Source organism: Limanda limanda, chromosome 9 (assembly GCF_963576545.1).
Source record: "Limanda limanda chromosome 9, fLimLim1.1, whole genome shotgun sequence".
Classification (NCBI taxonomy): domain Eukaryota; kingdom Metazoa; phylum Chordata; class Actinopteri; order Pleuronectiformes; family Pleuronectidae; genus Limanda; species Limanda limanda.
Window position 1 is genome coordinate 22,258,273 of NC_083644.1, and position 140,906 is coordinate 22,399,178.

Here is a 140,906-nt window from a genome sequence, read left to right on the forward strand (position 1 = left end):
TGACCAGATGTCCCTTTCTGGGCTGCGGCCAGGATTAAGGAGGATTTAGAGTAGAGTAGGGAGAATGGCAACCAAAAAAAACAACCAAAACAAAACAAATCAGACAGCGTGTCATCCATGACTGTTCTTTACAGCAGTGTGTGGCAAACCTAAGATCCAGTAAACCTCCATTTCACAGCGAAGTAGAGATGATGAATCACTTGTGACAACCACCTCAGGGGACAAACTACCACAACCCTTTGCGCACAGAGAGATTGGCTAGCACTGCGCTCGGAAAAATGTGATTGTCATATGCTTTCAAATGAGCAAAGCTGCACAGTACAACACTGTGTTGAGCGGGGTATGTCCAGGAGCATGCAAGTAAAAACAGGCCATGGAAACATAACTGGGAATTCAATATACACAGTTTTATTTACATTGACACATGTAATAGCAACACATCAAATTTATGCTGTAACACTAAAGCCTTTAATAAATATGTAGCAAAATGCAGGAAAACCTTTGGGTGTGAGAAGAGCAACAAGATGTAAAATAAGTCTGAGACAGCTCCTTCCTAGTTAGTATTTTCATTTTAGCTGATATTGCCGTGAATATTGCTGATCAGATAGGACCATGGGGCAGTTTCCAAGTGGACTGCTTGAAATGATGAATTAGCCAAAATTAAAAAATTAGCCAGTGAAACTCGTCTTTTTTAAGTTTCCATGGAGACAGAGAAACGAGCAGCTTTTCCAGTTGAATCCACAGTTGTAAATCTCTTCACACTTATTAAAAAATATCACAATTCATATTTCTGCATCAGTGTACCACATCTTCATTAAGATAAACATCTTCAAAAGCATCAACGTTACTTTACATACAGTAAAGTACATACGCACATTTATATTTACAAAAAAAGAGATCGGTAAGACTGTGGGGTTTTGATAGCCTAAATGACTTGATGAATAATTTGTAGTGGCACCTCTGTACAGTAAATATTATAACTCAACAATCTCACAGACGTGCACGCAGACAAATAGACAAATAGACGTACATCCTCACATACACACAACAACACACAAGTTCATACACACAAACAGGACACCTTCCTGATATTCTTCACAACAATATCCACCAGTGGGAGGAGGGGAATCATTATGGTCTGGACTGAAACAGACTACTGGCTGAGAGGTACTGAAAGTCCCACTCCAGATGGAGGAAACAGCTGGACACAAAGAAGAGAAGGACTGCTGGGAAACCAGCTACTGGCTGGAGAACAATGAGATGACCAACACCGATCCCATTCCCAGTGTCGACCACTCAACAGGGAGCCTTGAAGAGCGTCCGCTTTCCTCTGACTTGTCACCTCGGGGAGTTCTGCATTCCGCTTCACGGCATTTCACATGAGCTTCATGCGGACTTTCACCACAACGTTGAACATACCACTTTCTGTCAGCCAAAACAGAGAGTTCCCATTTCCTGATCCTTCGTGAAGTGGAAGAAGGTGAAAAGCAAAGAACCCACATCTCAGAAATGGCAGTATCTGTGTCGTGCTTGTAAACAAAGATCGTACACTGGATGTGGCAGGAGAGCAACCATATACACCTTAGCAGTTATTTACACCTTTACAAGAGAACTCTATAGCAGTCTGGCTTTCAAAAAGTTAAACTACAGGTATATGCCTGCTTTACCTGCTAATGTAACAAAGCCGCGACAAATGCTTAGAGTCACGGGTTTCACACAGTGTCTCCTTTGTCCAGCTCTTTCCATTTCGTCATCTTATAGCAGTAACTATGATCATTACTTTCAGTTATTTACACATATACAGTCATCCAGCACATAAATGGAAAACCAGCGTACCATGTTTATACCTAATCTGTGTGAAGACAACTGTGGGTAGAATAATCATGGGCTGATCCATGGTTAATCAGATCTGGTAAATGCAGTTTCTTGCTCCCTAATCTATAGTAACAACCAAGATAAAAAGAGCACACATGAATCTCCTAAAAGACTTGAAGCACTTATGGACTCTAAGCATGGTCCGACCATGCTGTCTAATAGCTTATATACCAATGTCTCTATATCGCAATTTAAATTGGCCCCAGAAAAGTAACTCCTTCTTATCAACACAGATCTGAACCAGTGGAAGTAATACTGACAAAGGAGTAAAAAGAAACAAAAAGAGAAACAAACAAAGTTTTACATAGTATATGGAATGATGTGAAGCTCAAGTGCCTTGAGAGCTTTTTTTTTTCCTCCAACAATTGCAACAGCCAACCAAAAATGAAAACGCTACACACGTTTCCAAGACAGAAAACAACAAAAGAACAGCGAAACGTAAAAAGAAAATAACAAACTCAAATAGATAGACAGTGTTATACGGAGTGCGTTAAAACAACCTTTATGAAATGTGTAGGAAAAATGTAAAACTGAAAATAACAAAAACGGATAACAGTCTAAAATTGGACGTGATGACAGTTTTATAGTAACGACTTGAGTCCGTCCCGGGTACCTCGACAAGTCTTTGTCAGTAAGGGAGAATAAGTCCAACTGTCGTAGGCAATGATAGTGATAACAATGATAAAAGCCATTTGTCCTTGGTTGTTCTTTCTTGTCATACACAGTGATTGCCATCAGTCTGCACACGTGACATGTGCGGCCGGGATCGGGGCAGTGGAGTGGTGTAGTGGTTGGGTTGGTATGTGGCGCACGTTTCAGGCACTTTATGAGGCAGCCAGACAGGTCGGGTGGGTGCTCACACCCGCTGGGCTGTGAGGGTTGTCCCCTCCAGGAAGACCTCGTGCTGGACCAGTAAGGGCTGAGTCGCAGCGCTATGAGTGCCGGCTGAGTTGAGACTGTGAAACGCTGCGCTGTGTGAACTGGGCTCCTCCCTCTCTCTGGGCGTCACAGGAAGCCTGAAGCTGAAGTTCAGATAAATCTTGAGATAAGAAAGAAGAGAGAGAGCAGACAGAGAGAACAATGCCCGTCAGTGTTGATACGTTTTACTATTTCAGTTCTGATATTTCAAACACCACAGAAATTCCTGATTTTATAACACACATTAAAAAATTGCATTATTCTCAACATATTAACTTTTTTCATTGTGTTTTGATCATTAAATAGATAATTATCTTCTATTTTTCTTCTCTCATGACCCTTAAATTACAGAATTAGTTTAAAAGTCTACAGCCTTGCTTGCAGCTGTGTGAGGCTGCATTTAGGCACAGCAGTGCTTTTAGTTAAACGCTTCCATGAGGAAGTTAAAGTGGTCACAGAGTTTAACACGTGTAATGTTCACTGTGTTCTCTAGTTTAGTTTAGGTTGGTAGCATGCTGAAATTCGCTAGTTGTAAGGTCATACTCTGCATTTTTCAACATTGACATACGACTAGTTACAGTTACTACATAGTTAGCAACTGCTTGATGACACATGTCCTGGGTTTGAGTGTAAACAAGTAGTAGGACGTAATGTTGATGTGATAGTCAGACAATGCTCTGCACAGGAAATTTAATGGAATACTCCATTAGCGACAAAAAAAGAATATAAACATAATTAATAAGTCTTGGTCATTCAGTCCAGTTGGTAAATTTACATGTTTGTCTTTTAAAGTCCCAAAGAACTGTCAGAGTGTTGTTGTGTTGTTGGACAGTCATGAAAACGATGAGCTTAGGTCATCAGACAAGCCAAGACTTCACACACATCTGCTCCAGCTGTGAGAGGCTCCAGACCTTTAGCTTTATTATGTGTTTGCAGTTAGACTGGTGACTGTTTCTCCATGGGAGGGAAGAAATTTAAAAATATGTTTTTGAGAAATGGGCAAAAACACCATATCTTCAATTATAACGTAATGGTTTTTGATTTTTTGAAAGTGAAAGAAGCTTGATATCCATTCGCCAAGGATTTGCATTGAGCAAATGAGACATTTCCAATGTTGCCCAATATGTACTTTCTTATTTGTGGCAGCTGACAAAGTAAAGAAGGTATCACATGAACCGTGTCACATCTGGTTTTTATCATTTTAGGACCCTCAACCTCATTCTCTTGCTGATTGGCCTGCGAAGTGTTCTGGGGTCATTGATGTTAAATAAATGCTTTTTTGAACCTTTTTTAGTGAAAGTGAACAATATCCACTTACATGTTTAGTGGCATCCGACAGCTGCTGTTCAATCCTTTCCACGACCTTCCTGAAGGGGGGTCTGTTGAGGGGGTCAGCATCCCAGCAGGACCGCATAATCTCATACCTGCACAGCAGCATGCAGACACACAAACACTTTTATTTTTCTACTGTCTTTACTAGGGATGGGTATCGTTTGGTTTTTATCCGATACCGGTTCCTAACCGATACTTTTAAAACGATACCGGTTCCTAAACGGTGCCTGAACCGATACAAAACGATACTTGACTAAGAAAGGCTTTTTTTATTGCCAAATCTATTAACTGTTTAAAGTAGATTATAAATATAAATAAATACAAAACCCTTTTTAACTTAAAACTATGAATAACATACGAACTGTTAACAAAAGTTTACACTATACTTAAATAAATAAAAATAAATACAAAACACACACACTCTGACTCGTGACTCTGACTTCGGTGCCTGAGCCAAATGAAGACTGAGGGTCGCTTTTCCATCACTCGGAGACCCCCCCCCCCCGTCTCCGCGGCTGGGGCTGTCGCAGGCAGGCTTCGGCCCCCCGCCTTCGTGCCCCTAACATGCGGTCGCTTTTATGAAACATTTCTCGGCGTGGTCTTCGTTCCTCCCGCCCCCGAGCCTTTCCAAGCCGACCCGGAGCAGGTCGCGACGCAACGCCAGGGAGAAAATGCGCCCGGCGGGGGGGGGGGGGGGGGCAGCCAGCGCCGGGGAGAGGTCTCACGAGGAGATCCTCCCCCCACCTGCACGGAAGCCCTGACGCACGCGGGGCGTGGGCAGCGCGGAGACAAGAGTCTGTCCACCGGGGGTCCGCGGACGCGGGGGCCTCCGGGGGCCCGGCGGGAGCCGCCGCTTCCCGTGAAGGAAGGAGCGGAAGTGTGAGGAGGCGGGACGAGCGGAGACCTCAGGCTTCGATTGGCTCAGGCACCGAAATGAGGCACCGAAATCTCCGTTGCATTTCGGTCCGGGTAGGTACCGGTTGTATTGGTACCCAACCCTAGTCTTTACACCCCTGTGCTTGTTGATTTCTCTGCTCAGTTCCATTGAAGAGTTTCAGAATGTTCCCAGTTTCAGGTATGCTGGTTACAAGCCAAATGCAACAGGATGAGAAAAGGCGGCTTTTAAATCCCAGACTTTCAATTATTGTATCTCCATCTATCCAACCACCATGTTTTCCATTATCACTTTACTTGCAGTTTGGGTCAAAGTCTTTTACAAACACTCATATTAATTTTCAAAAACAACTCACATGTCACGGGGTGCAAACTCTGGAGCATCCATTCTGTATCCTTCTTTTATCAGTTTGTAGAACTTGGCATCCACAGGCATACCAGGATAAGGACTGTTTCCTACGTTCAACAGAGATTCAGTTACATTAAGCACTTTGGAAAACAAACAGACAGCCGCTGACAAACAATGATATAGATACCTAGTGAGAAGATTTCCCAAAGCAAGATGCCGTAGGACCACACGTCACTTTCAAACGTGTACACGCACTCAAAAATGCTTTCTGGAGACATCCATTTCACCGGCAGACGTGCCTGAAAGAGAGACAGAGCGCTTAATGAAATACATATTTTCTGTGACTCGAGTCAAACAGGATTAATGACTGCTACATGTACAGACTGTACCAAATGTAAGGGATGAACACGGCCTTCCCCTGGGAATCTAGACACACACCGAGCTACGACACATTTCGCAGGTTTACATCACAGTCACTTCATCAGCTATGACACACACACGCACAGGTGCACAGGTTTATAATGTAGTATTTCAGTAAAAAACATCTGGCTGCCACAAGACACAATAACTGTATCCCCCACTAATTCCGAAGCTTATGATTTAAAAAATGCAATATTCAGCAATCAAGCAGATTCAAGTGAGGCCACAGCCAAAAATGCAATCAAAAAAGAAAAGAAAATACATTAAAATGGAACTACTGCCTCAATTTGGATCTCGCTCACTGATGAGCATTAAACGAAACAAGCATTAAATGCTCATTAGGTGATCTTTGGTTTCACAATGTGTTAGCTGCATGCAAGAAGACGGTCATAGCTCTGGCATCGATTGCACCAGCTTTTTGAAAGCCATTTAAAAAGTGTGTTTACAAGTCTTTGTTTAACCTTCAAACGATTTACTCAGTGGAGAAATGTCTTAGCTTAGAAAGGTGCAGATCATTTCTGAGGAAATGTGTAGCAAGCAATGTGTGAACATATACGCGTATGTATCTAGTAAGGTAAATAAACTGGAAGTCACCGAACCACCACAAAATATAACACTGCTAAAAACAAAAATTGTTTAAACAGTATAATAAACTTCAGTGCCAATCCTTATCTGTTGCATTTCTTTGTAACCTCCAGCAAACAGGTTATGTTTTAGTTTGCATTTGTTGATTTGTTAGGATTATGCCAAAACGACAGATTTCCATGAATTTTTATGCAGGGGTGAGGCGCTCCAAGGAACAACCCATTAATCTTTAGTGAGGATCCAGATCAGGGGGTAAATCCAGGATTTTCTTTTCACTTTCTTTCACATTGTGAGATCGGATTTTTTGTAACATTTTGATGGATGCTCAGGGAATAATTAATGGATCTTGATGAAAAATTAAGCATTGGTTATGGCTCTGATATTTGCCCAGTTTGCAGTTTGGTGCGTATCCAAATAAAAATGGAATAATTTAGCCAATTTAAATTTGTTTTCATAATGGGACTTTTGGGCCTTGGCAGAGATATTATCTCTACTGAGCGTCATTCTAGGATTATTGGTTATTTATTTATCTTTGGTAGTGGAAGATAGCCGATATATATTGTTATTTTTTCAGATGCAATGGTAAAATGGAATAGTTCTCGTTAAGTCAAATGTCATGTGACTTTTTTCTACTGTATTCCATAGACCAAACAGGATGCAGTAGTTGCATCTTGTCTGATTGTTTTGTTTGTTTTCTATGGGTAGTAAGTGTCCACTGCTAATGAGCCCTCTGCCCTTTGTATTTTAGACACTTGGAGGCTGGACTTGAGATTTCACTTATATTGCCATCATTAATTCAAACTGCACTAATAGTTAAGGGCCAATGTTAGCTCACCCTAACCGCAACATTTAACGGCCCTCTTGACAAGCTACAAGAAATTCTGAACAAATCGGAGCGATTCACAGCAGATTGGCAAATTTTCTCCAACTCGCCTAAGCCTCGAAGTGATCATTATCCAGTCAGAGCTCCTGGACCCCCGGGAGCCTCCCTCTTTCTGTGGGTCTCATGTGCTCAAACATCTTTCTTTCCCTGAGTCCACCATTTTATTTAGGAACAGCATCTCAACCTCAATCAAAGGCAGAGCAAATGCCCTCTGCCTGTATTTAAAAAGCAAGTGTGTGAGATTACTGCAAAACTAAATCACAGATAGGATAAGGATAGGTGATTTGGTAGTTGCCTAGCAACAGTTAAAAAAAGTGCACCACAAAAGTGTGAGCTTCAGTACAAAAGGCAGAGCAGTGTGGTTCCTTTTATCTCATTCACCAAACAGTCTGATCAGGGTCTTACTCTTAGCAATGATATGCTAACATTAGCTTTGTCAGTTAACAGTGAACCATCTGCACCAAGAACTTATCTCTACATAAGAGTTTGTGTGGTCACGTGTTTCCTTATATGAAAAGATTATAACTTGAATTTAAGTGCTAGCAGAAGTAACATGAGCTCAATATTTCCAAGTAAGTCAATGATTACTGGTCTGGATCTTGAATCTGTGTCGTAAAAAATCCAGAGGAGATAAAGACCAGGTGTTGGCGTGACAAGGCAGGGAGCCACAGATTGGGGGATGACTTTAATACAAGAATGGCATGTTTGAAGAGAGAATTTTATGATGGCGAGCGCTGCATGTATCCTGCATCTAATCTTACATTTCCCAGTGTCACACAGTTTCTATTAACTTACACTTCCTTTGACTACATAGTTGGCGTCTGTGGTGATGTCCCGGGCCAGGCCAAAATCACAGATCTTTGCCACCCTTCCTTGAGTCAGGAGGATATTTCTGGCTGCCAGGTCTCTGTGGATACACTGCAAAACAAAGGCACCTTAACCTTTAATAACTGATGACGCATGTTATATACATGACCAATCAATAATTTAACATTAGTCGGGAATGGGGAACTTTTCTAATGAGATTTGATACTGAATTTCCACACTTGAATCCGTAACAGACAACCACTGACACAGATATATGAGCTCACCAGCCACAGTATCTGAGTCTCTAATAAATCTTTCAGCAGCATGCTCTAACATGCGTTTTAGGCCTGTTTACTAGCTGAGGAAACTCAACACGTTTCTGTATTGACAGAAAAGTCAAATAGGATTTGTGAAAATTCACATTAGAGTTTTATGTACTTCCAAAAACCTGCACAGTCAAAGTGATGCTCACATTTTTGGCGGCCAAGAACTCCATGCCTTTGGCCACTTGATAAGAGAAGCTGAGCAGGTCTTCGGTGTCCAGAGACAAACCATCCTCGTCAAACATCTCACTCTCTGCGTCTGCTTCAACATATGAGCCACCTGAGAGGACAAACATCACCAAGAAATTGTATGAGCCTCGCTTCTGTTTATTGCAACTAAGACTGAAAAATTTGGTGAATGGCCGGCTTGCTTGCCTTTGCGTGGCGAGCGTCTCTTCTCAGGGGACGAACTGAAAGGATGGCTGCCAGCAACAGAAGGCTTCATGGTCATGTAGCTATTCAAGCTGTCTCTGTGAAGAGGAAAGGAGCAGTCTGGTCTCAGCTGAGCACAGCCACACATAGGCACGCTGCTGTCCAAATACACTCCTCCTCCTACGCACGTTCTGGATAGTAAACACTATTGTCTCTTTTCTCGTGCATACAGTACATTCAATAAACCACTCTTAACACACAAAAAAGAACCTGACCCTGCAGCGTCGCTCTGCGGCACGATGTTGCGATAGTGGCAGTCTTCCTCGCTCTTGTAGCAGATGAAGGATTCTCTCTTTCGTCGTAGAAAGTTAAGAAGGTCTCCAAAGCAGCAGTACTCTGTTATCACAAGTGTAGGGCCTGCGGACAAAGAAAGTTGCATCATGAGGCTGATCTTTCCCCCCAAAAAGTCAAAGTCTGCAGCCAGTCTCTGGAGTTTGAACAATTAACGCAGTACAACATGGCTGTCGCACCTCCGACAGTGCAGGCTCCCAGCAGGTTGACAATATTCATGTGGTTTCCCAAGTAACTGAGGACTTTCAGCTCTGACATCAGTGCCTCTTTCTCTGTGGAGTGAGCGCTTGCTGTGGAGAAAAGAAGGAAACACAATCATCACTCAGGTATTTTGAACTTTCATGTCATGAGCTTTTATGCAGGTTGAAAAATAACTAGTTGCAGGAAGCAAATTGAAATAAAAGGTGCAGTGTGAAAAGCCGCTAAATAAAAATATCCACAAAATGCTGATGCCGCCTGTTTCTGAACACCTGCAGGAAAATGATAATTTACGGCTTCTTGAAAGATCATAGCTACAGAGTGAATCTGTCACATGGTCGAAATAGCACCGCTGTGTTGGTCACACTTCATTTTCATGGGTGTGGACAGCACTTACATTTGAGCATTTTCACAGCTACTGTCATGACCGAATCTGCTTTGGAGAGTCCATATGCGGTGGCTTCCACCACTTTCCCAAATGCACCAGATCCCAGCGTTTTCCCTGAAGACAAGAAGACAAACACAAAACTGTTATTTCCCATCCTGCTTCACTCCCACAAAATGGCCCCGTGCCAGCGTTCCTAGGACAACACCAGTTTTAGCCCCCGGGCTGTTTACATAGGCACCAGGACACGCAGGATCCTGTTTGAGGAGGTTTGTTAAAAACAACACCCAGAGTGTGTCAACAGTATCATGTTTGCAGTGAGGGAGTGGGGTTACATCATTAATGAGCCATCAAGCTGGTTTATTGGTAATTGACCACCGACACAGCTAAAGCCTCAATGCTGTGCCCATATAGTCAGAAAACGGTGTCTGTCAATCAGCAAGGAGTTGCCAGACGCTGGCAGTGATCATGTCATACCAACTGCTCTGTCAGGCTGTATTACCGAGACTGTTACTGAGACAAACCCTCATTTATCTTTACATCAATCTACCACAGCTGTGATTTACACCTTCGACATGACAACCAGGATGTCTATTGTGTCAGACACAACGGAATTAATGGTGTCAAAGAGGCCTCGATCGGCTCGCTGATGATTTTGATAGAGTAAGATGAAGAAGACACTCACCAAAACGCAGGTTGTTGCGAGGAAACTCCCACTGATGATCGTATGGTAGTTGGGTGGGGTCAATGTACACATAGTTGTTCCCATGAATGCCCTCGATAACTTTCCACTGAATCTGGTATTTGGGTTTCTGGCCAATAGAAGATAATGGAACAAGAATAATTGTTACAAGTGAACTCATGTCCTGCCAACGGGCTCAACCTTGCATGTACTCGTCTACCTGCATGTACTTGTAGAACAGCATGATGAGGACCAGACAGAGGATGCCTGCCGCTGATACAGAGCCAATAAGCAGCGGGGTGAAGAGATCATGGGGAACAGTTCTCTCTGAAAGGACATAGAGATGATTATGTTATATTCAAGAGCGGAGACAATCAACCAGCAACTATGTCATTGGTTTGCCATGTTTACGATGTAAATTACATTGCAAGGAGCTTAGAAGTAAAGGCCAATTTATGCCTCTCCGTTTCTTCTATTACGGACAGATAAGACCGCCCTATCCGTCGTGAAACGCCCTCTCCGAATGCTTCGTACAGCTTTTCGTACACGTCTGATTTTTCTAATTATCCGTCTTCATGTTGGAGACCCGACGGACCGCTCTTTGCTGTGATTGGTCCGCGAACTACATCATTTCTGTATGACGTCATTTCCGTATTTCCGGACCTCAAACTTCCTGTTTACTTCCTGTTTACTTCCATGTAGCATCAAACCCAAACACAACTATGATTCTACGATTAATGTGACGTGTGTGTTAAGCCAGCGGAGTTGTCCGGCTGACGGTGGCTCGTTCGAGCACTGAGGGCATGTGTGCACGGTCACAGACGGTTATAACGAGCTTTCAAAACGGCGCTAGCAGGCTAGGCTAGCGGGCTAGGCTAGCCACCATGCTAACTGCGGTGGTAACAGTGCAAGAACCCGCCGTCACGACTTTAATTCCACTTCTATCATGACACTGTTTCTATAATACCGTCAGGCTAGAAGCAAACACTGGATAGTAGTAGTTAGTGTCGGGAGTCCCTGCTGACTGTGTGTGGAAGCTGGGGGGAGCTAGGTCCGTGTAGCTTCTAGCTACATGTAGCCTCAAGCAGATTCAAGCTGTGGAATCAGCAACACAGTTCGGAAACAAGACCGGGGAACCGCTGCGCTAAGAAACGATTACATCAGCATCTTGACCCGCTGGGTGTCACTTTATTTAGATCTGTTAGCTGCCATGGTTCAGTGTGTGGGACGCAAGCTAACATGTCAACAGAGACACGTGGACTTCTTCTTCCCAAATGGGGTAGGCTTCTCTGAGCTCGTCTTCCGTTGCGCCACCTATGGGTTTGGCGGTGAATTTTTTCCGGACGTAGACTGACGGAGAAGTAAAAATCAAAAAGAGTCTTTGCCCCCTGCTGAGAACTCTCCGAGAAACGGACACGTAGTAGTATATAAGAGCCTTAAGCCAGGGTGGGCTAAGTCACAGTGAAGCACACTTTGCTAACATCACACCAAACTAATCCAATAATATACAGTATGTACACATACTGTGGGGTTCTCTGCATTTTCTTTGTTTTCTGCATTTCTTTAGTTTATCCACCTTTAATGCCCTTCCATTATAGAGTATTTAACTGTATTGCTGTTGCTTTGACAGCTGTGCTGTGAGTAATTATATATAATCACTGTGTGTTCCTTCGTGGCTGTTTGTGATGCCTTATTGTTTTGCTCCTCTGTACAGTGGGGTGTAATAAGCTCTTTAGAGATAAGCAGCTTTCTCTTCACTTCAAATCTGAGAATGCAGAGTCTGCAGGAACTAATCCCCTGTAAACCTGTCAGTGGTATCTAAAGCCCTGTGTATTCTCTGCTGCAGCTCCCTGACACCTCCAAGCCTCCTACAGCCTCGGAACACCCGGCCACGCCAGGACTCCTACTGCGCTCCACACTCGCAGCGCCTCCGCCTGGTCTGCTGTTACTCTGTGAGGCACAAAAATCTTGGGCACATGCTCCAAACGGCTTGTCCTGCCTGGCTGCAGACACTCTCCTCCCCCATAATGCTCGCCCACATATACATCGCAACCACAGTTTGCCCCCAGTGTCCTGCATACAAACGTGGCTGTTACTGCTATCACACCAGTTCTGGGACATTGTGCGGCAGATGGGGGAAGCCGTTATAACAGAGCGGATTTGGAGTCATAAAGTAAACAATGGACTAATTCCTTTGTGTAAGTGACAACCTCTTATCACAGCAAATCATGTCTGAGGTATCTCTGTTTACCAACAGATTAAGGTGGCCCAACCTCTAGTTGTAAGACCACATTGGTTGAACACATGGGTTAATCCTCAAAGTCATGCTTTTAGTAAACATTTTGAGTTGACGAGTAAATCTCACCGGGTCTACCGAGGAGCAGAGCTGAGATAACTCTGTTTTTTTGTCAACAGAGTGAGGAGTCACAGGCAGGTGACAGAATTTTATAAAATACTGCATCCTACTCTCAGTGAGTGTGATTTCTCACTCACCACTGATAGAGAAGAGTGTGTAGGCCTGCTCCCCGTCCACAGTTGCCACACATTCCAGAGTATTGAATCGTCCCCTGCTGACATTGACCCGGCTCTCCACCTCTGTCTTTCCAAATATTGGGCTGGACAGTGTGACGGTGAGGACATTTTGCTCCTCATGGGTGGCATTGCCCTGTTGGGAGCATCTGAAATCAAAAGATTATAATTATTGACAAAGAGCTGACGGGATCACCTAGCTTTTAATCATCTCCCTCTTTTGTAGGACACTCAGGAATGTCTCCCTTGAAAGTTCCTGAAAGACACACAATCCTCTCCTTAGTCATAAAAACACTGCATGCATCAAGTAAAACCGCAGGAGCGCTGAAGGAGATACTTCACCTGAAGTCATTATACTAGTGAGGTATGCCTCATGTACTCAGGGAAAAAATTTGAAATATGTTAAATTATATTATATAAAGAAATGTTCAATGGCACCACACCATGAAGAGCAGCTGTTATCAGCTAACACAGGTCACATTGCTCCCTGTTTATCTACTTGCTATAGCATGCCTTTATGTAATGCTATTAAGTGGATTTGATTATGATTAAAAAATGACTGGATAAAGTTTGGATTATCACTTATGATTCATTGCCTGTGCTGCTTGGGATTGGTGTTGCTACAGCAACCAGATGCTTTGCCTCCACACACTTTATGTTTGTCACAAGATGAACCGTGTCCAGGTGAATTTGGGCAGATATGTCAAGCCCCGACCAATCACAAATCAAATCCAACACCTTATTATAATAATTATATGATGGAAAGTAAAACTAAGAGTTGAGGTGAGATGCCAAGAACTGGGTCTGAATGTGGCTTGCTCTCTCCCCATGTGCATTTTCCTTTGATATTGATGTTGTTTCAGCCCTAAGGCCATCTTCAGGTTCGATGAGATTAACAGACAGGTACTGTTAAATAGGCCAACAAATCAAAACAGAAAATAGCTCCAGTCAAATCACTTCAAAAATGCATAAACATTTTAAATCTAAAAAAATATAAGGAAAACAGTTTAAGTCAGAGTCTATCAAAATCATTTATTTCTATAAGATGTGTTTTATTCTGCTAAACAAAGAGAAAGATTATATGAATCTGCCCAGAGTAAAAATTTTGTTGTGGTAGTTTCTTTAACAGATCTATTTATAAGTAATTACAATTCTAATGAGCCATTAATATAATAACCATGAATATAATAATAATATAAAAATCAATATAAGGATCATAAATTAGATCATAAATAACTCGTATCATTTTAATTTGTGATTACTTAAATGTTGGCAGTTGTATAATGCATACATTGTATTGCTGAACATAGGAAGATATAAATAGCACGTCAGATTTTCACATTCAATTGGATCATCCTTTTTTTCTCTCTGACATATATTGGTGGGGGGTCATTCCCCTGAAGAGAAGGCACCATGGACGTTTATACTTGAAAGGAGTCACCTCATGAACTGAATATAGATTATAACTTAAAGTGTTTTTTCCCTAATTTACCTCTATTTGATTGGATTTTATAATTAAATTGACAATGATATTAATTTAAACCTGAGATTACACTTCAATTAGAAACCTATTTAAAATTTATTTTTACCTCTGCCAAGGAGGCTAGGTTGTGTTCTGCTTTTGATTTTCACAGATTACCAAGAAACTTGGTAGAAGGATGTGGGTCCGAACCCATTAAGTTTTGGTGCATTTTGCGACACCTTTGTTTATTGATATCTTATTAGTATTAAAAGAAAATGGGCATGTTGAGGGAATGATATTTATAAGTTTGTGCAGCTTGCTGCTGATCCCAATAAAAATATTAGATCTAGTGAATTTAACTGTGGTTTTATAATGGGACTGTTGGGCCTTGTTGGAGGTATGTGCTCTACAGAGTGACTTTCAAAGCTGATATTTTGAATCATGAAACATCTGGCATTAACATTTGCAAAATAACCAAATATTATTGAAGCGTAAAGGAGAAAAAAATAATCAGATCTGTTTTTCTTTAACAAGATTAGCATGTCAAATAAAGAGCTGATTGTTTTTCTCATGAGAACTTTTCTCCTAATTCTTACATAATCCTGTTTATAAAGAAAGGCAAAAGCTGATGAAATGAAAAAAGCAGGTTTACGGGACTCATAATTATGAGTGTGTGTGTGTGCAGATCCCAATAAAAATATTGACAGCAAAATTGAATGTGGTCTCATAAGGGGACTGTTGGGCCTTGGTGGAGGTATGTGCTCTACTGAGAGACCTTCTACTATTGTGAACTTATTTTACGCTAAAATGTTTCCATGAAACATAATAGCGCTTAATTAATTTAACTGATTTGATTGGCTCTAAAACGTCCCCTATGTCTTACTAATCGTGAGGAGGACCATGGGGTAGAACTTCACCCATTTTGACAAAAGTAAAAGTGTCTCAGTAGAGGTAAAAGGTTTGTTACTGCCAGAAAAAGTAATTTCAGAAAAAAAAAAAGTAATTTCTTTCGGAAAGTCAAAAATTCAATGACCTCACCTGATGTACGGCTGCTCACAGTAGTACCATGTGATCTGGGGGGCAGGAAACCCCTCCGCCACACAGCGCACCTGTCCATCCACTGGGCCATCATGGGATACAATCTCAGGTTTACCTAACAAATAAAAGTTACTTAATTCACAGAAATATAAATGACAAGCAGGAGAGATTTAATAAAAAATGTATCCCACTGTATTGAACCTTTGCCATGTATGGATGCTGCAGGGTAATGCAGAGAGCAACACCTCATTCCCACCAATGAAAAGGTAATCAGAGCCTATTCCCATATGTCAACTACTGAAGATTAATGCAATGTGGTGTAATGAAACTCAATGTTTGGCTTCAGGGAACAAAAGACCTTTCACAAAATCTATGACACAACTTACTGATTACAAAGATGGTGAACGTCTGATTTACTGCTGCGTCACTGTTGGAGGCTCGAAATGTGTAAACTCCCCCTTCTGACATTTTCAGTCGCACCAGCCTCAGCTCACTGCCGTACCTGAGTGAACATTGAAGACGTTACATTTTCAAGCATGGCTGTGTTTATTGATTTGTACAATCACATTCTATAAATTGTATTGCACATAAAGAGAAAACAGCCAATTTCAGGCTTTTCATGTCAGAGCTGCCAGAGAAAGAACATGGACATCTGTTCAAACAAAGCATTCATAGGAAAATAACATAAAATTATTTTTTTTTTACTGTTATATATATCGATTTATAGATTTTTCGCATTGTAAAATAATGGTTATTAAAAGTCTTGGTGATGCGTGAGCTAAAATACATTTCGCTGAACATGCAGCTTTTGAATGAATAAATAAAATTATCATATCTGCAACACAGACATTTCATGGTTTCTTTTCACGTGCAGACTAGTTTCAGCCTTGTTTCACACGGAGTTGAGAAAAAAGCAGCTGTTACATCAATTTCACCTCGCTCCAAACCAAAGGTGCTAAATTCCACTGGATGAGGTTAATGAACATTTTCATATATGTGGTAAAACTGGGGTTAAGTATAGGCACTGAAAGCAAGTGTGTGTGTGTGTGTGTGTGTGTGTGTCTGTCTGTGTGTGTGTGTGAGTGCGTGTGTGTGTTGTCTCACCTATATTCATGGCTGAGTGCCGTGATGACATGGTCGGTGGTGTTCTTCAGCCCATGGCCCATGAAGCTCCATGAGAAGGTGTGTGGTTTGGGATACGCCTCCATGTCAACGTTTAGAGACAAACTCTCACCTGAACGGACGCGGATGGTTCTGTTGCTCGTGGGCGTTAAGTTTATGAATCCCCTGTCTGAGGAAGAGAGGAATCAGATGTTGTTATACAAATTGCCAATTCAAATTAGACGCACATTTATTGGTTTACAGACTCCAACTCACAGAGTAACCGGACATGCACATGAAGAGCTCACAGACAACGAGACAGAGGAAGAAAAAACTAAATCCCTCCACACACCTGTATGTACATTTAAAGATCCAGTGTGATAAGAGAAGTTCAAATAATCCTAGTTAGGTTTTCATTAGTGTGTTTCTTCTAAATTGTACCAATTGTTGTTGTTTTTTGCTCTTTCTAGGGTAAGTACTTTATATTGAGGTGAGGGGTATAAAGCTGCAATATGCAACTTCACCACTATATGTCACTAAATTCTAAACACTGAACCTTGAAAGCAAAACTTTTTGGAAAAAAGGAAATTCTGGCGAAGTCTAACATAAAAAGATCAAGTCTGCTCACATATCTGCCTCGTTAAAGACTCATTCTGTGCCACCAGCAGTCTGTTAGCTTAGCATAAAGACTGTGAATGGGGTGGACCAGCTAGCCTTGCTCTGACCAGTTAGAACACATAGAAAGACTGAAGCTTAAAAAAGCATTTATTTTGTTTCACATGGTTAAGGGTCATAAACCAGTAGCCATTTTGTGGTCGGCCAGAAAATAGTCAGGCATATAAAATTCAACAAAACAGACAACTGTTGAGGTTGTATAGATAACGGGTAATAAGTACAACAGGGGTGTTCTTAGTCTTACACTATGGTCCGCCCCTTTTATTATTATTATTATTAGACCAAACTTGGAGAAAGGCACCTCCTCACTCACCCTTAGAACCTGTTCAGGCCTGGTATTAAAATCCATCTTGAGAGATATGATCACTATTGGACATCTCTAAGTTTGTCTGTTCAAACCTGACCTTAGAATTTGGCGGCCACAAATAAAGCAATGTATGGTAATTGATAAGTGTGAAAACCCTTGGTTCTATTATAAAACTAAAGCGGGTCAGAGGACATTTGATGGGTGGGTGGTCCTTTAATAAGGCTCAGGTGTTCACACCCGTACATAACTAGTATTAACATCTGGTATTACTATAACCAGAGATAGCTAAATATAATGGAAGCATATTGTAAAAACATAATCTGCTCTTTTTTGACTTCAACAAGATTATTCTATCAATTTCTGACACTTAACAAGATTTGTTATTTTCTCATGAAAACTTTCAAACACAGTCACACAAACTTAGGCTAGTCTATGAAATTTCCCTTGATATCAAGGCAAATGTATTTTTCTTAGGGCGGCCCAACTCCCACTTTGTAAATACTGCTTAGTGAATATATTTTACAGAAGGCTCTGTATGTATGCATAAGCAACGGGACTTGCTTGAGGTTCTTGAAGACTTTCAACGCGTGATCTCAAAGGCCTCTTCAGTTCTAATGGACCAGTGGAGAGTCTCAAACATTTAACCTCTTGTGGGGTCATTAACACCGAGAGAGTCATTTAGCTCACATGTGAGTCTTTGACCCACCCAGCCATCATGTGAGTCCTTAAGATCACATGAGTCAGGGAGTGAGTGGCTGTTATTCTGCCTGTGGAGGGATCTCGCCGGACCTCCACTAAGAAATACCATGAACTGGATGACTGAGAATCTTCAAACATTTCCCAGTCTTTATGCGAAGATAACATAACAAAGTCACTTAGCATTTGCTGTCCAGATATGTGAGTGGTATCAATCTTCTCATCTAAATCTAAAAAGGAAAGCAAAGATGTATATCTCTTAAAATATCGCACTAATCTCTTGACATTCAGCTTTTTGTAGAAATTGGGGAAATGTAATCTGTGGAAATATCAAGATATTTAATTAAATGATATGCTTTCATTGCCAACCATGAATGATTGACAGACCACATTGTACGTTTGAATTTGATCACATTTCATGAATTTTTTTAACATCTTCAAAACCTATTTAAGTTACTGTCTGCAGCTGTATAGCTAAAGGCAAAGAGCTTCATTTACTCACCATACACATCAAGCCACACTGACTGCATGCTGACCCCCTTGCCATTCTCAGCTTCACATCGGTACCTCCCGGCATCTTGTTGTCTGACCGCCGCGATGTGCAATGTGGAGCTACGCACATGAGTGAAGTGCTCCGTCAGGATATGAGACGCACCGTCAACCTTTGCTGGTTGCTGTGGATACCAGACGGCACCCTGTCAACGCCCACAGATCTCTAGAGATTAACCCGTCTGCATGTCTATCCTTGCCAAGCACACAAATACTGACACAGACACACATCAGCCTGTATATGAGCACATACACACACACACACACACACACACACACACACACACACACACACAAACACACACACACACACACACACACACAAACACACACACACACACACACACACACACACACAGTTGCTCACACACACACACACACACACACACACACACACACACACACACACACAGTTGCTCACACATTCCTATGCAAACGGTATTCTACAATTTGCACAAACATCAACATCCTGAAGCTAAAACAGCATCGATGTTGACCTGTCGCTTTCGTACATGGGAACTTGAAACCAAGTACACAGGAGAAACAACTCCAAAATATGTAAATATTGTGAAATTTTAATGATTAAAAAATGTCTTAAAAAGAAATGTTGGTGACTTATATCACTTGTGACAGCTTAAGTGGCAGGTATGTATAACAATAAATATAATAACAATTGTGAGTGCAGTTGGCAGGGAGTTAATGTTAGGTGTCACATTTAATTTCCTGTCTGCATTTAAAAACATTTGCAGTCTAACCCTGCAACCTCCCAGAGCAGCTGATAATGAATGATTCTTCACTCAAAAATCTCTATAAAGTGACGCTGGAGTGGATGAAGACAACAGAACATTTCACACACAAATCACAGGGTTTTCATACACCTAAATACTACACCAACGAAAATCCAGTTGAATCTTCCATTAACAAGACAGCAAAAAGTAAAATAAAGGGTCTCACCGAACCGGGTGGGGTCACCCACCGCATCTGGATCTCTCCATTGACGTTGGTGGTGTTGCAGGTGAGTAAGAGACTCTCGCCCTGTCTGAGAATCAGTCTCTTGGGGGCTTGCATCTCAATCACAGGACGAGCGACGGGGACTGAAAACGAATAAACAAAAAGACTGGCTTGGCAAGTGTGTCAGTTTGAGAAAAACGCAACAATACATTAATGCATTTTCACCACTTTACCTGGTCTCACTGTCAGGAAGTAGTCACGTGATCTGATGTACTTTTCCCTGAGTTTTCCTGTGCATACATAGCAACCTTCGTAGGCCTTTTGCGCGTTAGGGATGATGATGCCTTGTTCCAGGCTCGCAGAATACTGGAGCCCAGAGGCCGGTGCTGCGCTGGAGCATGTTTCCAGGCGCAGGTTGTCCAAACTTGGATCAGTTGCCAGGCAGGGAATGGTTGCATTTTCTCCCACACGAGTGAGAATGTTGAGCACCATTGATTTTCTGAAGGGATTTTCAAGATCTGCCAAAACAAATGCAATCGCACATCAGAGGTGAGGCCAGAAGTGTAAGCAGGATGGGAGCTGTTAAAGGTTAAGTTTGTGACACCTATTATATAACAATTCTGCTCTGAACATAGACTATTTTCTACCCATATGTGTTAAGGGAAGTGTTATTTTAACTTGCTGCCAAATGATTACATTGGAGTGTGTCTGGATGCCTCGCCTTCTCCGCACTAGCGGATGGAGCAATGGATAATGATGAATGCTGGATGTATATGTAATAAGGTATCCATTCTGCTGTCGATACATAGAAAACTTCTGACCATAAAAAAGTCTAACTGTCCCAAAAGGTTTTAAGTGTAGTGGAATCAAAGTTGGAGGATAAATCCTGATGTATACGAAGCATGTGACTCTTCCACTCCAGGGGATGAAAATCTGGGGCAGATGAAGACATGTGATTTTTTGTGAACCAATGTGACCTTCTTTTTTTTCATAAAATTTGGAGTTGGATTATATAATTATTTTTAAATGAAAACTGCTGCTGATTATTGCTTCTTAAAGTTTAAACTTATGATACGTTTTCTGGAAAAACTTCCACTTATCTGGAAGTTACAAGCTCTATGTACTGTACGTCACGATTCACTCACTCAGTGTGTTCTCATTGCTCTTGATACACTATTTTACCTTATCCAGTTTGTATGAACACAGTTGTAGCACATTAAAAAAAAGCCTTCAAATAGAACTGACAAAGTCACAGGAAACACAACGTAGTTGTCACCTTCTCTAATGCTGACCACCATCACCCATTAAAAAAACATCACTGATACCAGACAACGATCATATTTGGTACTTTTTAAAAGTGAATCACAAAAATGTGGGTTAAAAAGGGGTAGGGAACCTTTTTCCTATGAGGAGCCTTTTCAAGTTTGATCCTCCAAGGGCCAAACTAAATTATTGAACACAACACTAACCTCTGTATTGCAATGGCTCGAAATGTTTCTCTCTGATTAACCATCCGATGTCCGATGGTAGTGGTGATGATGGTGTTACTTGCAGCTGCTTTTCAGGTTTGGGTCAGTGAGCAGACTATGTTTTTGTAAGAGTCAGTTTTGAACAGAACTGCTCACAGCCTTGGTTTGTCCCAAACAGAGATGCAAACTTCACTGCATGTCTCAGGACCTACATACAGTTTTTTTAGAATGCAGAGGCAGGTTGCTACTGTAGCTTTAAGCTTGTTGGATGTTTGGATGTCATAGCAGGCTTTTGTTCATCCAAATTTGCTAAATGCAGTATTACGCCTTTCCAAATGCACTTGCCACAGCATGTACGGCTTTCAAAGAAGTGAATAGTTCCTCTCTCATATCAAACTCAGCAATCATCCTACAAACAATAAAGGTGAGTTGGGGGAGTTCTTGTTATGTCTGTTGCTCTTGAGAGAAACACTGGAAATTCCGTGTTTTTTCAGTATCTTGTGCCATATCAGTAATGTGCTCTGTGGCACTTCTTCAAGAGACACTCACAATTTGGAACAATTCGCCTTTTTCCAGTTCAAGCATCTCTGCAGCAGCAACAAGGCTCCTTTATAAATTCTGCTTCTGAGTGTGTCTTCAGCTATTTAGCTATTAACTCGCTCACCACAAAATCTGTCTCTGTCAGAGTGTGGTCTTGAGAAAGCTGCTTGTTGAGTGTTCATTTCAACCGAGCTAATTTATCCTTGCAACTTAATCAGTTTAGTTGCATGTTTCCAGTTGTCAGTACGCTTAAGATCGGCCTTACTCACAGCAAGTATGTAGCTGTGTTTATTGCATTGACCCTAACCGTGACCTGAGAGGTATACAGCCTGGCAGGGACCATCCTGAAGGACATGATAGTCTACAGTTTTACTATTCTGTTTAGCTTTTTTATTTGGTCTACTGTATTGTTATTATCATCAGAGATAACTTGCTTTCATGAGCCCATTGTGTGTAACTGAGGTCCTGTTTTGAATTAATGAATTACCTGACAGTCCGGATAAAAAAGTCTTGCTGGCCATAGACAGTCTGAACATTCACCGTTCCTGGCATAACATAATTTCAGTTTGTTTGGATACAATGGATAATGTCTCTACAGAAGCAATACCTTGTTTGAATTGTGAATAAACTACAAATAAAACTCTACTAAACTTTAAGTTATTTAGTGCACTAATTTTTTTTTTTATTATGGCTATTATCTGGAGCCTCTAATCTGAAAAGCAAATATATCGAAAGTAGACGTGTGAATTGTGGAATGAATGATCATGATAAAAGCCTGCAGGGATGGCTGTGGGCCAAGGAAATGTGGAATCACACAGAGGAAATAGAGTAGAACTGTGTTGCACTCAATAAATAGCTACACTATCTACTGTACCTGTCCAGGGCAAAAGTTACAAACACCTTCTTCTGCAAACACACCCACACACAGTGCTCCCTATCACCGCAGAAACAAATGCCAAAACGATTTCCTCTGCTCTACGCGGCAGTCTGTTTCTACCTGCTCTTGATTTCAATCCTCTTACTTCTGTCTCCTCGTACAGTACCACACACGCAAAATACACCCCAGTGTAATATTCAGTAACATGCAGCTACCTCGAACATAGATGTAGATGGACGATTGCTCCCCAGTGCTGTTCTCCAGGCAGATGTAGCGGCCCATGAGATTGGGCAGAGCCCTAGTGATGTGCAGCGTGGACATGCCATTGATCCTCTTCTCGCCCCGCTGCTTCACATTCGGCCGGCCCTCCCGCTGCCATCGGATCTCCTTCTCACCATGGCAAATCAGCTCGAAGGGTTGGTTGAGATCGATGACAAGGTGATTGCCAATGGGGGTAATGATTGGCTTGGTGTTGCCTATAATGGGATATAGAGAAAGGTCAATTGGACAGCAAACATGTGATAGTTATGATAAGCCAAGTATTGTCACTTACATGTTAGAAAGTCCCATTTAACCACAATCTGGTGGAAAAGATCATACATTTATACTTATATTATCATGAAAAATTAATCAGGGGCTGAGTACTTTCAAACACCGGAGTGAGAATAAAAGTCTCGGAGGATTGAGGTCTTTCAAAGGTCCTTTAATTATACTTTTTTCTAAATTATTTAAAAACGCTTGAAAGTGAGTAATGCTAGATTTAAGAGAAAGTTTTTTCTAAGATTCACTCACAACTGCAAAGTCAGGATGTGTCAACACCTGCGGGCTCACCCATTCACAGTGCATTACAGTTTACAGGTATAATCCCTGATCCACATGGAAACAGCAGGACTCCTGCCACCGAACTTCAAAACACTGGATTTGAAGATGAATGGCTTGCAACCACTTTAAACGCAGCCAAGTCCACGAGTGAAACATCAGCAGGGGTTGCAGGGTCAGAGTTCATTTTCATTCTGTTTAATTTGAAGGATTTTAAAGATGGTTGAACCCTCAACCTCCTGACATCTGAGCAGATGTCTGAACCATAACGATATTAGGTTCTAGTAAACATGTCATCTTGCACCTTACAGCAGTCATGGTATAACCTGGAACGAACATGTGTAGCATATGCCGGACCAGATATTGACTATGGATGCAGAAGGTCCCGAAAAAGCCCATCGATCTAATCTGCTGCCCCAACTGGAAACAGCTGTGGGAATGTACATGAGTAAGGATTTTTGAAAAATCACCATGTTGGACTTGCACTCAACTCCCACTCCTTACTATTGAAGCCAGTTTTGGTTAAACATGACAGGACTGTGGCTGCAGATTTTGGGGGGGGGGTTCGAAACAGTGTGCTGCTGCCATAGATGCTGCCTCTATCCCACCTGTGATACAACAAATACATTTTATCTGTGGAGCCAAACCACAGAGCCTTGACTTCACTCAGGAATTAAAATAGAAGGGAGAAGGATGCGGAGGCATGACAGCCTTATCTTCAAGACCAAAATATATGAATCTTCGCGTTAAGTATAATAAATTTCATGCCTTTCTATAGAATCATCGAACAGCAAACAACAGTGTATCATGACACAGAGAAGGGTCTGTTTGGAGGCTGTTGATGTTAATGGATTCTATGTTTGCAGACCCTTATATGCCTAAATATGTGACTAACATCTGTGGAATTTAACGGTAATGTTTATCAACATGGTCATGGAAAAAAAAAAGTCTCTATGTGAGGTATTGATCATTGTGATGGTGATGTTTTAGTTTATTTATTTACTCATCACCAGAGCACAAGAAAACGTGGTAAAATGAATTCGGTCTGCAGCGTGCGTAAAGGCTTATGGCAAACTTCATAGTGCGTCTTATTGCATCACATGGCAAGTATAGGCTAAGCCTGGATCTGTGGAAGCCATTCAAATTCCCTGCACGATATCAAGGCATCCCACGACCACATCATATTATCAGGCTGTCGGCATACAGGCAGAAAATAGATCCGACCTGAGTGGCGCAAGGCTCCGGGCACGAGCCAAAGGGCGCCAAGTGAAACGGCAACATTTTGCGGTTCGCCGCTTGTCTCTTCAGGGATTGGCTTGTCTCCTGACAAGATGTAAACAGAAACAGGCTGAACCCTCAAATAAGAAATTAAAACTGTAGTTACTATGAAGGACGTGCGTAAAAAGACAAAAAAGAAACAACAAGGTGTTCAAGGATATTGACCTTTGCAGCCAGCCTCGGAAGATGAAGCCAAACCATTTATATTTGAGATGTGTTTTCAAAATTCATCCCCAGAACAAAAAGCTGATCAAACCCACCCAGACTGTGATGGGGTGGGGGATATTAAAGCGTTGCGTGTTAACGTCGCACATGTGACAATATTTATGCCAAACATAAATTACATAGAATCGCTACACAGTCCTGTTTGTGACAGCTGCTCGTTTGCATGCATGCTTCCCAGGAATGAGGAGCTGCAGATAGATTTCCATAATGACGGTTACGGCTGGTTCAGAAGAAGAGGAAAACCACCAGGAACCTGTCACCTCCGAGCACAATATGAAAGTCTTTCCGTATATTATTCAGCATCCCACTTTAATTCCCTCTGTTTGATTACTTTTTTCTGTTAATGGCGCACTGTTCTCTTAGTATAACATGCATTATTAAAGTGGCGCACTTGGTTTCCACATCATCAGCCAAAGTGTCCCCTTTCCTCATTAGGGTTTCAGTGACTTCTTTTATCAGCAGCCATGCACCACTTCCCAGAACAAAGAAAAGTGTGGAGAAATGCATGAAGGCGACGCGGAGCAAGTGGAGCGGTCCCCCGTCTGTGTATCATGTGGATTATCTTTGTCTGGTTGCGCTGAAGGGAGTTGAAACCCGGTCGTGGTGAAATAAAATGAAGCCTTTCCTTCTTTTTAAAGTGAGCAGCAACAAGTCATTGTGCGTAAAGAGACGCATCAAGTGCAAACGCTGGGTCTTACCTGGACGGAAAGTTAAGTGTAAAAAGACAGCCAGCAGTATCCAGTGGTATTCCATAGTGATTATTCCATGGGTCTAGCTGGGAAGGGTGAGCCAGTGCCTCTCGGTGTTAAGGTAGTGCTCGCGGAGCGCGTATACGTCGGAGTTGTGGCAAGTTGGACCGCGGCTGTGGAACAGGCGCAACTACAAAGTCTCTAAAGGCACAGATGCTCAGTGACTGCAGCTCGCAACAGCAGCAGCAGCAGTGTCCGTCGCCTGTATGCAAACATGCTGCTCCTCTCCCGGAGCACGCCAGAGGGGACGATGTGGGTCGACCAGGTATCTGACTGTGCGCGACTGTGGTGTCAACAACATGTTTATAGGAGCCAGTAGTGTGGTGGAGCCTATTACTCACACGCTACACACGGAGAGGGAGGTGTTTGTGACCTGCAGTCTGCTTCTCCCGAAAAACATCAGAAGCACAGACTGATCGAGAACAAAGATATAATCAGTCCAGTTTGTCTACTACTTTATTGTTATCACAATAACACGATATAAAGCAAACAACAAAGACAAACCTGCTGCAGATAACTTTAGAATTGTAGGCATCAAAAGAGCCCTAATAAATGTTTACCACAATAAATTATATTGTTATCTAAAATTACGCATGACGCAAACACAATTACGCATAACCCAAACACTGTATCCCTTAATTCAGCCAAAACTGAAACACAAAGTTCCATCAGGGCTTTTTAAATACTATTGTATAATACATTTATTCGCCTATCTGATTTTAAAAAGTAACAGGAGAAGACCACACAACGACCCCTTGTCTGTTTCTCCCTCCTGAGCGTGCACGTGACAGTTTTTGCACATGGCCGTGCACTCACACATTCCCAGAGGTGGCCTAGTGTTGTTTTTTTTTTTTTTACACCTGCTATCGCACACGCACGGTGCAGTGACTGCTTTCTGACGGTGTTCAATGTTGCCACTCTGATGTCATTTCTTTTTTTATTGGCGACATCTGTTCTTTATAATTCACTTTGCCACTCACAGCAGCGAGGGCGAGCACAGCACAGACACCGTCAGGGCAAACCTGGAGAAAAACAATCTGATGTTTACTGTCCTGTTTCTATTCAGACTGTTATAGCCCACAGTATAGTGCATGAGCTATACGTGACACCTGTGCATTTATGTGGTTTAATTATTTTATCAAACATTACCCTTAATCTTTCAGCAGATAAAACAAAAAAATACCTCAGATACCTCAAAAGCGCCACACATTTGAAAGGCCACTGAAAAAATGTAGTTTTGCACTTCTGTAAAGATGGGTGACTCATGAGAGAGAAAAAACTGGCCTAAACATTTCCCATAATGCACCTCAAAAGTATTATCACATTTGTGCCGATCTCTATGAACAAATTCTGCACGTGAACATGGTCGTTTTTTAGTTGGCCCAATCACAATAGAGCATGCTTTAGTTGCCTGCAGGTAAACAGTCCATGTGGAGAGAGACAGAAGCTGAAGACATTGATCAACATGCATCGACTATCAGCTTTTGAATAATCTGCATTCATATGTAGGTGGTAATAGAGATTATCTGAAATATCATGAGTATCTGAAACACAAACAAAAAGTATCTCTGTTTGTGTGTTTTGTGGAAAAACATTCGGCTCCTGTGATAAAAGAAAGTAGCCGGACTGCAAACAGTGTCCAGGAAATCCAACCTGAAGCCCTAAAACACTGGCCGTTGACCCCGGAGGCTAGTTTGTCATCAGACTGCATGTATGCAAACCTGGCCTACCTGTGGATGCCATGTATGCCCCACGTTTATCACTTGTTTGCTCCCTTACATTTTCCATCAGATATTCGAGCAGTTACCCATGATGGTGTCATAGCTCCTGATTTTTTTCAGACTTCCAAAAGTTAAATCCAGAGGAAAAACAAAATATAAAACTTTTTTCACAGGGTAAGTTGACATGTCCATGACATGTTAATGGGCGTTTCTGTGTAAAATTTTTGCGTTCACCTTAAAACCAATTAAACACATTATAAAGAAGCCTGGAAGGGTTCACACAATATTATTATTTCAAATTTTTTTATTATGATATAATTCACATGAAAAGGCTACAATTACCTTTATTCTATGCACTCACTGTCTTCAGTTTAATTTGATACTAACTTTTTAACGGTGGTGCCCTGAACACACATACATCATTCACATTCTCCTTTATGTCCACTGCATGCAAATGACTGTGGCCGAAACCAACCGCCAAATAAAACACATGATCCAAACACCAATGTGAAACTAATGTGGCCAACCTTTTGAACAAATATCAACAAACAGCTTTCCTGCGGCACCTTTGAACCTGAGGCCATAAATGTTAACCTGCTTATTTTGTTTGTGCAAGTGTGTGTGTGTCTTGAGTGTCATAAAAGTGACTAAACTACACAATCACTGCTGTATTAATATATTTTTTTCTGCCATCCGATAGGGTTTCTCTGAGGAGAGTTTGAAATAATGAGCAAATCAAATGGTCCAACTTGTGAACACAGTCCAGTCGCACATACTCTCAACAGATGGGGAGAAATCAATGGAGGACCCTGTGTGCAGCACTGTGTCCAGGATCACACACTTTTTCTTCTGCGAGCAGCACATTTGTGAAAAAATGCCATGATAAAAATATGTAGTAAAACCTGTGTAGTAACAGGTATGAACCATGAACTCAGGCCCATAGATATTCTTACACTCTGTCATTTACAATCCTCCAGAATCATTTTCATAACATGAGCACGGCAGACCACTCTTAAAGGCTCAAATGGCTCACGCACTGAAACCAAATCTCTAATTTAACTTCCTCGAAGCATTAACTCCTGTAAAAGACCCATCAATTATCACACATCGATTTTTCCATTTACAAGAATGTGTTTCTGGATAACAGAAAATGATTTTTGTCTGATCAACACAACAGTGCTTCGTCGCATCCACTGAGCACATTATGTCACAGCTTCTTTCAGTATTTTTTATTGTTGACTTTTTAAACAGGACTTATTGAGAAAAGTGTTTCTGCAAGCTCCAATGGGAAACATAAATCTAATAACTCACCAGATGTTTTCGTTGGCACTAAGAGTAGTGATGACAATGTAATGTTAGTCTCTGAATTAACGACTAAACCTTTTATAGAAGACAGACAAAAGATATATCATAATTATTATGTGGTGCATATTCTCCTGATATACTCTGATTACTGCTGTAATTAGTAGCATATCATCATCATCTTCAGGCAACATACTACGGACAGAAAGGGTAAAACCTAAAACCAATATATCTAAATGTCACACTTGATGAACTCGATAAAAGTTGATAACTCCCATGCAGACAGTTAATTTTTGTTGGGCGACTTCTCTGAAATCTTATGTTTAATTAGGAAAATGAGACATTGCATAGTTCAAATGTTTGCTTACTTGTAGAAATGTCCTGAGGAGAAATGTCAACATTGGATAAAACCAGTGTCGTGTTTCATTTTTCCAACACATTAGAGTTAAAAGTTTTTGCAGGGGGTTTTTTAGATATCTCTATTTATCATACATTTTAAGAGCAAATTGTTTGTTATGAAAATAACCATTGGTGAAAGATTAGTTTAGTTAATGCATGTGTGACTGAAGCCACTACATATGTTTTAGGATTTTCCCTTCTCCTCAGTGAGTCATATATCCTTTTTGTGTAAATAAAGATCCGCTATGTAGAAAAAGTCCAAAGTCCTTCTTTCCCACATTTGATTCACCCCCATCCCTTTGGCAAAACACAGTTTTTTCACTGAGCCATATTTGGTCTCAGTTTTCACAACTTGCTGTGTATGAAGACATGTTTTTTTTTGCACGCAGGTTTGTTTCAGAACTAAAGTATGTCGGATTATAGAGGCATCATATATAATCAGGAGGAGTAAGGTATACTGTTAGTGGGATGACCAGTCCAAAGTGGATTAGGACTTAATTTATCTTCAGTCTCACAACCATTTTCCATAAAACTCTTTCACAATCGTAGCTGATGAATTACATTCCAGCAGCTATGTGTCTTTTCCTCACAGCCAGCGCTGGAAACAAGCTGATTTTCTTTCCTCACCTATAGGTCTTTAATTACTGGATTGTGTGCAGTGTACAACTCAACTGAAGTGTTGACAAGGGAGTTGACAAAAGTGTATAATTTAAATTTCTTTCCATTGCTTTTTTTACACAGTTGCATCACTCTAAAAGTGTGAAAACAATTAGGAAACAGTTTTTCTGTTTTCTAACGATAGAAAAGTTACAAATCAAAAGGATGAGACTGCACTTTTAAACAAAGAATTAGTGTTCTCACCAGGGGGTGACTGAAAGTTGGCTGTTTGGCATCGCAATGGTAAAAGCAAACTCTATTTCATATTAAGAGAAAGCAGATACACATGATTGTATGTTTCTGAAAAGGCTGATGTTTATCTTGCAATGTTGCAAAGTGATACTAATGATAAAAATATATTGATTTAAACCAACTTTTGACAAACTGTGAGACCTTGGGCTAACTCAACATTTCCATGTACATCACATGCCTGCAGCTTCTTCACAATAAAGGTCTTGTTGTTTGCCCCCTTGATTCATGCCTATCCCCAAATTTGGCACTTGGCAATGTTTTTGTCTCATTTCCCATGAATGCTTTTAATTGCTGTATAAATGCGGAAGTGTGTCTATGTGTTCAGGCTTTGTGTGGGGTAAAAACTATTTCTAGTTCTGTATATTTGAATATGTAGTACAAAGTACACAGAGGAAAGTGTTGTTCTCTGCCGGGACGTGTTTTGCGGCAGTTGAGAAGCTATAAACATAACATTGAGGGAGAGGAAGGGACCAGTCTGATAAAGCACATGGATCATAAAACGGTGACTCCCCAATAAGTTTTAATAAGACTGTTAAGAGTGGGGTTAACATACAACTCGGTCCACTGAGTTTTAGATAACAATTTTATATATAAATGGACCTGTAGCTGAAGGTAGACAAGTTAAAAAAGAAATTGTGTTCCTAGGCTTAGGGCCTTAGCCAGAGCAAAATTTGAACTGAGATCCAGAAGCACAAGTAGAGCAGGTTTATTTAACAGCTGCAAGGTATGTTTCTCTCCTCATCTTTCTCCTCCTTGCTCTATGCTATTCTCTTCCACTTCTCCCTTCACACTTACTCCCTGACGCTGCAGTTCTCTTTGTATCAATAATATTAAATTGAACATTGATGGGCATCCAAAAAGTATCTAGGATTCATATTCTCCAAATAAAGGCAACACATGTTTAGATTTAGTAGAAGCCGACTAATGCCATGTTTTTTATTACACTTTTGTCAAGGTGACCTTACTTTGGTTTTCCAAATAGTTATTTAAAAGACACTCAAGTTTTATTCATTCCTGGTATGGGCTCTTGTAGTTCCCTCTGGTAACCATGTGTCAGGATTGCTTATCACATTTATGTAGGACAAATATATAAATGATTAGAAGGATTTTGGAAGTTTATTCTGAAAATAACAGGGAGCCACGAGAATGCATGGATATCAGCATTGTGTTGAACTAATTGTAAACAGGAGATGTTAGCTTGAGAGTTACAATTCACATGATGAAAAGATGAATGTTGGACATTGAAATGATTCTCAGTTGGAGAAGCTGAACCTGCCTGTTAAATCTTAAATTACCATCAGATATAGCACACAGGTTCTTTGCATTTGGGTGGAAAGCTGGTTCTGTGCAGTAGCAGTGATATTGTGTTGGGGAGATTTTGGGTATTTGAGGAGGAGGTAGGTCATCTGGGTAGTAGTGAAAAGACAGATTGAAAATGAGAGGACAATCAAGGTCGGACCCAGAAATTCAGACCCAGGATGTCAAGTGATCCAGCACAATTGTTAGGCATCTGCAGCAAAGAGGAAGTCACATGTCCCTCCTAGAAGTGCTGGTGCTGTGCTGCTCCTAGAGCCCTGACTCAAATCTCTCGAAATATTGTTTTCAATCACATTCTGATTAAAACCAAACCTTTTTTAAATCCTTAAAGGAAGCTAAGAAATTGGCCTAAATTTATTTGGAATAGCTAAGTCTAGACCAGGCCTCTAAAGGAGTGGAGGAGCTATGGCATGCTAGATGGGTCTGTAGCTGTGTTTGGAGAATTAGAATCTCAGTAGGACACTTGCAATCTGTCTTTTACCTACTTATGCTTTGCTTTTCATTAGCCCCTTTGACCAGAGATTGTGGATTTGTTCAGCCTTGGGTCTGAAGGATGATTAAAGAGCAGGGACTGTGGGATCAGCACTAAAGCCACTCAGAAACAGGTTGGGTGTAGTAGAGGTGATTAAAGGGGAGCGAGTTTGGGCAGGCGGTTTTGGTTGGAGACACACAAAGGTCTCATCGAAAACAGCAGAAGGCCAAAGAACAGGACATGGTCCATAGTATGATTTTTTTTACATGTTGACGGCAGGTGACAGATTTCATTGAGTTAAAATACAATAACTCAACAGCCAATGCAATATCATGATAGGAAACATGAATTTTTAAACAATCTTAAATTATAAGCTTGTCATATCTTGATGCAAGAACAGATAGGAGCTCAAAAGATAATTTCTTCTTACTTGGCATTCTCAAGACTATAATTCACAATACAATTAACTTACTTTTACTTACTTTTAGCACAAAATCTAAACAGTCTGAAATACAGAAAGTACCAACAGAGAAAGGAGACCAACTTAATAAAATATGAAATGTTGGATTTGTTTCTTCATGCTTGAATTCAGTAATATTTTTGGGGTCTGTGTTTATTTAAAACTGGTATGCTAAAAATGTCCTCTGGGTCATCACAAAAATAAGTTTGGCATGGAGGAGCTAGTGGCCAAGACTGGAGTTGAAAAATAGGACATTTGGTGTGAAGAAGCGATTGGTTTACTTTCCAGAGCTTTTGAGTAGTGAGTAGCTGTCAAAAGGTCCATCTGAGAGGGAAGCAATTACAATGTGGCACCTAATCGCTGGTTAAGGGTGGTGGTTAAGGGGGGTGCACAGACCCCCTAACAGGCCGGGCCTAAAAAAAATGGGATATATTGTGCAGGGGTTAAGGTTAAGGTAGGGTTTAGAGTTGTTTTTCATCGTTCCTAAATGTTACCACTGTGTGGTACAGGCCAACCGCAGGGCAGCTGGGCTGGAGGTCACTTTGTGGGCACTTGGATCGCTGAAGTGCCCTTAGTTTGACATGGGGGCACAAATAAAGCATGGAAGTGTTGTGTTGTGTGTAAGGCACATCCTGGTTAACAAAACACAGTGGCAGTCAGAGAAATAGCTCTGACAAACACAAATTGAAAAAACAAAGCAGGAAGTTAAACAAATTTACTGAGAAAATGTTGAAGAAACAATTGTGAAGACATTTGGGAGTATAAATCAAAGACAATGTTGACTTTAATAACACTCCACAAATTAATTTCCTGCAAGACATAATGGACTCTTGAAAGATCCAGTAAGGATCAAAGCCAGAAACCACCTAGAAGAATCTGTGAATCTTATAGTCCATGAAGGATACTCCAATTATAATGATCACAAAACCAAAGTTGTTCTGGATAACAGAGAGACTAAAGACTTTTTCAAACTCTTGAAATTGTCCTGAAAATTGGGCCTTTCACCTATACGAACACAGCAGGAGATTGTCTGGGTCAGACACATAACAACAAGAAAATCCAGGCACGGGTGATGCCTGGGTATAGCACGCTGGAGACACAACCTAACGTATAAATTCTGCTGGGGAAATCATGTTTTATTTTTTACAGTTCATCGAAACAGGCGTCAGCCCTAATTGTCAAAAGCTCTCGAATCATGTTTTCTTTCTCAGTCGACATCTTCATTTTATCTATTTATGTCACCTCTTTTTCATCTCGACTTTTTTTCTTCAGTTTTGCAACCGACATTTCCGTTCTGACTTCTCAGATGGGCTCATTCATACATTTTGCTGAAATTGCCCGGAACAACCGACAATTCCTCACATTCTGTCTCAGGAAAAGGTCTTCAGTGCATTGTAGTAGTCTTATTTAAAGTCAGAGATCAAGACAAATCTTGGGGCTCTCCAATTCAATTCAATACAGTGACCAGAAATAGCAACATTGTCTTAAGGAACTTACAGTCAAGACCTTTCAATGTCATAGAGAGATCCCCAACCATTCCAAGTATGAGTAAGCACATGGAGACAGTGGAGATGTATGTTATGATTTGGTGACTGTTTGTTTAGTTGTGCCATAAAACTGAATTAAAGAAACGTTCAACAGAACAGGACTTATGGTAAAATAATTTACTTAAGTTGTTAAATCTCAATTTAGTGTTAATGGTGTTTTGTTCGGCCTCTCCAATGATCTGTTCAGTTTTTAACCCTTAAACAGTAGATCTACCGATTGCTACATTACTTTTGTGATGTTTAAGGTTTCTCATTTTATCAGCTGTGTTGTTTTATGAGATACATCAAAGGTTGATCAACAACATTCAAAGTTGAACTGCTCCTGCTCAGATATTTTACTTCTGCTGTCCCAGTTGCTCAATCACTCACCTCCCCAATGGTCACAGACTCTGCTGCCAAACACAGTCATCTGGCTGACCTCGACACAAACCGGCACAGTACAGGTCTGCCCGGAGGGTCTGGCAGGAACCAAGTCCAAGGCTTCAGTGCTTAGTACATCAAATCTAGCCAGAGTATTTGAGTCTGGAATTTAACTGCGTGTTTGGCTCTTTTCGGGACTGAGCAACCATCGCCATTTCCGTTAATTGGTGAGCTCTGCTATGCTAATAGTATGCTAACTGTGAATGGCAGAATGTCACTTAGAAAACAGCCAATGATTGAATAATGCACATTTCTCGGAACATATATTAATTACATTAATAATTTTAATGTCTTAAGAGAAACATCCTTTTATGCTCTGTTTATATTACACTTGGGTATTTTTATCACTTTCAACAAGAACTTGGTGTGACTTCATATTATTGTTTAACCCAAAGGAAAAGTGTAATGGAACTGTAATGTACAACTTTGCAAAGAATCCAGGAAAGAAGTGTCACCAGTGTCTGAGCTTGTTTTGTATTTATTATGAGTCTTTAATGCTGAAAATTGACTTTAATCTCCATGACAATTGTTGGACAGAGTGAGGCTTCGGTTCAACCCTTCCTTTCAGCCATGTGAGGAACGTGGCTTGAGACCTTGATACAGTCCACGTGAAACTAGTGGATGGATTTGCAGGAAATTTGATAAAGATTATTTTGTTCAGGTATTTCAGACTCCCGAGCAGTAGGATCCAGACACTACGTAGATTATGACATGTATTTTATATTCCCTTTCTTCATATATATATGTGTGTCTATTAGCAATTCTTGGTGCAAATGATAAGGGTATTTTGCCTCCTGCCTGCTAGAGCTGTTAACTTTACTGTTCTGTTTTCTATATTCACTTTACAGCCCTATGAAGGCAGCAGGTATCTGATATCCACACTTGCTGGGCTCAAGCTATAAATTGGCTGCTTTGCACTTCCTTAAATTTTCTACATATCGCATGAACTTGTTGCCATCTCTTCCAAATATAATGCAAGAGAGGAAGTAGAAGGTCGGACACAGCTATACTTATATATTGTCTGCACTCCATTTTACAATGAGCAGTCCCAGCTGTCAGTTATGTGTCCCCCTGTAGACATTAAAACTCCAGATTCCCAGAGAGGCCGACTGTTTGTTGCTTGAGTTCAGACACATTTGGAGATATGACTGGAAATTGCAGCTTTGCGAGAAGAAACATTTTTATGATTGCTAGCTTTACTCATTGGAGACCGGTTTGATATTTTACTCCAGAAAGTTGGCTTGCATATAAATCACATTTGGGCAACTCTGTAATTGCCTCTGTTGCCTTTTGTTTTTGTTTCAACATGTCTTGTAAAAAGAAAAACCCTCTGAGAATAAGAATCAGCAGCCCTACTTCACCTTTCCCTGCAGGCCATGTCTGCTTATACAAATATTGATATAAACAGTGAACATACAGTGTAACAACCTAGGTGTTGAAGTACAATTGAGTAATCTCTTTAGTGCCATTACATTTTGTGCTGAAAATGAAATTTGTCTTAAAATGATAAGGTAATGCTTGAATTGTGCTAAATCTTGTCTCCACTGAAACTGAACCATATCTCCTCCAGACACATCAGAGGATTTTGTCAAAGAAAAAACTTGATTTTCTACTGGCCTTTCCATCATTCACAGTGGAGACATTAAAGTCAGCAGAGTCCATCATATTACCTCATCTGTTCATGATCAGAACTGTATTAGGAAGGCTTTGTGACCTCATAAATGCTAATCCAGCCGAAGGAAATTTAAAGCATCTGCTGACCAGGGTCCCTTTAACTGTGTGTGTGTCATATTGTGTATGAAACTACTGATGGAATACTATAAAACAAAAACAAACACTGCATGAGCTAAACAGTGTACGTCTGAAGGGATAGTTCACCCCAAACTGAAAATTCACACATTATCCACTCACCATTATGCGGATGGAGGGGTGGGTGAAGTGTATGAGTCCACAAAATACTTTTGGAGTTTCGGGGTCAACAGCGTTGCAAACAAATCCAATATAATTGTTTTTTAGGCTAAAAACTCCTAAAGTCAGGCCTTATGGACACTTTTATGACACGAGCAGCATGGAGGAACTTTATGTGTTTTTTCTGTAGTTTTTCTACGTTTGAAAAAGTCGTCACAATTTACTTCAGTTGTATTGGATTTGGCAGCAACACTGGTTACCCCTGAAATATGTTTTGTGGACTCAAACACATCACTCACCCCTCCATCGTCATAGTGGGGAGTGTATGATGAGTGAATTTTAATTTTTGGGTGAACTATCCCTTGAAGAGGTCCCACATTCATCAGAGCTCAATTGGATGATGTAAAGCACATATAAATAATACTCTGTCTATACCAATTTACACACCCACACATGTACATGCATCACACCTTTTTCTTTCTAAAAGAACAAGAACACACCACCTGTATTTTGATATAGTTTAACGTGTTTAACGTCACAGATCACAGAGACTTAAGAACTCGTATCCACACTATCTGGAGTAATTATTCACAGTGGTTTTCCACTCAGGCTATGACTAACAGCTGCAAGTTGTTGTTTTAAGAAGTTACTATTCGATTGAGGACATGTTCTATTTTTGTTACACCTTTTAGCTTTAGCGTAATAAAAGGGTTCAAGTTTATAATGAAGACATTTGAATGAAATGTTGTACATATTTTTAATGACTAAGCCATTCTGAGTGACGTATAGCATGCTTGTAATACATGTAGTTATTTAATATGTGAATACTAAATAATGATAATAATTCAATTCTATAATTGAATAAGAACATATAACACAATCTGTAATGCAAAAGCAAGAAGTCTTCTTTATATATATATAGAAACAGGAGTACTGCAAGGCGAACAGAACACTCCCACCGATATTAGTGTATTTGCATGTGTCTTCTCAGTTACACTGTGTTTGACTGTCACATATATCCCTAAAGCAAACTTACAGCAAACTGATACAAACACCCAGGAGCACAGTAACCTGAGGGGAGTGTGTGAGAAATAAGTCTTTGGATGAAGAGCAAATATTTTGTTTAACTCAGGAAGCAAGTTCTCCTTTTCACCTCCACTTTACATTTGCAAAACATTTCACACATTTCACAACAAAGTGTCACTATCAATTCACCACCACTAGCTCCATGGTAACTCAAGTGTTGGCACTATTTTCTTCTTATAAGAGATCAAGACTCACTGTGGCTGATGCCTGTGCTGAATCACTAAAGCTGCAGCTTTATTGGTGCTGCCACATTAGTGCAGGATTAAGACCATCTTCACCGATACCAGTTTATGGAGGCAAGGCAATAAGCTTCGTTAGTGCGTCTGACAATTTGAAAGTTTGCTTCACAACCCGTGGAGGGCACATCGTGGCCATTAGCTGAAACTGGGAGACAGATGCACTTTGCTGTCTTCAGAGAGTTTATTTCTGTCTGTCTGGCATATGAAAAGAGTGTATCATTCTAACTAAAGCCTGGGGCTCCTCCAGAGTACCAACACAGCCCACTGTCGCTGATCACATGAATGGAAGGGAGTCATCCCCAGGCCGAGGCCACAAGTCAGCAAGCACATGACTACTACACTGACTCAGTAGCACGCAAGTGCACAAGTATCCACACTGGCAAGAAGATACACCAGAGCAAACACAGATATCTACGCAGGAGATACTGTAAGACATCAATAACAGTTAAATGCAAAAACAAACCCTCTCACTTTGAAAAATAAAGCTGCTCACACAATTGCTTTGAGTAAACATTATCATGTCCAGGTCAAATCCCCCAGAGAACAACAACAGGCACAATGATCCAGACTGTGAGCTATAAAGTAGAGTGATAAGGGAGGAGGAAAAAACAAAATGAAATGAAAACAATTATCACACTGTCCAAAAAATGTCCGAGATGCCTGTGTGTGTGTGTTTTGAAAGCAGAGGGGGTGGGGTGGGAGGCGGTGATACAGATGGAATGGCTGTTGTTGCTTTGCAGCAGTTTAGAGCCAGTGGTCAGCCACAGTCTGCTGGTTTCATACGTTTGAATTAGGGGCAGACGAGGCAAAGAGTCGGCTATTGAGTGCGCTGAAGATTATTTTCCAGTTTAGCACCAGCAGGGCGGAGTTCTACTCGGAACTGAGAAACACTGTAATGTGAGGCAGTCCGGGTGCATTAATGTTTAATTATACAATGTGACCAGAGCCGTGTAGGCAGCGGTGGAACTGCATCGCTGGGTGTCCTGTATCCTCAACAGTCACCTCTATAGTCCAAGACCAAGTGGTGCTTGTCAAAGCCCAACTGTCAAAGACTTTCTTTTCAGATCAAACTTCCCCCTCATGGATAATTTACATCATGTTAAAATCTACAGCAACATATGGAGTGGCTTTAATGGGCCAGGCTATTTCAGCCAATGTAAAGTGATTCATTTGGCTTATGGATTGTTTAAGTTGGAAAATATATAGAAATCTGAAATTAAATATCTGGAAAATGTGATGTTGAACTGCTAACTGGTGAATGGACTTTATTTATGTTACGCTTTTCTGGTCTTATCGAGCACTCAAAGTGTGATACAGTACAAGTCATTTCTGTATTTTGCACAAGAATGTTGGACTGGAGGACATCGGGGTGGACCCATGAACCTTCTGATTAGTGGGCGACCCGCACTACCTCCTGAGAATCACAGACACTTTTAACATTTATCCACTCTGTAGTTTGAAAATAACAACAAGTATATCTTTCGTGAACCCTCAGACTTCTAATCAATGAAGGTATTCGATGTCTGATCGCTTGGAAAAACCCCACATGAAAAGACTTGTTCAAAAATATCCTTGTAATTTAATTAAAATGTTTGTTTTGCATTGTGCAGTCAGGGAGCGAGTCGGACCAAACAAACATCGGCTTGGTAACATAAAAGAATACACAAAAAAAGAAGTCTGAATATTACTGTGTGGGGTCCTGTGCTGTCCCAGCCCGGAGCAGTCTCACATGATTCCTGAAAGCAAACTGTCTTCACAGTCATGAGTTAGCATGTTTTCCTGGCTCGCAGAAGGTTCCCAACAACAGGGCCTATGTGATGACATTACCCGCTGCAAAAGCTATGGGGTTTTGGTATTTCTACAGCATGTACTGAATGGTGAATATGTCTTTTTTTAGGAAGTCACTTTGAAAGTCCTGTTTATATAACATGATCGCTGTTTATTTCCCCATCCCAGTGTGACAAATCGATGGCAGTATCTCTTACAGCGATGGTGTTTTAATCTCCATTTGATGCCCCCTGTTAAACGAAAAGCTTGTGAAGCGCATGTGGGCCCCTCAGAGGAAAAAGCTTGAAATAGGACACCGGTCTCTGGGTCTCTGGGACAGACAGCGGCCGGGAGACAAATCTGTTTTGCAGGAGGTCTGGCCAAATCCTGGACCGCTCCTGGACCTGCTCTCCCAGAGGAGCGCAGGATGGAGACCACAACGAGGCATCGAGTTTCCCGAAGGAGACTGATGTTACATATCAAACAAACCAAAGAGATTGCAAATCTAATTGTCTCACACTCACTCGTGCAGCCAAATATATCGAAATCAGATTCCCTCTCACTCTGGCAAAGTAAGACATGATACAATCAAATCCCCCCCCCTCCACTCCTTTTCATGACTCGATCCGTCCGGGGCTCGCTGATTCTTTCCATACTGTTAAAATCTTTACTTATTGCTCTGAGGGAAATTGTGTGGGCTTGATTGTCAAAACATAGAGTTGTGGCTCCATGGTTCCAGGCCTGTGTCTGGTCTATGACACAAGCGATTCCGCGCTGCATTAGCAACTCAAAGAAATGAGTTGTTCTCACAGATAGGGAGGGTCAACCAGAACCCTCTAGTAAGATTATTCTTTGACTTGTTTGCTGTGCTCCAGGTCAGTTGGAGTGGACGCCTTTCAGCACTGATGGGGATCGAAACACAGCAAGGCACTAACTATGAGCGACCCGGAAAATTAGCCTGAGAAAAGAAGAAAAACAGGATGAAGTGTATCAGCAGCACACCAAATCACTTCATAAACAAACAAGTGTTGAACCAGTCAATAATGTGCGTCTTTGTCTCACCCTCCTCTCCCTTCAGCAAGATGGTTATCTCCACATTAGCACATTTGTTAGGCTAGGTTATTAGGTTGATTTGTATAGCTTTAACTGCAAGTGTCTCACTCTATCTGTGTGTGTGTGTGTGTGTGTGTGTGTGTGTGTGTGTGTGTGTGTGTGTGTGTGTGTGTGTGTGTGTGTGTGTATGTGTGTGTGTTTTGTCTTCCTACAATGCAGCCTTCACCTAACTGCCATTTTGGTTCAGACTGGAAAATCTAAATGACAACTATGCAATTCAGAAATTAATTATTATGTAAACATTTCTAAATGATGCAGGGATGTTCCTGAGATCCTCGGGTGTTTCTGGTCAGTCCCCCCAGGTTGATCAGGCTTCAACTTGTACCCTCTCCCACGGATCCGCTATCTTTATCCAGAGCCACCTAGAGGCTTTCTCTGCAGCCTCTGTGTTGTTGTGGATGGCCTTCCTCTTTCTTTCTCCTGTGATGCAGAGTGCAGTGTAGGCTCTGCAGCCTACCTCCACAGGTCAGCACCTTGCCTTCCAGCCTTGTCTGTGGCCTTCGCTGACAAGGCTCTCATATTTCCCCCTTTCTCTCAAAGGCCTCATCCATAACGCCTAAGGATGTGTCCCATGGCACAGGGAGCAAGCTGGTGTATCAACCAGGCCCCAGCAGAACAGGTTGGACAGTACAGTTTGCATGTGTTTCCATAGAGGGAGATGCTGCTCAAGATCCTCGGTAGCCCAAGCCATCTCCTCAGGTAGCGTATAACTCTCCTATCCACGTCTGAGATGGTGGAAATGGGGAATCATCCTTCAGCTACCCCTCCGGCTCCTCACAGGTGCTTTTAATGGAAGCTGTATCCCTGAGGCTACTGTCAAAGATCTTCCCCTAGGCTTTTCACCAGTTTCTCTGAGAGGTTGGGGACTGGTGTTTCTTAGACAGAGAAACAAAACTTATCCACCACTCTGCCTTTCTTCAACACCAAAGATGTTGATTTCTTTGGCTTGAAGGACATCCTGGCCCATCCCACCAGCCTCTCCAGCCCCTTCAGGACGCATCTGCCTCAAGATGTCAAACTTCTGCCACTTATTTTGCAAGCTTGAGGCCACCTGATCCTTCTACACTTGGAATGTCGGACTGAAGCCGGACTGTTTGCGCCACATGGAGTCTCTAGACCCTGTGGGGTGCCTTCTCTGGAGATGCTAGACCCGTGCAAAATGGTGCTGCTTGCAGTCCTTGCTCCTTGCATTTCATCCTTGACTGATGGATCTTTAGGTGTTCTAACTTATCTTGCCACAACAGCATTCTATACTTGTTTGTCCATTGCTGTTGGTCGGTAATCCTATATCTGTGCGGCTGGGGTGCTTTCCCTATATTAGGAGCTGGACACAAGTTTGATTATACGTGGTTTCACTTGGTAACAAACTGATGTAAATAAGTCACACAACAAAAGCAGTGGATTTAAGTTGCTTATCTGCTGTGACTACGAAAGCTCACCCCAAAGAAGTCAACATCAACATGCAGCATTAACATTAGCATATTAGCATTTTTCCTGTGAGCATGTCAACATCAACTTAAAGCGTAACATCAAAGTCTTTGAAATTTGAAAAAGTTTTTTATGTTTTCACATTATGCTGAACAGCTTGCGACGAGTTACATTAAAATAGTAGCTGTAAAGAAGGAAACAGATTCAGTGTTGACACATTAAATACATTTCCGTGGAAGCATCGGTTCAGCCGAACTTGCCGTTATTTTAACTTTTGCATGTTCACCACAGTAGTTTGCATGCAAGCCTCGTTGTAGGCAAACTCAAGTTAAGGGTACAGTGGTTATCATTATGAGGGGATCTTTTCCTGGAGCCAGCACAACACAATAGACACTTCCTTTTACTCCGGAAGAAATCCTCTTATGGAGACCTTCTGGGCACAGTTGTTTCTACTTGGACATATTTACAAGTAGTGGGTTTTAATTAAATGTTATTTTCCATTTAGAGTCCCTTGCTGACATCTAACTTTCAAAGACTCACTTAGTTTCTTAGCTGAGCCCCAGATGTGAGGGCACTTTTCCCTTTGTGGGCCCAGGTGGAAATGTTTATCATGAAAAGAAAAGCATAACCCTACTTAATACACGTTCTACTGCAAGGAAACCTCCATGCAACTGTTAATCCTAAGCACACAGAGATGTTTACCAATCGCCTCAAGCATAACTCTCCTGACTATTACTACTAGTCCATCCAGTATATGCTCCTTTACAAACCTGAACGTTTCAGCTGTGGTTTGGAGCCGATTTTAATCCAACTTGGTAATTGCACAGGTCTGCCTTTAGGGTTCAACAGTTTGAGCAAACAAAAGAAAAAAAAAGAAAAAACAGTAAAACCAGACTTAATTTTTACGACAAATGAGAGAAAAGTTGTTTTGGTAAAAGGTTGTGCAACTGTGCAGATGTGCTTAAAGTTGCAAAATAAAGACGGTAAGAGCAATAAAATACTTTCTAAAACAAGAACTTGTCCTATTAACATGATTAACTGTGTTCCTTTATGATCCAGAGTACAAACATCATATCTTTCTATTAAAACACTGGAAAGATGGATTGTGTGGTTTTAAATGACTTGCAGGAGTGTATCTGGTGCTGCACCTTTCTTGTGCCATGGATCCTTCTGCATGGACAAAAAAACCGTAGAGGCTGTACTGGCCAAGGTTACAAACTAAAGAGGGTGAAAATAAGAACACCTGGAGGCTGAAATCATCCGGTGCACCTTTACATCATGTTGACCTTCCTGTGATCTCCCACCCTGAAGGCACAAAGCATCATCTAGTTACTAGCTCCCTCAGGTGGAGATTAATGGTAACAGCAGGCTGCTCTCACTGACTATCAGCAACTAAGCTAGAGTTTGATTTAGATTTCCTTTTGTAAAACTTCAACCACTTGAGCCAATGACACTGAGGAATAAACCCAACTAATTTATTTGTCTTAATAACATATTATTCGTCTGACTGTCTGTTGATAAACTGCTTTGCAGCCTTGAGGTGAGATTGTGGCCCTCTGCTGGAAGTCATCCATATTGCATTTGTGACAGTTGGATAGCAGAATGAAGATAGTTGTAAACTGATTTCTGCATCTCATTTTATTAAATATAAAAATCATTATGTAATTTGCAGTCATTGTACTTCACAGTACAATTTTAAGGTACTATATTGCTATTTAAATGATGATTCAGCTAACTCCTTTTTAAGTTTCCAATGTGTCATAAAAAAGTATGAGTTTAGTGAAAGGCAAAAAATGTTTATGTTTGTGTAAAGTTAATGATTCGTTTTCCTTTCTTTCCTCATCAATCCTCATTTATCCCCCTCAGACTAATCTTGTGACCCTTCGGAAGGTGGTAAGCACCAAACTGAAGTGAATACAAAGCAGCTCCAACATTAAAATGCTGCTTCAACATCAATATCAATAATCTGAGAATGTCCTATACATTAATATATTAAGAGCAATTTTCCTGCAATTTGAGTATTTTTGCTTTGATACTACATATACATTTTGCAAATGAAGCTTCTGTGCATGTGCCTGTATTTTAAATGAAAGGCTTTATTTTTTTATATTGTTGTATTAGTATTTTTACAACCGGGACATTTCTTTTTCTGCACCTGTCATTTGTATTGATTTTGTTTACCAATATGTTATTTAGCAAAATGTTCTTGAGTGCATCATTTTTCTGCATAGTCTTTTAAATGTTGTGTCCTTATGAGCAGAAATGTAGAACATTTTATTTGGTCATTGCCCCATGTTCCATATATGCTCATTGTAAATCCTTCATACGTCTGTGTGCATGTGTAATAGGTCATAGACACTGAGAGGATGTGTTTTTGTTTTTACATTATAAATCATTTATTGAAATATAAATCATCTGAATGTACATGATGTAAAATAATGAGACATAGTACTGAATCATACAAGGTGTGATTAGCTATAATTACAGATGCTGTACCGTCAACAAAAAGCACAAATCAATCACCTGCAGCACAAACATTCACATCCACGCTGCTTTAAACATCTGAAGCCAAAGCCCAGACTCTTTTTGTTTTCTCCCGCCCGGCTAACTTGTCGGCAGCTTCCAAAACAAGATGGAGCAACGAAATTTAAAAAAAGAGAAAAAGTGCGACAACAATTGCAGATTATATCACAGTCGACAGAGTGGCAGTGGAATAGCTGGTACAGTAGCTGGAAGATACAGACGATTACAAAGAGACTACACATAACTGATGTATGACATCAGATCAACATGGATCTCTAGTTCATCTAGTGTCTTAGTATAACTAGAACCTGCTAATAGACAATAGATAACACATGAGACTGGACCACAGGACCTGCTGGAAAACATTGTAGGATAACATTCTTTTTTTGGTTTTATTTTATGCTTTCCATATTTATATTGTCTAAACTGCTGACATATGTTACACACATGAGGAAATGTGAATATTTCTTTTGAAACTTTCTAATCCACACATTTTTCTATATGCCTCTGTGCTGTCCATGGTGGCAAATGTCTTTAATAGGGAAGCGTTATTGCATTTCCTTTGTTTAAATGTATTCATCTAAAGGGCGGATAAGGGTTCAGAAGCTTAAAATGCGCCTATATAAAATACTTGAGCATTATCCCAATAATTCTCTCTTATAAAACAACTCTGGAGATATTTACAATACAATCACACTTTCTCAAAGCCCGTGTGTCAGGGACGGGGGACTTGAGAACGTTCGGTTGGATTTGGACAAACAGGTGAGACTCTGCAAAGATTCCATGCAACTCAAAGGCTCCTTTTTTCATAACCAGTCCAACAGCTATGGTCAATATCTACTCGGTATTCACAAATAATACATGTATACATAAAAATGATGTAAAAAAATAAAAGTATTTAACCACTGAAAACATTATATGGTCATAAACAACAAATGCACGTAGTCCAGATTTTGTGCTTTTAAATCCAAGTATTTCTACTGATTGTACCAGCATCAGGTGCTTCTCTCGTGGCAGGTGAGGTTGGGTTGAGTTTACCTGCCATTGCTGTTGCTCGTTTTGGACTCATCTAGTTTAAATAGTGCATCTGTAGTGGTTAAATATATATATCATATAATGATATCCTGTGGTGTTTGCTCATTTAGAGTTGCTGACCAACGCATTTGATTTGTCCCTTCTTGCTTATGTTGCTGTTAGGAGAATGCCCGATAGAATAAAGCCCTGCAAATGAAAAAGACAATCTCTTTTATTTGCTCCATCTCAATATGTCCAACTCACAGCCTCAGTGGCTGTGGTGCTTTAGAGTCCTTGATGTCACGATTTCCTCAATATTCTCTCACTCCTCCAGCCCAACAGGGGGCAATGTCCAGGGAGAAGTAAAGATCGTACAATACGATCCCCACAGACGCATCCAGAGAGTGATTTGGTTTTGTTCAAGGAGGAGGAGTGGTGGGGGCCCGACGGTAGATGGCAGAGTCTTTGGCTGATGTACAAGTCTTTCTCTTGTACCTTAGGTCCGGACACCCTTTCCACTTGCTGCTCCCTGCTTGGCAGACGGGTCAGTTGTCACAGAAAGCTGTCCTCTACCAGGTCACTACAGTCCAGACACATCTCGTCCAGCATCGTGATGTCCTCCAGGGTCTCGCCCTCCCGCTTAGCAAAAGTGGAAGTGCTGGAGCCGGTCTCAATGGCGCTCTCCTCGGATGTCTGAGAGCTGCAAGGGGGCATGAACACCACAGGTTAGAGCCATCTCTGGTGATATAAAGACACCCTAATGTGGTTGAAGTAAATGTTCGCTCCATTTACCTGTGTCTGTTCCTCTTTCCGTATTCGTCATCAGACATAGGGTCCAGGTCGGGGAGAGGAATAATGTAGCCGCTGTCGGAGCTCAGCCGCTGCTCGTCGAAGCCACTTTCCCGGTCCTTCAGCTTGCCCTGGTTCTTGTAGGTGATGCCGATGTAGGCGTCGTCGTTCTCCACGCACACCCGCGTCACGGCGGGGTGGTCACTCTTCAGGAACTCCTGGTTTACCCTCTCATAATGCTGCACAACACAGACACACACAGTAGCAACAAAACCACATTAGTCCCGCAGCACAGACGCACGGATGCTACAATACAGTGTGCAAATGTAATACAGCTTCGTAGAGCCACAAGAGAAGTGGGATTTTAAGTGTGATCACAAGTTGTGCTTCCAGCCGATAGTGCGATCCAAACAAAAACAAATCACACATCCCATCCCATCCCAGCCAGAGGTGCTAAATCAAGAGCTGGTTGCTCTTTTGCCTCCCCCCCCCCGACCATTAAAGCCGTGACGAGGAGGCAGAGGTAACGCTGTTTTGATGTGCCATGTGTGGCGTGGAGTTTAATTGGGTAATTTAGGTTGGGTGGTGGAAGCGAGAACTGGACCTGCGTCATTACCCAGACTCGGGCCAGCCTCTCTGAAACCCAGCTGCCGCATTCGCACTCTAATCACTGGTAGGTCTGTGTTTTTACAGGAGCGCAGAGAGTCCACAGCTGAAACACTCCTAATGCACCCTCAGGGGAAGTGGAGGAGGGGGGTTTAAATGAGCAGCGTGCTACTTTAAGAGGGAGTTAAAATTAAAATGAATGTAATCATGATGATGATCTGCTTTGCTGGGCAACATGGCAACCAAAGCAGGAGATATTTTCAGCCAGAAAAATGCAAAGCAAAAAGAGAGGTTTGTGCAGAGGTCAGGAATGTGAGGTGGTAAGTTAGAGAGCAGGTGTTCACCATCCAAAGTGGCCTGGAAGTGTGAGAGGTCACAGGGAGACTCACCCGCTTGTAGCTGGAGGGCAGCAAAGATGCTACAGTGTCACTCAGACCCAGGAAAGTAGGCCTCTTCTCTGGCTCGCTGTTCCAGCACTTCATCATCATTTCATACCTGCAAAAGCAAAAATAAAACATCACCATGGCGAAGAAGCACAACGAGTCCTGCACCTGGTAATTTGGACCATGCCTCATGTCAGCCACTGTATATCAACTGCTCAGAAACAAACTGTTCTGAGTTTACAGCCTTCAGCATTCCTCGTCTGACAGGATGTGAGGGAAGCTTTATGTCAGACAACAGCAGACAGTGAAGTCTTCATGTGAGTGACCACTTACACGTCATCAGGCGCAGGTTCAGGCTTGGACATCCTGTATCCACTCTTGATCTTGTTGTAGAAGCTGGAATCCACGACCATCCCCGGGTAAGGAGTGCCACCTGCGGACCGAAACATGAGCGCACAAGATGAGTTTACCACGGAGCACCAGTCTCCTATTTTTCTTTAACCAAGGCGGTTAGGTTTGTTAATTGGTAAGCAAGATAATCCTTAAAACCACATGACAGATTTCCACGAAACTTGGTGGAAGGATGTGGTACGTGTCAGGAAAGAACCCATTACACCTTGGTGCAGATCTGGATCAGGGGATTGGATCCAGAAATCGTTCTTAACTTTCTTTAGCATTGCGATATAGAATGTTTTTCAACTTTTCCACCATTTTCCCAAGGAATAATTCATGGATCTTGATGAAAAATAATAATTTAAAATATCTGGCATATCAAGGTAACTAATATCTATGATTGTGCGCAATCTGTTGCAGCTTGATTGACTTCAAGTGGACTGTTGGCCCTTAGCTTTAAGGTCTGTGCTCTACTGAGTGCTCACCTAAGGAGAATATCTCCCAGAGGAGGATGCCATAGGACCAAACATCGCTGAGGGACGTGTAGAGGTTGTCAAAGATACTCTCTGGTGCCATCCACTTCACAGGCAGAAAAGTCTGTGATGACAGAGAGGAAATTTATAATCGTACTTGCAAAGGCTGTGAAACTACACGTTACGGAGTATGGAGTAATGTAGGACTGGTGACTTACGCTGCCTTTGGAGACATAGTTGTTGTCATGCATGATGTCTCTGGCCAGTCCGAAGTCACAGATCTTCACGATCTTGCCCTGAGAGAGGAGGACATTCCTGGCTGCGAGGTCGCGATGCACACACTGCACAAAAAGAGCAAGTAAGCAAAAACTGATTAGCAGGGAGTGGCATTTAATGCACAATTGTTGCATCCATTTCCAATATCCTGCGCCCACAGCTACTGACTGAGTCTATTTCTGTGTATATTTCATTCCAGAGTTCATTTTTAATACCGTTTCATATTGCTTTATAAAGCGTGGTCTTTGTGTAAACATGCCAGTTGGAAGGACGGCTGTGACCACTGGATATTTAGGGATAATAACTATGAAGCCGAATGAATGGCTTTGGGCTGCACTGTGTGCCTGCCTGGTAATTCTAGCCCTGGCTGTGCTGCTGCTATATTCAGTCCCTGGCCTCTCTCCTCAGTGGGCTCAGCAGCCTTGACAGAACTGCTTATCACACAACCACTGGTTTCCTTGGTCGTCACCCCCACTATGGCCAGCACATCTGTCATCATATAGGACACAGACCATCAGTGCAGTGGGAAGCAGGGGGGTGTGAGTCTGCATGTAGCATGCACACCAAAGCGAAACAAAAACATTGCTGGATAAAGAAAAAAAAGATGTGACTCTCATACAAACGTACGTTTTTGGAGGCCAGGAACTCCATGCCTTTGGCCACCTGGAAGGTGAAGCTGAGCAGGTCGGTGGTGGTGAGGCCCTCGTTCATGTCTTCCGACAACAGGTTGTCCATGTCACCCTCTGGTTTGGATAACACACACACACACACAGAAATCATCATGAGGTGGTACATAAGCAGTACATGTATGTTCATTATGAATGGTAAATATAGCACTGGTTGCTCAGACCTGGCTTTTACTAATGGCAGGGAGAAACTGGGCATTATTATGCATGTGCTGCAATTATCCTCTCAATGTAATTACAGGGCTGTGCCAGTCCTAAATTCTGACAAGGGTGTATCCCCTCAACCGACACTGACTCAAACACAACACTGAAGCCATGAGAGGACACAGCAGTAACTCAGAGAGGGAGGAGAGAGGAGAGAGAAGAGCTGCAGTGCCTACCACTCGAGTCTTTCTGTGAGGGTGGGTGGTCGTAGTTGGATGACTGGATGTCTGAGTATTTGGGGGCATTGGCCATCTCCAGCATGGGCACGTACTGAGTGTTGTCCCCTTGCTTCATGTCCATGTAGTCTACTTTGCTCTCAAAGGACAGGATCACATAGCTGCAAACACAAGAGAGGAAGGCTTTAAAGGGATGAGGCGAGGACAAGTCATGGGGATACTGAACCATATACACACCCATGGTGATAATGCATGTTTATATTTAGTCCTCTATTGTGTGTACAGTGATTGTCAATGTGCGTAAGTGTGTCCTTAAATCATCCCGCTCCCTATGGCTGAGGTTGAGATGAAGATGTGGTTGAGGCCAACACAGTAGCCTGGAATAAATCATGTTATGGTCATTTTGAGGTGTGGTCAGTGTGAGTCATCCATCAACACAGATGAGCCTTGGTGGGGGGTTGTTTCACCATGAACGTCTGGGCGGACAGAATTAACAGGAATCTCCAGTATAATACAATTAGGTTGTAAGCTGAAACCACTTCAGACTGCAATTTGATTTGGTGAAGACGCCAGACGATCTCCTTAAGTGTGGAGAAAATGGCGATACGGCTGGGGTAAGGGGAGAGTGTGTGTTAGTGTGAGACAACTGCACAAATTGTTGTCAGTGTCTTTGGTCTGGAGGAGTGAAACAGGGCAAGTGTATCGGTGGAGAGAGATGTATTTAAATGTGTATCTTTTTGTCCGTTCCATAACATTTTCCAACCTTGTGTCTAATTCAGGATAATAATATGGCATTTGAACTGTAAATGCATGTATAACAAGCCATGAACTGTATATATATATGTGTGTTACCTCCTGCTGCTCTCGTCTGCAGGCCCGATCCCGAAGATGTCCAGCTCTTTTTTACTTTTCTCTGGGTTCAGGGCGATGAAGCTCTCTCGGTTCTTGTGCAGGTAGTTGACCAGGTCCCCGTAGAAGCAGTACTCTGTGATGATGTTGATGGGGCCTGGGAACAACACAGCAAAGTCGTGCATCGGCGTCAGTCTGCAGGCTAATCTTATCAGAGACTCGTAAAGGCTAAAAGCACAGTCAAGAGGGCAAGCCTCCACTTCCCCATAAAAAGCCTATTAAAATACCACACCCACCGAGAGCTGGGACGAGGCTGTCAATCTTTTTTTGGTGGAGCTCTAAATGTCTTCAACTGCCAAATCCAAATCAGCGTGTGTGTGTTTGTGTTTGGCAGCGTGGAAGTGGATAGTATTGTTTCTTTGTAAAGTGGTGACTAAATTGCTAAAGGAAAAGCAACTCTGGTTGAAGTGAGCTGTTATTATGCCGTACAGTATATACCTTTGTGAAGGAGTGTGCATCTTTTGGTCCCCAGTGTGTGTGTGTGTGTGTGTGTGTGTGTGTGTGTGTGTGTGTGTTTATTATTCACCTGACTTGGTGCATGCTCCCAGGAGGTTAACAATGTTGAGATGAGGACCGAGATGAGTCATAATCTTCAGTTCAGACATCAGGGCTTGTTTCTCACTGGAGCGTGCAGTGGCTGGAAGAAGAAACAGGGACCATGACTTCACCATCACACATATAACCGCAAACACACCAAACAATACATTCAGACAAAACCTCTTCCTGTATCTGAATTCTACTATTAGATGATGATTTTTCCCCTTTTTAACCATTGTTGCTCCTTTTCAAAGACCTACAACACCCCCATCATAAAACAAAGCAAGATTTTAAGCGCCACTTGTCTCTAAATGTATTTAAGGCAAGTTATCAATTTATTGTCATTGTGCAGAGTACAAGTAGCCTACTTTGGTTGTTTCTAACCAGAAGTGCAAAGAAAGTATTATTTACAAATAAGTGCAGGAAAGTAAGTACGACGGCATAAGTGATGTTATAATTTACAATATGTATTGAACAGTGCAGAATTGCCATAATGAGCCATCAGCTGCCTTTATCTAACCAGTCCTTATTCTGAGCTTCACTGGTCTAAACACACATGTCGGATGAATCATTTACATGTCTTGTTAGGTATTATCCATTAAACTCACGTTTCAGCATCTTCACTGCCACCTTCATGACGGGTTGGGAGCGGCTGAGTCCGTAGGCGGTGCCCTCCACTACCTTCCCAAAGGCTCCAGAACCCAGGATACGACCTGCGACAGATAAGAAGATAGATTGATCAGTTATCAAGGAGGAAACACAAACAACCTGCAAAGACACAGGTATGCACACACAGGTCTGCACTTTGGATGCCTCTGCTTCCCCGGCTGTGACTCCTTCAATGGCTCAATGTCCCTTTGATCGCTGGGTCAAAACCATCTCAAAGCCAGCATACCCCCTACTGCCCGAGCCAGATTAGTTTATCACAGCCTCACTTCACAGACAGAGGGAGATGTCCTGACCGGAACATCACTGCAGGGAGGCTGCACAGTTAACACACTGAGAATGACAGTCAGCTCACCGAGCACGAGTCTGTCGCGGGGGAACTCCCATCTGGAGTCGTAGGGAAGCTGCATGGGATCCACGTAGATGTACTCGTGGCCATCTGGGCTCACAGACTCTATGACCCTCCAGCGGATCTCATATCGAGGTTTCTGGAAGACAGAGGCCAGATGAAGAGCAGGTTAATTAAGCTTGCCTTTTTTTTATTGGGGTACACTTTGGCTTTCCAGACCATACTCAGTAGTCTTAACTGTAACTTGCTAAATCCACCAAGAAATGTTGTTTTATTTCTTAACTTAGAAGATGTAGAAATAGAACAAAGTGTTAAAATCACATGTTAAGTCAAATATCTCATACTGAACCTAACATGACATGTAGGATTGATTTTGTGAGGCTAATTTGCTCTTTTAAACTTTAACATGAATGCTGGAACAGAAGCAATGGGTGAGTAAATGGGTGAGCACACGAGAGGTGAGAATAAATGCTGAATGATGGCAGCTGTACCTGTTTCCAAATAATGACCAAGACAATGAGTGAGATGATGACAATGACCAGGAGCACCAGCACAGCAGCACCTACAGTCAGCTCAGGGTGAGGGCCTGTTCAGGAGGAGAGCCAGGGGTCACACATGTTAGATGAAGCCCACATTAATCACACGTGTCTACTGTAGTGACAAATGACATGCCGGACTTAAAATACTTTGACGTGTTGCTTAAGAAGGCAATAACATCCCTGAGGTGTCCAGATAACTAAACCCTAAAACGTGTGCTGGAGAGACAGAGCAGGGGAGGGGGATGAGACCAGGCACTGGGACAGGGGAAGAGAGCATAAGGGTAGGGAGGTGTAAAGTTCATCTGGAAGGGAACAAATGGCGCAACAGTCTCTGACTTAAGTGTCTGAGTGTCCCTTCCTCAGAGCCCCTATCAGCTGTCTCCCCACACACTCATCTGACAGCTGCTTCAACACTGACAACACTGACTAACACAGCCCTTTGCACCCCGAGTGTCACAAGCAGAAGGAAGAGAAGGAAACAAGGTGCAAACAACAACATCAAATGTCATTTCAAAGCTGGTTTTAAAAAAAGGACAGTTTCTTAAAAAGAAAAAGTGGTAAATGTGTGTTCATTCTCACCGTTGGACACCAGCTTGACCTCCCTGCTGACGGCAGCCATTTCGTTCTTGGCCAGGCAGCGCACTGCCAGCGTGTTATCCAGGTGACCAAACATGACCTGGCTCTCCAGGTTGTTGTCCACGTCCATGTGGGACTCCACCGTGATCTTGGTGGAGTTGGTGGGGAGCGGCACCCAGGAGGACGAGTCATTGGCACAACTGCATCAGAAAAGAGGAAAAGAGATGTATGATCGATTTAAAAGAAAAAATCGATGAAATTGTGAATATCACTTTAACTTTCGAAGGTCCACAAATACATTTCCAACCATCAGCAGACGGCTGTAGAAATTAGGGAGCAGCAGCTTATTGGTCAAATTTGCTTTTAAACCTGGTTTCGTACATTTTCTTATTTTTTGTATATTCACAGTTGTCTTTTCTTTTCTGCAAAGACTTTTGCCATCTTTAGGTTGGAAGTTTTTAGGTTAGAATCAAGTGGTTTAAGGTTTTTAAGTTTATCATAGTAAAGTGTGTAGAGACCACATGTATGTAGACTGAGAAAAATATAGAAGGTGTCAATGATGCACTGAAGAAGACTGAACCTACTGTTTGATGTTCTTGCAGATGAACCACTCTACCACAGGAGTGGGCTGCCCTCGAGTAATACACACCACAGACTGGCCTGTGGCTGAGCCGTGGTGGATGTCCATCATCTCCACAATGACTGCAGGCACTGTAACATAGTCCAACAGAGTGTGTGTGTAAATATAAGAGGACAAAAATGACTGTAACTGGGAATTAAAGGTTGTAAGATCAATATCCAGGGAAATAAAAGTCACGAAGGACTTGCAGTTTCCTGACCTTTGACCTCCAGGATCAAGCTAGCGTCCCGACTTTGGTTTCCGTTCTCCACTCGTATGGTGTAGTTCCCGCTGTCCTCCTCTTTGGCGCGGATCAGGGTGAGAACGCTCATGTAGCTGCACAGACCAATAAAAGCAGAGACTTCAATAACCACAAAGATGTGCAAGTTCACCTCGCTCTAAACCATAATGACAGGCCCAGCGACGTGAGGGAATGTTACTTTCAGCTTGTCATTAGCTCTGCTGTCATTAGCGTGGACGCTGAACGAGAGCCTCACCTGGTCTCGCTGAGCTGCCGCAGGCTGGTGGAGATCTCCGCCGTCACGTCGCTGAGCGGGACTCCGTCTTTGAGCCACGTGACCTGAGCAGTGGGGAAGGACTCGATGTCGGCCCTGAACTCCCGGACCTCATCCAACTCTGCTGACTCATAATCTCTAAACTGTGGCCTGATGGACATAAACTCACTTCCTGTTAGAGAAGGGAAAGAACAGAGGCCGACAGAGAATCAGAAATCGTTCGGTTCTAGATGGAAAAATAAGAATTTGTGGAAAGATGCCTGAAGCTTTTTATTGTAAGATTAAAAAATACAGATTTCATACCAAAAACTCTTATAGCGAGTTGCTTTGTCTGGCTCTCATTACTTATAATATCAGTGATGGAGCAGGAATAGATGCCGCTGTCTTTGGTGGTAGCCTGCAGGATCGTCAGGGTGTAAAGGATCTCCTGATCCCTCTTGTTTTCATGCACGGTTTTTGAAGCACGATTATTCTGTCAAGGGACAAGGGATAACAGGTACTTTGAGTTTTCAGTGACCAAAAACTCTGATTTATCAGAGGGAATCAAACTAAAGCATCTGTTTCAGTTCATCTTTTTGTGCTGTAGAGGAAGACTTGTACCCTCACCAGTTTGCCAGGGTATTTCCAGTGGTCTTCCAGAATCTCAGATCCCCGGGCCAGACAGGTGACTGCGAGGGTTTCTCCCACCAGCAGAGCAGTCCGCTTGGCTGTCAGCTCCACATGAAGCTCGGGACCACCTGAGATATGACAACATAATATGGATGTCAGGGTGGAAATCAAATGAAGAAAACACAGAGTGGACAGATCGGATTTGTATCGTGTCTACTTTTCAGCGACGTTGCAGACATCTACTGACACATTTACACATTCAAGAGAACACACACCTGTCCAGCCGTGGACGATGTATTCCCCGCTGGAGTGTTCCTCTCCGTTTATGAGGGCCTTACAAACGTAGGTTCCAGCAGTGAATACCCCCAAAGCGCCCCTCTTGCTGTCATAAACACTAGACACAGGCTGCTGGGTGTCAACATTAACCAGGGTCACGTTAGCAGTGGGATCAGACACTCGGCACTGGATCTCCATCTCCTCGTGGTCGGACAGGACGTGGTTACCAAAGGGCACCGGTGATGGCACAAAGGGAACGTCTGGGTCTGAGCAAAATAAAATACATCCATCAGTCAAGAAAACAAAGTAAAGTTATAAAAACACACAAACACAAATCTGCTGTCTTCTGCATACCTGGGACATAGATATAGATGCTGCTGTCGTCCATTTCCTCAGTGGTGTTCCTGCTGTAGAAACACGTATAGTAGCCAGTGTGCACGGCAGTGGCACCATCCACAGTGATGGTGGAGACAAACAGGCCGCTGTTGTCCTCCTGCGACAGCTCCAGCACATCGAGTGGCGTCTCCCAGGCCAGTTTGGCCTCTCCGCGGCAGGTCAAGGTGAAAGGAGTGTGGAGGGGCACCACCATCTCATCCATCTGTGGCAGCAGCACAGGGGCGGAGGATGGAGGGAACATCATCGCAGTGGGAGCTGAAAGATTCACATGTACAGGGCTCAGTCCCAGATCCCACTATTCATCTATTTGTCTTTGTATCTATCTGTCTATCTTACCTTTCACTTTGAGGTTAAAGGAGAACTTTGCAGTGCGAGAGCCACTCAGCACTGTGATGGTATAGTTGCCGTTGTCTTTCTCCATAGGCTGTCGTAATATCAGAATGCTTTGATACCTGTGTGAAAAGAAATTTCAAATATTTTTTTATTTAGATTCATATTTTACATTTTGGAAAATACTCTTATTCACTCATTTGCTAATAGGGGCGTATCCGGGGGCGTGGCCAGGGGGGCACTGGCCCTAGCTAAAATTGGATTGGCTCCAGTAGTCTCCCTGTCTCTTTTTCTTTCTTTAAAATAAACTATTCACTCACTAACAATACTAACAACAAATATGACAATATGTATGTATTATATGTATATATGTATTATGCTTGAACAAGGGACAATTTTTTCAATATATTAAATGATGTGTGGCTTTGCTCAAAACTGTAGATCTAACAGTAAACAAGAAAATGTAAGATTGATGCATCCCTTGCGTCTGTGCACTAAATGTGAATCTACAGATGGCAGCCGGTTAGCTTAGCTTAAAGACTGGGAGCAGAGGGAAACAGTTAGCATGACTGTGTCCAGAGGAAACAAAACACGCCTACAGTTCTCACTGAAATGTCATTCATTTGATATGAAATATAAAATCCATATGTTGCAGTTTCATAGTGGGTTTTGTGACAGACAGTTACAGGCCCGAGTAGTATGCCAAATAACTCCCTGTAAACTGTAGGAAAAATTTAATTTTCCTACTTCTGTTTCTGAATGTTAAACAAACAACGTATAAAATGTTAATTATGAGGTTTAGAGGTTATTGGCTGTTGGATTTTGTTACGTTGGACAAAGCCAGGTTAAGTTAACTTCCTCCTGTCTTCTGCTTCATGTTGGCATACAGATATTAGAGGGTTTTTGATCTTCTTATCTAATCCTCAGCAAAAAAAAACACTCAAAATGTAATTTTGACCTTTTAAACTATTATCAGACTTCAAAGATCTCATCCAAAAATCAATCAATTAAACGAATCAAAATCATTCTTCTCACCGATTCCCTTCGATGTGGCTTGTTTTGGTGAGGACATAGTAGTTCACTGGTAAGTCTTTGCCGTCTTTCAGCCAAATCACTTTGGGGGCAGGGTAGGCATTGATGAGAATAGTATACTCTGTCTCCTCCAAGAGGCTGACGAACTCCGTCACCAGAATACCGCTGTGGTCCAGAGCCACGAAAGAATTGTCCTCTGAAGAAAGAGAATGAGAAAAAAAGAGTGAGCCGCTGGTGTTTGTAGATGAAAACGGGTTAAGAGATTCAGTGGGTAGAACCAGAGGGGGTAGAGGAGCAGGACAAGAGGGGAGAAGAAGAGTGACAGGGATGGTTGAGGTGAAACTAAGGCCTGAACACACACGCACACACAAACACACACACACACACACACACATCTGTTGAAGCCATCCCATAAAACACAGTGGCTGATGTTGAAAGCAGAGATGAAGCTTTACAGTCGGTCGGTGAAAATGACTTCTCCACACGGCTGAAAGCACCTTGTGCACATGTGGAACCATGAATATTAAAAGTGATTAAATGTGACTCTATTGTTAAGTGAATGTAACTCACTGATTTGAGTTCTTTCAAAACTTTACACTTCTGCTGAAAACTCAAGGAAAATGGGTCCTGGGGAAACACTCACCGAAGACAGTGACGGCCACGCTGCTCACCCTGACCTCCCCGCTGTTTTCGTGAGTGACGGAGCACTCGTAGGTGCCGCTGTCCTGAGCAGTGGCTTGTGGGATACTTAGGATGTAGATGACCTGGTCAGGTGACGTCTGCTTCATTTGAAGTGCGCCGACAGCCTGTGAGCACAGAGGTTAAAGTAACGGTTAGAGATCCTACTCGCCACGACAGGGTGAAAAGAAAGGGTTGGTAACAGGATATCTGAATTTTTTTAACTCTGCATTTTTTATGTGTCAGAGGCAGCGTGACGTGCAGCTGAAGGCAAATGGTGAAAACACTTGTGAGGCCACAGCAGATGCAGATAAATCAGGATCAGAGGGCCTTTTAAAAAATATGTAATTGCAGCTAAGAACAAAACCAGGAGTCGGGAGTCCTGCGTTCCTTCCCTCACTGTCTCTGGAAAATGGTTTAGAGGAATTCCACGCACAGAAACAGACAACGTGCTCTATAGATTCAGAATCTCAAGAACAAACATAAACAAACATACATTGCACCTTAAACTCTTTCAGATCCTTGTCGCTAACACTTCAAAAGCATTAAATGTTTAGCTGTGCTGACAACATCTGTCCTGCATGTCTAAAGGTCACCGGGGTCAAAGGATTTAGTGTCCTCTTCTGAAAGGCCTCCTTCCCTCAAGCCATTTGTGCTGAACTTTAGCTTCCACGTCAGTGCTCTTCACACAGGGTTAACTGCGGCAGGGGCCGTTTGGCTGACTGTCCTCATAATGAAGACACAACATTCAGTTACTGCTTTCCTAACACATACTTTATAACCACTGAGGGCCATTCTCAGAGCTATATTCCACTTGCCGCTGCTTGGTGTCGCTCCAAAACCATTATTCACTAATTTAAGGCTCAGTGCTGCTGAGTAGGAAATGACATGGAAACATGACAAGGCCTTGGAGGAAATAGCGCAGGACAGACAGACATAGGGCGGGCGGGTGAAGCCGCAGAGGAGACTGCATTGAAATTCTCCAAAACACACAGAGAGGAAAGGGGTTGCATTCTTGCCTGTTTTTTGGGATGGAGCCACTGCTGCTGAAAGCCCGGCCCAGCGGGAGCCATGCAGGTGATGTTGAAAGGCTGCCCGGCCCTCACACTCTCCTCGCTGGCTTTGACTTCCACTGTGAAATCCTCCATGTCTGCAGGGGCTGCAGAGAGACCACGAGAGAGCAGTTATCAGCACCGTCAACCCACTGGTTCCCAAGACAGTGACAGCTTGATTTGCATGAGCTCATTTATCATGGAGAGGTGGCTCAGTAGGTCGTCATTACTCACTCACACACACACACAGACACACTCACACACTCACACACACTCACTCACACACACACACAGACACACTCACACACTCACACACACTCACGCACACACACACATAAAGTGAAAACAGGCGTGTTAAGTCATCTCCCACTGTGCTAATGATGTAATGTCATGCCTCTCATAGAGTGAGATCACCCTGCAGCCTTCTCATGGTAAACAGACTGGGGGAGTGCTTCCAGCTGTGCAGAGTTTGAAATGTCATCCGATCACTTGTAACTTGCCTCTTTCTTATTGTACATTTTTGATTTCGTTCAAGACAATACACATTATTACAGTACATACAGAGAAGAATCCCTAAAGAACCGGTTATCTTCTCACACCCATTGAATACAAGACAATGCTCATTGGGACTCACCATCAACTGTCACAGTGTAAACTGCACTTCTGGCTGTCTGGCCATTCACCGTGGTTTCACACTGGTACTGTCCAGGAGAGAGGTTCCCGAAGAAGCCCATCTTGTTGTCGTAGTAGGCGAGCATCTCCTCTCCGCTGGGGACGCTCCTGAGGATGACGTCTGTGGACGGGTCGGACACGCGGCAGGAGATGGGGACTCCTGTCGGGTCCATGGGGACTTCCACGTTTTCTGGGGTCTCGGGAACAAATGGGGCCAGGGGATCTAGGTCGTGCAAGGAGAGAACATTTTGTTAGAGTGGGTAATTGGAGTGGGTTTGAAAATGCTGCCATCCTTTATTTTTATACTTAAGGTCACAGCTAAAACATATTTTATTCTGAGGTAAATAGGCAGATTAAACATGCACATTGTGTAACATTTTGAACAAGAAACAATGCACTAGTCTTCTTAAAAAAGAAAATCTAAATGATTTTTATTTTAACACACCATTGCTCAATCCAATCCACTCAGATGTTTTGGTACTAGAGCTTTTCTCTGCCTCACATGTTTTAGATAATGCAATGTATTTGATATTGCCAAAGTATATATCTGACCATGATTATTTGGTATTTGGTATAAATTCATAACATGTGGCCACACTGCAGATGTGCAAAAAGTATCTCAAGCTTTCGAGTAGATGTATTTCTCTTTAAATATCCAATGGCTCAATGAAAACATGTTAAAAATTCATATTCACCTGGCACAAAGACATATATTCCTGCCTCATTGTCTTCGTCTGGCTCACTCTCCACTTCACCCTCGTGGCTTTCATACACACACATGTAGTAGCCCGTGTTTACTACTGTGGCGTTGTAAATGAAGAGTGTGGCAGTGTAGTATCCTGGATAAACAAAAGTGTTTTCTGGCAGGGGTTCGGCCCAGACAACGTTTCTTTTGCCTGTGCAGCTGATGTTGAACACAGAGTTAGGGTGCAGGATGAACTCCTCCTCATTGGACACGATGGTTGGCGGCGACAGTCCACAGGTGACTGGAGGAGAGTTGAAAACATGAGATGATGCTGTAAAAAGTATAATGATATGAAAAACAGAATTTGACATGCCTGAGTATTGTACTTACCTGCAACAAGAAGCACCAAAGCACCCCAACAGACGAGATACGCCTTCAACCCGTCCATGATTATGGAGGATCTGCCCTATAATGACAGAAGGTTTTGATATTTAGTAATAAAATAAGATAAACACTTCATTTTTGGTCATTTATGACATTAAATCACTGTCACCTCTGACAACATTACTGTTAAATCAGTTAATCAGTAACTGTCCTGTCAAGCCCCAACATATGTGTAGTTTCACTGGCTCAGACTAATAATCCCCTAGTCTTATGGAGGGATCTGGAGAATTTAACTTCAACTCTAATGGCTTGTGGTCTCCCACATCTTGTCAGTGCTGAAAAGGCACCGGTCTGAAATCTGTCAGTGGATTACATTAACTGTTTTTCACTATGATGAGGGTCACGACAAAACCACAGATTCCCCTGCGTCAGAAGACTCCATTGAGCTTTTTCAACAGGATGAAGAAGACAGGATCCACTTCTGTGGCTGCTGCGCGCCAGCTGAGCACGAAGACTGTCGGTAGAGGGCGACACAGTCCACTTTATGGGGGAATCGAACCTTCTCGGATCACATCTGAAGTTTGCCCGCTCACTTTTCAGAAGTTTAAAAAAAAATCACTTTTACGCCCTTGACTTGTAAAATTTGGGACTTTGGATAAAAGGCAATTTGACAGTCCGTTTTTCAATTGATTTTTGTTCCTGGGTCAACCGCACCTCGAAAGGAAGCCTATTTAAGACATTCTCAAGTTTAGTGCAGACTCCTCATAACCCATCACACACAGCAGAAACGTGTGTGTTTAACTTTGTCAACTTTGTTTCTGCAGAGGACAGATCCCTCTGGTCTGGGTCTGGATCCACCACACAAAACCAACCATGTCTGTTCCTATTTTCTTTCTTAAGTCACCTCACAAGTCAGCCCCATTGCACGGATCACTTAAATGAAATGACTTCTTGTTAAATCTGTAACTCTTGGTGTTTTTTTTTCTCTTTGTGGAGAGTCTGCATCTACAGTTTCTCCCCAAAACAACAGAACCTGGCCCTCGCAGCGTCCCGTGGCTGTCCGCTCTGGCTGCGCCCAAGACGCGCTGGAGTATCCGTGGTCAACCCAGGTCTGGTATAACTCTATCATTAGAGGAACCACTCCACACAAAACTATACATTTGCGTGGGAATCAGCTGACAGAATGCCTAATCCATTTTGAAAAAATGTTTTTTTTGCTGTTTCTTTTGCTTGGACAAGATCCTCCAGCCGCTGCGCATGAATCTATCTGAGCATGCGGCAGTTCGGACTGTTTGCACGTCCTCCTCTTCTTCTATTCCTCCGCTCTCCCGTCAAGCCTCTCAACAAATGTGGCATGATGCATGGCTCTGCTGGGCCGCAGACATCTGAGCAGCAGCTGATAAGACTTGTGTGCCCTCCACGGGTGGTCAAAGGGTGGATTTCCAAGGGAATGGTTGTGGAGAGGGAATTTTTCTGTAAAGTGTCATTGAGCAATGCGCATCAACGCAATACAAAAAAGTTTGGAAGATCTTTTCTTCAAAAATATTTGAGGGAAATCAAAAATTGTACTCCTGCGCAAAATCCCTTGGTGGCCCAGCAGGGGGTTGGTGGTTAATGAAGAATGCGTCGTGGCTCCAGAGAACTCTTCTTCCCCCCACCACTTGAATCCACTCAGCTGCAGCTCGGAGAGACTCATTCCAGTGCCTCCAGTGCCGATTCTCAATTTTAATTCCTCGCATTCCACGGACAGGCGAGAAAACAATGCGATGCACAATTTTCCAATGTGTTTCCCATTAAATCACCACGGAGAGCATCCCACAATGGTGCCTTCAGTCCTGGAGGTGACACCTCCAGCTGTGAGGCCGAAAAGTTGCGCTTTTATTCCAGCAGAGCCAGGGACGTGTCTCCGCTCGGCGTCCAGCGGGGACACCATATGGTGCACGGGGGACGGAAATCTTATCTAACAGAAGAAGTCATGCATCGCCCTCTTGGTAAAGCTGCATACAACTCACAGGGTGCCACAACTATTTTTGGTGAATGCAACTTTTTAAGAAACTTTTCCAGACCTATATGTGAAATGTAAAGGGTGTAAAGGGTAATCTGATAATTGATTCAACTAATTAGGGCTGCAATCTAGCTCCCATTAGACCATATAGGAAATAATCTCATCAGATTCCCCGCAGTTAAACAAAGCCCCCCCCCGATTAAAAAAAAAAGGAAGAAAAGAACGACTGACCGGATAAAAATTGCAGTGATCCTTTTGGATTCCAACACAACCTTTTCAATTACCTTGAAGTAATCCCCTCTTTATATTCCTGTCGTGTCAGTATTATCCACAGTGAATTGGAGGCTCCAGCAGGCGCAGTGAGGCTCCTCTCAGCGGTGGCTGTAATCCTCAGAGATCCTGCGCCTCGGACCCTCTGTCCACATCCACGACCGCCCTCGCAACTGCGCTCCGGCTACAGCGACCTGTAACTGATTCTATGTTACAGTCCACCCTCCTCCTCCTCCGCCTCCTCCTCTCCTGCGCCCCCCTCCCTCAGGAAAAAAAGTAATCATCTGGCTCAAAGTAAATAACTCTCAGGAAATGCCCCCCCCCCCCCCCCCCCCCCCACACACACACACACCCCCTCCCCTATACCTCCCCTTCTAGCGCCGAACCCCTTTTCAAAGTAAGAGTCCGTTCTGGTGGTGAACATGCAGATGACAATGTGAGCGGGCACAAGCGGGTAGAGAGGGTTATTTTCGCGAGGTTTTTTATTCGCATAGGAGAAGTTTTTTTTGGAAGAAAAGTGAGTAGAGAAAATTTGAGGGACTTGTGTTTCATCTGATGTTTTACGCACACGAGTCCTCAACGACGCTGTTGTTTTGTGGAGTAAATTGTTGGCGATTGACCTCAGTCAGATTATAACAAAACATGTTCTTCTTTCCCCCCCCCCTACAAGATGCATGTCCGTTGTGAATGGACGGAGTTCTTTTGCATCATTCACAAAACTGTGGAGCAAAGTGTGGACAGTGGTGCGACGAGCTCATAGAGGGCGCTCCAACACCATCATACCACAAGCCACATCTCTCTCTCTCCCTCTCCGTCTCTCTCTCTCTCTCTCTCTCTCTGTCTCTCTCTCTCTCTCTCTTTTTCTCTGTCTGTCTCGTACACACACACACACACACACACACACACACACACACACACACACACACACACACACACACACCATCAGGATAGAGCTTCGTATTTGCTGTCCCACAGAAAGAAAACGATCCCTGTTTAGTGGCGCACATGCGTCAGCTGTCCAGCGGCTCCGGCTGCCCCCCCCCCCCCCCCCCCCCCCCATCAGCCCCCGTTTACCCCGGGGCACTCCTGGCGGGCATCGGGAGAATAATGGGTGCCTACAAATCAACTACCTCTGCGCACAGAAAGAGGGGCATCAGACCGGTGTCTCCTCATGGAAGGGGCAGAGCCCCCGGAGGGCCTGATGCACACCGACCCCCTCCCCCCTCCTCTCTCAGCTATATGCAGTAGCTTGGCGCAATTACTTCCACATGTTGCCGAAAAGAACAGTTTCCTTGTTCTCCAAACAAAGGGTCTCAACGCCGTAAGGCCGAGTTTATACCTCAGAGCGGGTTGAGCTTCTCCATGTTACGGGATTTTCTTATGTTCACCTATGAAATGTAGCTACAGGCCCTGACACAGCAAAGTTATGGTAATGTTTGTTGTTTTGTTTTTTGGTGCCATTGGCTGCTGTAGGAATATGTTTTTGATAAACTTTACATATAATAACTATAAAGAAAATTTGAAATTTCACCTGAACATGAAATACTACCAACAGGGTAACTTTTGAAAATTCTAACTTTTTCTCCGTCAACACGTTTTCCATGGCATCTACATGTCATTAGTTCCTGAGTCCAAAATGTGTTTTAGTGACAACAGAGGAGCTGAGGGTCCTCTGTGATATTGTACCTATAGAATACAGATGCACACAACTGGGCTCCAGACGGAGCATGATGATGTGAATATCTTTGCAGCGGCCTTATGAAATGAATAGCACATGGAGGATGTTTGCAGATCCTCTGTTCAATGGATGCTGCCTCTGCCAGCGATCTTCTTTCGGATGAACCTTTCCTGTCACGACTTCAACTGTCCACCAGGGGGCTATGGAAAAAAATGGAAACCGTTATAAAACCAGAATACAGGCTATAGCATCGATGGAAATGAAGCGTAACAAATTTGAATTATGATACGTTTACTTGGAAATACAAACACACGAATGTAGCATATAATTTCGTCATATTTCATCCTTCCTGCATGTGCCCATAAGACACTAGGGGCCTAAAGCCCGAAATTGACAACACCCCGACAAGCATAACGTGTAAAACCGGGGACGTTTATTATTATATGCACAAATATGAAGTAATACTTTTTGCATTAATAAACTGACAGTTGTCTGTTTGTGATCAATGGTTAGGGTTAGTTGGTGCTTCCAGATGTTGTCAGTCAGCTGTGGTCAGGTCCCTCCTCTGTGACTGAGACCATCTAAAACACAGCTGATATAAAGACATGTGACGTGTTGTGTGTCGTGTGACGTGAGAAGTGTTTGAAGATGACTTCACATTGACGGTGGCCTTCGGGCGGGGGGAGCTGTCCAGCGTGCTGAAATCTCCTCGCTGCCAAGACCCACTGTCCGTCTATCTATCTATCTATCTATCTATCTATCTATCTATCTATCTATCTATCTATCTATCTATCTATCTATCTATCTATCTATCTATCTATCTATCTATCTATCTATCTATCTATCTATCTATCTATCTATCTATCTATCTATCTATCTATCTATCTATCTATCTATCTATCTATCTATCTATCTATCTATCTATCTATCTATCTATCTATCTATCTATCTATCTATCTATCTATCTATCTATCTATCTATCTATCTATCTATCTATCTATCTATCTATCTATCTATCTATCTATCTATCTATCTATCTATCTATCTATCTATCTATCTATCTATCTATCTATCTATCTATCTATCTATCTATCTATCTATCTATCTATCTATCCATCCATCTATTTTTGAGGCAGTACTTTAACTTTACAGAACAACAAATAAAACAAAACAAAATAGAACAAAACTGAAAAAAAATTTGGCCGTCATATAACCAAACATTTTAACAACATAAGCTTCCAAAAAATCAATTCACCACTGTAATATGGAAGGCATTTTACTGCCTGGGGCGGTTACTTGGCTCATCACAGGAAAACAAATGTTATTGATTTTCAATAATAACACAAATACAGCAATTCTCTTGAGTTCCTGTGGCCCTGACTCCTTCTCTGTGTGTGAATGTTCCTGACCCTGTTAATGCACAGATAGATTTACCCACTTGACTTTGTATTTCCTAAGGTCCCTTTTCCCTTACTCACACACACGCACACAGAGATGGAGGGAGAGAGAGAGAGGGAGAAAAATTTCCTCTCAGAGAACCCAGAGTTAAAATAATAGGAGGTCATCATCAGTTTTAGATGCTCCTATAATTGTACAAAAGGACACCACCTTCCTCCTCCACGACTTCCCACACTCAGATATAGATGAGACCCTATAGGGCACATGTGTGGAGGATGAATATCGCACCGCTGATTCATAAGTGCGCGTCTGTTCAGGAGAAGACAGCGCTGCTCCCCTCTTTACCACACGGGCACTTCAGCGTCTCCTACTCGCTATCTCTCCGCATGAGACAGCAGCTGCAGCCGGCTGAAAAGCCCTCTTATTAATTGTCTTTTGTCATGCGTAATTGCCTCGTTTTCAATAGTGGCCGAGGCCTGACGTCGTTGGAGTGCTCTTCTTTTTCTTCTCTTCATTCGTAGATCCATTGCTGTTCTTCTCATATTTACAGCCCACTCTGTGCATTTTGCATTTTTGTTTGTTTTTTTTATAGCTTTTTGGGGTTAAGCAATGTGATAATACAATTTAATGGGGGTAATGTCTTTGGAAGAGGTAAGCAATCTACCTGAACAAACACATCTACTCTCAACATGACCTAAAAGTCTGAGGGGGAGCCGGTGGGGGTCCTTCTCAAAACTGCGGTTTGTTCTGTTATTAATCGCTTTAAATGCTGCATTTGTCTCTCACACCTGCGAGGGAACTCTAATTCGATTAATAGGAACTTCAATATATATTCATTAGATGGCTTTCCCCCAATAATATATGATCACCAGCGGGATGTGAATGGGGATCATTTATTCGCGCTCTGAATGGGCCTGTGTGGGACCGAGACTTCACCTGCTTCCCCTCTCAATTAGGAATGTATCCCAAACTCTGACAGAAACGAGTTAAATTAGGCGTCACCTAATTTCCAGTGGCCCCTCCTACGTAATCCCTCCTTAGAGTCTTTCTCCAATTGAGCATGCCCCCTTTAATTCACCATAAGTTGAAAGGTTCAAATAGTGCCTAATGAAACAGTGACTAAATCGTCCTCGCTCCCTCGGAGGAACCCTGTAGCTGTCTCTCAAAGCTCTGTGAGCGCACAGCCGTCGGGGGTCTCGGGCTAAATGCGAGTCCCAAGGCAGGACAATCTAACCTGTCAAAGCCTTTGCCCACTTCTATATATCCTTGTTCTGAGCTTTCGAGCAATAGCAGCATAATCAACTGACGTGAGACCGAAAACGCAATTAAACTCGCTTTGGACAAGAAAAAAATCTTTTCAAAAGCGACCATTAATGGACTATTGGCTGCTCCCCGGGGGCGTTATCGGGTACCCTTTTGTGGCCAGATCTAAGAAGAAATTACAGCTACACTTTTATATATAAACTCAGTCCATCCATTTAGAATTACAAAGCTGGTAAAATGTAAATGGAGCTCTGATACCTTATGGTTTTAAAAAAGAGTTTGGTGATGTCAGCTCAACAATCATCGCAGTAGTAATGATAATAGTTTTCAAATTATATGAAATACATGGGACGGTTAAAAACGGCTAAATGCACTAAACAACTCTGCCAAAATCCTGAAGATTTTTAAGCAGTGGCCAAAGTAACTCATGGGCAAAACTCAAATTATCAAATCCAATAAAATTTTAATTTTTATTGAAAAAAATGGATTCAACAATTGTGTTCTTTAATTTTTTTTAATAAATGTTGGTAATAGAGTGGGTAACATTACATATGGAAGTCTCTGGTTTGGAAAATATTGTATTTAGCATTTTTCGAACCCCAAGAATACTATTCCCCTCTAATTATGCCAACTATAAGATCACTGCATCCTTTAAAATATATAAAGTATAAAAAAGTATGTCTTTGTCAGCTTTTGGAAATTCAAAAATGAAGGGAGTGTATTTATCTGGATTAATTTAAATTGAGGCACAGTTGTCTCAATAAGTTATTTTTTGTATTATTTATTTTATTATTTTGCTGTTATCTTATTTTTGATGTATTCTTTTTCTTTTTTTATCAGTTGTAAAATGTTTTCAGTATTTGGCTCCTCACTGTTGCAACTCAACAAATCATTGATCATAGTCAAAAACAAATGTAGGTCAACTCGTCATGTTTATTACAATAAATACAGATATACATAGTGTACAAATAGTTGCGTACAGGTTCCACACAGGTTATCCTTAGACTTTTTCTCGGGCTGTCTTTACAACCTCACAGAGTATTATGGGATATCGGACGGTAATTGAAAACTTTCACTGGGGACATTTGACTAGACTGGGATACATGGTGAGAACCCTGCGGGGATCAGTCTGTACAGCAGGTTTCCGAATATTTCAAAAACATGAATTCACATAACTAACTTTCATTTGAACAGCGGGATGAACGTGAAGTGTCATTTTTAACTCTTGTCAGTCTTCATGCAGGAGATTTTTTTCGGCTCAGACGTTGCGTGATGCCACAATAACCCATGTGTGTAGCGGGGCAGAGCAAGTGCCGGCAGTGGGGAGTTGGGGAGTCGTGTTCACTCAGATGGTTGACACCTCTTTCTCTTCCGTGGCAGAGGCAGGAGACAGGGACTCCTCGTCCTCTGACCTCGAATAGTCTGTGTGGCCGCTGGTGCACTTGCAACCGCTGTGCGCGCTCCTCTGCGTGGCTTTGCCCTCCTTCTTGTGCTTCACCCTGCGGTTCTGAAACCAGATTTTCACCTGTTTCTCTGACAGGTTCAAATACGTGGCGATCTCGATTCTCCTGAGTCTCGAAAGATACATGTTCGTGGAAAACTCCCGTTCAAGCTCCAGGAGTTGCGTGCTCGTGAACGCCGTGCGCATCCTCTTGCCATTCTGTATGTGGCTGCTTTCAGAGGCGCCTGTGGGGAGAGACAAACATACTTCACGTCAGACATTGAATTTCCTATCATCACTGGAAGTCTAAACCCAATCAAAGATGCAAATGACAGAGAGCGTTGTGCGTAAAATCACTGTGCGTAAAAGCCGAGCGGTGGCACTCCTGTGGTGTCCCTTTAAAGTGCAGGATGAAATGTACAGAGCAATCAAACAGGTGCTGAGAGTGCAGCCAACAGGTGCTTACCAATAGAAAGACAGTGGTATCTTCTGGGGTCTGTGACGCTGAATGTGGGCGTGCAGACAGGTGTGTGTCCCGGGTGAGCGAGTGCCTGAGCCTGCTGATGCGCTATCCTGTGACAGTACTGCGCCTCCGCTCCTGGGAAGTGGCTCTTCAGCATGGGAATGCCGCTGCGGGACGAGTGGATGTGGGACGTGACGCACATCGGACAGACACAGAAAGTCCCGTTCTTCCTGGATGGACACACGGGAGCCGTGACCGCCATGACGCCCGGTGAGTGCATGCTGATGGGGATGTAGAAGTCCTGCCCCGGGTGCTCCGCAGGTCCCGGCCGCACCGTATCCTTGATGATTAAAGAATCGACGTAAAAAGACCTCGACATGACTGCGCCGCTGAGAAGTGACCGATTCGTGCGACGGGATGATAGCACTTTCTCATCTGAGCCCCTCGGGATCTCCAAAGGTGCTTATGTTTGATGGTTCAACAAAAGGGACCCCGAGGAGGGCTGGCCCTGCAGCGTCACCCACGTGCGCACCCGGCGGTAAGGGTTTATACTGTCAGCGACCCGAACCACGTGACGTCTCCCCGGGCCTCCAATCACAGCGTGCACATTTACTCTTTTTATCCCCGAATTTGGAGAAAGTCTTGGACTCTAGAAAAACAAAATCCGAAACTGTTTTTATTCCAGTATCTATTCATTCATCTCATCTTTTAGAACACTTTAAGAAGTTCATGCACATCATTTCTCTTATTTTTATGAGTAAGTCATTATGATGCTGCAAAATATGATGTTAATTCGGGAATATTTTTATAGCAAGGGTTTATACGTCCATCTGAAGTTATGCAAAAATGTGATCTGCAAATCGCTGCTGTTATGATCCCCATGTGACTTTTGATTTGACATGCATTTAATACTTCTCATAATCAGCCGTAAGAAAATCGTGTAGTGGAGCTGCAGTGGAAACTGAAATAGAAACAAACTGTTGGACTTGTTTGCTTTTTTCCAAGTTTCCAACTGAATTGGGTTTTCCTTCAAACGAGTGCATATAAGTCTGGCATGTAAAGCAAAGCTATATGATGGATTTTATCCAAACCTTCTTTTATTCAATGGTCGATTTACTTTTTGCAAATGCGATTTGAGGAAATTGTGCACGCGGCTGTGAGCACTAATTGCTCTGATCAGATGTGAATCCGGTTGGTCCGGGTTTCACTTCCAGCAATTAAAGAATTATGAACTGATGACGAGTCTGGGCCGCGGTTATTCGATGGCGATTAGGATTCAATTAGAAAGTGTTTATAATGGCGGGTCTGTGCGGGGGTAAACAGGCAGCTATTTCAGAAATGCGTTAATCCCTCATCTTGTGACGATAATTAGCGAGTTTGATCCCCGGTCGGGTCACCGGCAGGTTTAGCTGCTGCTTTCATCTGCCAAGTAACGCCTCGGACCTTGAGACAGAGGCGAGCCGGCAGTGGGTTTATGGCGCAGACGGTTCAGGTCCAACACAACATGTGTTAGTTTCTCGTCTGACCTCAGCGGAATCACATGTAAGCGCACAGACACAAGCGCAACTGGCCTGCTCAGGAGCCAGGTCTTCATAAATTCATATTTCTACTGCTCGTTTACTCTTAAAAATAATAAAAATAAAACCTTTATGATCCTTGAACTGATACACGGGTTAAACCAAAGCCAGTAACTCTCTTACTGGACTAATTGAAGATCAAATGCGACTCTGGAGGAATTAGAAAGTCTTTAAAATCCAACCGTGATAAAGATAGAAACAAACATGTCTGTCACGCAGACAGTAATTGCTATAACAACGTGAATTCAGCGTTTTACGCACAGAGATCTGTTATGGTACAGAGAGAGAGAGAGAGAGAGAGAGAGAGAGAGAGAGAGAGAGAGAGAGAGAGAGAGAGAGAGAGAGAGAGAGAGAGAGACTAACCAAGCGGAATGATGCGTGGCGCGCGCCCTCATCACACCATGCGAGCTCCAATATTATTTTTCCATAATTCTGAACGATAAAAATTCATTGTCTATTAAGTAATCCCACAAATGAGATCCTTTATGAGGCTATAATGAGGCCTAATTGCCGGGACTAGTGGAGCCACGTGGAAGGATTTAGGAAGCATTAAGCGGTCGGGTACTGAGCACAGGCTGTTACCTAGCCATTACTTTCATAATTCAAGGAGAAAATTAGTCCATTTAAGGGAAAAAATCCTTTTGATTCCCTTTATTCTGCTCGAGGTGACAGGGCTGCAGTTTTTTTGTCCGCTTCGCTTAAGAAGCCGGTGCAACAAATGGGGCCTGGTGCATTATCACTCCCAGTTAAAACGTACTTGTGTGTGTGTGTGTGTGTGTGTGTGTGTGTGTGTGTGTGTGTGTGTGTGTGTGTGTGTGTGTGTGTGTGTATCTATATATGTTTATATAAAATAATCTAAGAAATGTTAAAATCCCTCCAGGGCCCCTGCTCCTCTCACATGCCTCTTCTTCATTCTCCACTTTATAGTGCAGCAGTTACCCTCCACTATTCAAACCCTTTTCAAATCATGTTGAGTGGCAATTAATCATTGGTCTATTCAATAACATGAAAATTATATTCATATAGGGAAAATAAAGGTTCAATATCGGCAGAGATTGGTCAACAGGAGATTATTCTCTTCAGAGGAAAGCAAAATATAGTGTGTGTGTGTGTTTGTGTGCGTGTACCCCAGCTCCTCCCAGTAGTAAAACACACACACACTTGTTAAAGTGCACTGCTGAAGTTTCCCCCTCTCATTCACAGCGCATCCCATGCCATATTATACCGTGAAGAAGTCCATTAATGTTTTGTTGAACAAGCGTCATTAACTTGTATCAACGCCTTTTTACAAACCTTGCATTGTTGTGCAGGGCCCAGTCTGCGGCCCATCTTGGCCAATACAGTGGATGATTTGCCCCTTTATTAGTTACCAGGCAACAGATCCTGAATACCAAAACTCAAAGGAAACACTCTGGTCCTCCATATAGATCTCAATGGCGATGGGGGGAAAATGAACAATGATGCTGTGAACAACATAATGCCACGCAATGACTTTTCATTAACAATTATCTGCTTGATGTGAATAGCAGCTGCAGTGGCTACTCTCCATCTCATGGGTTTGCAGAGAAAAAGGGGAGCCGGGGGAGAGAAAGAGGCTTTTGCCAGTGAATGGTATCCTGCAGGAGTTTAGGGGGTTCCATGGTCTCCATGAATGTGGAATCTAATTTATATCTCAGTGAATAATTAGGTTTCTATGCAAAAATGAGTTGGAAATAATTACATCTTAAAGCAGCGTGACAACTTAGCCACAAAAACAAAGAGAAGCTGCCCTCTTTCATGTCTCACCAGGAGTTTGGGCAGCTTTTTCCAATTCAAAGGTTATGATCAATAAACTACGTTAAGTTTTAGTACGACTCCTCTTTAGGGCGAAAGAGACGCGTTGTGTTGCACCTACTGTAGATCCCTGAATATATCTGTTTCTGTGATTTGGGAACAGACAACACTGTGAAGGAGCTCGGCCCTCAGTGCTATAGAAAAGTAAAGTGACAGGCTCAGTGTAAGAAGAGGCTGCTGAACAAAGCCAGCGAGGGCCCTGTTGATGGCCTATAGAGATGTCCTGCACCAGGCTCCCTCTAATTAGGGAGACGCTTCTCGGTCTCACAGAGCCGCTCAGACCAGACACTCCAGACTGAAGTGTGCCCCTGCGCCAATGAGTGCGTCTGCATGTCCACACTCAACGCAGCATGTGTGTATGTGTCTGCATTCTGTGGCGCACACAATTAACGAGTCTCGAAAATGAGATAAACACCGACTGATAGTGACGCTGATCACGGTTAACTTCCCAGAGAAATGTCTTTATCGCAGCTCATTGTCCCGGCCCTGATTTGTCCCTCTGCCTCCTCGGTTGTTTCCAACAGACTAAGCAGATGCCATTACAGAGGCAGCATTAGAACAGTCCTTATTTCAATCTTTTCTTGCTTGAGTTGCCAAATAGTCCTGAATTGCAGGCCTTATTGTAATAGGGAGCAGCTCCATTGTTGGTCACTTTGTAGTGCATGGCCACGCTGCAGGAGTGATCAGCTGTAAGGACTCATTACTGTTCTCCTCACTGGTTTCCAGAGAGATCAAGATGCTGTTTCATCTCCATTGATGAGTGGCCTTTTAGCAAAATTATCTGGGGTCACCCTGATGCCTTTAGGCTCTGTCTGGAAACCACGCAGCTCAGAGGAAAAACCGGAAATTTCAAAAGTTCCTACTCGGATTAAAAACAGCTGGAGTTTTGGATGGCAACCCCAAAGGTTCCAGAGAGGTACCAGAGAGGTTCCTGAGAGGTTCCTGGGAGGTTCTCCGGCCTCCCGTGCTCACAACACACAGCTCCAGACCTCGTGTGAAACCTGAAATCAGGAAATGTTTCAAAGAGTGAATGACAGGAGTCCCTCCACCCTGGTTACCCCGACTGCTCTCTCCCTCAATCTAAAAGAGGTGATATTGTAGCCTCTTTTTCTTTCCTTTTTGAAAGGGGGGGGGGGGGTTCCTTGGGATTGAGATTGTGTGCTGGAGCGGAAGCAGACTGGAATGTGTGTCCGGGCCGTGTCTTTTGTCGCCAACCGGGGCCGTGAATAGACGTGGGCCGCGATCTCTCTGTCCTCTGTTTACCAGACTGTGAAGAAGCAAACAAACCAAAAAAAAACGTATCATGCACATGTTCATTGCACCTTGCACCTACATCACTCTTCTTCTCTTCTGATTGGATTTTTGAACTTGCTGGATAGTAACTTCCTTCGAATGAAATGTTTTTCAATCAAAAAACCTGCATCTTCTCAGGTTGAATTCGCATCGTGTTTAGTGCTGCTCTTAAATTCCAGCTAAATTTAGCAACAGAGGACAAATAAGGCTTGAGATGCACACTGAATAAAGACGGACTGGATTTTTAAAACTGATCATATATCCGATTTATTTTTCTGTTCTGTCCAAAGATTAAATATTGATTCAGAAAAGTGTCAGACTGAGTCGTCTCTGTCATTATGTTGATTTTCATTGTAGCCTGTTAGTGTCTCTCTCAGGCAGCTCCGGCCCCGTCCCAGCTTCTCTCTGCATCCAAGGACAAACGGAGGCTTTTTCACACAAATAGGCGAGTTTGCTTCTTAATTGAGATGTTGTCCACATTTTCCCGTCTATTATGCGAACATTGGAAGATGTGGAGAAGTTTAAAAGAAGGTGGGGACTGTGTCAAACCAAGCTGCACTCTGAGCCTCGTTCTGCTCATTTGGACAATGAAGAACAGATCGATCTGACTTTTTTTTCATCATTGTTGCAGCTGCTGGCATTTCAGTTTTCATTTATAATCATTCCTCTGTTCTGCAAACACAGGCCAATGTTACTGAAATCCTCATATTTTACACAGTCCTCTCATGTCAGGGCATATGACTCCTTTTTCTGTTCCTTACAGAGGATTATCTGCTATATCTATATCTATTTTAATATAATTATTAAATACTGTATGTGAACCGGCATTAGGAAGCCAGAGACAGTCATTACTTGTATTTATACAAAGGAAAACTACAGTTTGTATGAATCTAAGATATCCAGTTCAGACTTAAGCTTTCAAAACATGCAGGGAAAGTTTGCTACTGTATCAAAGATCCTGTTAAAGTTAAGGCAATATCATATGGAATAATTTTAAACTAAAGGAAACTGAATGTTCTGATCACAATTAATGGATATTCATAATGCATGATCTATTTTTTTTCAATGGAGATGTGATTTTATAGAAAAATATGAATCTGTCTGTAAAAGCCACAAGTGTTGTCCAATCTTTCTCAGACCTATATAAGGTCAATAGTGTAAATAATTCAGACTAGCAGAGGCAAGTCTACTTTACACAAGGGCAATATTACTACATCTGTTTTTTTTATGTTTACCATCCAGTTTGAATTCATCGAGGGCATCACAAGGTTTGATAGTGGAGAGAGAAACTGCAGGAGTGTTTGAAGTCCTGCAGAGCTTGTTACACAACAGGCAGCTAATTGTGTGGTGGGTAGTTTGGGGCATCACATGAACTGGCTGGACTCTGGTGGGCGGCAGCTGCAGCTCTGTGAGTCATCATCAGGCGCCCTCCACAGGAACATGAGCCCAGAGGTCTGCTCGGCGTTCTCTGATGTTTACAGGTTTAGGTAATGACAGCCCGCTTTCAAAGTATTTCAAATATTATTGAATTTTCGTCTAATTTTTATTGAAAAGGCAAAATAAAACAATCGTGTGACGTTGAGTATTACTGCCAAATTGACCTATAGAACATCAGTTATGTTAAATCTTTAAAATTGATGGATGTGACCAACTGTTACAATGATTAGATCAGAATCCTTCACTTCAAACTGTTTCAAGATGACAGCTGCATGTCTGCAGATTTCAGTTTTCTCTTTCAAAAGGAGAAATATAATTCATGAGAAAATATTGAATTAATTATCAATCTGTAAATACATAAAATCAAATGAAATATTACATAAATGAATATAAATAAAATCTAAAAATGAGCATCTGCTTGTTTTTGGCCATAACAGGTAAAACAGTTCACTGGTTACATCAGATTAAGGATCACTTGTCACTTCTTACTATCTAATTCTTACTCTGATTGGGACAGATTTATTGTTCCTAACACAATAACAATTTAATTAAATTCTAATATCATCTATAACATCATGTTATCAGTGCAGTTTAACTGTAGATTGGAAAAAACTATCCAAAACTGGTTCAAGCTAAAGACATGAGGTGAATTATTACATTACATTACATTACATTTCATTTAGCTGACGCTTTTATCCAAAGCGACTTACAATAAGTGCATTCAACCCCGAGGGTACAAACCAAGAACAACAAGAATCAAGAAAGTACAATTTCTTCAAAAATAAAGCAAAACTACAAAATGCGATAAGTAAGTGCCATTTAAGTGCTACTAAATTGTTAGTTTCAAAAATTGTTAGTATTTTTTTTTTTTTTTTTTTTTTTTTTTTTGAATCAAGAGGGGAACAACAAGCATTTTTAAATATATTCTGAGTAAAACAATTTGATTAATTTTAAATTTATTTTCAATTAAATGTACATATTTAAAGTAAACTGTGGCTTCGACATATTTCAGTAAATTTTTAGAATAGTGTTGGGTTTTCAGAAAATATACAGGTTATGATTTAACATTTTACACTACTCTACACGAGGACCTGTAACTGTACCTTCAGATTTACCATGTAAAACATTTAGTGAAGATGAATTAACAGAACATAGCAAAACATTATTTAACAATATGGGTTTAAAAGATGATGATGACATATATTATGACATCAAATAATAGGAAATCAATCCAAAGTTAGTTACCAGGGCCAGATTTCTACAGGGTGACCTTGCTCACAGACTCAGCCACCTGCACGGCAGTTTAACAGCCACACAGGCTTTTTTAACTATTATGTACTGAAGTCACAAGCAGCTGTGCTGTAGTGCTGAGTCCACAGTAACATGATCAGTGTGATTAGAAATACATGCTTAGGTTTTTGATTTAACTCGAAGAAGACTTGTATACAAAGGTGCTGGATTAGGGTGTCGTTGCTTTGAGAAGAACCAAGGTTGTGATCTAGAGTTGTGTACTTTGTGTGTAACCCTCAGAGTTCTGTTAAAGGACTCACTGTATCATTATCTGCAGCATACTTCTCTCTTTTTCCCTGGAAGTAAATGAATTTCATAGAAACTTGATGAGTGTTTTGCTTCACACTGCATTTCCAAGTGCAGTAGGCTTCCTTTTCAGCGCATCGAGACAGTTCGAGGTCAGGGCCAAGAGCTCCTGTCTGCATCGTCCCAGCTCTGTGCCAGCCAGATAAATGGAGAGAGTGTTTGTGAGCTGTCTGAGCTTTGTGTTTGCACAGAGTCACAACTTTGTATGGGGTCGAGGGGGAGCTCGAGGCAGCTACTGAGATTTGTATGCAGACTACATCGCTCTGCCGCCCCCCTGGTCCACTCTATGTCCTCTCACCTGCCTGCTGCAGTAAATCATAGACCTATCAAGTGAAGCGTGTTGATGGGGCTGCACGTGCAAGAGCTTTACTGCACCTGTCATGACTCTGTGTGTGCGTGTGTGTGTGTGTGTGTGCGTCTGTGTGTGTGTGTTTGTGTGTGTGTGTGTGTGTGTGTGTGTGTGTGTGTGTGTGTGTGTGTGTGTGCGTCTGTGTGTGTGTGTGTGTGTGTGTGTGTGTGTGTGTGTGTGTGTAATGAATAAGTCTTTGTAAATGTATCTGCTTCTATGGATATTTATTCTTCTGCCGGTGTGATTCTTCATGCAGGCCTGGGGGTCGGCGATAAGAGAGTTTTGGAGATCTGCCTAATGGTTTGGTAAATGTGTCTGTCCGTGTATGGGTGTGTAGCTGTGTCTGTGTGTGTACGTGTGTGTGTGTGTATGTGTGTGCACTCCTCTCTGTGTTCGCAGTAGTGATAGAAATAGAGGTAGCTGGGTGTCAAACAGGAGGTCTGCAGATGCCTGTCCGGCTGAGAGCTTGAAGGTCCCTCCCTTTGACAGAGTATCCATTCAGAGTCAATGAGCTGGGTCAAAGCCTGCACGTCAGGCTGCAGCTCGGCCTAGCACTGGGGCGGTCCAAGAGGTCAGTCTTATTCACATGGCGCTGTCATGCAAATGAACCCACCCACGCTTAAACAACTCTTGGAATTTTTATGCCTGCTCCCTGGCCCTTTTTTTCCCCCGTTTCCCCCTTTTTTCCCCACTTTTTCACTCCCTCTCTCCCTCTTTTCCTCTCCAGATCTCTCTCCCCTGCATTCACAAAGTCATTGAAGACACATTCAAAGCTTTTTAAATTGGCCAGCTTCATTGTGCCCACACTAAAGTGGGGGGGACGGAGAGCGGGAGAGTGTAAAGAGGAGTGCGCCTAAATATACTCCGGTCTGAAAGTAGTTAGATCATGTTCTTTTCATGGTCCGATTAGAATCAAATCGATCCCCCCGCCCCTCCTGCGCCTCCACGGTTTGAAGAGGAGCAGCCGAACAAAGATTTCTTGGCTGGGACAGGGGGAATGAATGACCAAACCTGAATGCTAAATACACTCTTAAAAGTCTCATTCTGAAAGTGCGACAATGCTCGAGAGAGTAAATTTGTTTTAAGTGTGGGTGAGAAATGTTTGTGTGGATGGAGAAAAGATAGCTCTACAGTGATGAGCACTGTAGGAGCATCTGTGGATGGGACCTGATCTACATATAAATCAGAAAAACACACAAATCTCAATGGAGGATCTTTCTAACAAAAAACTTTAAGCCTCATTATATGGGAGAGGATTTAAGACAAAGGTGCTTTATCCCGAAAGAAGTATCTTGCAATAAGAGGTTCTATTTAACATGTTATCCATAGTAAGTTTTCCTCAGGAGCAAGGTTACATATACAAAGCATAAAGAAGGGGGTCTAGGTGAGGAAGCTGTAGGTTCGGCCTGCGTTGTCCAATAACAGAGCGGACGAGCGCTGGACACCACAGCTTTGCTCCAGGAGGCAACTGCTGAGAGGGGAGGGGGGGGGGTGGGAGGAGGGATTTGAACTTGGTGACACCTTCTCTGCACCTGCAGCTCTGCAAACCACCAGCTTATTATCCCACCACACCTCCATAACTCTCTTTTTTATGGTGTCTATTTTCTTTTCAAAGGAGGCAACTAATGCCCTGAACTAGTTCAATAAAAGCCCTAATATGCTGGATGTAGTGATTTTTTTTCCAGTTTTATGACAACCATGTATTTCCTTAATTCATCTTTTTAGCATTAGAAATACAACAACATTTTCAGGAGAGATATTGCACCCACTTGAGAAAAAAAATAACTTCCGCTCTGTTTTTCTGAAACAATGAGATTATGTCAGAATTCTGAGAAAAAAACCCGCTTTTGTATTTTTCTTTTGTTCTAAATCCCAAGTGTTCTTTTTCTCTCTCTCTGAATGTTGAAGCAAACATGTTCCATTTGACCCACTTTTATTTTGGTTTGGGTTTGAGACATTCGGAGACATTTGTGTATTTTTCTTATAAGAACCTCTCTCAGAATTCCAACATAATAATTTTGTTAATTTAGAAAAACACAGAAGATGTTACTGAGTGAAAGTGAAAAGTGAAAAGTATGAATGCAAAATACATAAATATTTACCAGGTAAAGTCTCTTCTTAAATGTCTGGGCATGTTCACATCTAAAATAATGAGCTAAAAACTACATAAACTCATTTGTATTATTCTAAAAATCAACAGTACTGCAATATTATATTTTATTCTATATCTTATTATGTTCAATATATGTTGAAACTTAGTCATACTTATTTATATATATATATATATATATATATATATATATATATATTGTATATATGGATTTAGATATATAGATTTTATTAGTTGACCAATGTAAAGAGCCAGAATCTTCTTCTTTTTTTTTAACAGATCCTGAAAATACAAATATAAAAAAGGTAATAAACACATTAAACAATGATAAGGACATGAAGCAGACTACTGTGAGCTCCAGGCTCCAAAAATAAAATCTTCATTATAAGCAGCCTATAAGAAGTCACTGCAGTCATTATTAGACCCAATTAAACATTCTGCAGTTAAAGATCTGCATCCATAGCAAATGAAATATCACAAAATATGAAGTCATTACAAACTTCTCTTGACTGTATCAGTGGCTCTAATAGGTTATTGTAGCTCGGAATATTGAATTAACATTGCATTATTTTATTTTTTTTCTATTGTTTGTAAGGTGCAGCCTTTGCTTTTATTTTTCATCCAGCACCTTTATTCACAACTGAAACAAGCAGGTCGGTCATTACAAACTCAAGCTGTGCAGCCAAATACTGTTCAGATTCACACAATATATTATTTCTTACAACTTTACACCAAACAAAACCCTGAATTAGGGGGAAATGTTTGTGAAAGGATGCACATGACATCCAGAACATTTCCACTTGGTGGAGTGGCTCTGAACACTCAGTGGTTTGAGTATTTCACGGAGTATAAACAGCACGTATAGCTGCATCGGATTCTGTGCAGAGAAAGAGGAATTGAAGGGTTGTCATGGGATTAATAACTGAGAACATCTCTCCATCATAGATTATTTACACATCTCACCTTCTCTGTGCTCTGTGTTTTTCTACAGTCTGATCTTGCAGGTCATATCTTGACGACTAAGTTGTTTGTGTTCTGAATCCTGAGAGAAGCCAAACAACTGTGGAGGTGGACGGATGGAGGGGTGGGACCACCCTGCAGCTACCCCCTTCTCTCTCTCTCTCTCTCTCTCTCTCTCTCTCTCTCTCTCTCTCTCTCTCTCTCTCTCTTGCTCACTCCCACCTCATCCCTTCATTCCCACTCCTATTCATCCTGCAGCTGCAGTCTTGTGCCCCTCTCTCTCTCACTCGTACTCACAAAGTTTCTCTCTCTCTCTCTCTCTCGGCCTCTGTCTCTCTCCCTCTTTCTCTATTTGTCCCTGAGACACAAAGATGGATGGAGAAGCTCCTGGAATGGGGCGCACAATAGCTTGTGCCACAAGGTGAGCAGCCTCAGCTGCATACGGCCCAGTGCTGCCTTTTTTAGCTCCTGCGAGGCTCCTTACCCGACTGGAGTATGTGTGTGTGAAGGGGGGTCTGAGCGGCACAGTATGGCAACAGATGCTTTTGTTCGGCCAAAAGTCTGAAAGGGGCCTTGGGTGGGGGGCTTAGCAGTGTCAGAGCGCAGAGTCATTTTTCTCTCCTTTTTCTCCCACTCTGCCTCTCTTTCTCTGCATCTCCCTCTCCCCAGCTGTGCCTGCCGTGGCGGCTGAGCAAGAGGAAATGTGAGGGCAACGGCATGATGGAATACGTAAGTGGGGCGCGCGGTTTTGGCCTGTTTTGTGGGCAACTTCATTAAAGGGTCGTTTATCTGGCCTGTGATCCCATTGTCCCGGGCCTTCTTTATCAGGCCCGGTGTGTCAGGGGGGCGTAATTGGCCGATTGGCCACGGTCTGCACATGCTGAGGTGATTTATAAAGCTGTGAATGGAGCTGACTCCTCACCGGGCAGCGCTCCCTCTCCCATATAGGAGACACTGCACTGCAGAATAACACTGAGTAAATGCAGAAGAAATGTGAAAAGGATGAAACGTCCCCAAAGCTCTTTGTGCAAGTGTGAAATCAGAGGCCTGAATAAAAGGTCCCTGGAATCTCTCTTTCCCTTGTCATCTATTTTCTCCACCTTTATACTCAATCTGACGTTGTCGTTTCACCGCTTTAGACTCACCAACATTCAATAGCTTAATTTCCTTGATTTCTCATCCAATGACTGTTACTTTCTTCTTACCTTTCAGCCAATCACATTCCCTGTAGTGAGGAAACGTAGAGAAAGCAGGAAACTGTTCACTTTTGTTTACTTTTCCAATTTTGCTGAAATGTCACATTTAGATCTTTGGACTGAAAAATTGATTTCCTACTGATGAAGTCAGCCATGTTATTTTGAATACATCACAGACTCATTAACTTCCAGTGATCGCATGCATAAGATGAACTTGAATCCTGTACTTCTAAAAGCAGCAGGAGTACTCTGAGTAGTTTTCTGGAGCTGTCAGCGTTTTGAATGAGAAGTGGACTGCAGATCTCGTGACTGCAGGTGGGAGTGAGCGCTGGCTTTATGTGCTCCCATGGTGTGTTAAGGTTGGCTCTTAATGACCTCCTAATTAAAGCAGGCCCTCCTCTCAATGGGCTGATCATGTAGTGGGGGTCAGAGGTCATTTACAGGGCTGCTGGTGGCCAGAGTTCCTGCTCCATGCTAATTGCTCTTCAATATACACAAATTAACACAACGTGATATTTCTGCCAGGTAAACTCAGTGGTATACGTGCTTCCTCGTTGAATGAGCACGAGAGGGAGTTTTTTTCACTTGAGACTGTCGGCCTCTCTCTGGGACTTTTGCATTGTCCTGCTGCAGACACAGAGCCTGAGTTCATTAAGCCAGACGGAGTGTTTGTCTAAAGGCCAGACGAGACAACCTTAATCCCCAACAAGTGTTTGTGGACAAGCAGATAAGGTCTGCAAACACACGGCATCTACAGGAGGCTTCACAGGCAACCAGCTTTATTTTGGAGTAGTTGTTAGACGGCTTGATGCAGGAGCCACTGGATGGAATAGCTATAAAAACCATTTTACCTCCTCCAAGGCACAACAGTCCTTGTTAGATTAATCCAGCTGCATCAAATTGCACACACTGATAGATAAATATGTTTTTTTATTCTATTCATCAAGATCCATAAATTATTACTGGGAAATCTGTGAAAATGTATATAAAGAAACTATATCTCTCAATGTTAAAGAAGGTGAAAAGGAGAACCTACTGCATCCGCCCCCTAATTCTTCTTTTGTGACCCATAGCACACCGTTCCACCAAGTTCGGTAATAATCTGTCCACTGGTTTTTGTGTAAAGCTGCTAACTAACAAACTAACAAACGAACAGAAGCTGAAAACATGTCCTTCTGGGTGAGGGTAAAAATGCAAAGGAAGAAACGAAAATCATGCAAATGTCTTTAGGGAGAAATGTAGTTCAATCTTAAACAGTTTTAATTGCAATAAGTTCATTACTCTGCATCTGAAACTTTGTAGAAAACCGTCATCTTATTTTTTTCAGTTACTACCTTCCACAGTTCTCTGAAGCAGGGCCGAGTCCTGCTGGAGCCTCCGTCCACAGAGGCGAGGGAGGGCCCTGGCGAGGAGGCGGGGCCTGGCTCTGGTTTAATGTAGCTGATTGTGCTGCCATGAAAAAAAGGAACAGTTTCTTCTGTGTTAATTTTCAATTTTGTTGCTGTCTCTGCACCCGGCCTTTGTGTCCAATTCTTCTTCCCTCTCTAAACGGCACCGCCACCCCTCTCTTTTTCCCTTTTCTTTTCACACCGCTCGTCAGGCCGTCTAGATTATGTTGCTAAGGAGATTTTTTTTCTTCCTTTTTTTGTGTTTTTTTTCACTGTTTCCCATTAATGCGTCTTGAATGCCCCTTGGTGTGTGCCGAGCGCTGGGGGAGGAGGGGAGCGCAGGGTCTTGCCGAGTGGAGGAATTTCAATCTGAAGCGGTTAGGTGGGGGTCCGCCGAGTGGGTGAAGGCCCAAAGAGAGGCACTCAAGTGAGAACTGAAGTGGTTTGCGGAGCTGAGGAACCTCTTGGGCAGCCCCCACCCCCCAACCCCCCCACCGCCTCTTTATCAGGGTCAGTCCTTCATGGCAGCCCACAGGTGCACTGTCAGTCTTTTCTATTCATAGCTTAAAAACTCAGCCATGAGTAAAACAAACACAGTTTTCCCTCAGTGAGAAGGAAGGTGTCGAGCAGCATGCACAGTAAATTAGGTGTGAAAAAGTTTGCAATACACAGGGTTCAGTTCAAATCTGGGTCAAGGGGCATGGTTCATTTGATTTTTGATCAATCAAGAAAACATAGGATTCAATTTCTTTTACATTTTTTAATAAAAATTTGAATGATGCTAATACCAACGCCCCATATTAAACCCTAGAAATCATGTCCATATTTGATAATGATAACACTCTTCATGATTTATGTTCTCAGATGAGAAAAGGCTCTAGTGATTTTTCCTGGATGTCAGGATTAGATCTGTGTTTTCTCCTCCTGTGCCTTGTTCCTTCCCCGTTTTGTCTGTGTCTCCGTGTCCAGCCGGTGGGGGCGTGGCCACCTGTCCACCTGTATTGCACTCATCCATCAACACCACAGCTTCAACTGTGTATAAGCACCAAGACTCTGACAGGTCGTCAAACAACCTCAGTGGTTACGTATATTATGCTTCCCAGTCGCCTTGAAGTCATTTATCTTCTATCATGCGTCTCCTCTCATGCTCAGGGCCATGTTGCTTCTCCTGAAATTGCATATGCTCTATATCACATAAAAAATATTGCAGATTTAAAGAAAAGAAAGTTTGACTTGTGGTAACTGTGCATCACAAAGTTAAGGAAGTCCTGACAGCTAATTTTAAGGCTCAGTTTCTGAATATGGGCTGTGTGCATTTCTACATAGACTGACAGTATTTACACAAAACCTAGACCTGCTCTATAATCAAATGATACATCTTACTTTTTACAGTATGGGACCTTTAACTGACTTCAGCTTAACCCAAAGTTGTTGGATCTGCTCTCTATGCAGTGTGGTCATAAGAGCAAAAACAGCTCTGGTTGAGCATCTGTCTTCACAGCATCACAGAAATAGAGAACTAATACTGATTGAATCTTCCAGGTGGAAGTTGGATTTAGACAGAGACTGTAATTGTTTGGCTCAAAGGGCATATACTGCACCATATGTAAAACAGGACCAGTAGCTCTTGTGAATAGCATCACACCTTTAGGCTTTTCTATTTTCACTCAAGCGTATAATTTGTTTGCTCTCATCTCTCCCTCTGCAACTTTCTCTCACCTTCACCCACAGAAGCACAAACACATCTGCCTCTGCAACGCGGCTCGGTGGGAAAAAACGCTGCAAAATGACCTCTCCGACCATTTCATCTACACTGGCGCTTAACATAATTAGTCAATCAGAGATGTGCCTCTAGCAGAGCATTTCTAGGAAAAGCTCTGACCTATCGCAGCTGTTTCATCTGCTCAGGCTCAATGCAACATTACGGGAGCAAACACCCGGTTACTGGAGGAAACTACAACATTTAACCCCAATCACATCCCATCTATATCTGTCCTGTTGGGCTTTTTTTCTTTTCAGCATATTTGAAAAAGGAACTGTCATACAAAGTTCTTGTATTATAATTTCTGATAGAGTTTATGTAAATGTAAGAAAAAATGTAAACCAGTGGAAATATAAGCAATATTATGAATGGACCAAATTACCACTTGAATTTAGGGGAATTTGGGGCCTTGGCTGATATATGCTCCAAACTTACTGCCATTCTAGCTGAACTACTTCTTTTGGTTTTCCAGCTCCCATCTTTAATGTTTCGGCTCACTATCACCACCTTTCTAAGACTTTCCTGCATTACCTGTCCAGCACCAGCTGGCCAGTAGACAAAGATAAAACACTGTGCAGCCTTTTTTTTTTGGAGACGACACCCACGAGAGGAGTGGAGGTAAGTCTTAGATTCATCAGGTGGTGCTGTTTGAAGCCAATTCAGTGGACCACAAGGATCACACGATGGACCACTGAGCAACTGAGCAATGACCAATTAGCAGCTGTCAGTGGCCAGACTGGACAGAACAGTGAATTGACTACAGCAGCTGCACAGAACAGGAGCACAGATAAAACACAGAAGCACTTTCCTTATCAGCAATTTCTGTGAGAAAAATGTCGACTATCTTACACGACTACATCAAATGGATGTATCTGACTTAATTGCCAGAATTAGCTGTGCTGTCTCAGCTAAGTGACCAAACCGTAATTTTCTAATTTGTGCAGTTTAAGGCACAAAAACAATATTTCATATTATAATGTTTACTCTTGAGTCATTTGGGTTTGTTTTCTACCTTCCCCACAATGTAGTGAAAGTAATAAAGTACATTTACTTCTTTACTGTACGTTTACATCTTTCATGTGTCTGCACTTCACTTAGTTTATTCAATTTATTTACTTTCCACTTTCTACTCCACTACATTGTTGTTTTTTTTTGATTTTTTAAAGTAATCACTAACAAGAGGGGAATTGATCAATTGATTCAATCAGAGCGAGCAGGTAAAGAAGAAACACCTGAAAGACCTCCACCGAAACTCAGCCACAATAAACTAAGAATCCTTTGAGTTATGGAATAGGATAGTTTACTGTTAATACTTTAAGTTTATCCAAATGCAAGTACTTACTTACTTTGACTCAAGTAGACAAGTCAGTGGATCAGTTACTTTTACTTGAGTACAAGTACTCTCTCTCATGGGGGGTTGGCTGAGAGGCGATGGCTAAACTGAATTTTTGGTTGTTTTGGTTTTAAGCGGACTGTATCTTCTCTCATCCCCGATACAAATCACCGACTGACTGCCCCCCAAAGTCACCAGGTAATCAGCTATCAGGTTTTAGATACAAGTTTCAGAACAAATGGCTGAAAATAAAGTGAGAAGAACTTATTTGTCATGTATTCTTTGGCCTTCATAAGACATTAGTCTACAGGTGCTTGCCTGAGCTCCCTAGCTTGGTGAGAATTTAACCCATTCTTCATCAGGCCTGAGGTTGACCTCTGACCTGTGACCCTAATTTAACTAACCCTCACCGGCGCACTACCAGGAGACAAACACTCCCAGTAGCTGAGGCTCTCAATGGCCTTTGACTAAAGAGGAGGAGAGTCCATTATTGAAGTGGAAGTATGCTCAAGACTCTTTGGGACACTTGTAGGAAGTCTCTTGAGTCTGGTGCATCAGCCGATAATAATAATACAACATCGACAACAGAGTTTCACAGAGTTTCAAGTGACGGCTGGTAATGTTGTTGATGATGATGTTGATGAAGCCATCATTTGAGGATGATTGCCATGTCAAGAAGAACATTGTTGTTGTTTTTATAGAATTTAATCAGTGTCTGTGTTTACTCCTGTGTTTATTTTCAGTCTTTGCTGGGAACATCTCTGTGTAAACTTATTTATGCCCGGCCTGATGTGCCGGTATAAATCATATATTGTGTGAACAGGGAGAAGACAAAGACAAATCACCTGACACATTTATGATTTGCTCTTTTTAAATTTAAATAATAACACTGATGTGGGATGGAATTGCACATTACTGTGCTGCTCTGCTGTCATTATGGTCTGGCTTATTTGTATAGTTGGTCTCCTCTTTGATTGGATAATGACACACTGAGCTGTGACCAGAGATACAGATGAACAAAGAAACATTTCACTCCTCACGTACACCAGCAATTATCTCTCCTTGCTTTATGGGCAGTGATGATGTGTAACCTTTCTTCTGAACAAATGTGGGTTCAGAGACCTTTGAGAAAAACACAGTGATGGTCGCTCAGCTCCAATCACACATTATGAGTTTCAACATGTTCCATCTTTCTTTTTTTTCCCCAAGCACGTCCTTTCCTGGGAGCTCGGTATCCTCATTACCAACATACAACCTACTTGAATCCTTTAGAAACAGAGAAGAACCTATTCAGTATTCTTTACCTGTGCTTCAACTCAAACAATTGTGGAAGCAATTATAAGTAAATAAAGCAAAACAAAGATCTGAGATATCGGGGAAAAAAAACTGTTAAACTGTTATTTCAGTTCATTTGTGAGTAAATTGTCCTTTTTTAAATTATTATAAAGCAGCAGAAAATATTTATATTCTCACTTGAGTATATTTAATGAGAAGAAACACATTGCTCTGATTCACTTGGATAGATGATGCTTTTCATTTGTTATTCATCTATTTTGTATTCTTTCAAAGTCCTGTTCTTTGTTCACAAACTTGAAAGAGGTTCTTCTATATCCTGACTCTACCTTGAGTATAGGTCTTGGTTGGATAGGTAAGTGGTCTTTATTTTCAATGTAGGTACAATGACATTTTGTGTGGAGGAAGCCTTCAGATGCACAAATTAAGACCATAAAGTAAAGGAAAAAGCAGGAAATAGAAGCTATAAAAAATATATTTCCTGGCTTATTTAATTTGCTGATTTCACTGCCAAATCACAGTAGCAAGAAAATACTTGTGATTATGCCTTGAAATAAGTATGAATCTGAATAATTTCCTGTATAGATTATAGCTCTTACTCATGGGATTTGAGTTCTTCTTGAAGTTTTATTTTCATAAAGAACACTTTGATGATTGATATTCTGTTCACCTCTTGCTGTGTTTGTACCATCAGCTAAAACCCTTACATCCTATTTTTGTGATATTACATTCTGTAAAAGCTATATAACTGCTTAGTGGAGCTAGTTGTGAATAATCAACCTAAAGTAAATAAATCTAAAAATATATTCTAATTGTCTTTAATTAATTAACCTTTTTTTTTTTTTTTAGCAGAACCCCCTTTTTCAAATGTCAAGAATCCCCTCCTTATCCTTATGAATCTATCTGTTGATTATAGATAATAGATGAATAGATGAATAGATATTAGTTTTGTTGAAGTCCAGTGGGAAACATGACAAACATTCCACTAATGTGCTGACAAACTTTACAAACCAAAAATGTTTACAGGCAACATAAGAGAACACTTGCTGTTGACACCATCTATTTGTCCTCAAAACACACACACACACTCACACACACACATACACACGTTTGACATGTCGTGTTTGCAACAGTAGCTTGAGCAGCTGCAGTGGGGTGCCGGTGCCATCACTGGTCATGTCTTCATACGTTTGATCCTTTAGGCTGCGAGCTTTACCGCTGGTGGAGAAAAAAACAGCAAAACTGAGCTAATGTGTGTCTTTGTTCTCCATGGGAGGGGAGAGGCTTTCTTCTCCCCAAGTACAAATCGTAAGACTTTGGCTGCATTCTCACAGGACAGAGGGAGGCAATGGTGGAGAGAAAGATCCCAATCAGACATTGATCTGAACCAAACTAATCCCCCATTGGTGCCAATGTGACCTTAAAAAATCGGCTTAGAGCAGCTCGGTTAAACTGGACACGGTTTTCTATTTAAGTGGCCCCGGCACAGCCCATCCTAATTTTGCCACCCACAGACATTACTAGTAGAGAATTAAGACACATACATTCATAACACTTTTCATTACAGCGAGGGGGGGGCTGTGGGTGGCGTGTCTGCCGCCCCCACACAGCGAAACAGCTCTGCACGCAGGGTAAGCTGTGGGCCTGATGAGAGGAGATGGGAGGATTCCTCCTGTTTCATCTGGGAACATTCAACAACATTGTTGAATGTTCGTTTGAGATTTGTTTAATGTTTCTTTCCCAGGAAATTTAGGAATTGAGGACTCAGAGTGTAAACACTGGATTTATACTTCTTTCTAAAATATATTAACACAAATATATAAATATACTTATTTTAAAGCAAGGAAGTCTCAGATTGGGTGTTTGTGTTTTTCGTTCTACTTTTTATTAATTTTACACATAATAAAACATGTATACACAGCCTGTTGTCTCTGGCCATGACACAATCATAATGTATAGATTAAAATTAAATGAAATTCACATCCCCACCAATTTATAATAAAAATCTGACAGCCCTCCCTTAATAGGTAGGCTCCTCTTAATGTATCCCTGAGTAGTCCAGTAGAACCATTAGGATGCATTTACAATTCTGTTATTAACTAATCTACCTAATACCACAAATGTCTCTCTGTCCGTGGACTCACATCTCCGGAACCGTTTATCTTATGGGCTTCACACATATTACATGCAAATTACCCGAGGAAGAATAAACATGCACTCTGTACCAGGCAATTGGGAGCAGGGCCTTGCATCTTAAGTCAGTGCCCGAATTTAAAATTCTACGTATGGGTTTTTCTTTGTTTCACCGCATGTGACTGACTGATATTTGAAGGTGTCGCCGCTGCTTATCTCCACCATGGCATCAACATTCACAGAATCGCTTCCTCTTTGGAGGTTTGTCTGTGAGGTAAAATCACATTTGCTTTGTTACAGCAAGAAAGAAAATAAACACTTTCTTAAAATGAAAAAAGAAAAAAAGAGGTGTCCAGAGCTCTCACATGCTTGTGCAATTGGTGCACAAATTTCAGCAAATCTGTCAAATCAGCTGTTGTCTCGCTGTAGTTTTCTGCATAATTATAATTATGTTTGGATGCTCAGAAACAGAGATGTTTGGAAACAGTAACATAGACACTCAACCTCTTGCTGATTGAGTCTTTTCTGTCACAACGTATAGCCTTCTGAATATTCTGTGTGTGTATAACACAACATATATAATCAATTACAGGCGTTCTGTTGCCTATGCTGACAGCTTTTGTGCAGTTAAACTATTTACAATGACACAACTGTTTATATGTGAGTAGACAAGCTATTATTCGAGTAATGGCTCTCGCACGTGCATGCCCAGTGTACATTAGTGGTCACATGATATAAGTTATCAGGCGTGTTTGTAAGGACGTTTTGGTCAGAAAATACACTTTTCTAGTCCTAGCTCTAAGAAAGAGATGGTGTAGGCAGGGCAATTACTGTTAAAGAGTCAACGGTCAGAGGTCAAACCTGACCTTGGTATAATCCTTTCAGTGGTTACATGAGACGCTTCTACCATACATTCCTCAGAGAGTTCGGCCGTGAGAACTAATTTATCTCAAGAATAGGATCTGTCTACATGTTGCATGCCAACAATTACAATACCAAAACTCAATTGCACAAAGTCTATAAAACAATCTATAACCCCAAAATCCTTTACTGTGATTCATGTACCAGCCAGTGTGACATACAGCGTTCCTTAAAGCTGCAGCAGACGTCTTTACTTCTGCTTCTGATTAGAGAGCATGAGGCCCAGCAGCTATAATCTCAGCTCCTCTGTGTCTGTGCCCGCCTGTCTGTCTGCCTGGGACTGTGTGGAGGAGGTTAGCACATGAATGGATAAGAGGGATACTAGCGGGGACTTTGTTTAGGGAGCCTCCGTTGTATCTGCTGTGAGACTGAGACTTTAACGAACATTAAAGAGGCTAAAGAAACATTAAAGATGTAGATCTATGTCCCGGCCTGCTGGTTTACAGGCTCTGCTGAAGACAGAGGACTATTTTAAGCATGGGTAGAAAAAGCATCTCAGCTTTGTTAGGGCGACGGAGCCAATTATGGAGATGTTAAAAAAAAGAAAAAATCAACCACAGTAAAACCAAACCATATCCTGTGATTTATAAGAGCACAGATACAGCCATGATCTTCCACTGCCACTTCCAGGGATCAACGGCTAAACCAACAGCCAGTGAGAGGCATTTGGGGTTGCTGGCAGTGGGCCAGGGCCCATAGAGAGGGGTCCCATTATAAAGCCAGATCCTCCTATTACACAGACTCCACGACAAAGACTGCGACCCAAGAATCCCACAGACACACAGAATACTGTGAGATTCTGTCAGTGTGCCACTCTTTTTACGATTTCACTCTTGTATAACACATTTCTGTGTAATTGCAGATACAATCCAAACACACAGGCTCATAAATGACATTGAGAAAACATTTCACAGGGGATTTTCCATGTTTCTCGGAGAATATGAAGGATTGTGATCCTGTTGCATGTGGAAAATGTGAGATTTTGTTTGTTTCAGCTGTTTTCTGTGAGTCTCGGGCAAATCATCAGAGCGACTCTGTAAACGCTGCCCTGTGATGTGTCTGTTTACTGTTTAGTCTGCACCATTCGGCTACGCAGGGCCGGGCCTGTGCCCTGTCTACTACTGTGCCTCCGTGTGGGGAGGCAATCAGTGTGTGTGTATACTGTATGTGCTTTAAAGTGTGTAAGTGTGTCCCAGCACCTTCATAAATCACACAGCGGAGCTCCTCTGGACGTCTGGCTGACACATCAAAAGGCTGGATATCCAATCAAGACGCGGGCTTATCCACCTACAGCAGGAAAGCAGGCGTGCGCACACACACACACACACACTCTCTCTCACACACACACACACACACACACACACACACACACACTGACGTAATCCCTATTATGTCAATGGCCGTCACGGTCACACATTTGTCTTGTCAGAGAAAGAGGCAGGATGACACACAGAGGGGATTCGATTGCTAATCTGTTCATAGGGATGCAGTGAGAGGATTTGGATGTCAGCAAAGGTCACATTGAGGTGAAAGTCATTGTGCCCTGACTGAACTACCACTGAACATAGTTACACTTTATTGAAGTCAGAAGATGGATTTGGAACAGAACAACAATAGTGGAAACTCATCTTTTACAAATATATGACAAACAGTTTTAATTGTCCCTGTTTGAACAACACATAATGTCAGATAAAAGTGACAAACAGCAGTGTTGTCAGATCAGAACCACACAAACACACGTCTTGATGGCTTCAGGACAATACATTGACTTGCATTAGTTTCCTGGAGACTTACTATGACCTCATCAATCGTCACTACTTGCTGAACCCAAACCCTTATCCTAACTTAACATAACCTTGACCTGAATCTGATTTTAACCCAATTTTAACTTTAACATGTCGTCCCATTAAAGCGCAATGATTTACGTTTTGGGAATTTAATGTGTCTGTGTTTTAGGTCCCTACAACATGAGTAATACCTGGACCACACACACACACACACACACACACACACACACACACACACACACACACACACACACACACACACACACACACACAGTCTCAGGGCAAATGAGGCAGCATTCAAAGACCACAACACTCTTAACTCCTCGAGAGGCAGATGCACTCGAGACCGTTCTTAAGACGTTCGAGATGTGTCTCTTCAAAAGAGACAAAAGTACGAGAGCGGTCATTATGCTAAGTTATCATTCTCAGGATCAACAAAGTACTGTAGCAATACAACACACAGTAAGAGGATAATTAGATACACCACCCAGCAGTGGGCAGGAGGGAGAAGAGAAGAGGGGAAGGTTTAGACCATTTCATATTTTTTTAGTTTCTCCATTTCCGGCTCTTCTTTGTGAAAGCAGGTGCAATTTCTGGAATTTTTATAATATGAACTTTTTAATCAGCTGATGCTTTAAAAAGCACTCATCCCAATCCCTGTTTATCTGTTAGGAGCTCATCTCTGCTCCCATGAGACTTTGCTCCACATGAAAAGGCAAACACTGCCCTCTATCTCTTTCATGTGGAAACACAGGAACAAGAAGCATCTTCATTTGCTGGATCTAAAAACTATGTGTTCCTCCCAAACTGTTGCCTGTGGCCTGAGAAGAGCAGCAATCACGCATTTGGCCTTGGATCATAGTATATTTGTGTTGTAACAGAGTTTAGCATGGCATGTCCGCCTCACTTGTTTACAGCTGAGGAACTCGGGCTGCTGCACTTTGGTTGATTCAGTGAGGAGTGAGGTCACTGAGTCGTTAAATTGTTTCTTTGAGGGAACCAATAGAATTTCATCTAGCAGGCCAATGACAATGTGATGTCTTTTTTTAACCTGGGGTGTACCTTGGGGGCCCTTCATTCACAGAGTGCCGTTAAGAAAACAGCCATTGTGACACTATCAGGCCGATCTGCGAGTCAGCACAGTATTGCTTTTTTTCACTCCGATTTAATAGTGAGGTTTTTGTTAGCAAAACAAACCGAGTTCTTCTGGAAACAAAACATTTGACATGTCCACGAGGCAAATGAGAGGAATGGTATTAGAGCCAGGATATGACTGAGGATGTTGTTATGTTGCTTAAAGTTAAAAATAAAGATAGAATAAGTTATAGTTTTTCCCTGATAATGATAATTTAGAAACATCTTCCTTGACTCAGTATTAATTATAACATTATGTTCAAGCAAAGGTAAGTGAAATTATAATCATATCACATTATGTGTAATTACATTTTTTTTTTACCGTTTTCGATTTGACAGGTCTAATGATCCAAAGAAGTATTCACACCTTATACCAATATACAGTTATGAGCCAGAAACCGTGAACAGTGACACTTTCATAAAGACATTTATGGATTATTTGATATTAGCAAGTTTATGGATCATACTATTTTTAAAACAATAATAAAATTCCACATATTCAGTTCACTGTATAAAACCTTGTGGTTACATAAAAATCTCTAACTGGAGTTTTGCTGTATTCCATTTTTCCATTTCTACCTCTTTCAACACTTTACTACATTATTACAGAGAAATATTTTACTCAAAACAGGTCAATCTGAGAAGGGCTAATTTAGACAGGGTAGCAAGGGTGCTGTTTTAAATGATCCTTGTGGTATTTTGACCAAAATATGTCACAGACATTTCATTAAGACCCCAAGGAACCATATCAACTGTGGTAAAATGGGCATAATATGTCTCCTTTAAGTACTTTTACATTGTGGCCCTGGTTCTCTAGACAGCTTCTCCCATGACTGGTTTCTAATGAGTCAAACTCTACATAACACTGTATTCATTTCAGACTTGACAGCACATCATGTCACAGATCCCACTTCAGGCTCCCTGGTTTCTATAGTAACACAGTGCAGCTGTGGTGGCTAGGTGACCTATTCCAGTGGATGGGGACCAGGTACAAATAACAGGGTCCTCTGTGGGAATTTGATCGGCCGGACCTGTCACTCGCTGCTGTGAGATTAAAACCATCACTCTCACAGAAGAACTTCTCTCCGGCTGCTGATGACTCCGCTAGAGACATTTTCTGTCAGTAAAGTTTTTCAGATTCTAAAATATAACCTCAAGCTCTGTAGGTGGAGATCCAGGGATTAACATGTAACGTTTCTTACAGTGAAACACATCCGCGGCACCAGCTCCTCTGTGTGCTGGAGCCGTGTGGGAGGTCAGCGCAGTAACATGACTCCACCTCCACCCTGTGTGCTGGGTGGAGGTGGAGTAAGGGACTTTAATGGACACATGCTGGGGAATTTGACATGGTTTGTTGAAGGGCTGACATGATTCCCAAACATTGCATTTCCTGCCTGCGCTCAGCCGCTGTTAATTCATAGAAACCTCTAATCTTTTTGATCCTCTTGTTTTCACTTTCTTTTAACCATCGCTTCCTTTCCAGACTTCCGTAATATATGCGTTGTCTGTTAAAATTGACGTTTCTTTCTCTCTTTTTTCAGCCTATTCTTTTCACCCAAACTTGCCTCATCATCTACGATCAATTAGGTGTCGCTGACGCTCAGTCCATGCCTCGTCCTCTGTCTCCTGATTTAGTAAACAAACCGGTTCTCTAGCCTCTATAGGTTAGGGGTTAAAGGTCAGGGGCACTGGTCTGTTGGTATGACCTCCTGTAAACACTCTATGAATCATTCAGTACCCTGACCATCTGCCGGATTCATCCCGACACAACTTATATAATGTGGGTACATGCAAACAAATATCACAGTCCACTGCTCAAAATACGAACGATTCTTATATTTAAATAGCTCTGAGCCCTTTGTTGTGTCAGCCGCAGTGGTTTCTGGTTTGTGTGTGAGCTCCATGTTGCCGCTCGTGTCCGCAGGATTCATGTTCTGCATTCCAAACATGCAGTGTTTTACGACTGTTGGTGTTGGTGGTGGGAAAAAGCCCCAAATCCAGGCTCTGTCTGCTGAAGTCATTAGGTTTTTTTGATGGACAGCCTCTGAAATGTTTTACTGTTAAAGGCCTGGTGCCCAGGAACTCCCGCCCTCTCCCATGTGGCCCCCCGCAGCCAGAACTCAAACAAAGTGTGTATACACACACACACACACACACACACACTTGCACTGCAGCTGCACGGACAAAAACCCTAATCTAACACACTCTACACATCCATTCTTCACATTGCATAAGCTGACACAGAACGCACCTCGACTTGAACCATAACGCATCAGGCATCTCGGCACACACACATGGCACACGTATGCCTCATATGATCTCAATAATACATTTTACAGTTGTCAGCGCCCCACAATCTGAAAGCCCTGTCGCCCCCTGATTTTTACAGCATCTCTGAGCTGTTGACCAGAGCACGAAGCCCAGACCCCTGGTCTACCCCGCTGTTTCCCAAGGGCCAGAATTGGGGGGGGCTTGTGGACACAGAGGTCGTCCCCCTGACAAGAGAAAATGAATGGTGTGCTCATCCGCTCACTGACCAGCGTGAAAATCCATCATTGCGGCCTTTTACAGAGGTGTTTGCTCATTTGTAATCCTTTAGCCACAGGAGGAAAAATGGTAGGGGGGGTGTGTGACCACACTAACATAGTGAGTAAACATTGAACACATACATATGCATGTCTACCTACAAACACTATGTGGTCTGTGTAAAAGCTTCAAAGTAGACATGACTCTTGCATAATGTTGACAGCCAGCAAAGGAGACCAGAAACAACCCAACACGCTTAATTGACCCGCCACTATCAAAGCATCTGACAGTGATGCATACCTGACTGGCAGTGTTTTTCATTAGCACAACAGATTCCCTTCCTAAGTAAATGCCAAAGCATTTAGTCAAACACGATGTAGCAGTTTGAGGTTGGATCTGAGGGGACTGCTGATGTGTAGGAATGTGATCAGTAATGAGCAATAGAGAAATCCCAATGAGGACAAATGAAGATGAATGCAATGTGAAACCACAGGACCGGAGCAGCTTTAAATGCAACACACCGCTGCATCAAAACAGTCACACTCGCTTATTCTCTCTGGACTGTTTATTCCCCTCAGCCTCCGGAGAAGACCTGGTCTTAGAGGCATTTTTGTGAGGGGTGTCATGGCGGGGGCTCTGGTGGTCATGATGCTAAACAGACTCCAGATGTGGAAGGAGAGCAGAGGACGAGAGTGCAAGAGGCCTGACAGAGAGAGAGAGAGAGAGACAGAGAGAGAGAGAGAGAGAGAGAGAGAGAGAGACAGAGAACGAAAGCAAGAGACGCTGCTGGCCCCCGAGGACCCCACAGGGGACCTGACTAACCACTGGGTCACATCCGTCTCCTTCTTTCAACATAGACTCATTCCTCTCTTTCCTCCTCTCCCTTCACAACACTATGGAATATGTCAACGTCCTTCCTGGCAGCCCTCCTCACATCTAACCCCTGCTCCCTTATCAATATCTGCTAAATTTACTATTTCCGTTGCCAATTCGGTCCTAATCTGCTCCTTTATCCCGTGTGCCGCCGCATCTTCCTGAACCCCCCCTCTCTGTTTGTGGCCCCTCTTGAACATAGCCTACTTCTTCACACTGATCTCTCTGTCTGTGCATCACAGAGGAATATATTTACTGGAAACATGAATGCAAATGAATGCAGGACTCAGTTTATTCTTGCTCAAAGAGCTGGCTTGTTTTCCTGTCAGCCTCATGAAGCAGATGAGGAGGAATCTGCGGTTTCCGTCAGGCGTCTCCTAAAAACACACGTACAAATGATCCTGTATTTCTGCTGTGTTTGTGTCAGAGCTCTCAACTAATTCAGTTTGCACGGACAGAAATCAAATCAGTCAAAGTGATTTATTTATATGAGCATCTTGCATTTGTATATTTGTGTAAAAGTGAGTTATATATTGTAAGATCGACTGCTGCCATTCCAGGAATACATGGAATTTTTCCATTACAAGGGATTTATCTTGATTATCAGGGGATTGAATAAGGACACTCATATGCACACGGCAGAGAGAGAGAGAGAGAGAGAGAGAGAGCGAGAGAGAGAGAGAGAGAGAGAGAGAGAGAGAGAGAGAGAGAGAGAGAGAGAGAGAGAGAGAGAGAGAGAGAGAGAGAGAGAGAGATGGAGGAAATCTGTGCAACACTGCCATCTATGGAGACACACAGCAGTTTCCAGCATCACACTTCATGCCTGCTTACATTGTACAACATGTAACACCAGTTCAGCTCAGGCAGGCACCCAAGTAATTGAGACTTACTTAAACTTAAATAAATGAAAAGTTTATCGTCCCATTGCCTGTTGTCAGGTGTGCGTGATCTCTGCAGTAGGTGTCTTTAATATTGAGGTCAAATTAAATGTTGAGGTACAAAAAGCATCACTCTGTAACACTGCTGGACAACCGTGAAGGGATTCAAAGTTTTGGTATATTTAACAAATTAAACATAGTGATGTCTCATGTTTATTTCTGGTGTTGCAAAGCCTAAACTTCCATATCCTATAAATGAATGAATCTCATCAGTGTAATAGTGACCTCAGCCATGAGAGTGTGTGTACTCTGTCAGACCCAATCAACATTGAGGTACATATATTAGGGCTGTAATGATTCTGAAGCTGAGACCAAAACCCCAATACAGATGCCCACAATCTTGTATTGCTATAAAGACGACAGAACCACCTCGGGTAAGGCCTGTTAGGTTCTCATCACCTAAAGGTTCAGTGTGCAGAATTTAGTGGTGAGGATGCATGTTGCAGCTGAATAGATCCCTGTCACCTAAATCTACAAACTGACCCTTTAACTAATGCACCAGAACATGTTTTTATTTCACAATTAAAACTATAACAATTTTTATTCTATTGAAAAGTTTGAGCAGTCTTATTATTTTATAAATATTACACCTATTATATTGCCTTATAAATAAATTTTGACTGTTCTGGTAGAGTTGTAAGCGGTTGACCTGCGGAAGTTTAAGCTTGGAGATGCATGAGATTGCAAACCCCCCCCTAAGAAATTCAGGTCAGCAGTGTGTGAATATGTTGATCGCCTCAGTGTGTATATGTGCATGCACACAGTATAGTTTACTGGATGTGATTGACACCAGCATTCATACATGGAACCGCTCATAACATTCCCTGTCTCATGACCCGCAGAGTGGAGCTGGAATGTGCCTGATTGAACACATCTTCCCTCCTGAATCCCTGATTACTGAGCTGACCCTGATTCTGACAAAGTCATGCAGGTCCATTGTGACGAAAGGACTTCAATCAGAGCGGTGAGCCAGAGCTGTAATGACTTCCATCACACGGGAAAAATTGGACCAAACCGAGGTGTGTTTGACTCTGTGACATGTGGAAATACATAAGGTGGCACAGACATTCAGGCAGATATGCATGGACTAGCACACACACACACACACTCACAAGTTTGTTCAAGCCCGTTTGCAAGCAGCTCACGTTCGCTCTGCTCTGCCTCTTCATTTCTCTTATCAACTCAGCCATAGAAGCAGCATGGCAAGAAAGAGATGCTACGAACTAAAGGCTCGGGTGTGTTTTTCATTTCCTCCGCAGCGCTCACACCAATCCAATTATTCCCGAGGGCTACAGATACATCAACCCCCTGCAGAACATCCTCAAAATGAAGGGATAAAGCTTCCATCAGCAACAAAAAAACGTTTTAAAGTTGCACTTTCAACAGAGCCATTCAGTGGAGCCACTCAATGACCGGATAATTAGAGTCAGTGAATGCAATCAGACCTTTCACCACTCAAATGGATAAAAGAGTTTATTCCAGAATTTTAGCTTCAGATTATTTAACTTTGTTTCAACCTGTGAAACGTTCCACTATAAATACTTGAACCACTGCTCTACCACAACATGAGGACTGCTTATAAAGGCCAACCCTTCCTTTGATAAATAATCCTCATTGACAAAAGTCACCAGTCAGCTGAGCGGCAGTGTGCTGGTGGCCAGACGGGAATGTTTATGGTCATGGTAAACTGTTGATGGTCATGTATGCAAGCATCAAAAGATACCAAGGCTCGCCAGGGGAACTTTGTGTTGCTGCAAAGCTCCAGTCCAGATGTTCGCAGAGAGGGAGGAGGTGGAAAGACAAATATTAGTCTAGTGGAAAGCTCAGAGGATCAGGCTCTGGGTTCAAAAACATCAGCAAGGAATAGACAGAACACAAATAATTTGGTGAAAGGGGAGAAGAAAGTGATTGAAAAAGAAACCTGCTTGGAGCATCTTAGTTACCTGTTGATTCTTTGTTCAAACTGTAAAAAAACAAAAAACAAAAAATCTTGACATGGGTTTATACAGAGAAAAAAAGAAAAATGTTTCCTAGCAAAAATCTTTTTTCTATTTACGCAGACGGACTACAAATGACGTAGCCTGTTTATAAAGGATAATTAGTGCTGGGAAAAACAAGGTCAGACGCTGAGAGAACATCTTTATTTTAATCAACCTCATGGAAAAAATAAATGTCTCGGATCACTTCCCTGAGGATATGTCAAAAAGAGGAATTATAGAGGTCTGCAGGTATATGGACCATGAACCCTTCTTTAGAGTATAAAGTCGTTAAAATGAAAAATGAGGGTGTGGCAGGGAAAGAACATATATGTATATGCATGTGTGTATGTGTTTATCTACATGGAAATTCATGTGTCCTGGTGTGAGGTTGAGATATGCGGTCGGCCCAGTTCAGCCGCCCTTGACTCCACATATGAAATCAGCATGTTATTTCTGCTGCTGCCGCAGATTTTCTCCTTCCATGTCAAGGTCACGCTGGTCAGAGAGTTTTGAAGTTCAGAGGCCACCTCAAAAAAACCCACTCTGGTCATCTCCACTCACCAGTGCACACCGACCCAGCGGACCACCTTAACAAGTCGCTCTGTGTCTCTGGGGCCCCGTCGATACCCGGGCTCTGGGTGTTAAGTGACACTGGATTGAATTAGAAAATAAAATGGACAGGCTGTAGCAGGGTAATTTGCCACGTCAGGGCAAATCAAATTATCCCTGAGGTGCAGATGGCAGTGTATCCATTACTACAGCTGAACTGGTGAGGCGCAGGCTTTTGTTATCCTTAGTATGCCTGTCTACTTCTCTTTGGTTTGTGTAGGAGGCAGCATGTTAGACACTGGTGATATAACAATCACCGACTGATGAAACACAACACCCACGATGAGGTATTAAAGACATTGAACGAAGGCGAGACAGATTTTCTCCATTGTTCTGTGTTTCTAGGAATCAGAGAAACAATTGTCTGCAGCCATGCTTGCATAACTGTATGTGTGTGTGTGTGTGTGTGTGTGTGTGTGTGTGTGTGTGTGTGTGTGTTTGCATCTATATGTTCTTGTGCACAATTTCAGTTTGTCCTTGAGTAAACCTAAGTGGTTCAGAATATCCGATATACACAAACAAAACCTTTTTTTCTCGAATGGATGAGTTGTAAAAGTGGATGTATTGAAATCATGATGTACATGAAGAATTTGACTTAAACGTCAACTGAAGCATCCAATGTTCAGGGAGCAGGTCTCTGTGGTCTGATGGGGGAACACAGGTCAATGAATAAAAACAGTGAAACAAATAGAAATGCCATATTGTCATGATTTATTGTTTTCCACGGGTTTGCAATGGTTAGAATTTCATATACATTTGAATTTTCTTTATCTGTTTTTTACTGATTCTTTTAATATTTGCACTTCAAGCTAAATGCTAATTTCGGTGTGCTGAAATGCTCAGAATGTTAGCATGCTGATGTTCAAATGGCATAACCGTGTTTAACGTCTTAGCCTTGCGCAGAAGTGGCATGTAGAGAAGTAGCGAGCAGCTGAAGCTGTAACGCAGAAAATGAACAAAACATCTGAGTATAAGCACACCGCCGTTTGAGCAAATCTAAGCACCAGCAGGGGCTAATGGAGAGTGGGGGGTTTTGAGTTTAAGCATTCCAAAATCTGAAGGTGAAATTAATAAGTCCTGCTATCAAACGGAAAGAGCATCTTTTGAATAAAGAAGGGAAAAAAACAAACATGTTAACCATTTTAGTTTTTCATCTTGACAAATGCTAATTGGTGTAAAGGTTGAGGCTGGTTGAAAGTGATGGTTTTGCAGGTAAATGTCAGGAAATAAAGTAAATCAATTACAAAACCTTCGTATAGTATTTGATGCCTGTTTCCCTTCATGTTTTTTGCTTTTGCTTTGTCTTGTTGTTGAGATACCTCTATGTGGAACAAAGTCATGAGCCAGGCTGCTAGCATAGCTAAACATATTTTTATTACAACTGTTTCAGTTAGCAAAATATATGTCAGGAAAGAGTCAAAGCAAAATGTTGGTATAGCAAATTCTTTTTTTGTGCCCTCTTCGACAAATGATACCTCAGCCTTTCGCCCTTCCCCTTGCAAAAATATTTAGGTTCCCCTGATATATCTAATGAAAGAGTTTAGAAGGTTCCCTCCGAGCTTCACCTCAGAGGAAGGATGTAAACTGTTTCCCAGCGCAAGGACAGAGAGGAAGCAAGGCGTAAAGAGAGATTGAATGACTATGTACACCTTTTCTAAATATTTGGGACATCTGCAGATTCGGAGTGACCTTTTCTGTCTTGAGAAAGATTAACAGTTTCCTGTGATGCATACTCTGCCTTACCTCTCTAATAAACAGTATCATATTTGCTATCATTATCTATTTACTGTGCATCAGCCCTCAAATACTATAATAATTTTATTTTTTATTTTGTATTCTTTCACACTGTTGAAGGAATTAAATAATGCACGTCAGAGATACTAAACCAGTCAAATAGGAGGATGAGATCTGGCTGTCTGTTTTCTGTCTTCAGATCAGCATGTGGCGGATGTTTCAAACCAGCGGAGAATATATCACAGAACTTGTAAAATCCAATGTTTCCTGCTCCGCTCATGCACACGTGTCTGGCTCCATCCCTCTGGTGAGTCTTACGTAAGTGGCATCACTGAATTAATATTTAAGGTTTGTTTTGGGGATGGCACGCCTTGTTTTCTTGATGCTTGGCCTTCTCATATGATGATATTTCAATTGAGCTGTTACATCATCTGAATCATGGCCACAGCTGAGATAAAAGAGCCCTGTGAGCCATTAGTGCAGGAAGCGTGCTGCAGTATGGTCCATGTGATATGCATTAGGAGCTAACTGGGATGGCTGGCTCATTAATATCAATGTTCTCTTCGATGTGTTTCCAATAACAGCGAGATTGACTGAACATTAATCCAGTGAATATTTATCACAGGTGGATTTGTGCACTCACCTGACCAATGCAGAAAGTCTACATGAGTATTAAACGTCTGATACGTCTGATGTCTTTTTAAATCTCTGCACTACTTCCAACTCTGCGCTCCTTCATGCATAGATGCAAGGGAGTGAGATGTAAGTCTGTTCCTTTGTTGTTACAATGCAATACTCAAAAGCAAAGGAGTGATAACCACTAATTCTTCACAGTTTGAGACAGTAGATGTTCAGGTCGACATGTCTGTTGACTGTCATCACATATGTTGGTTGATGCTGTGTGTCCATCAGCAGATCTTTTAGTTTCCTGTACATAAACACCGGTATGGGCCAGTTACAGCATGGTAGTAAGCACTGCAACAGATTACAAGTCGGAGTTCGTACTTTATATTAAAGTTACTAAAGGATGATGGAGGTTACATTATCTTTGTCTCTGTTGCATTGAATGGATTGACCAGGTGTTGGAATATATGGAAAAATGTGTTCCTGACTGGGAAGATTTACATGAAGACCAGCACAAGGTAGAAGAACGATTTGGAAAGTCGGCAACCTTTTCATAACATGAGTTAGTGACGTCATCACCAACAAACCAACTAACATTTTTACAATCAGCTCTTATGCTCCAACATCAAAGCACATGGAAGAGAGATGGATTGCGAACATTTTCCTTTAAGAATTCAATGAGCAATGATTGGATTTGGTTCAGACTTGGATTTGGAGGACCAACTTCACTGTGACTGGTGCTAACATTAAGCTTGTTGTTTATATAGTCAGTAAATACATTGCCTGTTAAACCACCACAGTTTTTATAAAATGTCCAGTTGTTCAACAAGTTTTAATGGTGCAAAGTTAAATAACCCAAGACAAGGTTTAAGTCATCAACATGATATATCATGGCACATCTTTCAGGGTTTAAGAAACAGGTGAATAACAGCTTTCCTGCAGTTTGAGAGTCAAAACTTCCTACTGATTACCTAACCTGTCTGTACAGAGGCAGTTCAGTCCTTAACAGCAGGAAGTGGTTGTGAATTACTGTCATATTGCTGAGAAAGGGACAAGGAACAAAAGAGGACAGACTTGGTCAGAGGTTGGTCATTTAAAGATCAAAGATAGTAGAGGAAAAGAACCAGATGGAGGCTTCAGGGCCAAAGAGTCGCTCAGTCTCCAGACTTAAACCTCACTGAGCTCATGGCATGAATTGAACAGAAGATTAAAGTGTTTGTTGGAACTTCTGAAACATTGTAAGCAAGGGCGTAATATATGAACTAATAATAATCTTCAGAAAGTACATGATTGGTGATTTGACTTATTCTCCAGTGTTGTGTTGCAAATCAGATCTTTCCTCATACGTTGTACAGCTATTTCAGAGTTCCATTCATTCTCATCAAGCTTCGTTGTTAATACAGACATCATAGAGACAGAAAAAGAAAGAAAGAAAGCACAGGAGTAAAAGACCTTTCATGTAACCCAAACAGGCTCATATTTCTCATTTGAACATTTCCTCCCACTGTTCGTTGTAGGTGCACAAACAGAGTGGACACTTATCACATAGTGGTGTCAGTAATAAGCACATCCTGCTGATCTAATAGTAAAAAAAAATATTTATCCCAAACTAGGTTAATATGGTTGTTTTACAGTGTTTTGCAGACATCAGAGAGAGGGAGAGAGGGAGAGAGAGAGAGTGAGATTAATAAAACATTATTAATATAATGCATTAATCATAATAGTTTTTGGTTAGTGTCAAACATACTCTGAGATCACACCTATAATGTACCATTTATAATGCAGTATGTATACTAAAAAGTATTGCAGTTTTAGTTGTATTTTCGAATAATAGGCTGGTAGTGTAAATCAAGTCAAAAATAATTAAGTTCAGGATTTAAAAGAGATTCACTATTTATTAGTTCTATGACATATGAGACTATGCACAGTTCAGTAAAAACGAATACAATTGAGACATCCTCTTTGACTGGTCCTGTATTTATTGTATAACCGTATATTCAATCTATTATCTAAATTAATAATCCTTTGAGTGTCGTGGTGAGAGCTGGAGCCAATCACAGCTGACATTGGGCAAAAGGCGGGGTATCACAAGATGGACCAATAGAGACAAACAACCATTCACTCTCACATTCACACCTTGGGTCAATTTAGAGTCTCCATTTCACTTAATCCCAATCTGTTTGTGATTATACTGTGGGAGGAAGCCAGAGAAACCACATGTAAACACAGGTAGAACAAACTCCACACACAAAGACCCGAACCAGGAACCATCTTGCTGTAAGGCCGTGCTGACCACCACACCACCTGTATGTATGAAAGAAATCTAATGAAGTTATAAATATATAATTAAAGAAAATGTGTGAATGCTGGGTCATCTTAATCATCTTTCACAGATTTGACTGACTTTGTATTTAATGACCTGAGACTCGACAAGAAAAGTCATGAAAACTGTGCTGGCACAGATCATGCCAATAATATTATTCTCATGATATTAAGATTAATTTTCTACCCAAAGAAGAGGTAATTTTCTTTCATCATTTATATGCAAATCAAATTCCAAAGCCCCGAAAACATATTGAGCAAGGTAATCCATCACCGTCACTGCAGAGTTATAAATTTGGTTCTATGAGTTGGAGTCATCTGCTCATTATATCACACTTATTATTGTCAGCCACCTGACACCCTCACGAAGAAGCATAAAGTTCTGGCAGGAAATTATCCCTCAAAAAAATTTGTTGCCGTACAACTTTATTATCACTATCTTGTCTTTATGTTTTGTGGGTTGTGTGGTTAGAACAGTGGTTAATTTCAAGCTTGGTTTACCACCATAAATTTGTGCCTTACAATTTGCAAAAAATAAGTTCATGTCCACAAATCTAATTACTTTTGGAACGCCTTATAGTGGTGGGGGAGAAAAGAAGAACTGAGCCCGGAGCCCTGAAAAAGGACTTAGACTTAAAATGATGCTGCTGGTATCACCTAGTCTTTAAAGGAATTATTATTCACCTTCACTGTGTCTGTAAAACATAACGTCAAACACAAACAAATCATCAGTGGTCCGTGAAGAAGTGCAGCGGTAACTTTAGGCACGCCACCCACCACCTCCATATTTCACATCACCATGTCCCCCTTTTTGTCTGTGTGCCGTACATCACACCGTGCTGCTCTCATATTCTGTCAGGTCTGGCCAGGATTATTACCAAGATGGCTGCCCATGTCTGTCTCCAGCACCCTGAGGGGGTTCCTTCCCTTTTATTACATTTTTTAACACTAAGCCTTTTATACCCACACGCCTCAATATCTCCATCTTCACGTTTGAGCCCAGACTCAGACTGAAATTAGGATCAGACAGAGAGCCCGGAGATGCGAGGAGACCGTTTTTGTGACAAATCATCGGCATAACCTGAGCTATATTCTCCTTTTTACTGCACTGATTAAAATGATTTGCCTCCGAGTTACGCCATAATTGATCTGCATATTGAACCGTGTTGTTGCATTAGTTCTTACATTATTCATATATTGCAGAGAGCGGGGACGTGTGAAACTCCATCAATCCAGCCTCTGTCTGATTCACTCGATCAAGTTGTGAGAGCAACATAACCTTCCTCCTGTATAAAGCTGCGTTTTAAAACCTGTTTTTCTTCATTTAGTGAAGAAATATGTGTGAAAGTTTAAGAGCAGCGACCAAACTGTTTCATCTCAGCAGCCATCTGTGACCCTACAATGAAACGAATATGAATTCATCACATGAGACGTTCTGCATGTTGTGTAACATTTCTTCGTAAATTATTGATTACACGTGTGATTACACTCTGGACGCTGTTACGCAACGCGGAATCCCAAGATCCCCGGTGCTATATTCAGATGCTCAGAGCTGCTGGTCACAAGACTCCACACCACTCAGGAAAAGAAAAAACAAAAAAACAGACTAATGAATATTTGACATGAGTTTAAGGGCAGGACCTCTACACTCTGCTGCCTCAGCTTCGCCTCCGAGCTGAACTTGAGAACACAGCTGGTCGCACGCTATATGAAAAGTGGAAGGTGTGTTAAGGTAGAAGGGAAATTACACAATCCATTCTGTTACCCGAGTTAATCGAAGCTGACAGATTGTCAATTTCATTTATGGGAGCAACTTTAAGGTTAACAATTGCAATTAGGTGTGACATGCGGTGGGTGAAGGCAATCAGTAGGGTTGGACAGTGGATCTATAGCGGCGCATATGTAATTAATGCATTCAGCTGTGCCCGTGGCAGAACAAGCGAGATGCAAAGGCTGCTTTCGAGCTGGGATAAGTCCAGCTGCAGATGTGAGCACATTTTATTGTGTGTGCAGTTAGTCTCTGTCACACCTACTTTCTCTTCCCCTGCCTGGCTGATTCTGCATGTGTGTGCATTACTGAAATAAATACGCAAGGTGAGTACACAAAGTCACACATCCCTTCCTCTACTATGCTCGTTTTTTTTCTGTGCTTGTGCGTTACTCTGCAAATACAGTATGTGCCAGGGCATGTGTGGCAGAGCTGACAGGCCGTCAGAGCCGCTGTGGCAAATGAAAGTGATGCTCAGGAGGAGTGACGCCTGGAGGAAGGCTGGGAATAAACAGCGGGATCTGTGACGCACTTTGAAGCGCACATCTGAGAGAGAGGAGGAGTAAGGATTGGGGGAAAGAGCAAGAGGAGAAGGGGTAGGAGTGAGTAGGAGGGAGCTGTTTTCAAGTCCTTATAGAGCAGATTGACCAGGCACCAGGCACCAGGTCCACTTTCAAATGCAGAGCAGCTCAACTCTGAAGACTTAACCGGCTGCCAGAAACCCTTTCGGCATCAAACACACATTAAAGGAAAGACCTGGAAAGAAAAAAAAATCAAAGGAGGAAAGAAAAAGGAAAATGCTCCCACGAGGAGTCACTGAATATTTTGATGAGCATGAACATGATGTGCATCATATGTTGTGACCTTCACACTCACCACATCTCAACACAAGTGAACACCTATGGGAGATTATGGACTGATGCGTTGGACACGTCTGCCAACATCAACACACTACATGAGGGAATATCGTAAGGAGAAAGGTGTCCACCTCTCCAATAGAGTCCAGAAACTTGTCAAATCAATGCTAGTGGGCACTGAGGCTGTTCCAGCAGCTTGTGGTGGCCCGACTAGCTTCTTCTCAACTGGTCCAAATGACTGCCAACATCTGAAAAACATCTGTTTTCCTCATTGACGTTGAATATGACTCCTTTACTATCTTTGAAATAAAAGAGACACATGTGCCTGCAGAGCAAAGCTTCTATGAGATTGTCTTCTGACAGATAAAAGTAGCAGGAACAATCAGATACGATGATGAACTATCAGATAAGACTGCTGTGGCTGCAGCAACACCTACAGGCAGAGGACAGAGGATCAAACACTGACAACATTTCCTACAAGTTTTGTCACAAGAAGAAGAAACTCTGCAGTACAAATTCAGGTTTTCAAGAATGCATTTACTGCAGTGTAGGATTAGGGTCATGTTGTTGTAGCAGCATGATAAGAAGAGCAGAGATTACCGATATTCTTATCTAAAGCACAGCACCACTCACACAGGACTAGTCTGCTCTTGGAGGAGTGTGAACCCACTGTTATCTGTGTGTATCTGCATGCAGTATGTGTGATGTGTATTAACAGAGGCGTGTTTATCATCATTTTTTGGGTCATGTCATCAGAGAGGGACGTGAAGCTGATTTACTTGAGTTTACTCTCAAAGCTACAAAATGTACAGTGCACATCTAATCATAACGTGTCTGCTTTGCTCTGGGTGTGTTGTGTACTGTAGCATTAAATAGCAGTACAAAAGCAAAGCAAACCAAACTACTGTTTATAGTTGGCAGGATCATTTCACAAATATTCATCCACATCGTTTAGAGAGGAGACCTAATGGTTATCTGGTGCAGCCAGTCAGAGTAATAACCTGCGCACACACACTTGTCAAAATCAACCATAACTTATAGAAATTGTGTTTATACTGAGATAATTTGCAGGAAATAAAACAGCTGTCTCTGGATGATGTGTCCTATTTTAGACACAAGTCATACAGAGGACATCCTGGTCAATGATTGTGTTACAAAGTTTGATTTGTGACACCAATGACCGGAATTCCAACCCTGATTCTGGGGAGGTTTAGGCAGTAACAGCATTTTGCATAGAGGTTAGCGATAAACCACTGTCTACATGGTAAATGGACACTATCCTTGTAAGTTATGAATCTTAGTATGACGGGAACAATGAGGTAGGTCAAGTAATGTTTCAATAAATGTTGGGAATGAACACAGGAAGGAGGGGGGGGGGGGTGGACTGACAGGTCAGTAAATGTAATGAAAGGCACAGACAAGTGAATTTCCTGTAGAGATGTGATGTCGCATGAGGAAAAAAAAAAGTCTTTCCAGAGGGACATTTGTCATTTAACCTGGAAGACAAGGTGGTTAAAAGTTAACACAAAAAACCTGTCCTCTCTTTTTCTTCAGGTCACTTTGGACTTTAATATTTAACCAAGACCTTGATTATTTAATATGTTACTGAACAAACTACGTGGCACCCCCCCTCTCTTCATCTCATGGGCCCACCACCTGTGGGAAGACCCGTTGGGGTCGGGTGCGCAGCCACATGGGTGGCAGCGAAGGTCAGGGGTCTCGACGGACCAGACCCGGGCGGCAGAAGCTGGCTCTGGGGACGTGGAACGTCACCTCGCTGTGGGGAAAGGAGCCGGAGCTTGTGAGAGAGGTGGAGCGCTACCAGTTAGATCTGGTGGGGCTTACCTCCACGCACAGTCTCGGCTCTGGTACCGTACTCCTGGATAAGGGTTGGACTCTATTCTTCTCCGGAGTTGCCAAGGGCGTGAGGCGCCGGGCGGGTGTGGGGATACTCATAAATCCCCGGCTGAGCGCCGCGGTGTTGGAGTTTACCCCGGTAGACGAGAGGGTCGCCTCCCTGCGCCTAAGGGTTGTAGGGGGGAAAACTCTGACTGTTGTTTGTGCGTATGCACCAAACAGCAGCTCAGAGTACTCGGCCTTCTTGGAGACCCTGAATGGAGTCCTGCATGGGGCTCCAGTAGGGGACTCCGTAGTTCTGCTGGGTGACTTCAACGCCCACGTGGGCAACGATGGAGATACCTGGAGAGGCGTGGTGGGGAGGAACGGCCTCCCTGATCTGAACCCGAGCGGTCGTTTGTTATTGGACTTCTGTGCTAGTCATGGATTATCCATAACAAACACCATGTTCGAACATAAGGGTGCTCATAAGTGTACCTGGTACCAGAGTACCCTAGGCCGAAGATCAATGATCGATTTTGTGATCGTGTCATCTGATCTGAGGCCGCATGTTTTGGACACTCGGGTAAAGAGAGGGGCGGAACTGTCAACCGACCACCATCTGGTTGTGAGTTGGATCAGGGAATGGGGGAAATTTCCGGATAGACCTGGTAAGCCCAAACGAGTAGTGCGGGTGAACTGGGAACGTCTGGAGGAGGCCCCCGTCCTAGGTATCTTCAACTCACACCTCCGGCGGAGTTTTTCTGGCATTCCTGTGGAGGTTGGGGACATTGAGCCGGAGTGGGCGGTGTTCAAAGCCTCCATTGCTGAAGCTGCGGCGGCTAGCTGTGGCCTCAGGGTCTTAGGTTCCTCAAGGGGCGGTAACCCTCGGACACCGTGGTGGACACCGGTGGTCAGGGAAGCCGTCCGATTGAAGAAGGAGGCCTTCCGGGATATGATATCCTGGAGGACTCCTGACTCGGTTGCAGGGTACCGACAGGCCCGAAGGGCTGCAGCTGCTGCCGTGTCGGAGGCTAAGCAGCGGGTGTGGGAGAAGTTCGGAGAGGTCATGGAGAAGGACTTTCGGTCGGCACCAAAGTGTTTCTGGAAGACCATCCGGCACCTCAGGAGGGGGAAACGGGGAACCATCCAAGCTGTGTACAGTAAGGATGGGACTCTGTTGACCTCAACTGAGGAGGTCGTCGGACGTTGGAAGGAACACTTTGAGGAACTCCTGAATCCGAATAACACGCCCTCTATGTTGGAGGCAGAGCTCGAGGTTGATGGTGTTTCGTCGTCAATTTCCCTGGTGGAGGTCACTGAGGTAGTCAAACATCTCCGCAGTGGCAAAGCCCCAGGGATTGATGAGATCCAGCCAGAAATGCTAAAGGCTCTGGGTGTTGAGGGGCTGTCATGGTTGACACGCCTATTCAACATCGCGTGGGAGTCGGGTACAGTGCCAAAGGAGTGGCAAACCGGGGTGGTGGTTCCCCTGTTCAAAAAGGGGGACCAGAGAGTGTGTACCAATTATCGGGGTATCACACTTCTCAGCCTCCCTGGTAAAGTCTACTCCAAGGTGCTGGAAAGGAGGGTTCGGCCGATCGTCGAACCTCAGATTGAAGAGGAACAATGCGGTTTTCGCCCCGGACGTGGAACTACGGACCAGCTCTTCACTCTCGCAAGGATCCTGGAGGGGGCCTGGGAGTATGCCCATCCGGTCCACTTGTGTTTTGTGGATCTGGAGAAGGCGTATGACCGGGTCCCCCGGGAGAAACTGTGGGAGGTGCTGCGGGAGTATGGGGTAAGGGGGTCTCTCCTCAGGGCCATCCAATCCCTGTACTCCCAAAGCGAGAGCTGTGTTCGGGTCCTCGGTAGCCAGTCAGTTTCGTTCTCAGTGGGTGCTGGTCTCCGCCAGGGCTGCGCCTTGTCACCAATCCTGTTTGTGATATACATGGACAGGATATCGAGGCGTAGTCGTGGTGGGGAGGGGTTGCAGTTCGGTGGTCTGAGGATCTCGTCACTGCTTTTTGCGGATGATGTGGTCCTCATTGGATCATCGGCTTGTGACCTTCAGCACTCACTGGATCGGCTGGCGGCCGAGTGTGAAGCGGCTGGGATGAGGATCAGCACCACTAAATCTGAGGCCATGACTCTTAGCAGGAAACCGATGGATTGCTTACTCCGGGTAGGAAATGAGTCCTTAGCCCAAGTGAAGGAGTTCAAGTACCTCGGGGTCTTGTTCGCGAGTGAGGGTACTATGGAGCGTGAGATTGGCCGGAGAATCGGAGCAGCGGGGGCGGTATTGCGTTCGCTTTACCGCACCGTTGTAACGAAAAGAGAGCTGAGCCGCAAGGCAAAGCTCTCGATCTACCGGTCGATCTTCGTTCCTATCCTCACCTATGGTCATGAGGGCTGGGTGATGACCGAAAGGACGAGATCGCGGGTACAAGCGGCCGAGATGAGTTTTCTCAGAAGGGTGGCTGGCGTCTCCCTTAGAGATAGGGTGAGAAGCTCAGTCATCCGTGAGGGACTCGGATTAGAGCCGCTGCTCCTTTACTTAGAAAGGAGTCAGCTGAGGTGGTTCGGGCATCTGGTAAGGATGCCCACTGGGCGCCTCCCTTGGGAGGTGTTTCAGGCACGTCCAGTGGGGAGGAGACCTCGGGGAAGACCCAGGACTAGGTGGAGAGATTATATCTCAACACTGGCCTGGGAACGCCTCGGGATCCCCCCGTCAGAGCTGGTCAATGTGGCCCGGGAAAGGGAAGTCTGGGGCCCCCTGCTTGAGCTGCTCCCCCCGCGACCCGACCCCGGATAAGCGGATGAAGATGAGATGATGAGATGAGATACATTCAGGATCACCTTTGTGTCTCTAAATTACACAGTTTGCTGACAGAAAATTCTGGACTAAAAATCTGTTCAAGAGCATCTCCATTGTGCTCGAGCTGCAAAGACATCCCTCCAAGTCCTAGTCCCAAACCAAACACAAAGAATCTAACAAAACCCTTTAATAACCACACAACAAATCTTTCATACAATGAGCTTAAGATATGTTTCATGTTCTGCAGTTTATCCATTTAATTCATGCTTTCTAGCAATATTTATTGACAGAGAAGGGATCTTACCAAATCAAACTCCAAACATAAGCTAGGTCTCTCTCTCAGGTGTGACTCAAGGCAGGAAGAAAGACCCAGGTGAATTTACCGCCCCTTTTTATAGACCCCGCCCCTTTACCTTAGGGCCCAGTGTTGGACTTCCTGTTACCTTGCTTTCTGCATATTTAACATCCTCTAACTTTCATCCTTTTTGCTTTGGTGTGTGCATGTGTGTGCAGCGCTCCTCTCAGGTCTATGGATTTTAGTAATAAGGAAGCTGCTGGCTACAGAAGTAAATTAATAGTTACTAAACAGAAGACACAGCACACACACACACACACACACACACACACACAGACCCACATCTACAAATATCCCTCTATCACCCTGCATGGTGCAAGGAGCAAATGAGCACACAGAGACCCACCGTGGGTCTGCGGTGGATCAGAGACAGACTCGATCCTTTCAGGGATGAGATGCTCTGAATGCAGGTCTCCCGTTATTGGACTGCCGAGTATTAACGTTTATCGCCTCAATGTATTCACCTGCACATTCTGAGTAGAGATCAGTAAACACCAGTGTGATGAAAGAGCGTCATTCAGTATGAAGTATTAGTGGGAGAAACTGTGTGTGTGTGTGTGTGTGTGGTCGTGTGTGTGTATGCGTGTGTGTGTGGTGTGTCTGTGCGGTCTTCTGAGAAGCCATCTGTGTGTTTATGTGTTTCCATGTGTGTATGCCGGGACCACGTGGGTGATCAGTGGCTCATGGAGAGTGACGGCGTGGACAGTCAGCAGGAGTGTGTCAGTGGTCGGGAGAGTTGAACTCTGGGTTATCTGACGGGGGCGGGATTTCAGCTGGGACTCGGGATACAGCTTTTTCTGAGGGAGCAACAACACGGCAGCAGGTCGTGGCAGCACACCCCGAAAAACTGTGGTAGACCGCCATCTTTAGTGTGGTTCTACTTAGACCACAGATCTACACACACACACACAGCTGCTCTACAAGTGGAACAGTTTGTCAGCCGTACATTGAGTGAAAATATCTGGCTTATACAGGGTCTGAAAGTTTATACACTCAGGTAAAGCCATTAGTAGCGATTCACTATTTAATTTGACATTTCAGGATATATTCTTACTCACTGTTGAGGCAAGGCTTTGCTTGTTGATATTCTGGAAAATCAACAAGCATATATAGTCTCCAGTCACTGCACCTGGCCAAGAACTACACAGCAAATAAGTCCCCTAACACCTGTTGTTTCCACACCTCTGGCTCTGTAAGCAATAACAATATTTTTGCAAAGTCTGAAACTGTGAGCCTTTTAGATAAAACCGAGAAAAACACTTTCAGTTTCTCCTCTCTTCCTTGTTGCTGTTGATTAGGTGCATAACGCTATAGTCAACTTGCTTTGGCATAATTGAAACTATGGCAAATTGGCTACTAGCAGATTGTGTACACTGTGCTCTAATGAACGTACAGACAACGATCACTGGATTGCTCTGGAGGTACAAAGAGCATTTTTTTTCTCTTCCTAAAAGTGGATATTTATTCATGATGCACATTAGTTATAATCATGTCCTCGGGAAATGTTTATCAAACTCAATTCTAGAATATGTGTATAATTCCTGTGAGTTCACATTAGCCTCATTTATAACCCAGAGAAGGAGGATGAGTTTGAATTCAATCTGCATGCTATGGTTTAAAGGTAAAAAATAAAAATTGACAACGAACAGGGGATACGCATCAAGTTAGAACTGATTTAGTTTTGCATGAATTGTTCTCATTACTTAAATAAACAAGTGTGGGTTAGAAAGCCATGGCCTGGTCTGATAACTGCACATATGCACACTGCTCTTCAACTGTTCTGTATGTTTCCACATAAAGTGTGAATGTGTGCATGCGTGTGTGTGTGTGTGTGTGTATGTGTGTGTGTGTGTGTGTTTGTGTGTGTGTGTGTGTGTGTTTGTGTGTGTGTCCGTACTATATTTAGCTCGGTCTGTAAAGGCTCAGCACTTTAACCTGGATTTAATCATCTAAACACACAGAGATCATAGCACCAGTCATATACTGTAGGTTATTATGTGGACAAGGCTCAGCTACACAATGACCTCTCCTCCTCCTTCCCCTGCACCGACAGCTGGAGACCTTTAGTCCACTTTGTTTCACGTCACTCTCTCAGTTTACGTCGGTATGCAAGTTTCTTTTCTCCAATAACAAACTCACATTGTGCTCCACCTCTGTCAAAATACTGTTATTCCGCTTCATTCTTTTTCCTCTGTTCTTTTTGTGTCTTTAGATAAGAGAGAGAGAGATTTTGAACTATGCACAAACAGCCATGAAGGAAAAATCTGTACCCCCCAGAAACAAAACATGAACTTCCTGATCCATCATCTTAAATATTTTTTTTCCTTTTGTGTTTTTATGTGATTTTTCTTTTTATGCACTCACAGATGTGGTGAGGATTTTACGACATGATACAAATAGTTATCTCTTTATTAAGCGTGTGTGTTGGAGCCGAAAGGGATAGTTCACTTAAAAATGTAAATGTACTCATCATCTACTCATCACTATGCCGATGGAAGGGAGGGTAAAGTATTGAGTCCACCAAACCCTCCTGGAGTAGACGTAATAAAACAACAGAAAAAACATAGCATGCCTCCATCTGCTCAAGCCCCGACATTCATATTCGACTTGAAACTGCATCATTTACACCAAGTTTTAGGCCTTAATGTCCTCTGATATCTTCCAAGTTACGTTCACAAGTCTGCTAGCTTTACCTCTTCTGATGGACTTTTACAACCTTGTTTCGATTCCAATATGAAAGTCTGAGCTTGCAGACACTTGGATGGAACCACATGAGCATTAATGAGGCATATTGTGTTTTTTCAGTTTTTCTGTTCTATTAGGTCTGAAGTCTCGGTCACTATTTACTTAAAATACTTGATTGGATTTGGAAGAAGAAAAACACTTCACCCACCCGTTCATTGTCATAGTGAACTATACCTTCAAACCCAAAGGCAGAAGGGGTAAGGTGCAGGTGTGTGTGAAGGCTTTTTATTTCCCATAATGCCCGGCTTACAGCTAGTCAGAGCCCATCAGACAGGATCAGGAGAACAGCTCAGACGAACTGGACGAACATCTGCAACAGGCGTTCATAGCAGGCGCGGGGGGGGGGGCGACGGAGGAACGGGTCAAACTGCACAGCGGCTAAGCAACAAAAACAATCTGGCAAAATACATGGCTAACCGCCGCCTGTATGTCCTGGGGAGCACGCGAGCGAAGGAACAGCATCTGTGCAGGCAGGTGGTTGATCACAAGAAGAGTCAGGTGATCTGAGGGAGGGGGGGAAGTTCGGAGGATGCCTACTGGGAAGGAATGGCATGACTGGGTCTGACTGAAAGATAAAACACACAGTGGCTCCGTCACACTTCACGAGCTGAATCCTCTGAAGGTTTGACCAGAAGCTTTGTGGCTGAGCCTTTACAAAAAAGGAGCCGCCTGAATTGTGAAGACTCTCTTGGTAAGTATGTAGTATTTAGAACAAACTGCATTCACATGGTCCTATTTCCAGAAAAGAGTATACATTTTCACAGTCTAATTCTAAAACAATCAAATTATTGTTGAATAAAGGTACATATAATTCTGCCCCCTCGCAATCATCTGAGTAAACTTAAAATGTAAAGAGTGTAATCATATTTAAAAACCCTGTACAATTCCCCACATATATATAGCCTTATGTGTAAGAAGCAGATGTCCATAATTAACAAAGCAGGACAGCCTAACATGGTTTAGGTTAACAAGTTAACTACACAACCAAACCACTGTACAACAAGTATGAAAAATACAAGTAACCATGACAACATCTCCTCTGATGTGTGCAGCTTAACCTGATACCGGTGTGTATTGTGAAGGCTGTCATGAAGGGCAAGCAAACTGACTTATACACAAACAGAAGAGTGGAAAAAATATGTTAGAAAAATGTGAGCTCCAGTGGAAGGACACTGACCCCCTCCACACGCTGTTGATAGCTGCGCTGCTCCGAGCTGCTGCTTTATGGAGAAGGGCAGATGCTGACAGAGAGCTCCCCAGAGCACAGTTAGCGCTGTCAGCGGCTGCTCAGCAGGAAACACCCAGGCTTCAGGCCTATCAATGGGCCCTTTCAACAGGAACACACCAGCCTCGTGCAGGCCAGGTCAAAGCAATGTGACTCACACTTCCCATGCTCCCATGCAAACACCCCATCCAGTTATTGAGACTCCAAAACAGCACAGTGCAAACATGTGCACAAACATCGTACTGGAGGCTACAGCTGCGGTAAACAAAATGACAACAGTGACACTGCATAATTGATAAGGTTTATTAATCCTTTACCAGGGTGTCAGAAAAATCTGTTCCCGACCGGGAGGATTCACATGAATGCTGACTCAACTCAGAACCTCAACTCAGATTCTGAACTTGGAACAAACAAAAAAAGTCAGCAGAAGTTTCGATACATGAGTCATCACTTTACATCACAACAATTACAATAATTTCAATGTTTTCTCTAAACAGTATTTTATAACCCTAACCCTTACCCAAGTGGTGGGGGTGTGTGTATGCATACGTGCAATGTATAGAAAGACAGAGATGTTTGATGAAATTACTATTGCGTGCCTGGCCCACAAAAGGCCATTTCTCAGAGGATAGAAGCACCGGGCCCAGATGTTTCCAACCAGGGTTATCAACAGGACTCCGCCCTCCAGATACGTTCTGCACAAGGGGACAAAACATGAGAACGAGCTGCTTGTAAACAGAACACATAAAGATTGGCCAAGAGATGGGATTTCGCTTCTGTCCCTGAACGAAGTAAAGTTGCAGATCAGGAGAAAAGGAGCTTCTCAGGAGCACATGAATGCAAAGTATATGAATGAGGCATGACAATTTACTGTTTGGGATATAACAGGAGCTTTTCCAGACACTAAGGAAAACACACTCACTTGACATATTTGATTTAAAAGTCATTTTTGCTCACATCTGTAGGCAGAATCGACTGGATAATTAGAATGAAGTCAGTGCTGCATTAAATGAGGCAAGGGACTCATTTGTCTCATAAGTCTGAGAGAAAGAAAGAATGAATATACTGAGGACCTGGACTCATCGGGATGGACGTAGGTGAAGAAACAGATTAAGAGAATCAAGAAGAAAGAAAATCACATCTCACAACCATGAAGACTAATTCTGTCACTGCTGTGTTTTTACTTTATTTATGAGGAGAGACTTTTGAGGATTGAGTGTCACATTTTTTGGGGGGGGAGGGCTTTGAAGTTGAAACACAGGGGTAAAGAGCATGAAAAGGTTTGTGTATATGTGTGTGTCTGGGTGTGTTTACAAGACAGAGACGAGACACAGAAAGAGATAGAGAGAGAAGCAGGGGGGGGGGGTATCTCCTCCAGACAGCTGTTTCTTATCGTTCTGCTTCATGCTTGGTCCATCTTCCTCATTAATGGAGACTCGCACGGCTTTCATCAGGATTTCTCACCCATCTCACAGTTTGGACATGAGAATGTGTGTTTGTGTGTATGTGTGTGTGTGTGTGTGTGTGTTTGTGGTACAAGTATTACTATGTTGTGGCGACCTAAAATAGTTCCCACAGTCACAATATGGGGATAAAGACCTGGGGGTTAGGGTTAGATTTAGGTTAAGGGTTAGGGTTAGGGTTAGGCATTCATATGTCATGGTTAGGGTTAGCGGCTAAAGTGTGTGTGTGTGTGTGTGTGAGAGTGTGTTTTTGTATACTTGTACTTGTAGGGTTAGGAATAGAATGAGGTTTAGGTGAGGGCTTTGTTTAGGGTTAGGTATTTAGGTTTTATGGTTAAGGTTAGAGTTAGAGTTAGGGCTAGGGAATGTATAATGCCAATGCCCTCGCTAACATGGACGTAAAAATGTGTGTGTGTGTGTGTGTGTGTGTGTGTGTGTGTGTGTGTGTTTGTGTGTGTGTGTGTGTGTGTGTGTGTCTGTCTGTCTGTCTGTCACTCACTTTGAGTTGACTGATTCAGAGCTGAAAGCAGAAAAAGTAGAGGTGAAATAAAAGTATTAACCCCAAAACACACAGGTAGACTCAGAGAGTTGCATAATGCAGAATACCTGTTACGTGGCTGAGCTCAATGATATGAAGCAAGACTTTCAGATCATCTGATTAACATACTGAGTCATCCCCCTGTAGGCTGGCAGCCTTTCACATAACCTCGTCTCATCCACCACATCAAAAGTGCCAGGCTCCTCACATACGGACTGTGCCCTGAATATCAAGTAAAGGTTTTTTGCCTCTACAGGAACAAGGTGTTCTTCCCTTTCTTTCCCTTTCCGTCACTCTGCCTCCTCTTCCTCTGGTATCTCTCCCTTAGCCCCTCTCTCCCTCCCCTCCTTCCCTCCGTGCCCTCCCCACCCCCACCCCACCACCACCACCACCACTCCTTGCCGCTCTGATAAGAAGACAAAAGATAAACAACCCCTCCAGCATCTGCCATCGATCGCTCCGAGGTAAAAGCCTAATGGCTTGGCTCAAAGTAATAACACTCTTGGAGTTCTCTGAACTGATGGGAATGATATATTCTCTCCCCCCGGCTGCACCTATGAGTCTGCGACCAGAGAGAGTTTGTGTGTGGACGAGCGAGGGCGAGACCAGCACAGAGAAAAAACACAAATATGCACCTCAAAGAAACAATTAAATGATCAAAAGGAAACTTTTTCTTTTCCCGGAGCCAGGGAGTGTATTGTTAGCCGTGACCCCTCTGACCGTGGTGATCAGGGTTGCGCCCCAACACCTGTCAGTCATCTTGATGATCTGTTCTCAATGAAACAGAGTCGAGCTCGTGGCTGCGGCAGCTGACACCTCTGTACACAATGTTCTCATCTGCTCTGTAAAGCCATTGATAAATCTTTATCACTGATTTCTACTCTTTGTTACAGCTACTGACTCTTCAGCCTTTAAGGTGAATTAGGATAGGATTATCACTTCACTGCAATTCGATACAGAATCGTAATGATAATTCAAACAGGTTTCACACTTTCGATTTGTGTTTCATAAAGCAGTGAAGATGCTGAGGTAATTAAAAGTTCTAATGTGATTTCCAGGCCGACAGCCATTCCACTAGCCTGTGCAACCCAGTGCAATCTCTCATTTAGCATCGGTCTGTCTGAAAAATAGGGGTTTACTTTGCATATTCAATGATAAATATAAGATCCATTAAGTTATTTGATATTAGTTTATAAACGTAATGATTTTATCACTGTAAACAACAAATAATTCATTAGAGCACAGAGACACTGTGCATGTGAACATGTTGAATCTGTAGATGACGGACAGGGTTTTGGGGATGGAAGTCTGCTTCTTTCTCGTTTGACCAATCACCTTTGAGCTTGCAGGTTAATGTCTCTGGAGAGTGTAGAAAACAGAACACATTAACCCAAATGCATTGGCTGTAGGCTTTTTAATGTTTATACATTCATATGAAGAAAGCTGTTAATAGAGAAGAGCCTAACGTCACCTGGACCTAAAGTATCATTGTCTGTGACTGGCTGGAGGAGACAGGAGCTCAGATATCCACAGTCTGCACCGGGAGCCACACAATATTGGCCATTACCCCAAGAAGCTGATTCATCATCAGATAATAACTGATGGGCTCCCACATTTTATTCTGTCTGATATGTTTCAAGAAGACATATGAATCTGCTGTAGCTACAACGTTCAGTCCTCTGTCCTATTGTTGAACCCCCTGCGACCCTTTGACTTTCCCTCTCTGTGACATTTAACCTGCAAGAGTCTAAAGATGTGACCAGGCGAGAAGTGAAGAACACATGTTTATCTTGCGTGGAAGCGTCTCTGAGTGAACTTGAGCTGCCCATGCTGTTTCCATTTGTATAAAAGTTCCCCTGCCTCCAAAATGTAATTTACTGAACAACAGTAAGACTAATAGGAAATGGTTTTTTTAAGGCTTCTACAACATCAGTCACTATATGATGCTCTTTGTACTCTCGCTTCCTCGACTTTTGTTGACTTATATTTGATTGAGATACTTTATATTATGCTTCTTTTGCTTGTATTCATATTTGTTCATATTCATAGTTGCTTATTTTTCCATTTCAACATTTCCCTTGTAAATCTTCATGACAAGCACAATTTGGTTTCAGGACCACACTTGTAAATTCCTTGTGCTTTCACAATGACAATAAGTTCTTGAACCTTGAATAAACAATGATGCAAATTTGTCTCTTTAAAAGGCACCACCCTTTTGTAGACACATCAAGTGCACAACACAAAGTAATGTGGCGTATCATCATCTTCCATCATGAAGCTTTGAGGAGGAGGAGGGGAACTGGAGGTGAAGAAGACAGAGCACTTCTCTGAAGAACACCTCTGCGTGTCCCCTCCTCTGTCTTTTACAGTGGTTTCCTTCAACATTGAAGGGGACACTTTCTATAGTTTAGCTCTCCACACTCTCCCGTGAGACGACGACTGCTGCTGCCCCCCCCAGTCAACTTACCTTCCTCTAGAGTAGCTCACTGCAAACCTCAGTCAGACTCTATCACGCTCACATCACAAGTCCCCATGTTGTAGTCCATAGATAGAGTCTGAGTTGAAAGACAGTTCAGCCTGCAGCTTTGCTGGAGTGACACTATCTTCCTCAGCTCAGCACAAACAAAGTTTGATGATTTAAACAGTCAATTAGAGGCCTAACTAGCCATTGAGTCATTACAGTGACTTATTAAAATGAAAGGTGTCAGAGATTGAAACAGTGTCATCCTCACACTAAAAATAATCTTTTCACTTTGGATGACTTCAGTAATTCCTGTGGGTTCACAGAACCACACAGCAGCGTAACAATTCTCCAACTGGAATTAATGTCCTTAGAAAATTGTGTTTACAAGGTTTTCTTCCGTTTGTTTTTCACTGACGCCGGGATTACTCAACAACTCAGGAGGGTCAAACGTCATGACTGTGTTGATGAGGTGACAGTGAACAGAGACAAGCCCCCTCTGCTACTGTGGGAACAGGCGCAACCTCTGACCCCTGACCTCACCGCTGAGCCTCTCCATGGTTGGCTGTCTCTCTGGCTCTGCAGGCTGCCCCATCACAAACACTCACCTTGGGCATGATAGACTGTGATGGATGGTAACCTGTGAGCCGTGAGGTCAGCCGAGTCAGCCCCACACAGAGACAAGCAGATGACCTCGCGTACGTGTGTTGATGTGGACGTGCATCTGCATGTAAAGCATTCAGTAATTCCTCATGTTCTTCCCGGAGTTCTGTTTGGGTTACAAGAAATGAAAGTTGGACATAGAACATCCCTCAACACAGCACATAGCTCCATCAAGGGCCATCGGTCCCCTGATGAAACCACCTCTTGATGTTTATTTGCATCTTCACCAAACTGCACAAACTCATAAATATCCTCTCAGCAAGCCACAGATTTTCATTGAACTTTTGGCTTAACCCTGATGATTAATAGAAAAAGCAAACAATTGCAGACGAAAATATAATGTCCTTGGCGGCAGGGGCAGATATTTCATCTTACTGTAAGGGGGGACGATAACAGAGAAATATCTCAAGAGCAATTCCCGGGGGGGGGGGGGCACCAAAGGGGACAACTGAATGTACCGAATCTATATATATATTGTATAGTCAAAAGCATAACAGCTGAAAACAATAATTATGTTAGGTATGTTAATCTTAAATACAGGGCCGCACCACCAGGCCATAAGACTTTTAAACTCCTCTGAACTGCAATAACCAAACCAGCATCGTGGCATATTTAAATATTTGCACTACTGCACAAATTGCACTATTATTGTTGTATTTTTCTCTTCATCTGGAAAGAGATATATTTAGATATATATATTTTATTTTCTATTTAATTTTTTTGATATTCTATTTTATTCTATTTTATACTATTTCTATTTTATTTTAATTGTTTTGATAATTACTTGAGCATTGCTTAAAGAGAGCCTGTGACTCAAGTATTTAATTGCCAGCAACTGCTTTATGTTAACTCTGTGCATTTGACAATAAAAATCTTGAATCTTGAAACTTGAATCTTGAATCTTGAAACTTGAATCTTGAATCATTATTAACTAACTAACAACTATTACTCCATTATCATCTATAAAAGATCTCGTATTTTTGTAGGAAAACCTTCATCTATAAAGTAACACAATATTATGTAAAATATTTAAACATCTGACATTTTTAACAAAGCAAACGTCTACAACTCGATTGAAAACTCCTAGTTTCATGTGCAGGTGTCAGGTGGGTATTGCTTGGCAACAAGCAGCGGTTGCACACTTCTATTGTTGCGTTTGGAGGATTATTTCCTGATGAGATCACAGTGTGGATTTTGAAATTTAGAAGTTTTGGCAGAACTTGTTAATATTCCTCCCTTGTGTGTCTCAGTGTGAACTGAATATTCAGCTGATGGCCATAAGTCCTGCCTGCGGCGCCGCACTGCAGTGCCTCCATTCTCCTATGTGCACGGACGTATGATGATATCTCCTCTCTTAATCTTCAAAGTGAGTCCTGACACTCGTGAACGTCAGCCCCAACACCCTCCCATCTCCACCCTCCCATCCCCACACTCCCATCTCCACCCTTCCCCTTCACACACATGCATATATACATAAGGGAGATGGGGATGTTACATAAGTGTTCCATGATAGATGAGAGTGTGAGCTGACTAGCACGTCCAATCTCTGGGATCAGGTGCTGGAGGCTTAAAGACACATTGATATGAGACGGTAATGACGAGGGGTTCAAAGAGAGAAGCTCAATCCTGGGTAATAACCGGTGAACATTACATTATTGGGCAGACCACTTTGTAAATTACATTTTCTGGAAGCTGCTGCCTTAATACAGATCTAGTCTATGGTTTTGAACACTGCAGCTACCTGGAGAAGCACGCTAATTTCTGCTCCTTGGCCAGAGGTGTCCTCATGTGATAGAGTTGTGATACTTACAGACATGGATCAATGAAGTGTACCTTAAGTATTGGCTGAAGTGATTCTGGAAATTCAAAGGAGGAAAAGCCAAGATGCACCTACATACCAGGTTGGAACTGTAGTGTGCGTGAGACAAACGAGGGACAAGGAGGAGAGGATGGACGATGTCTCTGAATGGAAGGCGATGTGGAGATTTAGGGTTAAGCTTTGAAGTTAAGTTTTCACATTTATTTATATATATAAATGTGAAAACTGTATACATGTCGTGGGATGGATGTAGACATTGGCCCTGCAAGGTCTTGGACGGTTTTGAAACACTGGATGGCGATGAGTCATGTCCGACTCATAAACTCGTAAACTTTTTTAAATAAATTTGGTAATAAATGTAACATCAAACCCAGCATTAATGTATTTCATCAAAGAACAGTGATTCAATTTAGCTAAAAGCTCAAAAACACATAAAAGTGTACAGTATCTTTGTAAATAACACAGTTTTGAAGAGGAGGCAAGGAAGACATGTGTGGCATTCATATGAGCTGCCCTTTTAAAATCTGTCACCAACGCTGCCCCTGCCAGCGGCTTCAGCTGTCGCAGGACGGCTTCACTGCAACTCTGCTGAAAACTCACAGCCACAGAAACCGAGAGGAGTCCACCTTTCATCATGAAGGGCATCTAGGTGATTGCTGATATTTCCAGAGGTAAAATTAGACCGCAGACTAAAAGCCCTATAAATAGAAGCAGTCCTTTTGTTCTTCCTCAGAGAGTCACGCAGGGAGGCAGATGGATCTTTTTACTGTGGACATGCTCTTACACGGCCCTTTAACAAACTGCATTGATGGTTTCCTGTCAGACACAGCTCACTCAGATGATATTTACCCCCCTGATCTTACGTTTGCTGAGGACTGCTGGTGGAATCTGGTTTTATCTCATCTTAGAATTAAGTGGCCTTTCTGCCAGCATTCGGGTTCATAAAGTCGAAAAACGAGTTGCCCTGGTCCTCCTGTGCTGGCGTGTGGCTCTGAGGAGAAGAAAGGAACTTGAGTTAAGGATGAGAAAGCTCTGTTGTCAGTGGGGAGGTGAGCCAGCAGGCCAACAAGACATTGTTAAGATAAAAGCGTGGGGAAAGACCAGAAGGAAAAAAAAAACGAGAGACAAGCAGACAGAGGTGTTTCTTCTCTTCAGGCTGCAGTAAATGGAGACAGGATTGAAAGATAGTACTGGGAATGAGACAAACGAAGAAGAAATTAAGTAGTTTAAGTGTAGAGCTGTGAGGACGCAGAGAAAAGACTGTGTAGGAGGGAGAAAATTCAATTTCCCTCTAACTGATTGTGAGCGTCTGAAGATCAATGAAAAGACGGCACTGGAGATTCTTTGATCGAGGGACAGCTAGCAGTCAGGTGACACTCATGGTTACCCTGGTAACAAAAAGTGCACTTTAAGGGTGATCTTCATCCCAAGGCTTCATCAGAAAAGTGCTACGCCTGGGATTTGTTTCCATGACAACTCTATTTTGACAACATATCTGACAGCCATGGAGCAGCTTAGGGGTTGTGTCGATGTGTTGAGTTGCAAACGGAGCAGCCAAACTGAAATGGTGTTTTGAAAAAAGAATGCTGGGTGCAGCACTTCTATTTCTACACAGAAATGAATGCTAGAGAAACACATGCCTTAAGACAATAGCAAAGATTAATGGCGCAGCTAATTTGTTAGAATGACCTTGTCTTGTTTTGTAGATGCATTGGTAACTACAATGGCTCTCATGAAAGAGCATACTTCCAGCAATCTGAATCCAGCACACAGCCACTATACTGCCAATAGAAACTACGATATTAACTTGAATGCAAATAGGTTTACAGGATGGCTGCTGAGGAAAGAAGCAGACCATTACAGTTTTTAAAATGGGGCTTGGATGATGAAAAAATGATTAATCATAACTGCAAGAATCATTGGTCGAAACTGATAGCATATATTTTATATTCAAAAACTGTCTGCAGGACAAGCTCGGAGCCGGCATGGGAGAAAGAACATTCTATAACACAGACATCTTTCCTAGAATAAGTTTTTCATAAGACAAAAGCCAAACTTCTGAGTCACTAGTCACATTTCAGTAGTGACAAAGTTGGAGAGGTTTTGTAGTTCACAACAATGTTGACTAGATTTAGTCTTTTTTTTAAATATTACTGAAGAACTCTCCACAAATTCAAGTCTGCCTTAAAGAGGCAGGGACAGAAGCAGAGACAGGCATCAGCACACACTCTCTCTCACACACACACACACACACACACATAGATGCCCCTCCTGAAGGAACAGGAGAATAACATGCGGTTCAAGGGTCTGATTTGGATCAAAGGTCACATATTGAGTCTGTCCTCGCGGCGACGTTCATCTCCGACAGCTTTGAAGAGGGGTCGTACATCAAGGTGGGGAGTCCTGCGTGTCAAACGAAGACCTTGTGTAACATGGACCATCCTTCCTGTGTGTGTGTGTGTGTGTGTGTGTGTGTGTGTGTGTGTGTGTGTGTGTGTGTGTGTGTGTGTGTGTGTGTGTGTGTGTGTGTGTGTGTGTGTGTGTGTGTGTGTGTGTGTGTGTGAACTGAGGGCATGTCTTTGGTCCTTCCTACATCCTGGATTATTTCAGAATGTCACAGCTTTTCAACTTCAAAGATTCACTCACTCGCCTTCTGTATAAAGCTATAGATAGATTGACTGTGAATATTCATGTGTTGGGATTAACTGTTATCATTAAAGAGCATGGGCCCTCCACTAAGATCTTACTCTTCTTTAGACCACCTGATTCCAGAGGCACCATTCAGCTGCTCCATGCAGACGTTACTATAGAAAAAAGTTTCTATTGCTATATCGAAAATAGAAAGACTAAATTACTGATAACATTTGCCTATATATAAATGGCCCTCTGTGACCACACACTATAACCACATCGTAACTGCCATTTACAGATTGCAAACAAATACAGAATTTTAAAAGCATTGACAATTACCATAGGCGTTAGTCCATTTAGGGTTTTGGAGTTATGGTTAGGGTTAGAAAAGTTCACCTGTTTCATTTAAAGTTACTTTTTTGGCTCACAGATCTGCAATCACCATCTCGACATTACATTATTTAATTTAAGACTTTGGGGGGGTCCTGCTGCAAAAAACTCAAGTCTCAGTGAAACATCTTGTTTGTGTAATACTCAAAAAACAATTTGAGCCTTTTATTTACAAAATTATAACTTTTAGGGGATATTTCATTGACGGTCCCAGTTGCCCCTTAACATTACATTGCAGTGGTGCTGTGACGCAGCTGACACTAGAGGTGAAATACTCGACCAATCACCATCGTTAAGAGGTATTTACCCCAATGTTTAAACATAGGGCCCATGTTAGAAAAATACTGGAATTCCCCTTTAACTGCATTATGCATATTCAATATACCATCAATATACTGGGTTGTGTAAGATGCCACTTATATCTTACACAGTATCCGTCTTTATCCATGTCAGAGCTGCTTTACTTTCCTGTAAACAAAGTAACTCTGTGATGCTGAAGCTGGCTGTTCTATAAAGTATTTTTTTTTTTAAAACAATAAACGATTCTTTCTGTTGTTCTCGGTTCCCTCCGAGAGCTTTAGCCCACTTTCTTTTTTCTTTACTTCTTTCTGAAAGGAAATGTGCGTTTCCTCTGTGTCTCTGAGCAACATAAGAATCTCTGTGATCCCATGATGAGACACAACAATAATGATGGAGTAAAGATAGCTTCTTCCTTCTCTGGCCTATTTTCAGCTGCCTGATCTATGGCACTCATTTGCAGGTGTCCAGGTTTCCACCGTGTCCTGATGGATGATCCACCGACTCATGACTGCCTCCCCCTCACCCACAGTTGACACTTCTCTCCCCCTCCTCCTCTCAATCCTCCAGTCTCATTCTCCTCCTTCCATCTCTTTTGTGCCTTTTCATGTTTTCTCCTTCAATCCCCTCTTTCCTCTGTCTCCGTTTCCACTCTCTCCCTCCTCCCTCCCAGTGACTTTGTGGATTTTTGCATCTCTGTTACATAACTGTGCACGGGGACGAGGGCACTTCAATCAATACTTCAAACTGCTCCGGGCCCCAGAGGACTTGCTTCGAATGCCACGTGACAACATGAGAAGAAGACGTTTTAAGGAGGGAGGGAAGGGAGGGACGACCCTGAAACACCTATTGCTACTGGAGGTGCTTAGATTTAAGGGGGACTGGCTCTGACTGGGAGTAAGAGAGAGAGCGTGCGGGAACGCCGATGAGAGAGATTACAGATCAGTGGAGAGCGGAGGAAATTTTCAGGGGATAAGAACAACAGGCAGATAAAAACACACCTGCTCGGGGACACGAGCCAAGGGTGATTCATTTATATGTCTCTCTGAGATAAAAGCCAGATGAATAAATAGAAATAGAACTATTCATACTGTGGCGTCGCGAGGGGTACCACAAACTTTATTTTCAAAAGACATTTGTACGCACATTGAGCAAATGCAGCTTTTGAGACAACTGGGCCTACACCCGTTTGTTCCGGTTCCACGTAAGCTCCTGGCTGAATCAGGGCTGGTCTTTACATTAGATACACTTCTAAATATATATCGGATAAAAACTGCCTCATTCAACCACTGTTGTCCGTTATCCCTGTTGATGATCCCTTGGGCCTCTGAGCAGCAATGAGCCCTTTGACTGGGACTCGATCTGTGTTCCCAGTCTGGAGGAAGGTGAAGACTCCAGGCTCCAATAATCTCCCATCGCTCTATTTCAGGCCTAAGTGGCCACAGAGAGTGACCGTAATTGTGTGTTTCTCTTTCTATGGGTCTATATTTATTTGACCCCCCCCATGAAGGCACAGTGTCCTCCACTCAGGGTTAATCAAGTGAATCAAACACTGCGAGTGTATGTGTGGAAGACGGAGAGAGACAGCGAGAGAGGGCGAAGGAAATTCATCTGATTCGCACATTGAGTCTACACAGTAATATGTTAATCTCTGTTATTTATCACACCGAAGCAGAAATATATTATTTGTGCTTGAGCTTAAATGTCAAGATAATTATATGATAATGGAAACTGGTGCAGTCGAGCAGAGGAATTGGGAGGAGTCCACATGTGCACATGTCATATACACACTTACATGCATGTGAGAAAGAGCAGGGCTTCGTAAGGAGTGTGATGAATGGAAAAACTCCAGGACGTGTGCTGGGATTTAAAAATATAGGTTTGAGGCAGGTTTTGCAGTGACACTGACTTGACTTGTTTATTTCAGGTGAGAACGACCTGTTTTCTCTCCGTCCAGAGTGTTTCAGCCTCAGACCTCCTCATTCTGTCTGCAGACCTGACCTCAATCTCTCAAACCTCTGCTTGAAGTTTTTAAAACCGCCACGTCCCTGAATGTTCCAGATCATCCTGACAGAGGAAGTTTACAATACCACAGGAGGAGTGTACCAGGTCACAGCGGCTGGGTCATAGACTCATGTGTCTACAGATAACATGCATGTCTATGGTGTTCTCTGAAATTAGCTGTAAAGATATTAGTTTAGGGTATTTCATATATAAACTGTGGTGGTAGGCAATGTCAGGTAGGAAGGTAAACTAGTGTAATGTTCATTTATTCTTAGAGAAGAAAATTTAAACTTTCCTTACTTGTAAAAATTTGTTTATCTTAAGAGGCGTTTTATTAATTGTACATATGTTCATAATATGTTTCTCTAAAGCACCTGTATAATTCAGTTTGAAAGTCATTTTGAACTGGTACCGTAATCCCAGGGATGGATAAGCCGATCTGTCAATGTGCAGTACATTGGTGGAGACTAAATTACACATACAGGGATATTCCCTGCACCCTCTTCTGTGCCAATTAGAAAAAAAAGAAATTAGTGCTGCTAACACATTAAACTAATGAGGTAAGAGTGTTGAACACTGATGTTATTAAACTCCTGCTAACTCTGCAGAAAGGACAATCTTCACTGTGCATAGTATGAATGTTTCATGCCCAAATGTTCAGGAAAAAGTGAAGGTTATTTTTCTGACAGCTCAGCTCCCTCAAAACTAAATATGATGAAATATAATCTTGTGTATTTATTCTTACAGTAATTATATTCACTCTCACTAACAACTTGTTTTGTGAGTGTGACAGTCCACCAGAGCCTCCAAAATTAAGTTATAGGTATTAACATAACATTACCTAATCTTGAGGACATGCTATTCACACGATGGAGCTTTGTCTATGCTAATTGTTTAATTTGCCTTCTTTTTGGGGTGATTAAAATATTTGTTATTAATAATGTAAAATGTATTATTACCTAGAGTCAAGGGCGAACATTTTTAACCTTCTACTTTGTACATTTAAATGTGCCACCCTTCTCTAAATCTGTGGCCCAGCCTGGCCCCCATCAACTAATGTTTTAAGACCCAATAGAAAGCTTCAATCCTGCAATTCTTTTTTATTGTCTTTATCATTGCAGCTTAAACTAACTCTGGATCAGAAGGTGAAGGACTTTGAATTGAATTAAATATTCACTCAGCAGCCCCCCCATCAAGGTTCATTGCAATCCAAGACCAAGCTTTGAGCACCCTATGTATGAGTGTGCACATTTTTAATGCCACTTAACCCAACCACCTCTTTATTATTTATCCATTCATGCATCGGCAGGAGGTGCTATTTGAGAATGCATATATATTCATCTGTTAATATATCATAAGGTGTCACCGTGGGGTCCAACTCGTACCAAAGTTAAAACTTGTTTGAACCCTGACTCATGAATTACTCACACTTTCCCACAAACAGAACGTTAGAAGTCTCTACTTTTATTGAAATGCAAGCATTTCTAAAGCAGAAATAAAAGTAACCACAGCAGGGTCACCATTTCCAGAACTGCTAATGGAGCAATTTTACCTCACTTCCATGAACAACACAAAGTGGTCAATCAGTGAGTTCACACAGCTGAAAACCACAAGGCACAGACTCAAAAGCTTGACTCAGCCATAAAACATGGGTTCCAAAAAGTTTCAACTAGAGCAAAAGAGTTTGCTACACAGGAAGGGAAACTGGAGCATTCCAAATAAACCAGACGGTTTGGCAAAGGCAAGGCCAACAAAGACAAAGAGTTCACATAGGAAAAAACACTATTATTTAAAATTACACCTTTTCATGGGAATTCGTATTCTACATATACCTGCTTTTTTCCCCATTAAAATCTATACATTATTCCATAAAAAAAATCATTAAAATCCAACAGAGATTCCTGGATCCCCTTAATGGAATCCACTCCAATAGTTTTGAGATTCTTCTTTGGCCTATACCCCACCCTCCCACCAAGTTTCAAGAAAATCGGTTCCCAGACAAACAGCAATGAAAACATCTATGGGGGTAACAAGCAGAGGTCGATTCGTTCAATTCCTCTGTGATGTATTTATCTGTGATGATTGACAGGAACCTCTTCTCTATGAGTCCATGGTCTGTTTAGTTGAAAAGTCCGGCACAGTAACAGGATACTGATGGGATCACCAGGAGTGTTACCACAGCTTATACGACAGGTCCAGGAATTCTGACGACAGCAAATGTTCCTTTAGCAGCTGAAATACAAAAGCAGCTCAGCATGAGAATCTGCTCACAGAGACGTAAATGAAAAAATTATAATGCATTTAGAAAAGAACTGATGAAAAATAATTTCAATTTCTTATTTGTGAAATTATTGTTAACCACATTGAAAAACACATTGTGTTTCCTCTGATATTGGTCTTTTGTCAGTTGATTTTTCAAATTACAAACATTGGAAATACTATTAAGAAGTGTAATTACTGAATATAAACACATTAAATAGCTATTCAATGTGATTTTTTTCCCATTATGTAGCTTTCAAACAGGATTTAATTTTATAAACAATTTTTACTTATAATTAAAGAAAGTGTCCATTATCTGTGAATACATATGTGAAGTAATCCCATAAGATAATGTTTCTCTGAATCGTTTCTCTTTGATTAAAACAGAGACAGAGACAATGTGTTTCCCTGTTTCCCTGCTAGTCAAAGGTTAACACGTCACTAAGGACTCACATTCATAGAATCTGTCTGCTTCTGCAACTTTGTGACTTTGGCACAGTAACATTTGGCATCAGTCGAAACAGCAGCAGTGCCTGGAGCAACACGATATGTGCTGGACAGGCATGGAGCCTGTAAATGCCTCCTCAATAGGTCAACGTACAATTGAGGTAGGTAATGTCTTTGCATTGAGGTATAATTAAAAAAACATCTACTAACATATTCTGGCAGTTTGCATCTTAACCTATGCTGACCTTCAAATGTAAATGGGTTATTCACCATCTTGTCTTTGTGCTATAAAAGGCATTTATTCGATTTTATCTTATTTAGCCCTCTTTGAATTCCCCCTTAACAATTTTCAGTCGCAGTCTGAGACATATTTATATCATAATTAAGTTGCACACATAGAGGAATAAACCTGACATTGCAACCCTTGCGGTTCCATAAGATTAATGCTCTTTTGCTGCACCTCTCTGGCTCCTCCCCTCATCTCTGTCCCACTGGCTGTGACTCAATCACCGTCACCACTGACCTTTGCGGTTGCGGTTCCTTCTGAGGCCTTCGTGGTTGCCTCTTCAGTTGCGTGTGCCAGCACTCAAACACCGAGAAGCATGAACCATTTCCTAAAATTCATTTCATTTGGATGGGGACTATTAGGATAATGACGATAAACACTGCTAATCCCCTGTGTGCTTTGTTCTGGGTATTAGAATTGCGGAGTTGATCCATTGATCATTTCTCAGGGGATTTGGAGTGTGTGTGCGACAAAACGTCGAATTTATTTTTGGGATCCACAGGGCATTGTATATAAATTGTCTGTTGTGTAAGATAATTTTTGTAATTGCTCCAAGTTTAATTATTCCTGACCTTAATCCTTTGTTTCGTACAAGTCTTCTATTGCATTATTATTTCTTGGGTCTTGAGGGGGGAATCCTCAGGGTGGGAAGGAGATGTAATCACTCGCCTTACTCACTGACATAACGGGAAGGGTGGATTTGTTTATTTGTTTGTCTGTAACTCTGTCGATGGCAGTGAATCATCGGCGTGTCAACCTGCGACATGTGACAAGAACGTTGTTTCCTCCCCTGATGCTCCCGCGTTAGATGTTCGCACGTGTATATCCGGTGTCTGTATAATTAGACCTCTCTGGATTTTAGCTGCGTGCTTAATTGTCACAGAGCTGAGGGAGCGGGCTAAACTGTTTGCCTGCATTCGGTCCCAGTTCATTTAGTTGTCGCCCGCGGGACTGAGGCTCTTTATTATGAATGAGGCGCCTCATTGATGTGCCTCAAAGTCAGAGGCTCATTAGAGCTAAATACTGTGTTGTGGCTGTGGCTGCATCTTGATGACTCCGGCAGCAGCGCACGACAACTCCCTCCTAACTCCACGTGTCGGGAGCGACAGCAGCTACCTGACAGACACGGGTGCTTTTCAGAGGCATAACACTTTTTTTTCCAGAGAGATTTATAAAGCCATCTGCATATCTCCTGCAGTTGTTATGAAAAATTCTCTAGCCGGCTCATTGGACGTGTTCTATATGTGCCTTAGTTTGAGATACTTAATGTGTAGAGCCACTAGCAGACACATAGCGTGCTGTCTACAAGCCACCCCAGCTCTATCCATTAAGTGCCTGATGCAGCTGTTAATGTTGCCGTGTTCAGATCCCACTTGTAAGGTGTCCTTTAGAGCCCTGCCTTTGCTAGTTTGTACAGATTGTACAGATGTCTCACAGCACCATTCACCCCATAGGAGCGGTATATGTGCATGAATGTGGAACAATGTGCATGATATTCTCCTATATGTGTCTAAAATTAATTGATGTATCTTCAAGGAGTAGTTTGAGATTGGGGGACGTTTTGGGGACAATACTCATGACTGTCCATCAAATAAAAGGCTGCAGTAGAGAGTGAAGAAAGGAAACAGAAGGAAACTAATAAATATGCCCATCAGCACCTCTAATTAAGATGTCACATCCTGTTTGTGTCCCTTGAAGAGCTCCATTCCCTTTTTGTGTATGTTTGTTTGTTTTAAATTAACCAGTCACTTACCAGGAAAGCTAACAAAAATATTACAATATTGAGGCTTTTGATTTTTTTCAGGTTTTTTGAAGAACAGAATGTGCTTGGACAAAGCACAATTTCCACAACATATTCAATGGTGAGTCAACAGTATAGAGGTAACAGAAAACAAGAAAATTACTTAAATGCGCACCTCACTGAATCAGGAATTGTGTATGATTACATAATTGGCTCCTCTGTAAATTGAGGTTCCTATATAGGGACTGGTTTAGAAAACCTGGATCCACCCACGAGTGTAAACAGCACATCGCTCCATTTCAGACCATGTGTTGGACCATGTCCTTGGCCTGAGCAGTTGCCAGGTAACCCATGGAGACTCAAAGCCCAAGGTCATGCTTACAACCATAAGGCTTGAAGGTTATGTCTGCATAAGCCTTTAGCTAGTCGTTATCCTGTTTCCAGTTGTTGTATTACATAAAAGTAACAGCTAGCCTTGAACTAAACACATTAATATGCGTAGCTCCTTTTCACTAAATGTAAATACAGTGAACCCCATGCAGTGTATTAGCTAACCAACCCCAGTGACACCCAGGCTGCATCATTTGACTCACATAAACTCGAATCCATTTTTACTGCCTGCATAAAGCACGGTGCAGCAGAGACCTGGCTGAAGCTTTACTTACAGCAGAGCCACCCAGATCAATATGAAGAAAGGAGACTGCACACAGCTTAACTAACCACACACTGTATTACAACTGTGTTGCCTTTCCACCTCAACCCCAGTACAGTTTGACTGGAATAACATTGTCGAAAAAAACACTTTATTTTGAGAATGCGTGAAAGTACACAAGCTCAAAACTGGAGCCCCTTGTCGCTTTCATTTGAATAATTTAACATAATATGCATAATGAGTAAACACAGATGCCTTTCTCTTCTAATAAAAATGACAAAAGAGAATTCAATTAATTCCATCTGTTCCTAATTTCTTACGACAACGGTTCACCGCTTCCCTTTTATTGGTCCGAGGCCACTTCACTGGTGCTTCTTGTGTTGCTGTACGAGCAGCCAGTAAATGCTATCCTTCAGTTCTGGTTTGTGAGTGTATAATTCATGGCAGTTTCTAGATGATGTTTGTTTTCATACGTGTGCGCACGTGTGAAAGAGAGAGGGAGGAGGAGAGTGGCGATAAAAAGGAGAGCACATGCACACGGCTCCCTCGGGGGTTGTCAACATGTTTATATGTGGGCTGTGTCACCGTTTCATCTTTCTCCTTCAATTGACTTATCGATCCTTTCTTAATTATGTAACAATTTCAGTTTAAAAATAGGCCTCTGCCACAGTCAATACGCTTCATAATTAGCATCTAGTACAGTCCACCCGGCTCAGGCCATCTATACCACAGGATTAGGGAGCAAATAAATGGGATTACCACCAGTGCAGGGACCCTTTGTTATTCGCTCTTTCACCCACTCTGAGATTAATAGACCACTTTATATTCCAATTCAGTGTGGGGTTGCTTTAAACACACGAAATAGATGAAAATGTAATTCCCTTCCCCTCTTCATCCTTCTCATGCAGCTTGTGTGTCCTCTCTCATCCTGTGGTTTGGCTAAATGGTTTTGTTCTGTACCAACCTTGCCCTGTCACGGTGCGGCACGGCACTGCTGGCAGGAGGCGGAGCACCAGCCGCGCCAGACGGACCTGAGATGTCTGATCACACTTCTACTTGTCAGGGAGATGCTGGCGAGAGAGGGACGGTCTGAGAGAAAGAGCATCGGTTCCCCGAATCATGCGGGACGTCGTACTTTGTGAAGCTTACAGTAGTTGGCACTTCAATTTTAATCCTCCTGCAAAAATACACAGAAAAGAGATTATGTTAATGCAGCCTGTAACCTTTGCTAAATACAGAAATGTGCTCGTTTGGGTTGGTTGGTGAACCGCCATCCTGCTGTGCGTTAATGCTTGGTAAATGTGAGTGTGTGTGCTCATGATAGGTCAGTTTCTATTTACGTCCAAGCCCCCTCCCACCATCAGCCCCCCCCCCCTTTTGCGCCTTCGCCTCCATCCTTCCCGTGATGCTAACCTCCACGTCGGCTCGACGTCACAGCACAGCCGTAGGGGAGGTCGGGGGAGGGAGGGAGGGAGGGAAAGGCGACCAGGGGGAATTGATGAGCAGCGGAGGGATGAGAGGAGAGGATGGTGGAGAGAGCACGGGAGAGGGAGGAGGCAGAAAGAGGGAGGAAGGGACAGAGAGAGGGGCACGGCTCCAAGTGTGACCTAAGAGTCACTCCTGGCCTTCTCCTGCTGGTCGACTCTCATTTTACAATCACCTCTCCATCTCTTTTCTCCTTCTGCTGTTCCGTCAACCAGTCGTTTGACTTAAAAGCTTTCAGTCTCCCTCTGCTCTCCCTTTTCCCTCTGCAGACCTTTACTAGCCGCGTCTGGCTTCTCTCTGCTTCTCTCTGCTTCTCTCTGCTTCTCTCTTCTTTATGAGGTGAAAGCTCTCTTTTAATTTTACACAGCGGCTCTGTTCTCCAGTGTCTCTGACTCTGCAGTGATTTAAGGTTCAATATACTGTTGTTCTTCATTCGACTCTGACTGTTCCTTCTAAGCTTTTTCTCAGACGCTAAGGTCGCCCTGCCTGAACATCTGTGTCCCCCTTAGTTTAAGAAAGCCACTTACACAAAGTGTGTCTTGCAGATGCTGGTAACACTGCACACATTGTACTGAAAAGGAAGACAAAGACACTAAAGTGGTAAAGGTTTTTCAGATGAAAGTCATTTGCAGCCTTCAAGCCTACATTGAGGATAAGTTAGACAGTTTAGAAACTATGTTTAATTGCCGTATAAGATTTAGATGACTCTTGCCACTCGTATGATTGTGAGATTAAAAAAAAAAAAGCCTCAAACCAATCATATGCAACCAGCACACGGGGGCAAAGCATCAGGCTGGGAAAAGCAAGCAATTACCAGGGGCAGTGAACTGAGGGACCCCAGGCAGACTTTTGTGAGAACCCCATTAATGTCTATGATTGGCTGTGTGCTGGAGACTCCAACGACACCAAGGCAGGAACCCCCTAACAAGACCCGATACCACTAGCTTCTACCTTTATATTCAAGGTTCGGTTGAAGACTATGTCTAAATGTGTGGCTATGATGTACCTGGGATGGTATTGGAGGACTGCAATTAAACTTTATTTTTTTCTTTATATGTATGTGCACAGTATTCACTTTGTTTACAATTGTGATACTTAAAGAATCGTTTTGGAACCTGGGGTGATGTGTTTCTTTTCTGAGAGAGGGTCTGGGTGATTTTGGTTGAATGTAGGGCCTCCCTGCATGGTCCCTTTTGCCTGAGGACCCCAAAGCCCCTTGAAATGCTGCTGCCTGCACAGCACTTAACATTTGATGAACAGTGACTAAGTAGCTGATGAACCAAGTGGTGCTGAGAGCCAAATACTAACACCACTCCTATGATGTATTGTCCTTGTGTGAGGATTAAGTGTTCACTAGAGACCAGGAAATGTGTTTTGAATGAGTTTTGGGTCTTGTTTAAAATACTGAAAATATTTTTAAAGACCAGAATGTTTTCAGTTTTTCCATCCATCCATCCATATAACAATATATATTAGAAATTTAAAAAACACCAATATAAATATAGATGTTTTATTCATTTACTAATAAATGTTGACTAATGTTTTGTCAATGTTATGCCTTAGTTTATGTGTTTTTTATGTATATGTGTTCCAGATAGTTTAAAGTTTCATGTTAACTGGTAACGTAGCCATCGGACCTCTGTATGGTTTGATCGGGTCTGGTTACTGTCCATGGGAAAAGTGTCAGAAATAAAGTGAAATAAAACCTATTACATATTGTTGTGCAGCGAATGAAGCGTAGGTTGTGAATGAGAATCAAAATCTTTATCACTTTTATCTTCTTCCCCACAAGCTCACCACCATACAATAAACATAACACTGGCTCATCTTTCTGCTACTCGCTTCCTTCAGCAATATTAAATTGGAATTCTAATGTCCACATATATGTTATTGCAGCGTACACTTAAGTACATTGAGCTCAGTAGTAAAACAGGAACACATGCTACAGTGTGCGGCCTCACACACAGTTGATATCATTATGTCTGTATTATATCTTTGACATGGCCGTTGTGGGGGTCAGTGTGAGGCTGTAAAGTGAAGCCAGAGGCTGAATGAGAGCCATCAAGTTGCTCCACATCAAACAGTGTGATACCCAACCGGTGGCCGGCATTACAGAGCTGAGCAGCTGCTGTGACTGGAGCAGCACCGATAATGGGCAGAGCAGCCCATCACACTCCACTGTAGCAACACAGAGAGACAAGCAGTGTACACTGAAAATCGATACAACACAGAAATACTCCAGCAGTTGAAAGGTGCACGAGTCAGATAACAAGGGAGCAGGAGACCAGCCTGCAAAGGGTGTCAACGTGTTCACAGCAAGCATGTAAATAATCATGAAATGAAACAACTGTCCCCATAGCAACAGACAGACAGAAATAATGACCGTCACTACTTGATGTCAGAACAAACAGACTAGAACAATTACACTGATCTCATAACTACGATTATCAATTCATGCGTCTGGGTGCAGCAAGTCCCCAGCAATGTGTCATGTCTCTGTCAACAAATAAACATGTTGTGTTGCCCTATATTAATACGCTTTTTTCAGGGGGCCTCTTTGAAAGTTAATGCTTGGACGTGCAGCTAAGCGATCGCAGTAGGGCAGAGAGAGGAGGAGAGATGCGTGAATATTTAAAAAGCTTTATTCATTCAGCGCTCGGCAGCTCTTCCCCAAATGACGTTTCCTTTCAGAAGCGGTCACAGAAACAGCCTCGGATCTCCTCTTACACGCTTCTGCTTTTGTGCGTTTTTCTGTTTTCATGCATGAGGATGCAAAGTTGCACAGCACTGGAGCAGAATGACTGTCTAATAAAAGGATGAGAGGATTACAGCAGTGATGAATGACTCCGTCTGTTCACCTTCTTGTAAGTCCTGGTCATCTGGACTGTTGCATCATAAGCCCAATTTAATCACTCAAAAATACTATCAAATGAACAGCCTGCTTTTTATTTTGTGCCGCGACCTAACTTGACTTTTGCATAACCATTAACAACATTATGAGAGATGGGCAGGATGGGAAAGGGAGGGGATGGGCTGACATTTCATAGGTGAGGCTTTTCCTGAGAGAAGAATACATTGAGGTGATACAGTGAGTCTGTCTCCACAGAGACCGCGATGAATGTCACAGTGTATTAGGATATGGACGCGCTCTGTTTGCCGTCTATTCTCACTGGGCTGAGTGTTTTTTTCCAGTGCTTAAGTGACAAGGGGGTCCTGCTGGGATACCGAGGGCTCGCCAGGGACAGGGATATGCAGGATCCAACTAAAGAGGAGGCTGATCCTTGCAGATTCCCCTGCTGGTTTATTCACCCATACATCATTACTTCCACCAGGGGAAGTCATGTTTTCACCCATGTCCATTTGTTTGTTGGCTGGTTTGTTTGTTTGTTTGTTTGTATTTTATTGTCCCAGGATTACGCAAAAACTACAAATGAATTTCCGTGAAAACAAAACAGAACAATCTTTTTTGGCAAGGATCTGGACAAAGGGAAGAATCCATGAATCACTTCTCCAACCATGCAATTTTCTTTTAACATTTTAACCAATTTCCCAGGGAAGAATTCATGAATCTTGATGGAAACATGGCATATTAAGGAAGAGTGCTTGCAATTGTGTGCAGATCCAAATAAAAATCAGAAGGGGGAAGAATTTGTACAGCTGGCTTCAAGCCGTAACTACCACCAAAGTGTTTATTGTGATAATTCGGGTAGTATGTCCAAACGAACATGACAGATTTGGTGCTGAATTTAAGGGAACTGTTGGGCCTCGGTGGAGATATGTACCATTCTACTTCAGTCATTCGTGTCTTCTTGCTTTTACATAAAATCCAAACCAAGTCTATTCTATTCTCTGTTATTTTTAGCACCACATTTAAATCTCCCCACTGCTGCTACAGTACTCACAGCCAATCAGGCTAATCTGCTGCCAACGGAGGGAAGCTTCTGAGTGACATACGGGGCTGGCAAGGGTCGCCGGTGGCCTCTCACACCGGAGCAGGATAATGAGACTATCCCGCTGTCAAGCATCTGTGGCCTCGGTCTAGTTTTCCTTCAATAAACTCAGTACACACACAAACACACACACACACACACACACACACACACACACACACACACACACACACACACACACACACACACACACACACACACACACACACACACAGAGACCCACACATCGAGATTTTTATATTGAGTCACAAACAAAATTGAATCACTTAGTGACAGAACATTTTTAACTAGCCAGGATATAAACATTCTAACAGTCTGTATTAGATTGATGGCTAATGTGTGAGTGTGTGTGTGTGTGTGTGAGTGTGTGTGTGTGTGTGTGTGTGTGTGTGTGTGTGTGTGTGTGTGTGTGTGTGTGTGTGTGTGTGTGTGTGTGTCTCAATGCTAAGGTGTAGTTTTGGCAGCAGAGAGATTAAGTGCATTCATCTTCATTTGCTGGCTGGCGTTAGCTGTGTTACCTGCCGGAACAGAAACGCTCTGTTTCCCCCTGAGACTCGGACCAGCGATTCGACACCCAGACACACCACTCGCTTCATTTCTCCCCGTCTGTCTCTCTCTTTTTGCTCTCTTTCATGTGTCTCCTGGTGCCGTCTGATTCTGTATTCTGCTCAGCGTACGTCTCTCTCGTCCTACTAGTACAAATGTCTTTCTCTTTTGTTACAATCTGGCTCGGCGTCGCTGTGACATTTGACAAATAGCATAACAAATAACCCTATCCGTCCCTTGCACTTTGAATGATGACATTCACGCCAGTGATTACTGCTTATAGAGCAGCTGTCAGACCGACACACACGAGTGCGTGTTCTGCACCCACACACTTACATGGCACTTTCCCCTGTGTCAAATGTGGAGCCCCTTTTGACACCAGACTAATGGCTTATTGAACACTTCATTATTTCCACATATTATTTTGTCAGTGCTGAGAAAATTAAAATCGACTGCCCTACTTTATCACCGTGCCTTTTTGTTCGAATGAGACCAGCAGTAATGAAAGAGTGCAACACTTTCATAAAAATGCCCCAGAACCCCTGCTATCTGATGTCTTGTGTCAGTGTGTGGCTCCAGAGAGAGGTGTGATAGAGGAGGATGGGGTACGGTTGGGTGGCAGTGGGCCAGGCGTGTAAAGGCAGAGTCTAATGGACGGTCTCTTGTGCTGTTTTTCTGTGTATTTAAGTGAAAGTGTAACGCATTTATTCTTATTTGTGGCTCGGTGAATGATGGGACGCCACATTCTGTTACTGCTGTGAGTGGAAGGGGAAGAATATATATGAGACAGGGGCCCTGTGTATTTCAGATGCCACCTTAAATTAGGTACCTGAAGATTAAGGTAAGGAGTGGAATGCGTTTGACTCAGTAAAATATAACCGTTTGTAGAAAAAGAACACAGCAGAGACTGTTTTTTCTGAGGTTGAGTGAAATGAGAGGCGGCACAACAGACAGAACTAAAAGTGGGTTCAGAAAGTAGTCTGAGGGCAAACTACCAGATAGATGCCAAAGTGGGAAGGAGAGGAGAGAGGAGTGTTTCTTTTTTCAGCCATGTATGAATGTGCGTCATTCGCCCGCAGCCCAGAATGTTTTTCATTCAGGTTGTTGAATAATTACACAGAATATGACACAGAGGCCAAGTCTAAAACCATTACTTGTGCTTTCCCGCAGTACCGAACTAGCTGAGATAAACCTCTCCAGCAAAGTAAATCCCCAAATAGCCTCATCTTGTCACACAGATACAACAGTTCTCCACTACGACAAAATGATTAATAATGAATCATGTTGGCCTCTATAGTTATGTCACTATGAGCCTGGTCTAACATGGGAAATTAAAGGGAGATTCTAGTTGACCTGCTTGTAGATGTATTA

General features: G+C 42.5%; 3 protein-coding genes across 3 annotated transcripts; all 3 read right to left on the reverse strand.

Annotated features, from left to right (window-relative positions):
* Positions 1–2,397: 2,397 nt before the first annotated feature.
* On the reverse strand, positions 2,398–25,649 carry kita (KIT proto-oncogene, receptor tyrosine kinase a). The gene is made up of 21 exons (XM_061078152.1): positions 25,589–25,649; positions 22,784–23,044; positions 19,916–20,200; positions 19,686–19,825; positions 18,685–18,877; positions 16,508–16,694; positions 15,790–15,905; positions 15,404–15,518; positions 12,868–13,052; positions 10,595–10,701; positions 10,378–10,504; positions 9,705–9,809; positions 9,289–9,399; positions 9,034–9,175; positions 8,762–8,856; positions 8,536–8,666; positions 8,052–8,174; positions 5,556–5,667; positions 5,376–5,475; positions 4,112–4,217; positions 2,398–2,914 (listed from the first exon to the last, which is right to left on the reverse strand). Exons 1-21 carry the CDS (start codon positions 25,641–25,643, stop codon positions 2,732–2,734), a joined length of 2,979 nt encoding a protein of 992 aa, XP_060934135.1. The 5' UTR covers positions 25,644–25,649; the 3' UTR covers positions 2,398–2,731.
* A 19,829-nt stretch (positions 25,650–45,478) lies between these two features.
* On the reverse strand, positions 45,479–62,513 carry pdgfra (platelet-derived growth factor receptor, alpha polypeptide). The gene is made up of 29 exons (XM_061078479.1): positions 62,364–62,513; positions 60,081–60,156; positions 59,701–59,991; positions 58,968–59,228; positions 58,301–58,440; positions 57,247–57,409; positions 56,607–56,799; positions 55,578–55,693; positions 55,200–55,496; positions 54,845–55,111; positions 54,567–54,697; positions 54,264–54,432; positions 53,943–54,132; positions 53,666–53,781; positions 53,411–53,537; positions 52,830–53,026; positions 52,203–52,297; positions 51,718–51,850; positions 51,305–51,409; positions 50,686–50,796; positions 50,103–50,256; positions 49,251–49,411; positions 48,812–48,927; positions 48,127–48,249; positions 47,921–48,032; positions 47,376–47,475; positions 47,049–47,154; positions 46,057–46,292; positions 45,479–45,964 (listed from the first exon to the last, which is right to left on the reverse strand). The coding sequence occupies exons 2-29, from the start codon at positions 60,136–60,138 to the stop codon at positions 45,817–45,819; spliced, it is 4,416 nt and encodes a 1,471-aa protein (XP_060934462.1). The 5' UTR covers positions 60,139–60,156; positions 62,364–62,513; the 3' UTR covers positions 45,479–45,816.
* A 5,520-nt stretch (positions 62,514–68,033) lies between these two features.
* gsx2 (GS homeobox 2) lies at positions 68,034–68,971 on the reverse strand. The gene is made up of 2 exons (XM_061078833.1): positions 68,596–68,971; positions 68,034–68,374 (listed from the first exon to the last, which is right to left on the reverse strand). Exons 1-2 carry the CDS (start codon positions 68,969–68,971, stop codon positions 68,034–68,036), a joined length of 717 nt encoding a protein of 238 aa, XP_060934816.1.
* Positions 68,972–140,906: the final 71,935 nt, after the last annotated feature.

Coding starts and splice junctions, on each gene's coding strand:
- gsx2 (XM_061078833.1), bottom strand. CDS start 68,971: ATGTCGAGGTCTTTTTACGTCGATTCTTTAATCATCAAGGATACGGTG. Junction 68,375..68,595: donor ATACCACTGTCTTTCTATTG/GTAAGCACCTGT, acceptor CTCTCCCCACAG/GCGCCTCTGAAAGCAGCCAC.
- pdgfra (XM_061078479.1), bottom strand. CDS start 60,138: ATGGACGGGTTGAAGGCGTATCTCGTCTGTTGGGGTGCTTTGGTGCTT. Junction 55,694..56,606: donor AGCCACATCGAAGGGAATCG/GTGAGAAGAATG, acceptor CTTTTCACACAG/GTATCAAAGCATTCTGATAT. Junction 48,250..48,811: donor AGTTCCTGGCCTCCAAAAAC/GTACGTTTGTAT, acceptor CTTTTTGTGCAG/TGTGTGCATCGCGACCTCGC.
- kita (XM_061078152.1), bottom strand. CDS start 25,643: ATGGAATACCACTGGATACTGCTGGCTGTCTTTTTACACTTAACTTTC. Junction 15,519..15,789: donor GTTCACCATCTTTGTAATCA/GTAAGTTGTGTC, acceptor TTTATTTGTTAG/GTAAACCTGAGATTGTATCC. Junction 9,400..9,704: donor AGCTGTGAAAATGCTCAAAT/GTAAGTGCTGTC, acceptor TTTTCTCCACAG/CAAGCGCTCACTCCACAGAG.